Genomic DNA, 126,123 nt, shown 5'->3' on the forward strand with positions numbered 1-126,123 from the left:
CAAGAAACTAACCAGGCCAATTTTTTTAATTTTTTTTTTTAATTCCATGGCATCTGTCTCTGCTATATTTTAATGGCTTTTATCAAGGCAGAAAGCCACAGTAAGGGCCAGACCTCACACCTTTAATTTGCCATAGCGCTCCACTGCACAGTCCATCCTCCCCTAAACCGTGCCTGGCACCATTTTCCTCTGAAACAACTCCTCCTCCCCACAGTAGCTCCGTTCTTACATGTTGGTAGTGAAAATAGCAACATGGCTGTGGCCAGTCTGTGGGTTTCTCTGACAAGGGTATCTTGGAAGTCAATCTCTTTTGTATAAATACAAAAATCTCAGTGCTATTCTCTTTCAGTCATCTTGAAAAAGTAAGCCATTCTGAGAAGGGATTTTGAGTAACCAAATTTATTGATCTCTTTTAATCCAAAATAGCAGGTTTCAGTTGTGCTTCCCAAGGAGTTCTGCGTTCTCCTGGGGCCATCTAGTGTGGATGGGTTTCACTACAGCCTGCACAGGAGCACGCCTGGGAAAAGGGCTGCACCTCACTGCCCGTGTGGGTGATGCTGGGTCACAAAGCAAGATTAGCCTGAACCTGCTTAACCTCTAACCTATGGGACCAGGATAGAAAAGTATTTTAAGTGTGGCAGCTTAGAGCTATATGTGGCTCTCAGGGTTGTGCTGCTTTCAGCCTATGGAAGACACAGGCTTGATTCTGCAGTGTTTAAATCAACAGGAGCTTTTCTTTCATGGCAAATCAGCAAAATGGAATGGTGGAGAAATTTCTGGGGACTGGTAGAGTGCTCTATTTCTTTCCCCCATGTACAGGGAGCAGGCCACAAGGAGTGGGCCTGTGGAGATGCTGTTGCTGGCAGTGCCTCACACCTAGCCACAAGCACATGGGATTTTTATGGATTGGGGTTTTTTTAGCTGAATTATTCCTTGTTTGTCCATGGTGCAGTATTTGATTTTTCAACAACTGCCCTGTAGTCAAACAGGTCAGTGAGCTGGGAGTGAAGGGGGAAGGCTGCTGGTCTGTAGCACAGCAGATACAGCAGCTATAAATCCCCCACTGGGGGGGTGGTGGCTGCTGAGGAGTTTCTCAGTGAAGCTGCTGCTGTTGCAGTGGGGGTGGCACCAGTGCAGCCCCTGTCACCCGAGAGACACACTCCTTGTGCCCCTTGCATGTAACCCAAGCAATAGAGGGAACACCCATCAGCAGGGCTGGCTGGCTAAACTGAGGGTGTTGTAGGAGCAACAGTGGCAGCTGCCATCAGAGGGTGTGTCCTTCCCCAGCATCCATCAGCCGCTGAAGCAGAGCGACTCAGGGACCTCCACTCCCACCCAGCAAATGCCACAGTCACCAATGTCTTTGCTCTCTTTCTGTGGTCTGCCATGAAAATATTCCCTAATAAAACAATTATATTCTTTTTTAGTAATAGTAATTTTCTATTTTTACACTTTACAACAATTAAAATTATAATTTTGCAGTAATAAAATAATGCAAAATATTAAATAATATATAATAAATAAAAAATATAATATTTCCATAGAATAGTATAATATATAATGATACCATGATAATATAATTTTACTATAATAAAGTAATATTATTTTACCCTTTACAACAGGCAATAACAGTAACAAACTATTTGTGGTGCAGTTAGTTAGAAAACCCCTGTGTGTCAGGGGCAGCTCCTGAAGTTTGCCCATGTATGAACTGCAGGGCCTGGGACCAGGAGGCTTTTAACAGAGGCAGAGGAAAATCAATGCCTTGATGTGTTCAGCTCTAGAGAGGATGGGACACGTCCCTGTGATGGGATCCGTGGCCCCAGATCTCTGGCACGTTCAGTCATGCTGGACAGGTGGGAGCCACGAGGGATGGAGACACCCATCAGTGGCTGGGATTCAAGGCAGGTGGGATAGAAAAAAAGTACAACATGGCACCAGGGAGGGTCTGGATTGGGATGCTTTGGCTGTGCCAGTGGTAGCAGGAGGGACAGCCAGAGGGATCCACCGCTTTTAAGGCCCAAAACCTCCTTTGCTTGAAAGGAAGGGCCCTTCTTTGCCACCTTCCTACCCCTCCTGCATGGCCCATGGGGAGGGTCTTAAAGTATGTGGCAGCTAAGTCACATCTTCAAAAAATCTATCATGAAAAGTGAAGTGTTATTTATTTACAGGTTTATAAATTACTGGAGTTTCCCACCATGTACATCTTCAGGCACAGAACAGGTGCACAATGCCCCATGTCCTGGGATGTAGGAAGCAAAATTATATCCAGGGTTCTCTGTTAGAAATACCTTATTTAAAATAAATAATTTGCTTAACAGAAAAAAGCAATAAAAAAAAAAATAGCAGTTCTTTTCCCACATGAGAATTCCTGCTAGTCCCACCTATCTTCTACAGAGCTGACAAATGGCCTTTCAAAGAGTGGTGTTAGTCAGTGCCATGGGCAATGCCCTGGCTCTTTTCAGTCTGATATTTATTTGCTGCTTGAGAGGGTACTTATCTAAATATATCCAAACTCCGAGTGTACTCAGAAGGTTCAGTATTAACCTGAGAGTCCAGTGGTGAATCACTTACCCAAGTCGGATGAATTAGGGTAGAGAAAAGGGGGAGGAGAAAGAGGGGAGGGGGAGGTAAGGGAAATAAATCCCCCAGTGTTAGGCACAGTCATTATGCTTATGTTCCCTGCTTGACTGGGGTTTTGGTGCCTTTTTAGTTCAGCCCAGTTTATGCCTGTTTGTAAATTTAATGGTCACAATTGTGACAGCAGATGTCCACTCAGTTCAGCTGCTCTTTAACATCATGTGGCATCCTGGCTGAAGCCAAAAAGCAGAACAAGCTGTCTAAAACTCAAGCTGTCAAAATAAATCTCCACAGAGACGGTTCCTGCTAGTCTATGGGAAGTGGAGTTTAAGAGATTGTGCTGATTGCCAAAGCAAATGCCAAGAGATCACCCATTGTGTGCTGCCAGCTATGCCCAGGGAGTCAAACTCCATCTTGAAATGACATTTCTTCTTGTAAGAAAGCAAGTCTGGGCTGATGCCTTTCAATTAGTCTCTCTGCCTTGGCCTTCAGTGTTAGAAATCACTGCTGGGCAGGACATAAGCATTGAAGGCTGCAGTTGGGCGTTTCAGACAGTGAAAGTGTTTAAAAAATGAGTTGACGTAATATGGTCTAGTGGGCATGATAATATCCAGTCCAAGCTTGTTAAAAGGGAGTGCAAGAGCAGATGTTTGCTTTGGGTCTTACAGCACATCTTGAGCATTTCAAGAAAGAAATGGTTTGCTCCTTAGTGTGCTGAAACTAGGTGCCTAACAACCCTTCCATGACAACAAAACAGAAAATCCAGAGAGGTGTTTATCTTTCCATGTCTGATAACACTGAAAATCTGACCCAGAGTCTTGAAGTCACATCTGCTTCCTTAATGGTTCGAAATTTCACTCATCATTTGGCAGGTACAGGGTTTCTCCTCTGACCAATGCCAAACAAGACAGAGCTTGTGCAAGTTTGTACCTGTTGCTTATTGTGTGTGAACCACCAGTGCATAGAGAAAGGCTTGTCTTGAACAGCAGCAGCTGAGATGATAAACTGCAGTGCCTCAGCTATGAGACAGTGAGAGTGGGCACAGGAATGAGAAAAGTCATATTTATTCTGTTTGGGATCACTATTTATTCAAAGTACAAAAAATATCCAATAGAATCTGTAAAATTGAACACATCCACAGTGAATGTCCCAGGATGATCCCTGGATGGAGCAGAAGCAAAGAGTGCCAGTGCTGGCCCAGCTGGTGCCTTCTCCTCAGCCAGTTCACAGACTGAGGCTCACAGCAGGTGAGAGCTGCTCCTCACCAGGGCTGGGTGCAGCAAATGGCCCAGCTCACACCTCTGGTTAGCTGAGAAGTGAATACGTCTGCTTCCCTGTCAGCTCCTGCAGACCTGACTTACAGGAAAGTCCTTGGGCAGTAGGTGCACTCTGTTCAGCACAGGAAAACTCTGGGACAGCTTTGGTTCTTCAGGAGCTTACCCATCCAGGGCCATGGTAAGCTGAGTTCTGCACAGCCCAGTGCTCCTGCTGCATATGTGGGCAGGACCTAAGCTTATATACAGCAATCCTTGCAACTCAGCACAAAAACTGCTACTGGAAAGACAGTTTTTTCCTGACTCTTAATAATCAGGCTGAACTTTAATTTAATTAATAATCAAATGAACTTTAAGGATTAGATCTATTACATACCATGTTTTATCAGTTAATTTGTTGCATTAAAATATGTAATTTTACAAAACTTTACTTGTAAACCTAAAAATCTACACAGTCCAGTGACAGCAGTAGCATGAATTATTTTATACAGGGATTGACAAATTCTCCCAATACAAGAGAATTTCCTTGTCATTAATGCAAGGAATACAGGGAGTCCCATCAGAAACTCTTGTGATGTACCCTGTTGCTGGTATTTATGTTGAGATCAAATGACTTGCTTTTTCCATCAGGCCAAGTAATCTGACATAAGTGAAACCCTTCTGTACAAGGGGAACTTGAAAAATCCATACAGTGCTCCATTCCAACCAGTGAATTTTGTTAAGCCACACTGTACATACATGTCCAGAATGTGACTGGAAGTCCTTCCAATAAATTTACAAACACATTTCAGAACATTTCAGCAGGCTTTATCCATTAGCATTTCAACTCGGCTGGATCTTTCCCATTCAACATTTGGCAGAACATATATCATTTTCTTCATGAATAATATTTATTACAAAGAGAAAAATGTTACATACAGTGTTACTGCCTGAGGGACTTGAGTGGAAAATAACACATCTGGGAATTACTTTGTGATCAGCACTCGGATTCAAATTCCAGTGAAGCTGCAGAACTTAAATGACTGATCAGTTCACCCTGACTATGAAAGTACATTTAGATTAATATTAAACAGGTATTTTTCAGGGTCCTTGAATCTGTAAAATGTTTGAAACCCAAAAGACTGCACTGAGCCTCAGCCACCACTGAGACCATAGTCAGGAATGGCTGATGTGTGTGTTGTCAGTGGTCTGACACCACATCACTTTCTCCTGCTCTGCACAGAGCAACCACGACCAAGTCACAAGTGCCTGGCTGATCATGTGGGCCTTCACCATCAGTTTTTCCAGGAGCACAGGCAGCAGTGACAGTGCTGGTTTGAGAGATTTTTGCAAAATTTTCTAATGTAAGTTTTCCAGTATGATTACAAAGCATTACACCACCACACACAATGTGCAAAGTAGCCTATTGTATGATTTTTATCTAGCACAGCTGGTATAAAACATACTCTACTAATTACAATACAGATACAAAATGCCAGCTAGGACTGATACTGAAAGACCTTTGCTGTTGTTCCATATCTTTAGAACAGAGTTTAGGGCCGAAATGCAATCAGCAAATGCTCTCTGTTACGCATTCTTAGGAATGGGTTTTGTCTCTTAATTTCTATCTCCTTTGCACATTTCTCTGAATTCAGAGCATGGAGTTGTGATTATGTTGAACATATTGGAAAGGGTTGCTGTACATCTGTATTGAGTGATCTATTAAGCACCAAGCTGCATGTTTCATGCAAACGTGGGGGATGTCAAAGGTGAGACTCTAAATCTTCACCTTCATAAGTATTTTTATTAAAATTACTAAACACTCCTCTGGCTTATGAACCAAAACAACATTAAAAGAGCTGAGAACAAAATACATAGCATATTGCAGAGCAGGTCCAAAACAACACCAAGCAGAACACACTCAGAAATGTTGCTTAATGTCTTCACACTTAGTGTGCACACTTCATTTGACAGGAGAAAAAAAAAGTGGTCCAGGAGAACGAGGCCATTCTCACAGAAGCTTTTGACTGGGTATAAAGCAGCCAACCCCAAGTGATGTGAGTAACATGTCCTGCAAAGCTTGTGCACAGTCTGCCCTCTTGCATACTCTTCCAGAACATGTGAGAGACAGAAGTGTGGCCAGGCTGGCCTGCAGTGCTGGAGCAGAGTCCCAGATAAAGCCACACGCTTCCCACTGCGCGAGCTGACAGTCAGCCCAGGTGCTGTCAGCAGAAGTACTCGTTAGGCTGTCCCTCTATCTTTGGTATGGCTTCCGAGTCCACGCTGGAGCGGGCAGACAGCAGCCTGTTGGACTCGTCAGGGGTGTGCCTAGTCAGGTATTCTCCTTCCACGCCTTTGGCCTTGGCCCCGGGAGACAGACTTTCGAAGGTGACATACGATTCCTGGACGTCCTTGGGTTTTCGCACAAAGCATTTTTTGCAGCGCCGTTTCAGTGCTCCGCAGCAGACCACCAGCGTCAGAGGAACAGCAATGACACAGGCCACACTGATGACAACCACATTGATGAGCTTCTGCGTCCCTCCTGCGCTGACAACTTCATCTGTGGAAAATATGATGCACTGCTCCTTCCTGGGGATCAGCCCTTTCACACAGACACACACGATGTACTTGGTCTTTGGCAGCAGCCCATAGAGAGTGACCTTGGTCTTCCCTGGCTCCACATTGATCCGCCGCATGTCCCTCTCCCCAAAGACAGCATAAAGGACACTGAACACTGTGGTGTTCTTTGCCATGGGCGCCTTCCAGGCCAGGGTGATGCTCTGGTCTGTGTCCCCTATGACCCTGACAGACCTCACCATCCTCTCTGGCTCCTGCTGGCCCGTGGTGGGGCTCACCAGCAGGTTCTGGGGGTTGCCGTCTTGTGCTGCGTCCGGGAGGAGGAGGCTGTCTCCGGTGCCCGCCCCAGCCCCCAGGGTGGGCACAGTGGAGGTGGTGATAACATACCTTGCCACCAGTTTGTCATTGTAGGCAGCTGCCTCCATCCCGCTCGCCTTCCCATTCCACGTGCCTTTGGCACTAGAGTTTGGGTCGTCCGTGCTTTCGGAGTCCGTGATGATGAGCGAGATGAACGCCTCTGTTGCCCCCAGGAAATTCTTTGCTTTACAGATGTACTCCCCAGAGTCAAGGTAAGAGACTACTGGCAGGCCCAGGATAGACCAGCTCATCCCATCACTGGAAATCTCTTGATGAACTGCAGGGAAGGAAAAATGTTAAATAAACAGGCAGTAATAAATGGAATTAATTCCATGTTTGTAAAATATTAACTCTGTCATCAAATACCTGCTCAGTAAAGTATATGATAAGGAATCATCATTTCTGCTTGCTACCAAGAACATTACAAAATCTCAGTAAATCTAAGAAAAGAGCTGTAATTAGATTGTCAGGATTTAAACTACTTCAAAATGAATATACATGGAAATTTTGATGCTATTTCCTCCAAACTGATGATGTAACAGGAAAGGTTCTTCCATTAAAGATAAAAGCTTGAAAATTCTTATGTAGGTGCAATACTTAAAAGAGTGGAAGGAGCAGACAGCAACGGATCTATTCGGCCATTAGATGCAGACCATGGAGGCAAAGAAAATACAAAGAAAATACAAACAGTGGAGAATTTATTGTAATAAACTCACACTGGCTAGCCTAGAGTGTGTGAAAAATAGTTGAAAGATAATATCCGTTCTAGTGCTTAATTATTGCAGGTGTTTATCCTTACACAGGTGTAATCACCACCAAATTATATGTACATAGATGAGTGTTGATTTGCTCAGATGATTTATTTTCAGGCTAAAACTAGATTTTTTTGCCTTTTTCTCAGTGCAGAAAAAAAAAATAGTTGGAATCTTGTGGAAGGGTAAGGCACCCTCTTGATTATTTAACCAGCCTACTTAGGATGGACATGTGCTGTCTCAGCCCTTTCCTGCTGAAAGGTAAACCAGGGAAGTGTCTGAAAGGCAAAGGTAAGAGGATGCAAACTTCTCCCAAGCCCTCTTGGGGTCAGAATCCAGCCTTGGCAAGCGGGGCCCCTTGCAATGGCAGCAAAATACAAGGTAACAGAAGTTACTTTTTCAGTTTAACTATTTGCTGAATGAGTATATTAAAATACATAAAGCTATGGATCTACCTATGGCAATTTCAATACAGACTGCGGATTGTTTCTCACTCCTTTCTGCTCAGAACACCAGCATTTCAAATAGCCACATTATAGCATTGGCACAGAAGCTGCCATTGCTGAGAAATAACCTATCTTTCCAGACACCTTTTTATTGAAAGGTGCTAGCATCTGATTTAATGGGGCACAAAATACATCATTCTCAGTTGTAGCTCAAAGTAAACTCAACATAGGCTTTCAGGAAATCATCCCGTTTTATTTTTTTGTGGTGGCTCTTTTTCAAGTGTAGGAGGGATGATTGCAGTGTGATGGGTACACATTATCATTATGAGGAGCAGCTCTGCTACATTCTGCACATCCTGCACAACAGAGCAATGACTTGTGCACATCCCAGAAAATGATACTTGCTACAAATGGTTCTACTGCTGTGAAAGAAAATTGCTTTCTTCCCTGTTCTATGCACCAAGGAGCCCTATAACCCTTTGAGGATCAGGCCCAACACTTAGCAATTTATCTGCTGAGTTTAGATCCTCTTTGAAAATCAGGGCAGGACTATACAGGAGTATTCAGGGAAAATTTGAGACAAGAAGGTTCAGGTTCTGACTGAAAACTTATAGGACAAAAAGCTAAAGATAACTGTCTTCAGCAGAGCAAAGGTTTCTTCCCTAAATTCCCCACAAATTAAAGGACCAGTGTTGCAATTACAGCTCCAGACTTTCTTGTGAATGGAAATTAAATCATGATCAGTCACAGAACCAGTGTCTGTCTGAAGGCTTCCCCTAGGAGAGGGGTGAGCACAGAAGAGGTGCTCAGACCAGGTTTCTTCCAGAGGCCTTTTTCTCCAGGAGAGCTTGTCAATCTGTCAGAGGAAATGATTCCTTGGAGACATTCCCACTGAAGTGTTGTATCCTTCAGAGTTAAGTGGCTTTTTTGTCTTTTAATATATCAGTAATGCTATATGTTTGCAACCTTTTCTTTCTTCTACAACTGATCTAAATCCCAGTTGAATTCACATCAGACATCTCTCTGCCAGAGATGTTTGCTAATGGATTAGCAATAGAATAGGTGAATAGAATAATAGAATAATTCAGGGGGAAGCCTTTTCAGTGACTGAATAACTAACTAACTGAAAACAGCTTATTGCTAGTTTCATTTCATTAGCTCTAACAGATTTGCATAAAATCCCTCGACTTGTCTCACCACCACAATTGCTATGAAACAAAGCAAAACCAGCTTCCTACACATAATAACACACATTTATCTGATAATATTTAGATCAAGATGTAAGTAATTTTATAGTCTATAGAAAATCACAGTGCAAGAGTGCACCTGGTACAGGTCTGCCTCACTTATTCCACGTGTGCAGAGAAGTTTAAACCAAACCCACCTGTGCCATTCAGCTGAGCCCCATCAGCTCTCCTCCAGCTGAGCTCGGGGATGGGCACGCCCGTGGTGCCACAGCGCAGCAGCACCGTGCTGCCCAGGATAGTCTTCACCTTGGCTACAGATGTGTGCACCACGGGGCTCTGACACTTCCTCAGCTCCACCTGGCTGAAGAAGACTCCTGCAAGGCTCCGGGGGGTGAAGCATTTCAGCCTGGGCTCAATGAAGGCTATGTTAGGAGACTGGAAATTTAGGAAATGGACCATTTCATACAGACTGCAGTCACACACCCAAGGATTGTCTTGCAAGCCTGTCAAAAAGAAATCACGGCACTAAGTCACTCCAACAGCGCCTTTTGTTTCTATTTTTCAGCAGGAGAAAATATGATAGGCTCCCAATCTGCTCTACAAGAACTGTCTGTGCAGGAGTCTGTGGGGTGGGGGATGTGTCCCCCCCACTGTTGTGTCCCCCCTCAGCTGTTGGCTGAGCCTGATGGATCCCACAGTTGCCAGAATGGAATAAATACGTCTTGCTGAAGTATCTCCACATCTGGATCTGAATTCATATTCTTTAAATTCAAAGCAGGATTATTCATATCATGGAAACATTGTGATTCATGCACATAAAGAAGCAAAACAAGAATTTATTATAACCACATTTCATTCCAGGGTGAAAAAAAACTACTAATGGGAGGAGGACTGCAGATTCTTTTGGCATGAGGAGACTGAGGTCTCAGACATACCAGAAAATTCTTCTCACTGGACATTCTTAAAATATTAGCCAGATTGTCATACCACTTTTCACACCTGCAATAGCTGTAGCTGATCCTACTTGCCTGTCATAGTTCTCTTCCAGCCCTGTTATTCTATGTTACTGTGATTATTTTGGTAATCAGTTGCTTTTCCTGAAATGCTAATTTATACTGAATGAGATGAAAGAACTGTTTTAAGGATTAAATTGAAGGGTATGCCTGTTATGGTATATAAAAAAAACATAGATAGACCATAACTGTATAAAGGCTAAACACACAGAAGGAGATACGTTATAAAACACACTCTTGTTTCAGACTCTTGGAATGTTTCTCTTCTTCTTTATTCTGCTCTCCCAGTTTGCACCTGTTGAATTCCAATGCTGAAAAAATGATACATTATTAAAAATAGACCTGTGAAGATAGTTCTGAAAAAGCAAATTTGGAACTAGAGCAATGCGCATCCATGAAGAGAAGCTACTGTATTCTGATTAAATCTGTGCCATTCTACTTACAAATGTTCACATCCAGCTGTTCTGTGGACAGGTTGTGGTCTCTAATGATTTTAGCTAGCAGAATTGTCACTTGGGATATTAATGCCATCTAACCCCAGGCATGCATTTGAAGCCTAGCCAGGATCATGGCTCCTAGGCCTCCTGCCTGCCACAGGAGTGAGCTCTGCTCCCTCCAAGGGGGCTGTGCCTCCTCTTTTCCATGCCCAGCCCAAGGATATGCCTGGGGGCTGGCACCTGCCTGAAAGGGAAGAGTACTGATATTCCCTCAAACTGTTTTAAAGATGCTGCTGAAAAAATTCTTCTGAGTGCATTCCATATTTTCTTCCCTGGGCTTAGAAGAGGATCTGGAAGTGATGGATTTTGGCAGGAAGTCAATTCTTGTAAATTAATATGTTAAAGGAGACTAAGTAAATAATGAATATTCAGCTTGGCTTTGTTGTTCTAAGGCATTTTTACTAGCAGTTTCTAGTTCATGCACTAGATAACAATTGATCCCAGATTCCCTGGCAGGTGCCCCAGCTGGAGCTGAAGCAGCAGCAATCATGAATCTCAGGGAGGCCTTTGCTGCCCTGCACATCACAGTTCCATGGGCTCACGTGGGCTGTCCTCACAGGGAAAAGTTTGCACCCTTGGAACAGACTATTAGCCAGCAACTTAACAGAGGAGTTACTTCTTCTTGAAGGAGTCTGCAAGCGGTGGCTCTGGAGTCACAGTGATGCACTGTGGGCAAGGACCAGATTGGGCTGACTCTTTTTATTATTCATGATTTTTTTATGCCTCCATGAGAAACAGTCATGAGCAGAGTAAAACAGAAACATGCAGCTGTGTTTTCCCAGCCTGCTCCAGTGAGAGACATGAATTTTATCTACCTGGTTCCTATGGGTGTCCACAGGATAGGACCTAGAAGCTGGAGTGTCTGCCCATTACTGCATTAATTTTAGCATTATACTCATATGGTTACATGAATTTTTTAGGACCCTGGCACAAGCAACCTGTGCACAGCTGGATACTACTCAATTTGGCCACATGCATCAAGGCATGGTCTGTTCTTGATAATACACCCTCCTAATCTATATTGAATGGAATAACATTTTTACATGTTAATTGACTCTAAAAATAAAAAGGGAGAACTACGATCTAGGGAGTCTTGCTAAGAATGAAATGGGCAACCCCAAACTCCAAGTTTTAGCTTAAAGATCTTGTTACTGCATCTGGCAAAACAGGATAATGGAACACCTGCTCCTCTCCTGATGCTAGTGAAACCTTCAGCAACATCTGCTAAGGACACTAAAAGCTTTGTAGGTGTAGGTTGTACTTTTTTAAGTCTTGTATATCTTTTCACTCCAATCCAGTTTTAAAAACCTCACCTTCCTAAGTTTATCAAGGGAACAAAGAGAAGCAGGTACTTGCCAGAGTGAGAGGAAACTTGCAGTGCCTCTGCTGAGATTATCAGCAAGTGCCTGAACTCATACCCCTGCCTGCAGAACCCGTACATGCAGATGCCCCCAGCTCGATGACCAAACACAGTCCGTGGGGCTTGGTGTGCATACAGCAAGTGAAGACAGCAGATGGCAACAGCTCTGAGCCATCATCAGCCTGCTGTGGATTTGAACAGTGAACAATGGCTAAAAGATCATGTAATAATCCCATGAGCTAGGAAATGTGCTCAAAACCTCACCTGAGCACCCTGCAACTGAGAGTCAGCTGTGAGATACCCTGACACAAAAATGGACAATTGCCTCAAAGCCATACCTTTGAGGAGCCTAGAGCTGCCACCAAAGAGGGTATTCTTGGAGCTTCATAGCTGCCCTTCAGGGCAGCACTATCTTGGTGTGTTTGGGTTTAATTCTGTGTGAACAGATAAACAAGGCTCTGGGAAGAGACAAATTGGCAGCTCTGACCCAGATTTTATGCTCAGTCATGGCATTATTCCTCTTTAATTTAGGCATAATAAATTACCCATCCTTTTATTTAGTTCTGCTTAAAATGGGTCAATTCCAAACGCAGTGCTATTAGAAAAGAGCACACAATGACGAAGTACTGTGAACATATTTGTATTTCTATCCATGGCAGTGGCAATAACTAAAAAATCCTTGAGCAAGAGTCACCAATTTTGTGCTACAAAGATCCAAGCAAGTGATCAAATTTATTTTTTGATCTAATCCAAGTAATCATAGACGGGTGTGATGAGCCTGAGGTGAGTTTGTTAATATGCAGATGAGTTTACACACATTATTTGGGGTATTAAATTGTATACATATAGTAGCAGTATACTTGCTATGGTAACCACAGTGGGTGAAAGTGCTGCAAGAAGATGAGGAACTCTTGACATTTTTGCCCCCTGCAAAATGGCAAGCACTTCTCTTACCTAGGATGATCTTGGAGTTATCATTGGGGAAGTAGGGAACAGCCTGGAGGTTGGCCCAGGTGGCAATGAGAGCCTGAGGAAGAGTCATCAGCTTATTGCTAGACAGATCCAGGTATGTGATATTCTTGACATAACGAGCAGCATCTGGAGGGATTGAAGTGAGTTCGTTGTTGTGTAAATCCAGAAGCCTCAGCTGCGGCATGCCAGCCAGGCTTTCCCAGGGGAATGATATTAAGTTGTTTCCATCCAGCCTCAGCTCCTGCAGACGACGAAGACCCTTGAAGGTGATCCCACTGAGGCTGGCCAGGGAGTTGTAGGGCATCCAGAGGTACTCCAGGTTGTGGAGCAGGTGGAAAGCCTCTCCCGGCACCCTGCGGATGGCTGTCTTTTCTATCCGAAGCTTGGTTGTATCGATAGGGATGTTCACAGGAGGGAGAGTCATCTCTGGGTCATTACACAGCACTGTCCTGGTGGGGAAAAACAGGGACAAGAAAAGATGTGACTTTCTTTTATTTTGAAAATATTTGAAACCTTATTTTAATGCAAGATTTTGGTCTGCCTTTCTTTTTTCACAAGAGTTCTTCTTGTCATTTCTTTCTTGCTGCTGATCTCTGCATCATCACCAAAAATACATCAACTTGCAGTAATTCATATGTGCCTTCTGACTGCAGAGACCACAGTGTTTTAATGCAAGATTTTGGTCTGCCTTTCTTTTTTCACAAGAGTTCTTCTTGTCATTTCTTTCTTGCTGTTGATCTCTGCATCATCACCAAAAATACATCAACTTGCAGTAATTCATATGTGCCTTCTGACTGCAGAGACCACAGTGTTGTGCCTCTCCTGGAGTGGTGTGAGTCTCAATCTGGCCCATTTATTGTTCCTGTTGGGTTTTGCTATAATTTTTTTTTTTAGAGTATTTATGATAGACAGCAGTGACAACATTCATGCACAGCAGAAGAGTCTTGTGCAAGCTAAAACAAAAGGATCCATAAATTGAACTATAAAAGCCCTACAAAACGAAGCCTTATTGACATGTGGGAGGGCAAGAAGTTCTATAGATTAAATATGACACAGGAACTCTGGTTTGAGAAATGAGAATGAGAAAGCCATCTAACAGCTCCTTGGAAAAGCTCTGGAGTAAGTTCTGCTTTACTATGGAGGGTGTGTAAAGATGATAGCAGTCACTACACCACAGGTACATATACTCGTGAGAGTGAAAGCACAGAAAATTAACCCTTTGGAAAATGCTATACTGAAAGAAAGGCAGATTTATGTGTTTTAAACATTCCTCCCCCATTTCTAATCTCTAAAGGTGAAAGCATGAAAAGCTTGGGCTGCATTTTTGCAGCCTTCGTACAAAAAATTGTGACTTGGGATTGTAGAGAGCCATGAGAAATGAAAAGAGACAAAACAGGTCTCTCAAACTGAATTTTAATTTGCCTATCAGCAAGTAGGAGAGGGCCAGTTCCTAACAAAATACCAAGCTACCTGCAAAAGGTAGTAGGTCAGATGGGCGTGCTCCATTCCACTTGCCGAAATGAAATGTGATCAGGCAAGTAATGTTCTCCTATCACACTGCCTCTATAAACAGAATATTACAAAGCTGTCAAAACCAGACTGGTTTTGGCTGAAAGCAATTATTTCTCTACTATCAATAAAAAAACATATAACATTTCTGAACCGCTCAGGCAGACCTCACAGATTTAAATGCTGTTTGAGCCTATAGTTAAATTGTTAATTTATAATCAAAACACAGTACATTACTCTCACCCAACACTTTTATTGTGGCATTAAATCCTGCCCACCCCCTACTGAAAGTTGAGATTTTGAGGAAGATAAGAATCTTATCACAAAGGAAAAATCCAGAAACCCACTTACAATAAAACATTTTTCTTTGTGTAGTCATGTCACAAAATGTTTACTCACAAAGACCATGGCAATAAAGCAGAATGGTTCTCACAGTGTCCCTAAATTATGTCATTGAGTACTAAACATCTAATCTATGGGATAATCTCCTTCTATTGGGAAATATGAATCATAATGCAGAAAAAATGTGGCATTATGCTCCTTAAGGGACTAATGGATATTTGCTTTATTATGTGTCTTACTAAAATGCACAACAGCTTTTTCCAGTCACTGAGAGGAAATTCCTCTGGGAACTGTGGCATTTATGGAGCAATAATTGGCTCTCACACTGTTGCACCCCCTTTTAACAATTGCAGGCTACTCGTGTCTCTACCATGCTGCTTCTTACTGGGAAAGTTTCTAGTATTAAATCTATAGTACCATAAAAGAGATAAGAAAGTAGAGCTATTTCATGGGGTTCCAAAATATCTCATTTCAGTAATGAAAAAATATTTCAGTCTAGAAAAAGTTTATTACAAAAGATTTTGCAAATCCTGTATCTGTCACAAAACCTCCTCTGCTGTGAACCACACCTTATGAAAATATGGCCTCTATTTTCTTTAAGTCAGATACTTTGTGCTTACCCTTCAGAAGGACTCTTTTGTAACAGTCCTCCAGAGAAATGTATGTACAATGGCTTTGCATTCAAAGATGGATGTCCTTCTGGTCTTGTCTTCTTTTTTAACAGAAAGTTTCCAGTCTGAGAATGAACTTCTTTTATTTATTTTCTTTTTTTGTTACTATCTGTTTTTTTGGTTCATTCTTGTCCAAAGTCCATTGCTATGCCTAAAATCTCCAGCTGAAGGATTTTTTAAGTAAATTGCTGAGTTTACTACCGCAACATGAATCAAATCTGGTCACAGTTTAGCAACAAACCACCAGAGAAGAATAAAGCCTTTTAGAACCAAAATTTTCAACATAAAGGTAAAAAAAAATAAAATATTGTTTAAGTTTCATTCCCTTTTTGCCATTACACTAGCAATAATTATGTCGCTTCTGTTCTCACAGAGGAGATGCCCAAACGCTTTCTCTGAAATCAGCTTACTGTGTTTTCAGAAGCTAATCCTCCGCAAATATAGCTAGAGCACGGAGCAACTGGAAAAATAATGGCCACAAAGTCCAGACACGATATTTTCTCCCGCGAGCATCCTTCCGGAGGAGCAGGAGCATCCCCCCGGCCCCCCGCGCCTCGCCCCGCGTACCTGGCCTTGGTGCCCTCGCTGAGGCTGTGGAAGGCACAGCTGCACTGCGAGGGGCAGGAGCCGCCTGCCCAGGGCAGCCCCAGCAGCGCCCAGCAGCACAGCACGGTCACCGCCAGCCACATGGCCACCTGGGCATGGAGCACACCTGGCTCTAGGCAGCGTGGAGGGCTTCGCCTATTGTTTTATCCATCGGCCGGTCACATCTTGTTAACTCCCTTTTGTTTTCAGCCGCGCTGTGATCTTCCAGCCCGCGCTGAGTCCATCAGATAAAAAAGGATAGGCAGGGATTAAGGATGGGGACTTGGGTTATTTTCATGAAGGTGCTTATTGCTTCCTGGAACCGTACTAACAGCGTTTCTTCCTTCAGCAGCTCCTTCAAAACACCCTCCTCTGGCAGTCTGGGGCTCTCATGCAAGAAAAAAACAAATATATATTTTTGTGGGACCTACATCACAGGCAAGATAACTGTTATCTGACCTTGAGTTAGCAATAATTTACTTCCTCGCAGAGGTGCTGGGAAGATTTAAAACAGTTGTTTCTGCTAATGAAATGTAAGCTTTCTATCTAAGAACACTAATATATATATATATAGTGATGCTATTAAAAGGCTTTATTTTCTTTCAAAGGCTCCTAGTTTGATAAAGAAATTATTGAACTGTTGGCAACAAGCCTGATACTGATAAACAGTTAATAACCCAGTAAATAGGTACATATTTCAGTTTCTGCCAGAGCTAGCACACACCTGCAGGACTGGCCACTGTGCTCTGACTTGCTGACACAGCTAAGCTCAGGTAAGGGACCTTTCTGGGGAGTGCCACCAGATGCAGGGCTGTGTGGCAGGAATTCAGGAATGCTAAGAAAAGCTCAGTTCTGTCTTAAGTTTGGCCAAAGACTGACTCATCACGCTTTTCCAGCATTCCTCCCTATTGTGGACCTGTTGATACTGCTTTTCCTTTTGAAATACATATTGAGAAGTTACCACTCAGAAGTGCAGCAATAACAAACTACCTGAAGGTTAATGACTATGTTTACATCAATGTTGTTCCTAACAAAGATTGCTCACCAGGATTTCTGGAGTGGAGCTCTTCTCATGCAGAGGTCATCGTGCGTTCTTCACAATGAAATCATGCTGATAATTTTTCAATAATTCTGGGTAATGAACTTTCAAATTTTAAAAGTAATCTAGATGGGGTTTGGGGCTAACTAATAAAGAGATGTTTGATGGTGCCATTGTTTCACATAAGCTTGTTTCATATGAACTTGTTTCACAAGCTACTCCGATAATTAATTAAGGCTCGCAGAAATCATTTATTGAGATGATGGCCCGAAGGATTACTTTTTCCCTTGCCATTTTCACATTCTACATTCACTGTTATTCCAAGTGAAATTCAAGTATCCCATTATTTATTTCTGAAGAGATGAAACATAATTCAGTGCTGCTCACTAACTATCCATAGTTGTTCTCTCATTGACTTCCATTAGGTCCCATTTCTAGATTTAATGATTTCTCAGTTCCCTTAATGATCTCCAAGCTAAGACCAAGCTTATTGGTTTTTTTTTAGTGTACTCATTGCTCAATTTGCCTTGCTGCCCAGACTCTGCTACAGCTCAATATCCACAACACTGACTGAAACATCTGAAGTTAAATTCTACTTGAAAAGGCAATGCAATGTAATTAACCTCTTGCATTTGTTTTTTCTTCAATGCATCTGATAAAGTAGTTGCCCTCCACTGGAGCTCTTGGATAATGAACTTGTAGAACTCTATTGTAAGTTTGCTTTCATGAACCTAAATTTTGCCTCACTAATGAAACATTTCAGTTGCCACTAAATGTCAGGAGCAGTAGAAGTAAACTTAATTTGTAAAAATCAACAGCAATCAATAAAGCATGCCTTAGCAGCAGCTAATGCTCTGCATTTTTTCAAGAAAGCTGCTATTTACTTAACATGACAGAGTCGCTTCTGAACAAGAGAAAGACCTGGAGGTAGGCTGAGAGATTATTAAAACCAGATAAATAAAAAATGCATCATCAACAGGTTTCACATCTTGGAGTGCATTCACAAATGTGTCCCTGGAAAGAGGAAAAGAGAAAGAAAAGGACCAGTCAGCTAATAACCTAGTTATGTTTTATCAGCACTTATTAGTTGGACTTTTCCCTCCCTGTTGATTGTATTATAATCCTTCATCGATACATCACCACCAAATGGTGCAAATGATGGGTTAACCATCAAGAGACAGATACACCCATCTTAGGCATGATTTGAATGGTCAAGAGAGTCTTGCCATCATCCTTGGGTTTGCCCTCAGCTTGCAGAAACTCAACCAGAGGTTCATCAGGAGGTGCAGAAACCAGCTCAGTTAGGCTTTAGACATAAGGGACTGGAGAAGGAGGGTCTTGGTGCACAGGGAGCAGATATATTCCCCTGGTTCACAAGCTTCATAGATCATGGAATCACACAATGGTTTGATTTGGTTTGGGAGGGACCTTAAAGTCACCGAATTCCAAACTTGCTTGGACAACTTCCACTAGAACTGGTTGCTCAAGACCCCATCCAACCTGGCCTTGAACACTTCAGTGATGGGGCATCCACACCTTCTGTGGCCATTCTGTTCCAGTGCTTCACTGCTTAATAAGCAGTAAAGACTTTCTTCCTAGTATATAATCTAAACCTGTCCTCTGCCAATTTGAAGTGGTTCCCTCTTGTCACTGCATGCTCTTGTGCAAAGTCTCTCCAGCTTTCTTCTAGTCTCCCTTTAGGTACTGGAAGGCTGCTCCAAGGCCACCCTAGAACCTTCTGTTCTCCGGGCTGAACAACACCAATTTTGTCTTCATGGGAGAGATGCTCCAGCCTCTGATCATCTTCATGACCCTCCTCTGGATTTGTTCCAGCAGGTCCAGGCCTTTCTTTTGTGGAAGTCCCTGAACTGGATGCACTACTCAAGGTAAAGTCTCAGAATGGAGAAGGCAGAAGAGAACAGAGAGAATCAGTGAAACAAAGACAATGAAATGAGATCCTTAAAACTGTGAGAGTAGATGCCAGTACCTGCACTTCAAGGACTGCATGAGGCAGCACTGATGAGTGGGCTGCAAGAAGATGCTGCTTCTGCTTATATTCAAGCTCCCTCCCTAATTCAGGGAGATGGAAGAAATAAAACTGGAAGCAAAATCTGATTGCTCTGTTCAACAGACTATGAATTCACTTCCACACAAACTTCTGGTTTATCCTGAAGCACTGTTTGCAGTACATCATCTTTCTAGATTTTCACGGTGTTTTTAAGCCTTAAGTGTATTACCTCCTCCCAGCTACTGAACTGTTATTCACTTATTATGCTATCTAATGTAAAATGAACGCTCATTAGATAATTTCCTTGTAAGTGCAGGTGATATTTATTTGAGACTTTGAAATCAATACCACATTTTGCAGTGCAGAGTAAAAACATATTTTTTCATGACATACAATTCCATTCCATAATGAAACTAGTGGGAGTTAGGCTCTTCACTTACAGTTCTACACTCCAAATCATAAAAATTGTGCTCCTTGCTGTTTACTTAGGAAGGGAGGTAAACAGTTTCTTCTCTGCACCAAACTAAAAATATCTGTTGTAGAAAAAAACATACAAAGAAGCAGTCAGAAAGTGTCATTCATTTGAAGTGTAAGAATTTGTTATGCATTCTCTGAGAAGAATAAAATCTCCCATTTATATTTTTGGTGTAAATAAATGCAAAGCAAATGGGGTCAAAGCCTACTGTCAGCAAACTTCAGCACATGGCAGTCTTTCTTATCTTTCTTAGGCAGGGTTATAATTCAGAGAAAAAATTTTGCTTTGTATTTAATAAGATTAAGTTAATTATTTGACATCATAGTTTCCTTTTTTTCCCAAAAAACACAGAAATGTTTTATCAGAAGATTCTCCTCACAAACTCTAAAGCTAAACCTGTGTGACAAACGTAGCATACTCCACTAAGTTGCTCATTTTTACTAAGGCAATTGGACAGAATTTATTTACATTTCTTTTCTCCATATACTAAAAAATAATATGGCATAAAGCAAATCAAACAGCATATATTAGCATAAATGAAAGCCATAAAATACCTTATTATCATGATTTTGTATGAAAGATTTTATTAGCAGGCAACACAGGCCAGACACTAAATCAATTTCATTAGGTAAATGCACCTCCAAGAAGCTTCTGGCAAGGGACTTGTAAAGTGAAAAATCCTTCCCACTGATGCAAGTTGAGAGCACGTTAATGCATTACGTCACTCTAAATTGGATCTTGCACTTAATGCTGGTGAAGGCAGCTCCTCCAGACCTATGGGACCAAAGTCATTAACAGAGCTCTAGACATGCTGAAGAAATAAAACAAACGCACACGGCTTTTGGCATGGCACATTACAAGTCTGTCAGTGGTTATTGTTTTGTGCTTGGTTGTTACAGCCAGTGCAGAAGAGCAGAGGTGAGGGCAGACCTCATGGGGAGGTCGCCTCACAGCTCCCTCACGAGCCATTTCTGTCCGTGCAGCAGGAGCCGCCCCACAAGGCCCCACTGTGGTCAGCAGTGCCCAGCAAGGCAAAGCCTGGCAGAGGATGGAGGTGTAAAGCAACCCAGCCAGTCCCTGTCTGCTCCCTCTGGGCTCAGGCACCCAGAGAGGCCTTGCCCTGACTGAGGCAAATGTGGAGTGCTGGGCGTCCATGACAGAGCCTCCAGGTCCGATGGAGAATGAGCCCCTCAGCAACCAGTAAGGTAAACTTACTTTGGACACAATCTCTTGCCTCACCTCAGGGAGGAGTGGGCCAGCCACCGTGGCCATAGCTCTTCTTTGTAGAATAGTATGTGGCCATACTCTTCTACAAAGGCCCCAGAGCGACAGGCAAACTCTGCCAAGGATTGGACATTCAGGGCCCCAGAGCGAAATTCTCTGGACAAACCCTTTGTGAACTCTACAGAGGGAAAGCGGCAGAGGAACTGATTATCAAGGAGTTACTAAAATATGCACCTAGAACAGCATCAATGTCTGTCCAGCAGCATCATTCTCAATGAAAAAATACTATTCTCTGAAATGCCACATACATGTCCACAATAATCCAATTTAATGACTGGACATACCATGGTCATATTTGATGTATTTTAAATGAGTGAAGCTTTCTTAGGTTTATATTCCTGGCCCCATATCTCTATTGTACCTTTATGGCCTAAAATCCAGTACAATTCCCTCAGTTCAACAAAATCAGTTAACTTTGGGGTTAGCATCCTCAGCTGCATGACAGAGGGGGTCATGCAGTAATATTGCTGACTGCAACCACCTTTTCTGATTTGGACCTTAATAGCATTAGTCTAAGCCCTGCAGAGTCACCTCTGCTTAGGAAACAGTGGCTGTTTTATTTTGCTTCTTCAGGCATGCAAGAAGAATTTCCACCATTGTTCATCTGTCTCCTGAATGCAGATGGAGCACAGTGTTTATAAACAGCAACCCTCTGCCCTCTTGCCTGTCTGACATCACAAGCTTTCCTATTCTGATTTACCTGAATACAGCTCCAAGGTTTTGCAGGCTGAGTACATGCATTCCACATTTGTGGAAGCTCAAGTAAACTTCTTGGAAGCTGCAAGTACTAGAGACCAAGAAAATTTTGGGGAAAACAAAACGGAACAAAACAAAAAAATAAAAAATGTACAAGGAATAATAAAAGGAAACGTTTTACCTTGTGTAGTTTTTATTTTTTAATGTTATTCTTCTCTGCCCATTCCATCCAGTAACAGTAAAAACAAAGCCTAGCTTAGGTAATTAACACCATTGCGTTTTATATGAGAAAAAATTTAGATGTGATTAATCCCTCTAAAAGTAAACACAGGTCTTACATTGAAGTTGAGGAAAGCTATGCAGAATTCAGGCTAAAGTAATGTCTGTGAGGGAAATATCAGCAGGAAGTTTGGGGAATTCCCAGCACACAGACACTGGTAGAAGACTGTTGAGACAAACAAGATATGCAATACTACAGTGATAGGAAAAAACGTGTTTATGTTGTATGTGGTCTAGAAGTTCTTGGTCAGTAGCATAGACTCGTGAGGAATGGTTCAGGGAGGATCATGTCACTTCTTTACAAGAGCAATAATAGGAGAGCTGGTGTGCAAATCCTCTCTTAATACAACTAAAGCCCCTCTTGAAAGCAGAGGGTTTTTTGATAACTGGGTACTGGTCTTTGAACCGTAATCCCTTGAGGAGTTACTCTCCTGCAGTGGGAAGTCTCAGTGCCAAGGGGGAAATGCACTAACAGTGTTAGGTACACTGTGAATTCTGTAGGACTACCTTCTCCTTCAGAGTCCTGAAACATGTCACTCTTCAGCAGAGGGAGACAGCGTATCTCATTATACTGTGAATATGTATATGACTCTAAAATTAATAGTTTAACTGAAAGAAAAACACATTTATAGGTGCTTAAGATGCATTTTGAGAGACAAGTAACAGATCAGGGCAACAATTATACATATTTTATAAAAATCATGATTGGTACCTCCAGCAAAGACTAAGTCTAGGATGCAATAAATGTTCTAGTAACTTTATTAATTTTCTAGCCTAGGTGGATATACATATATTTATGAATTACATATCCAATTTTCAGTGAATTAAGCTACATGCCTCTGGAGAGGTAACTCAAACAGTAGAGGCAATGATTCCCAGCTCTACAGGAAATTCTGACTCTAAAGACTGAGGTGCAGCAGCAGGAGGGGAAGCCAGTCCCAGCTCTGTCTGGTTCCAGGCATTGCACCCTCATGGAGCCAATCACAGGGATAATTTGTGATATTTGGGGAGTGGGTGATTGATCTGTGCGCTTTTTTGGAGAGACTTTCATACAGCACTGCTCTGGCTCTGACTCTGAAATTGCCCCTCCTGGCTTTCTTACTTCCCACCGAGTTTACAGCTCCTTCATTTTTGCTCAGCATCTTTCCCCAGATATTATCCCTGACCTTGATGCTCTCTCTGTAGTTGCAAGTGAACCTTTTATCTACCTTTCTCTGCACACACAGCACCTCCCCTGGCCCCCATCCTGCTCTGGGTCCCTCACACCATCCGCACCACACCTGGGGCTGCCATGCTCGCTCCCCAAAGCACAGCCACTGGCTCCTGCCTGCTCCCAGCTTCCTTGGTTTTCATCACTACATCTTCCTCCAACAGCTCTGAGACAAGTGCAGAGAAAATCAGATTGAGCAGGGTGTTACATTGCCAGACTGCTGAGGACAAGGGTGACTATGTGGCTGCAGGCATTTCCAAAGGGCTGATATCTGTCCACACACTGGTGTGATGATTTTGTCCCTGCATCATCACGCCTATGGCAAACACCAGGTGCCTATTTACAATCTGGGTCATGTTCCCTATCACTTCTACCAAACTGAAACAAATTTACACAACCACAACAAGAAGGTCTCCAGACAATACACTTTCTGTTTCCTTTCCTTGGCAAGAAGCCTTTCCCATGAGGCCCAAGATTACCACTCATTTCAGTGATACCAAACTGCAGTTCTGGGTGACTGCATTCCCATCCTGCTTCTGCTGAAATGCTGCTGTTTTTCATTTAAAGGCATATTTCAACATAAAAAGTCAAATTTGGCTAAGCCTGAATCAGAAGAAAGGATTAGGAAGGCAGAGGAATAATAATAGACCAATTTAGCAAATTTCTTGCTGTGAATATAAAATACTGTGTCAGTAATCTTCATTGATTGCTTGAAGAAAATTCAGAGTGCATGAGCACTCTGTTATCTTTGCACTGCACCTTTTTTGTTGTGCTTGTACCAGTGCATATTTTACAAAGATTAATATGCTCCCACCAAATCTATACAGTTCTATGAAATCCATAGGGACATCTGGCAAGAACCTATCATGTATTTTTTCTGTGTATTCCTTGCAAACAGATTAGTACTCAGTGAAATATTCTTTAGTGAGAGGGTAAAAGGAAATTGATCTGTTATTGATGCAGAAAGGAGATCAGTGGAATTCAAAATATGAAGTTCTAGGATAACATCAGGTTGAACGAAGATTTTTCCCTCTCAATTTGGAAAGAGCAAGTAGCTATTGAAAGAGTGCATAAAATATAAAGGGATACTAAAAACTTCATCACTAAGGAGTTAATGAGTGTCTGGCAAACCTGCTATCATTTGCATGTTTTCCCCCCCAACTTCACGGGAATACACAATGTGAGGTTACATCTTACATTAAAAAGCACAGAAAGGAAATGAATGCTTTTTTACCAACTGGAAAAAAGAACTATCATTAGAAGATTCTATCAATATCTGTTCCTTATTTGCATCTCCTCTTTGCTTGAAGAAAACCATTTACAACCCGAACTTTCAGGTGAAGTTAGCAGACATATTGGACCATATATCATTCCATACTGTACCCTTAGAAAGTCAGCTTAACAGAGCATCAGCAAAGACATTAAGAGACTGATGTGTAAAGTTTCTGTTGACATGAACTTCACTTGAATCAGATGCTGAACTACCACTGGAAAGTTTGCCTATGACTGATGTGTAATTAGACACTGTACTGATAAATTAAATGAGATTTAGACATGGGGATTGTTAAGATACTTAAAGAAAAGCAGTCAACAAGTTAATAATAATCATTCTAATAAAGGTCTGTTAAATCCAGTGGGACTGGGTTAGTAGCCTACTTTAACAGAAGAAATAGTATTGGAATGAGTAATTTTGCCCCGCAGACTTTAATACACTCCACAAAAACTACCAACAGGGTAACACATCTGGGAGATTTGCTTGAGAGCAAAGGCAAAGTACAGTGGCAGGTAACCAAAAGTACCTGGCAGCCCTCAGGAGGGCAGTTCAAATATCTGTGTCCTTTATCCCCAGTCTAGAAGAGCTGTGGAGTTTTATGTTGACAAGCATTACAATGAGCCATCCATTTTCAGAACTATCATGCTAGGAAAATTTACAGCACATTTACAAGATCTAGCGCTAATTTTCTGCAAGAACATACAATGGATCACTATCAAAACACGGGTTTAGATCACTCATTTGCCATGCTAGGAGGCAGGACTGTCACCTTCTTTGTCATCAAGACATGTAGGTGAGTGAAAGGCAAACATAACAATGGATTTATGTGGTGCAATGTAATTTTATTCTGCTGAAACTAAACATCTATATAGCCTAACAAATATCATGCCCTTCTGAATTCTACTTCAAAATCTAAGAGCATATCCATCAAGGCAATTACCTACATCCAAAAGAGCAGTAAACTGAATACCAGAGATAAAAATATGCAGCAAGATGGTTCCACAACAGCCTTGAAGGTCTAGTCAGTTCTCCTGGGCATCACAGCCTTTAAGCACAGATTTCAGGGAAACTGCAAAAAATCCACCACTATCTTCAACCAATACCCCTGACTGTAAATGCACCCCTGAAATGTAAACTTCACCATGTAGTCAGGAGAACTGAACAAGCTCTGGTGGGATCTGGAGTGAATTCACTCTGCCTGACACCTCGATCAGCTGGGAGCCAGGTCAGCACAGTGCGGGGCCTGAGATGGGGGAAGCTCATATCCCCTGTACTCATATCCCTTTTTGCTCCCATTTTGCAGTAGGATTATCAGGATGAAGAAAGTTACATATCAAAGAAGCAACTGTCGTGCTAGTGGCACCTGGTTAAGGCAATGAGCTGGAGGTTGGACCAGCTGCATGCTGCACATACTCCAGAGCCCCTGTACACCCAGACTACAGCCCCCAAACATCTCCAAAAGGATGGTGCAGTGATTCCTGGGAGTGCTCACCACTGAGCAACTCACTCACATCCTTGTATGTTTAGGGCCCCAAATCAGTAAATTGTGTTTGTCTTTAATCAAGCTGTGCCAGTGTGCACATTAATTTAAGCCTCAGTTACAAAGAGGAAATATGTTAATATAGAGAACAGTCATTGCCAGAAAAATACACTGGCCAGTTTCTAAAGAAATGGGTGAGGGGAAGATCTACAAGCTGCAGAAATTATTGGTTCATACTTTTCCTCTAATTATCAACTCAGTGAGTGCCCCTTTGTTTTTCAGGTCACTCCCCAATTACATGTTTTCTTTGTTCCACAACATTTAATTCTTTTCCAGTGTTGCAAAATTAACTGGACAGGTTTCCTAATCTTGTATCTACAAAGAACTTGTTGTAATTACAATGAATGCTTTCATTTTGCTGGTGTCTGAAATACGATTTGCCGGGGAAGGGGGAGTGCGGGTTGATGCTAGTCCCATCATTAATAACATTCCTGCAGGGATTGTAGTGGTGGGAGTAAAAACCCCAAAGCTTTTATATAATAGCAGCATGTGTTTGCACGTGAGCTGCTCCTTTAAGAAGCCTTGGGCTACTGGAAGTAGAGAGATCCAGAGCCCCACAGCTATAACAGAGGGCAGAGGTTAAATCTTTTGGCATATTTACCATAAGGATGGTCACTGCACACCCTCTTCCTGAAGGCTTCACTGAAATAGAAGTGTTTGCCATTGGCACTGCCCTGCTGGTAGAAGGTAAGTTCGGTATGGGACCTCAGCAGCAATAAGATGGTTTTCCTCCTATTATTTCTGGTAAGAGGGGGGAAGGGAAATTGAGGTGAACAGTAGCATTTGTGTTATGCTGACCCTGGTTACTGTGGCTACATCACCAGTACTTCTGGTCAGTAAATCAGGGTGAGCTGCACGCTCTTTGCTGTGAATATCTGTGCACTGTGCACAGCAGTGAAGTACTTGCTACTCAGCTCTCTTCTCAGGAATTTGGGATGTAATATTTTGTTGTTGACTTTTAGGGGCAATTTTATCTTCCTCTGGGGAAAGAAGTTTAAATGAGTGATAATCTCTCAATAAAATTGGACTGCTTGTTTAGTGGGTTGTGATGGCTGTCTTACAATCAAACATGATAGCTCAAAAAAAAACCTGTAAACTGTTACCATACATCCAGACTGCATTGGTAGTGCTGCAATTAATGGCTGCTGGGTAAATGTAACAAACTATATCAGTTTCATTTAGCCAATGTGATATTTTCTTAAGGCATATGCCACTTATTGAGGGACTGTAACAAAACTGTGAATTTGTATCTACCTGGCAGGTAGCAAAGGCTCATAGCTAGGATTATGTTGGTGTCAGTCCCAGGCCTGGGATCCCATTCCTACATAGTGCTGCTCAGAGGGGGATGTGGGAATCATGGGGCCCAAAGGCAGAGGAGGAGAAACTGCAATCACCATCTGAGTGGGATAAATGCTCATTGGCTCACCCCATGAACATGGAGCATGGGTGCTCACCTTCACCTTGCACCCGAGCTCATATCTGGCTGCAAGGAAAGCTGGAAATGTCAGACACTCTTCCTTGGAAGAGAAAGGAAAAAGCTTCTACTTCTTGCCCAGGGGCAGCTTCTGCCTAAACAGAGCCCAGGGCTAAGCCTGGCTGACAGTCCCTGAGCCATGTGCACAGCCTGGCAGGATCTGCTCTCCTGTCCTGCACGGTGGGAAGCAGCAGAAGGACAGGGACAGCACTGGGGACTGGCAGAGCCCAAGAGCTGGGTCCTGCTGGGGCACCACAGCCCTGCCAGCCCTGCCCTGTGCCAGGGGCTGCAGCCTGCTGGGGACCTGCAGCTGTGGAAGTTCCAGCAAAGAATCCCATGGTAACCTTCCATTAAAACTAGGTGTAGCTTAATACATTTATGGTTTACTAAACACAAGTATTTCCCATTGGGTTTTAGGCCAAATGTGCCTAGTAGATTGGCAATAAAACTTTATAATTGTCACTTGGGTTAGGAGACCAAGCTAAATAATCAAGGATTAATTCACTTTCTGAAACACTCTGAGACAAAGGCAATGAAGAACTCTCATTTTTTTATGGCAGCTTCTAAGTGCAGTTTGCAAAAAAATGTTGTGTTAAAGAGTTGCATCACTTTATTAAGTGGACATCTTTGCTGATCTAACAATGAAAATTCAAAGTTTTTTTAAAAAATTTAGTAAGTTCTTTGTTTGTACACTCACGCTGACGTTCTGCAGAACGCAGAATCTGGTAAAGCCTGAGGCTTCCAAAAACAGGCAAAAGATAGAAAAAAATATTATATAGTAATAACTCTTCAACTCTACTCTAAAAATGCTCAGAACACTTCTCTCCTAAAGGCTTCTCTGCATTTGGGAGAGTTGACAGCAGTTTTACCCTGTGGGCGGGAGATAATCTGGCAGGGAGGAAATAAAAACAGCAGATCTCAAATGGCTCCAAATATTTCTCCTGGAAATATTTTGTTATATGTTGTGTAATGATAGACACACATCAGCTGTTACTATGGTTATGCCATCAGCCATTAATGCAATTAAGGTAGAAGCAGGATTTCTGACTAGAAAAAAAAATCATCCATCTTATGTAACCACAGAATTAAGACAATAAGCATAAGTAACTACACTACTTTACAAAATTAGGGGATAAGGATTTTTTCTGTGCTGCATCATTTCTTTTTTCTGAGAAGAACACAAAGACATAGTGCTACTCATCTAACTGAAACTTAGAGACTGGATGTTGAATCAGAGCCTCATAAGAGCTAAAATAATTCAGGTCGCCTTGAAAAGGGCATTAAAGGACAAAGCTTGAGTTTAAACCAGAGAAGGATGGGCATCAGAATGTCACAGCTCTGTGCTGGGTGTATAGCTCAGGTTGCTTGGATCCCTCTCTGAAGACCAACATAAACTTATTTTTTTTAAATCTATCAGTGACTGCTTTTCATAATTAGATTATTCCTTTCCATGTATAGTCTACTGACGAGGGAGAGTAATAAGATTGAGCTGGTGTGATTCAAGCATGGTGTAGGCTACCCTGAGACAGAAGCCCAAAGGCAGGCAGGCTGACTAAAACATGGCTGAGGCATTCCTGTGGTTAAGCAAAAAAGAATGTTAAAATGGATATTAAACAGAAACCATTTCTCTGTTAAGGTCAGGCCTGGACATATGTACACTAACAGCATGTGCTGGCTGTCAGCTCTCCTGAAACTGCCTCCTCTGCATCTCACTTGCTCTGAACCCTGAATCATGAGCCTGTCAATCAGTAATTGATTTTAATATAAGTTTCTCTTATTATCACAAAAGGCAGAATTACAAATAAGATCAAACCGCTTCTGCTCCACATGACTGATGAGATCTGAAGCACTGGCTTGAGCTGTCACCTCTGTTCTGAAAGCCTTTGTAACTTGCGTGCAGACTGACCACTACAGATATATTCCCTGTGCACAAGAAGATTCCACTGTAATTGTTGTTCTCTCATCAAAGAAAACAGCAGTATCATTGTAGATATTTCCCATTTCCAGTCGAATCACACCAAACAATTCTGTCTTTCAGCCCTGCTTGGTTTCTGTCTGAATGGCTTGACAATTATTTCTTTCCGAAAAATCAAAGAGCTCCGAACACCCAGCAATCTGCTGGTTCTCAGCATTGCCCTGGCCGACTGTGGGATCTGCATCAATGCATTCATCGCTGCCTTTTCCAGCTTCCTCAGGTAAGGCAGAAAGGTTTTCCTAAAGCATGCTCAGAAGAGCCACATGAAAATTAACAGCTTAAGTTCTAAGAGGTCTAACTAATTAAATGTCTCTCTTTCTACCATAAGTCATAGCCAACCTTCTCATTCCCTCGATCTGAAACAGCAAAACAAAACCCTGCATGGTTCTACCAGGCAAATAGAAAAGCAGATTTTACTGCATATAATCACTGACAGATTTTAAGACTGACTAGAGAAGACATTTAACCAGACAGCTTTACCAATGGTTATAGAAGCTACTTGAATATCGAAATATCACTTCACTAACCTCTAGATTGACCCCAAATTTGTCTGCAAGTCTTTATCTGTTTGTTGTGTTGCACTGACTTGCACACATTGACAAGCTGGCTCCTCACAAAGGACGCAAATCTTGAAGATCTGGATATTTGGATGAAAAGCAGATTTCAAATTTTAAAAGCCCAACTTTTCAATACACATTTACAGGGTTATATTTTCTGCTCAGTATTAAGAGTACAAATAGGTGTTGTACTGTAAGAGACACCACAGCAAGAAAAATGCTGGCAAATGCCTAAATGCAAGCACAGTCACATCTTTCACAGTGTTTCTCAGACTGATAGGATGAGCACAGGCTATCGTTGTACCCTCTCTGTCCATGCAATTTCCAAAGATGTCTTCACCTTTCTCTATCATTTTCTTAATATATTCCTTGTTTGTTGACAGATACTGGCCCTATGGCTCTGATGGCTGTCAAATCCATGGATTCCATGGCTTCCTGACGGCACTGGCCAGCATTAGCTCCAGTGCTGCTGTCGCCTGGGATCGATACCACCACTACTGTACAAGTAAGAGCTACAATTTACCTCACAGCCCTACCCACATCCTGCAAAAGGCAGCTGGCTTAGGTTTCTGAGAATCAAAGCAGGCACATTCTTATTATTTGTGTAACTTACATATAAGCTTGTTTTTCTTACACCCTAGACAGACCAAATATAAACAGTTTCTCGAAAGGACTTCTTTCCATACAGGAGGAAATTATCAACCACGTTCAGGAGATATTTCCTCATCCACATCACATCCAATTTGTGACCCTCTTGCCATGCTTTCTCTTAATCCATAAGTAGTCTTTAAAACAAAATCCCAAATAAAATCCAATTCCTCATATTGAAGAAAAATCTATTCATCTTGAACTTTCATCCAACACCCTGCTGTGTACCAAACAGATCATGTCCATGCAGATTTTACTAACTATAGATAAATTTGGTGTAAGCAGAGAGCTGCCTCTGCAGAGACAGTGGCTGGAACAGAGCCCATGAAGAGGCATGATTGGGCAGACAGAGCTCAGCAGCCCCTTTGTGCAACACACAGGCATTTTGGGGTGCAAGAGACTTTTTTTTTACCCACAGAGCTTTTTAGGCACAGCCTCCATGTGGTTCCAGCAGCAAATGGCAAAACACACCCAAAGCACACAGGGAATATGGTCAGTCTGATGATCCTGTCGAGGAAAGGTTGTAAACTTCTTTAGTTCTGCAGTTTTTGCAGGAATTGAGCTCAGGCAATGAAATGTATTTTTTCATTTGTCAAGATAAAAGCCCCAAATAATGCAGTCTGTGAGCTAAACCCATATTAACAGCTCTTGGACATTGAAATACATTTGGAGCTGGAAGAGGAGCATCTGTATTTTACAAGAGAGAGCCTGAAAATAAGCATGTCTGGGAAAGACATTTTACCCTCTGCCACATTGGCTTTAATGCTTTTGTGTCATGGATTCCTCCAGTCAAGAACATACACTGCATTAAGAGCAGAGGCAGAAGGACCCTAAGGGCACAAGCTTCTTTACTTTGCTCAAATTGTTACTTACTGATGGCCAAACATGGCTCCTATAGTGAACATTTTGAAAAACAAAATTAAAAACCCAGAAGGTGCTCATGCCCTGTGGTTATTCCAGTTAAACCAGCCCCTTCTAGTTCAATTCTTCACATGCTGATTGCAAGGAAGATTAAGTCATATTTCACAGATGTGCTACACCAAGCCCACAGGCTATTCTGTGTTCTCAATCCATACATTAAACTCCTGTTGACATTGGTTCGAGTTGCATGCCTGCACAGAAGGTACAAAATACCTTTACCTAAAATAAAAGCCTTTTATCTTCATTCCCCAGGATGTGGTACTCCTTCCAGGCTCAATTACATCATCCCCAGGTTTTTTTGTTATGTCCTAATAGTTTCCAAAGAAAACATCTGTTGTGGCATTCCTCAGCTTGGCACTTGATTATTCACTGTCCTTATTTCTGGGAAGAAAGAGCTGATGAGAATGTAAGAGATTGCTATGATGATAGGATAACTTGGGACTTTACAACCGTTCTGGATGCTAATGTCACAAATTTTTTCTGCAACATTCTGAAAACTGACCAGGTTTTTATAGATTTGGAAGTCAGCACAGCCCTAAGTGACAAGGCACTCTCTTTAAAGTGTATTGATGACTAGACAAGTCACTCGCCAGAAATCAGGTTGATATTGCTTGGCATATGGAAGAAAACAGTATTATACTGTTCATGTGGGGCAGAGTGGCAAGAGAAGGTCATTTTACTCTCCCCTCTCTTGTTTCTTTTACTTCCAAGCAACCACAATGGGCAACTCTTTTCATTCCCTAAGTGTGGCTCAGGGGTCTATGAAATGCTACTTTCAGAGCAAAGAGGAGAGAACTAGAGGGATAACCTAAAAGTATGCAGTAAGAGGAGAAATATCAGGGGAATCTGGAGGGTATCAATGTCAATCTCCAGCAAGATGGGAAAAAAAGATTTTAAAATTTGATCATTAGGGGGGAAAGGAGAAAACAGAAGTAGTTATATGTTAGTGCCTGGCAGTGAAGAAGAAAAGCACAGATTCTGAGGAAGCTGTTTCTCAGCAGCAGTATTCAGGCCAGAAGGTGACAGTTTAGATCACAGTTTAGATCAAGGTAGACATTGTCAGTTCCTCTCTGGCCATTCACACTCCATTCACGCTGCCATTAGACGTTTGTGAAGAGGGAAAGTATCCTGGTCAGTTCATAAGCACAGCATAAAGTTACAGATTTAAAAGGAAATTAAAAAAATATATAGATTTTTTACTTGCATTTAAGAATTAGGGGAAAACAGAAAATCTGAAGTGATTTATATCCGTATTTCTCTCAATATTATAAAAGAGAAGACAATCAAAACCAGCAAGGATTTCACAGCAGCATTCAATTTCTAAAAGTAGAATTACAGTGACTTTTATTTAATCCTTAACAACCAATGTAACCTGGGTTTTATATCAGTATTCAAGGATTACCAAACTACCATTTGCTAAAACTGCCACTGTCAGCTCTGTCAAATTAGGAGAAAGTCCTAAACTCCTGTCACACTGACTCATCCACTCTGCCACCTTCCCTTCATCTAATTTTGCACCTGTATCCGTTTTCCCTGACAAAATGTCGATGTTTATATAGATCTTGTGTTTTTCACTGAAGCAGGAGGCAATCACCAAGACAGTCTAAGATCATGGTGAACCATAGCAAAATTTAAAAAAAAAACAATGGAGTAAAAATATCCCTTAGGTTATTTTAAAGAGCTCTTTATAATGATATGCACAAAAGAAGCTATTACACACTACAGCTTTCTTATTCCTACAAAAAATGAATACTTGTCAGCACCAGTGACTGGTGCTTTTGCACTGCAGATGAACTAGGGGCTAGCACCTATTTTATTTATGACTGATAGATATTTTTCCTTATCAGATTTTCAGATATTGCTGTCTTTGACAACCTTAGCTAACTTTAAATGATCCATGCCATTAAGTTTGGTACAAGCCATAAACTGTCCTGGAATATATTATAATTTAATATTATATTAACCATTTGCAAGAATGAGGAAAAGGGACTATTTTCCTCTCCATCATAGAAAATCCTGTTAACCTTTTATTTGAGACACTTCTTTTGAACAGCAGACTGAAATCTAGCTAAAAGGTAGCCATGGTATCAGAGATGTATTTTTTAGTCTGTGAAAATCAGCTAAATGTTTGAATAAATCATAAATCTTAAAAAAAAAATTCATAAATGTTTCTGCAAACTAAACCCTGAGATATAGTTTATGATTATATCACTAAAAACTGCCCTTCATGATCAAAAACATTAAGGTTCCATGCTCTATTTAGCACTTGCTAAAAGTTCATCTTTTGGCATCACAATTTTAGTAATCTTTGATTGATGGGAGAGTAGTCTTTCTGTTCCAAATCAATTAGAGAAATTGTTTAAAATTCCCTATATTAATATTTCACTGTCTGGAAAAGAGAGACTTCCCTTTTACTTTTCAAAGAGAGAAAACCAGAGCACAAGAGTGATTAGACTTAATAGGACCAAACTGCCAGCACAGGGCCACAATTAGGAATGATATCTGTAAGCATATGCTGGACCCCTTGCATATGCATTTAATTGAATTAGGACCTACACAGATATTACATTAAATTTTGTCAGGCCAAGAAAGGGCATTTAAGGTAAAGCAATGGCCTGCTGTGCACAAAAACAGCTAAACTGCTCTCAACTTGTGCTCTTGCTCTCAGCCTTCTCAGGCGAGAACAATTTTGCCACATGAACACAGTACAATTCTTTCACTGTTCTTGTACTGAAAGTGTTTTTTTCTGAATAAAACTAAAATAATCTCAAGCTCTTCTAATTTTACATTCATGTATTTTTAGCTACTTCTGTGTGTAAATATTTTCTGAAGGGTTAGCCAGCAGCTGATTTCACCAGGTCTACTTCACCATTAATCTCATTTCGCAAAAGGTCAAAGCCAAAAGGAAAAGTTTGATTTTATTAGTTCTGATTCTCTCCTCTTCAAGCATCCAAAGAGGGGCCCCTTAAATGTGAGAGAAAAGATGAGCTCAGCCCCAGAAATGGACTTTCCAAAGACAGGCTGTTGTGACAAACCTGGTGCCAGACCATTACTGCATACTCCTTTTATTCTACATCTAATAAGAAAATGGTGGTCCCTAACTCCCACAGAAAAGTAACTAAAATAATTTTTTTCCCTACAGTTTTTCATAGAAAAGGCACAAACACTGAAGTAATTAGATGCTTAGGCTACATTGCTTCTTTCGGCTGGGAGTTTTGGAATTACTAATTACTAAAAACTTTCACTTCTATTTCTAGTCCCCTAAATCAAAAACTATTCTTTTATTTTTCTCTATGTAATTCTAGAGTCATATTATGTGAGTACTACAAAGCAGTGTTTAAGCCTTTGCAGCCAAATTATATCTTCTATGTAGTAATCATATAAAGACAGATATTAGTCATTATTAACAATTCTCCATTAGTCATTATAATAATCATTATAAAATTATGTTTTTAATTATTAAAAAATCAAAATTTTTATTGCAAGTATCAAATAAAAAACCTAGAATATTTCACACAGAGTTTTTTCTTTCATTTTCCTCGTTATATAAATGCATTGTACCACTGTCTTTTCCCATGATGAATTTTTGAACACCTGCACCAAACAAATTTTCCAAGCTGATTTTTAATGCAATTCAAACTTAATTTTTTTTTTACTTTAAGAACCTCTTTAAGATAAGAAAAAGGAGAGGAATGGAACCAGAACTCCTGTAAAAGGGCAGTTTGACTAGCACCCTTTATTTTCCCTTTTTAAAATACACAAGAATAGTAGAACACCAAATAGCTGCTGTAGAGTCTGTGTCTCTTCCTGGAGCTGCTGTCTCATGGGGATCTCCAGCCTCCATGGCCCCAGATGTCCTTCACTCACGAGTCAGCCACGTCCAGCCCCACGGCAGGGACCCATCTCCTGCACCTCATCCCTGGTCCTTCACCTCTCAGGGAAAGATCAGAATTGGCCAGAATCTTCCTGCCTGCTCTCATGATGCTGCTGCCTAAGAGCAGACAAAAAGATTGCTCCCCAGCCTCAGTGAAAATTGCATCATTACTTGTCCCTAATGGGAGATTGGATTAGAAAGGAGTGCTGGGGAAAGTCACTGCACTCCTTGCTGGTGCTGCTCAGCGTGAGCATGACGACAGCCACTGCCCTCAATAACAAAATTATCCAGACCTTTTTACATGCAAGCAGTGGGGCTAGCATAATAGCCTGCAGCAGCAAGGAAGCCTGCCTGTCTTCTCCATGAAGAAATACTTCTGTGTCTTCTCAAGTTTGCAGTCTTTCATTACATTCCTATGGCATTTGATGGAACTGGATGAGATGGGCACAAGGGAATGCTTTATTATAAAATTAGAAAAAAGTTACTAATGCTGAGCTTCACATTTCCTGTTATAGGCTAAGTGATCATCTTAAGGGCAAAATTACTTGTCCACTAGTATTTTTAGAAGAAGCACTGTTCTCAGGTTGTATATATATATTTTCACATATATATTGGTGACCAGTAATTTTAGAACAGGGTGTATCAGATATCCACACATGCAGTGAACTCCTGGCCAGGCAGGAAGGAAGAAGGCAGAGGCTGGGGAGTGTGTGCAGAGTCATTTTTCTGATCTGACCCGCACCCTGCAATGGTGTTTCTTCAAACACTGTTTATTGCCTCACCCTGTTCATTCTGCTCTCTGGCTCATCTGTCTTTAAATACATTCCCAAAACACAAAGCATAATGTTTGTAACAGCAGCTGTATCTCCAGCATGCTACAAAGCTGAGCAGCAATGCAGCATTTGTCTAAGTAAAACACACAAAAGGGAAGTACAGTTTGCTGTTTCCTAAAAGCTTCCTTCATATTTTATGGAAGACTGACTCCTTCAGACTCAGATCAGCTTCAGGGTACAAAACATGAACAACTGCTTGTTTCTGCCTGAGGCCCAAGGGCCTGACATCTGTTTCCAGTGGTTTTGTCCAGGGCATGGAGACCCCCTTTCCTCTTCCCACAGGGAGCAGGCTGCAGTGGAGCACAGCTGCCTCCATGATGCTGTTTGCATGGCTGTTTGCTGCCTTCTGGTCCGTGATGCCCTTGCTGGGGTGGGGAGAATACGACTACGAGCCCCTCCGAACCTGCTGCACCCTGGACTACAGCAAAGGGGACAGGTGAGGGCCAGGGCCAGCTCCCACAGGAGCAGAGTGGAGGCTGCCATCCCTAGGATGGCCTTGGTGGCACAAACCCCCCCCAGCTGTGCCCACCACTGTTCCTGGGGCAGATATCCCTCCCAGCAGCTGGGACAAGGCAGGCATCACCCAAGGCTGCCTGGACTCGCGTGGTGGCACAGGGAACAGCTAAAGTCAGCTTCCTCTGTGGGAGAGGCTGGTGCTCAGCTTTCTGCCACTCCCTCACTCTTCTGTACATTGCATCTTCTCTGGGTTTAGGGCTTGAAACTCTTCCAGAATGTCTGGCTTTATGCAGGCCAACACAGAAGTCTGGGTAGTGATGTTTGGGTTTAGAATACAAACAACTGTTATGATTTTCTACAATACTATCCATCCTACACACAATAGCATGGCACAACTTAATTGGCCTTTAGTGAATGCTGCACCTGAAGCACGTTGACAAAAGTGGTTTTAGCAATTTTCAAATTACAATTTGGTAAATACAGCAAGTTTACAGAGATGCACTGGATTTGAATTAATATTCTCTTTTTTTCTCCCCTCCTCACCTTTTCCAGAAACTATGTCACATTCCTTTTTGCTCTGTCCACTTTCAATTTCATGATCCCAGGCTTCATCATGCTGACAGCCTATCAGTCCATACACCAAAAGTTCAGGAAAACTGGGCACTTTAAGGTAAGAAAGCTCCCTGAACTCCTGCAATCACCTTGACAAAATAGGTCTGCATTCAGTAGAGATGAAGTTCTTGGAAAAAAAAACAATTTCTTTCACAAAGACTTTGACTCAGCTCCTTCTATCCTAACTCCCCAGTGCTACTTGAGTAGTGCAATGATGGAGCCATTCAGAATGTCCATGGACACACCATCCTTGGAAATGTCAACATTTTACCAGACAATCACATTTACCCTAACCTAGTCCTGTAAACAGTTCCCCATCAAAGAGGGAGTTGGACCAGTGATCCTGAAGATTTCCCTTCATTAACATTGGTCCACCTCTCCTCAAAAAATAAACACAGAGCATACAGAATATTTGCCAATAGCATATCAATATTTATCCAGAGAAATTTATCTCAGGAAGGATTGTTATTTCCTGCTTTGCTACAGGCCTTTGGTTTATGGCTGAGGAAGTCAGACAGAACTACAGCTCTGCAAGGGAACACGCAGGCACCCCATGGGGAGAAGGGCTTTCCCAGACACATTGTGCTAACACTTGGCTGAGGAAATTCAGACATATTTATGAGCTGGAAACAAAGGAATTGTTCTGGTGTGGCAGGTTTATGGAAATGTAATGTGGTGATTCTATGAGTTGTTTGTTGTGGTGCAGGCTGTACAGTCTGGGGCACTGTGCATGGCTGGTGGGCACAGCCCAACCCCTGCACTCAGTAAAGACAGTCAGATCTCAAGAGAAACGTTATACTGACAGAGACAGTCAGGTAGACTTTTTTGTAGCTGACTGGAATAAATACATGTGTCCTCTATATATGTCTTGAACAAATCTCAGTGTTCATTATCATGTCTATTACTTTTTTCAAGTGACTTTGTATGCACTAGCATGTGATTTCTTTCCCACGATACTCTGTAGCTGCACAGACAAGTTAGAATGCAGAAAATTTAAGGATGAAATTATCACTTCTTTAGTCATTAATATTTATAAGATACTTGGGAACAGCTGGCCACAAACACCATGGATAGGTCCCTAGCATAAAGGACAGAGAAATCCTCCTACCACAGCAGAGCTACTGCATCCATTTGTTGCACCAGCAGTGGTGCCACATACTTTGTCTATAAGACTATCTAGGAAGTCAGCAAAATATTAATCCTTTTAATCTGCTTTTAAATTTTCACATTGCTGTCTCCCCTCAGCAGCAGTTACTGGCCATGGCTTCTGTATCTAGCACACACTGATTTATCTGATCTACCACAAGGTGTTTTGTCTCCTCTGCCACTCCCCACCCGTGCCCAGGATCAGGGCTTTGGTGCTGATTTGGTGCTTATGTTTCTGTCCCATATCCTGTTGGCTGATCCTCTCCTGCTACTGAACACAAGCCACGGTCCCACAGTGACTGTGAAACACAAGGAAACCTATTGCTCTTGTTTTTCAGTTTAATACTGGTTTACCATTGAAGACGCTGGTCATTTGCTGGGGTCCCTATTGCCTGCTGTGCTCCTACGCAGCAGTGGAAAACGTGATGTTCATTCCACCAAAATACCGCATGGTACGTCAGCACCACCTCAGAACCCAAACACTGAGATTCTCCTCACTCCCCTCTCTCTCTCTCTCTATGGGACAATGACAGTTTACTCACTACTGGGTTTATTTGTAAAAACATGTATAAGAAGTAGTCCTTTTCCTCAAAGCATTCTGTTCATCTGCCATTTTTTAGCGAAAACAGGTAAGCACAGTGATACAACAGGCATTGTATTATTGCTTTGATCAAGCAAAAATTTAGGAAATCAGGGGTATTTTTCCTTAGCAGTTAGTTAGGGGTGTGTAACCTGTCCTGTTCTATGTCATGTAGGAGCTTTTTGTCCTTCCCAGAGTGAGGTACCAGCTTAGAATTTTCAGTTTTAAATTCACTGTTTGTCTCATTCTTATATCTAATACTTACTTGTCCTCAAGGAAGCTGTAATTGACTACTCCTAAGGTTCTGCTGCTTCCTTCTTCCCCTTTCTTCAATGAGTCTTGGCTCCAAAGCCACAGCTGGAATCATCACTGCTGTAATATCACATCAAACATTTCAACTTTCATTCCGTGCCTCCCCCCAAAATCAGCCCAGTTTCAGGTCACCAAATGCATTACTGTATTCAGTATCCCACGTTAAGTGTGCTAGCAACATCAGCCTGCTTATCCATCCAAAGGTGTCCATGGCACACCTTTCACTCATCCTAAGTGCTTGTATTCAATGGCAACTGAATTATCCCTGTTTCAGGCAATGCCAACCTAAATTCTTTCTCCTGTAAACTGTAATTTCCTTAGTAGGACTTCCCACCAGCCAAATTGCTTTTACTTCTTCCCCGTCTGGGAGTAGAAAGCTAATGCCATTGGAGACAGGCTTTTTCTGGTAAGGGGAAACTAAACATAGGCTGAAATCAGCCCGTTGGCTTCTCAGTGTGTTTTCCCAGTAATAAATATTGTGTCTCATGACAGATTCCTGCCCTTATTGCCAAGGCTGTGCCAACGGTGGATGCCTTTGTATATGCCCTGGGAAATGAAAACTACAGAGGAGGAATATGGCAGTTCCTCACAGGACAGAAGATTGAGAAAGCAGAGGTTGATAACAAAACTAAATAACCCATTATGGCATTAAACACAATTACTGTGGGTACATCACTGAAAGCAAAATTCAAGAGAAAACTGAGTGCATTCTCTGATATGTTATGTGCAAAGGTGGTTCCACATTGGAAAGGCTGTGCATTGGCTACAAACAATGAAGTATGGAAAGAAAGCCCTCCAGATAACTGTCCAAACCATCATGAGCTGCTTGTCAAACAAGCTGCTGTGTCGATTGTCATCAGTCTCATTTTGTATGTCACTGCGAATAAACTATGTGCTGGAAAGCATTTTTTTCCTCCTGATAAAAGCTAACATAAACTCTCAGCAAATTAACTGAAGCAGGATATTCATTTATCCAGTGAGGCCTCATCAGATCAATCTGTGCAGGTTGTCCATATGGTAATGTCTGGATTACTAGAAGATTAAACCAGTATCCAGTATTGACCACATGTCTGTGTAAATAGCTTGTTCATCTGAACAACTCATTTTCAGTGCACCCAAAACAGGGCTTTCCAAATTTCCGTCATGAATCTGACATCCTAGTTCCATAAAAACATTTTAGTGAGCATGTTTCCCCAGTAAAGAATATTAGCTTGGCTCCTACTCAAATGAGTTACTGTGTGACATTCAGCTTTGTCACACAATAAACTACATCAGATTTTGCAGCTGGTGCTTAGCAGGACAATCAAAAGCTTATAGTCCATCATAAAAAACATTCATTTTTTTGTTGAACATTGAGCAAAAACTAAAGGGAGGTATGAGTCAGATTCTGTGAAAAAATGTCAGAATAAAAATTAACTTCACCTCTTCCATTAAATTCCCCTATGTTCTACATAAAAAAGCAATCACTGAATCAGTGGTGATTAAAGAGTCTGAGCAATTAAAAGGTCACTTTCATAATTATCAGAAATCATAAGTATTTTAAACTCTCAGAAATGTTCATTTTAAACACTTGTATTTGCTCATGTTGCTCATATTGCCTATGGGATGGAAAACTGTCAGTTGATATTGCCTGTTATTACAAGATGTGTCTCAGAATTGCCCATTTGTAAAAAAATATGTGCACGACACAGATTAGGAGAGATTGTGTGTACAAAAAAGCAAACCTAATTGATACTTACAGGGATCATGTGGTTAATTTCCAAGCACTGACAGTGAAAGGGTCTTTGAAACTGACCAAAGAAAAAGCTGATCCGTCCTTTTGATGCCTTCCAACATATTAACAGGGAAACAGTCGTTTATGAGATAAAAAAGGGTAGATGGTACAATCCTGCAAGCTAAACAATCAGTGGGCAGAAGGAACATTCTTCTCATGTCTAGAGATAGGGAATAAATGTCATTTTGTCAGCAGTTAACCAGCAGGATCCCATTCAGGGATGTGCTTTGGGACTTCATGAGGTTCAATCTGGTCACAAAGTACCTGACAGAACACTGAATAGTGCCATGACAAAATTATGCAGAATAATGACATCTAATGCTGACAGCTAAGTCTTACATCTTAGGTACACACAATATAAAGTGAGCAGATGACAAAATGTTTGCACTGATAAGTGCAAAATAATGTGTTTGGGCACAAAATTACCTTTAAGTATGTATCTACAGTGACAGGCTCTGAATGTGCAATTATCTCTTTCTCAGGAAATAGGCCTGGGTAGGTCTTGCAATCACCAGCTCCATTGTCAGCGGGGTCACAATGACAAATCCCAGCAGAATGCTAAAAAAGAGTAGGTAACAAAATAGGACACATAGCCACACCATTTGAAAACCATTTATTCAGACTTAGTGAACAGGGTGCATAGTTTGGGTCATTCCAACTCAGAGAGGATAAACTAGAAAAGGGCCACAGAGATGATCAAACACAGGGAGAAGCTTGAACACAGTAGGGAGGAAATGAAGGAAAGTGTTGGCTCAGAAGAGGAGCCCAGTGAGGAGAACAGAGACAGCCTTATTGAGCCATGGATAAGGGCATGAGAGATGGAATGATTGCTGTTCCCTGTAGCAGAAGAATGATGGGACGTACAGTAAAATTACTTTGAGATGTGCATTTTCAAAAGTTCATGGTTTGAGGAGTGTTCTTCATGTCTGCCTACTGAAACACATTATGGTTTACATAAAAAGCCTGTAATAATCTAATAAATAACAGCTAAAGATATTTGATTAGGGACTGAGTCCCTTTGGCTTAAAGGAGACATACATCAGGAACTCATCTCAGACTTTGGCTTACTCCATTTGCAGATTGATTTTTAACTTGCTCTTACTACAAACTTTCTAACGTGGGAGTGGAAAGCAGCAGAGCTGTGTCTTCATTCTGTTGGACAGCTACAAATCTAAACGTGCCTCTGCCTAGGTTTGTGCATTCTTTTTCATACAGATTACTGAGAAGTAGTGATGGGTAAAGCTGAATATCATGATTTAGAGAGCATAACGTTGGTAAATGGTATTCAAGCCTTGAGACAAATGGGGTCTCTGTCCTGAGCAGCAACCAAAGCTGTCCTCTAGAGCCCCACTGAAGAAATGCAGGGTGTCAAAATCACTGAAACCTTTCACACCTAGTACAAAACTTACAGATGGACTGTGAAAAACACAGGATGTGTTCATATGGTCCAGCTATAAGGACGGGACTAAGCAGGGGCAGTACAGGGCATTACAGTGAGATAAGAACAGCCTGTCCCACCCAAGGAGGAGAGAGACCTCACTTCAGATGGTTTCCTGTGCACTCTGTCTCTCCCATTGGGTCAGAAATCCCACCTGGTTTCACTCTGCACCTCGAAACCTAAAGATGTACATAAAACTCCTGTCATTTATCTCCCCCCTGAATATCTTCAACAAATGCTTTTCAGCCAGCCAAGCCCACAGCTGTCCCAGCCTGAGGGCTCCTTCAAACAGGTTACAAAAGCTCCTGACTGAGGGAGAAGAGGCAAACAAACCATTTGAACAAACTGTTCAAATTCGAGTTTATAGCCTTGGCTGCTGACTTCCTGCCAAAGAGGGGAAGAATTGAGGTTGCTCATGGCTCACTTATTGGATTATGGATACTTTCTCTCTGCAAAAAAAAAAAACCAAACAACAAACTGAAAGAAAAAAAGACATGGAAATAAGCGTGAGGGTTTCCAGGGACTGTACCAAGAACTAGCAGTATCTGATAATTGGTCACTCTTCTGGCTATGACTAGTTCTCACCACTGATTTTTCCACATTAAGAGGTGGCTGATGACCACTAACAATGGCCTAAATAAGCATCCTGTGCTTCAAGAAAATGTCTGAGAGCGAAGTGCACTGCATCAAGAAGCCAAACACATACTTCCAGTTAAACATACACGGTTTATCCTTAGCACAGTCAGCCTCCACCACAACATGCTGACCCAGTGCCTCATGGCACTGCTGGTTGTCCAGGTCTTGGCAGTGGATATCTGTTACCATCTTGATAACACCTGTCACAATAAGGTGTTATCTTGAGTAGTTTAGGCTGAAGCATACAAAATCTCATCATGTACTCTGGAGAGCCCCAGATGGCTAAAAACAGGATTTACAGTGCCCTAACCAAAGTACAGGCCAGGGGGATATACAGGGGGTGCAAGACACTCCTATACATGGAGTATTCCACCTACTCTCTAAAGCAAACTGCATAAGATCAAAAAATGGAGACTCAGCTTAAGACAGTACAATATGAACATCAGTGATTAATACCTGTCCTGTCACTAAGTGACTGAGTGAGTAAAACAGCTGTGTGCCCACCACTAAAAATAATTAAATGGCACCTCAGGTTATGTCACATTAGCCACTGCAACCCTTTGTTGGGGAGATTTTGAACACAATCAAAATAGAAGTGGAAGGTGGGCCTCCCCTTAGGCTTCAATTACTTGATTCAGTATCCAACTACTCTTAATGTCCAGTGATCTGCAGCATTTTATCCAATATCACTTAAACACCCTACCATCCCCCTTACAGGCAAACTAATTCTGTTCATTTGTGTCAGTGAGCATTTTACACACTGATGAAAAACAGGCTTTCAAAGAAAAAACAGAAGGCAATTTTTCCTCCTTATCTCTGGATACAAAGTGTAATTTCTTCAGGTTTTCTTTCAGCAGACATAAATGCCTCACATCTTAAATAGAATTTCATGCAGTTCTATTTTCAAGGTTATTAAACGCCTACAACTCCAAATGAAGTTACTGTGTCCTCAATAATGCTGCAAATCCAGATCTTGCTGACTCAGCTTTCCCACACTGCCCACACTTGCAAACACTCTACAGTTCAACAAAAGGAAGCCAGGCTTTTCTGCAGTGCACATCCCTCATGTGCCTCACACACATTGTGATGTGTTTTTCCAGCACCCTCAGAACAGCTGATGGGAGCATTACACAATTCAGCAATAGGGTCAGAGGAGGAATCTGCACTGTTCCCTGTCTGTCACCATGCCTCTTTGAACTGCATTAGTGTAAAACAGGGCAGTGAGCTGGCTTTGTCATCACAGAAGAAAAAAGGACTGCCAAAATCTTAAACATGGACCCAAGTGCTAGCAATTGTTTTGATTCAACAAGGTGGGATACAAAGAAAAAAGTGAAATGTAAGATCCTTATAGCATGATGAATGGCAAGTGTTAGTCCCAAATACTCATCCTTCCTGTTGTCTCACTTAAATTTCTGTTCGTGTTTCACCTGCAAGGGTGACAAAGTAGAGGCTCACACCTCAGCCCATGACAATGAGAGCTTGTAAGTTGGAGTTAAACTGCAAAAATATTGTTACCATCTGCCTTTCTAGACATTCACACTTGAGATTCTTCCTCAAGGGATTACAGTCAATGGCCAGGCCAGGTCAGGCCCTGGCCAGGCTAATAAACTAAATGCTCAGAAGACTTTTTGTTGTGAAAACAGGCATTTCACTCTCTGCAGAGAAAAAGGGAGTGTAGGCTTGGTGCCTTAATATTCAGTAAAATAATAATAATTTTCAAATGGTGAACACACATGCCTACATATCTATATTAGGTGTTGTTTGGAAGTTTGCTAATGCAAAATAATCTTTTGTGTATATCATTAAAAGACAAAAGTACCCAATAACTGCACCAGGAAGCACAAAAATGCTTCTTGATGAGATGCTAGTCTGAATGATTATCACTACATTTGAAATTGCTCATGCAAGATTTAAGAATTATATTTTAACCCTTTGAGACCCTTGGATTTCTGCAACGTGTTATTTCTTCCAGGGCTCGCTGTGTATGAATTTTTCCAAAGCAGGTTTTGTTCAGAGCAGAACATCAGATCACAGAACTGTCAGAAGAGGAGAGCTACTGCTGTGTGAAGGAGCTGTGCTGGGCTACAGGTTTTCCTTGTTTCAGAAGAAGCAGGGGACAAGCACAGGGCTCACTGGTTAGGAGCAATAACCCTGAGCAGTGCCAGAGAGGTGAGGCAAAGGGAGCTGCAGAGAGCTGATATGTCCCTTGAGGCTGACCCACAGAAATGGTCAAGACAATTAAGATTTTGCACCTAAATGCCAATTTAATATATTTCAGATGCAAATTCAATTACCTGTTTTAAAGAAATCTAATTTTAATTAACCCCAGTCTCAAATTAATATAAAATAATTAAACAGTGTTTAGAGATATGTTTCAGAAGAAAATACCTAGTTCAGTAGGTCTCTAATGGTAGAAAATGTGTTTTCTTTACCAACACGTTGTTCTTGGGAATTAGAAAAATAATTGTGCAGCTCTAAAGCAAGGTCTAATACTTTTTTACAGTGTTGTCAAAAGTCAGGTTTGAAAAATAATTCTTTCTAATTATTGTAGTACAAGAATATGACTCTAGGAAGACAATCATTCATGTCCTACAAACACATATCTTATTTTTAAACGGTAACAGCAATAGTTCACTTATATACAGGCCAGGTTGGATGGGGTTCTGAAAAACATGGTCTAGTTAAAGGTGTCATTGCTCAAGGCAGAGGGGTTGGAACTAGGTGATTTTTAAGATTCCTTCCAAACCAAATCAAGCCATTCTATGATTCTATGTTAGAAAAAACAGCAAAAAATATTATGTAAGTGGAAGCAGAGAGCGAGTGCTACAGCAAGAGTGCTATATTTTAAATGTACTTTAGATCTTGACAGTGAAAACAAACTGCATTTTGACAGGCAACAGTTGGAGGCTCTAATTTCTGGAGAAACTACTCTTATAATCTTGGTGAACAGTGAGAAAACAGATTTTTTTCATGGTGTTCATTGAGTTATGTCCACTGTGCCAAGATTTCTTCCACTGAACTACACCATGAGGTGCTAAAGCAACATTCTTAATTTCTCTATCAATAAGCTGACCCATTTGCAAGCAGGTTTGCAAGCAAATTATATCACATTGGATGAGAAACCATTGTGCTGATATCATCTGTAGAAGCAGCAGCTTAAGGATGCTATTAACTACAGATGGGGCAGGGAAAATGCCATCAAACAAACAGAAGGAAGGCAAACCCAATGCTTTGGTGGCAATGTTTGTCAGCTCTTTCACTACTGAGCCAGTCAGTTCAAACCCCAAAGATGATCAGCACTCTGCAGTTCTGCCTCTGTCTCAGCAGCTCATTGAGGGCAGCATGTCCTAAATATCACATGGAATGGTGCCTCTGATGCATGGATTAAATGCTGCATTTCCCAGAGAACTCTGAAGCCTTTGCTTTACTAGGAAGGTTTCAACTTTCTTGAAATAGATAAAAAACAAAAATCTTAATGGAGACAAGACAATGGGCTGATTTACTGGTAGCCCTTAATCTATAAAGAATCTACATGTTGAGACACTTGGCATTGGTCCCCAAGCCTGAGTTTGGTACATAAGTTCTACCCAAAACTGTAATTCACACAGAAAGTAAGGAAGAGCACCTTAAACAGACTATAAATCTGAAAAGAAGGGGTATTTTTGTTTCATGTCCTTTGTCAGCACATTGAGCCAATTCACTGCAGCCTGTTTTCAGCAAGGATTCAAAACCTGGGACTAGTCAACTCAGCATCATTGAATTATTTAAGCCAGAAAAGACCTTCCTAGAATCACATTCCTGTACTACCAATTAGGAATAATTATTTTTAATTAATGGTTGGACCTGGTTTTGCCAACTGAATGAGAACAAGTAATTTGGAATTGATTTGACTTGACTAGATGTGAAGAAATTTAGATCATGATATTTTTTTCCAGGACCAAATGCAAAGACTCGTGTTTTAGCCTAGTGAAAACTTGAATTTCTCCAAGATACTTGTAAGGATAAGTAAAATACAGTCAATTACACCTTTTATGGAATTACCATATAACATGTTCTGTGAACTGAATACTAGGCTACTGGCAGCTCTTAAAATACAGTCCATAGGTAGATATCACTGAATGGGGATATTTTAAAACCAGAGACTTTTTCTTGAATGACTCTTTGGTTTTACTTCTCTATGCTATAGTCCCACCTTCAGCTGACATAAAACTGTGTGGAGTAGTAACTAACAGATAGATGGGTAAATGAGCCATCAGGGTAGATAGCTGTAACCTGCAAAAATGTATTTTGGTAAGATCTAGTGTTCGAGATCCAAGAATGGTAATTGCTTATATTTACACGATAGAAGACTCTGCTTTGGAAAACAGAGCTCAGTAAAGGATCTAGGGGTCATTATAGATAATCACCTCAATGTAAGCTGTCTGGGCAATGCTGTTGCAAAAGGACTAATGAGATTCTTGAATATGGGTGGGGGAGAATAATATGAAGCAGAAATAATGAAGGATTTCAGCATCATTTGGCAGCACTGCCAAGACCCTTACTAGGTTACTGAACGCTGTCCTAGTGTCTGCATTTTAAGAGGATTTGAAGACATTGGACAGAGTTCAAGTGAGTGTCACAAATGAATTCTCTGGCTTTAAAAAAAAAGCCCATGCCTTCTGACGTGATGGGTAAGAGGCTCAGCATATTCAGCTCACTGAAGAGAAAGCGTAGACATACCTTCATCACACTGCGTAGGTAATTGCTCTTGGGGAAGACATACGTGAGGAGCTTTCCAATCTGGCTGACAAAGATTCAACAAATAAAAGCTGAAGTCAGAAAAATTCAACCTTGAAATAAGGAGAAATTTCCCAGCAACAAAGTAATGAAAAACAGAAACAGCCTATCAGGGGAACTAGTGAAACCGCCATCATCGCTTGCAACATTTTAGACAAAGATAGCTCTGAAGAGACCCTTTTGGCCTATTTCAGACTAGATGATTATGGCTGTCCTTCCTGGCTCGGTAGGCTGTGACCCCTTAGTTCCCTATGCTTTATTTCCTCAGCCTGTGGTGAAACAGGACTGCCTGTCCTGTAATCAGTGTGCCTGCAATGCTTCCCTGATGGCTCAAATGATGCTACAGGGGCTGTGGGTGGCAAGGGGGGAGGGTTAGTGTGGTGGGATGTCGTGGTTTTAAACCACTAACTAAGAAAATTATTTACTTCTTGCTGTGAGATATGGATTAGAATAAGAGCAAAACAGGCATACAACTTAAAAGGGAAAAAAAAGAAAGTTTATTGACAAACTACAATAATAAGAACACCAGAATAAACTTCCAGAAAAACTTTTCCATCTCCTATCCACCCACTATTTTCTTGTTCACATGACAACAGAGACAAAAACTCTGGAACTCTGATGGTTAAAACAGTCTCAATTCTTGCTAGTATGTTTACCAGTCTTTATAGAGAAACAGAAGTTTCTTCCTGTTAATTTATGGAGTTTCTCACAAGAAAACTATTTTTTGTTATAGTTTTCTATTGCCCTAATGTTAGCTGCTCAGAGCTGCTATTATTAGAGTTCACTCCTCTCATTTTCACATCACTCTGAAGTAAGTATGGGCCATGTGTCTAGAGATAACATTTTTAAGGATAAGTTATTCAAAGGCAAAAAAACAGTCTTCTTCATCTGTTTCTGTGAGCTTCACTAGAAAACAGTTTTCTCATGGCCTCTCAGGGCTTCAAATCTCTCAACAGTTTTCTCATGGCCTCTCAAGGCTTTTAATCTCTTAGTACTTCACTATACTATAATTACTCTTTACTCAAATTTACACTTTGAACACTATTCTTCTCTAGATCTTATATCATGAATTAAAGGAGTTTTTTTCAGGACTTTATTGTCCATCTCTATAGTTTTAACAGGGAGATATTTCAGCTTAATTAAAGCATCTTCTTAATTCTCTACTTTTCCTGAAGCTTCTTTTCTTTCTTGTCACTGGTAGTTTATAAAGTCTCTTTTCATGTTGATCTCTCTCTCTCTCTCTCTCTCTCTGGATAAAAAAATTAATCCACAAGTCTCATCTGAGTAATGAAAGAGTTAAAATCTTGCCCAGGCTTTTGTAGATGGTTTGAGGATCTCTGCCGAACAGGAGCTGGAGCCGTCTGTGATGGAAAGTTCCTCATGGCTGCTCTGGAGCGTGTGGTCTCTGCTCCAACTCGCTGCAAGTCCAGGGCTTCCCTCTTTCTTCACTGGGCAGCTTCTAGTGAATTAGTTACAGCAAAACCTGCAGCCGAGCCAGAGATCGGCTCAGCCCAGGCCTGAGGAAAACCTTCCCCAGGCCCCCCCATCTCCAGGCCGGGAGACGCAGCAGGCCCGGCCCCATCCCCGCCCGGCCGCATGGCCTGGGCAGGGACGGGAGGCCTGGAGCTCAGCCACTCTCCACAGCCAGAAAACAAAAGAGACTCAGAGAGCTCTGCTTTTACATTTTAAGGTAGGGTTCACAAGTTGATCCCACTTTTCAATGGCTTAAACTGCTGTCAATTCCCAGCAATGACCGATAATTGGTCAGGAGAAAAGACTCCAAGCACTTCCCAGCAACTCCAACTCCCTTAAAGGTAAAGTAACTCCATGACATGGGACCACCTTGGCCTCATGGTCAGGGAGAAGAGGTAACCTCATGTCCTCTTCTGACATAGACAGGTAAGGTTTTGATAACAGGTGTTTGAGAGATTATAATCCTAAGGATGCAAACCAAGTGTAAAATCTTCTTGGGTAGCAAAGGAGAGTGATCAGCCCTTGTGAAGCTACAAATGCTTTCCTTTACATTAAGACCAAAACTATTTTGAAATGTTACCCTGCTTTCTCCAAAATCATCCACAGAGCACTTGGAAAGTGGAGCACATCACAGATATGGTCAGATCTGATCCCAGTGTGCTTTCTGGAGGGAGTCACACTAGCCAACTTCACTGGTCTAAAAATTTAGAAGGCACCAGGTGCTTATTCAGAGGCAGGATCTTCCAGGGGAAACTGTACACTGGAGAGCACTGCAGACAGACAGATACACCTGCTGTGGGATAGACAGGTGGGGAGAGCAGAGTATCAGCACCTCTGGCACAATTGCCTGAAGATGGCATTTGAAATCAAATGTATACAGCAGCCATACTTGTAAAAACAACACATGAAGCAGCAATGAGTTTCGACCTGAAGCATCAGTGAAAAAAACATGGATCTTGACTCCAGTGAAACCCCACTCAGCAGCTGAAATTAGAAACATTAATCTCATGGCACTGCCCATAATTAAAGGCTCCATCTACCACCAAACAGCTGTGTAACTACTGCTGGATGAACCTCGGTGCTGTGAAATAGGATTAGCAAGAAATTAAAAGAGAAGCATGCATTGCAAGCAGCAGTAAGACAAGTAATACCTTAGTGTCTTTTATTACATGGACCAAATGATAAAATTGGTGTTCTTTTGCAGTTGCTTTTTCTCAGAATTCATTACCAGCAAAAATTACAAACAAAACTAAGGAGCTCAGGACTAGAAGCATGTCAGAATCCATCACCCAACAGTCTTTGCTTACACTGAGTATTTATTAAATTCTTTTTGCTATAATATTTCAGTGGCCTGAGCTTGCCACTTGTTCTGGTTTTGGCTGGGTTAGAATTAATTTTCTTCATAGCAGCTGGTATACAGCAATGATTTGGATTCAGTGTTTGTAATACAGGGATGTTTCCCTTATGGCTGATCAGCATTCACACAGAGCCAAGGCCTTTTCTGCTCCTCACCCCACCAGTGAGGAGGCTGGGGGTGCACAAGGAGTTGGGAGAGGACACAGCCAGGACAGCTGACCCCAGCTGACCTAAGGGGTATTCCAGACTGTGTTACATCATGCTCAGTATACAAAGCTGGGAGAAGAAGGAAGGGGACATTAAGAGCAATGGCATTTTTCTTCCCAAGTAACTGTTACATGTGAGGAAACTCAGCTTTCTTGTGGATGGCTGAACACCTGCCTGCCCGTGGGATGTGCTGAATTAATTCCTTTATTCTTCAATGGATGAGAAATTCATCCATTGCTTATGGACATGGCTTTTGTTTTACCTACTAAACTGTCTATCTCCACCCACGAGTTTTCTCACTTTTACTCTTCCAATTCCTCCCCATCCCACTGCGGGGGCAGAGAGTGAGTGAGCAGCTGTGTGGGGCTTAGTTGCCATCTGGGGGTTAAACCAGGACACCACTGAAATCTGCTCCATTGATTTACCACCACAAGGGAACTCATTGCCTCAGACAATTTACAAATAATTATCCAAAGGGGTGGTGTTCTCTCCCTGGATGTCTCTAAATGGTGCATGTTGTTTTTCTGGCTGGAAACTATTTGTAGATATGGACAGGATAGCAACAAGAAAGTGTCATCCTGTGAGAAAGGTGCCATATGGAACACAAATCCCATTAAGAGGGTTTAATTGTTACTTAAAAGCCTACAGACAAGCAGGAATAAAAGGGAGCCCAGTTCAGACCTTCTCTGGGTGCTGATTTTCCTTCAGTTTCAGTTGTATACAAGATCCATCCCTCCTCCTGTTGGTAGCCACTAAATACAACTGGGAGAAAGTGGAATAACCCCCAGTAAGCCAGTGCTGTGCATTGCATTTTACCAAGTCACCAGGCTCCTGCAGTGCCTCTGTGCTAGCAGCCAGTCCTTTCTCAGTTGCACTGACAATTTAATTCAGAGAAGCTGATTAATCTATAATGCATAATGGGAATTCCATGGTTTAAAATTTTTTGTGTCTCTTTTCAGAAGTAGCCCACCCTCCTGCCAGAGCCACAAGGCCATGGTTGCAAACAACATTACTTGTCACTAGTCTGTTTCTTCTTTCTTCTTTTTTTTTTTCTCTCCAGTTGATGGAAAATAAATTAACTGGGAAGTCTTTTCAGGCAAGGTGGCTGTACTGTGACCAAGGGGCATTACTGGAGCTGCAGAGCTGCCATCTGCACTGGTTCCTCACATCCCAGGCTGGGCTTTCTTGTCACTGTCATGGAGGAAGGAATACAGATGTGGAGCTGGCTAACTGCTGCCTCCAGCAATCAAAAATTATGGCACAGAGCTGCCTTGCCAAGCTTCAGGCAGTGGAAAAGACTGACCCCTGAAAATGTATCCTGGCTGTTCCATCCCGGGTAAAACTGAAGTGTCTAGTTTGCTTTTATTAAATTGGTGTATGGAAATAGTACATAATTTAGAATCATAGCCTTTGGTTAAGGCTATGATTGCAAGGTTTTAAGCAGATCAGAGGCCCAATTAAAAAAATTAAGTCCACAAAATTTAAGCCCTCTGTACCTTTTTGCTTCAATGTGACTCTTGTTAACTCCCTAAAATTAGATTTTTAATCTCAGATTGGCACCCCATTCTCTGCCACTCAAGTAACACAAGCAGTGAGAAGATTATGGCCACTTATGTAGTATCTATTTTCCTATAATCCTTTTAGCACCATAAATGCTAAATATAGCATCCAGTTTAAATTAGCTTTAACCTCAAGTTGACTCCAGTTAACCATGCAGGAACAGTCAGGAAAAAAAGCAAAAAAAAAAAATCAAAACCAAAACCAAACCACACCCCAAAGAAAGCTAGAAAGAGGTAGAAATATTCCCACAGTCTTTTAAAAAAATGTAGTAAGCTGTTCAGTGCATATTAACAGATGACTGCAATAGAATTGTCAACAGCTTTTTGAAAATTTGGGACTTGTGAGCCCTTAGTCTGTCACACATGAGTAGATTGGTCACAGTACTCACCTGTACAAACAGCCATCCCAAAAAGTACAAGAAACTGGGGCTGCTCCTGCAGCTCCTTATTCCTGGCTGTATTTACAAATCACTAACACATAACATGGAGGCATTTCTGTGAATCAAACTCCCACTAGTTTTTCCAGGACAACCCTTTCTAAGCATCATGAGACCTTCACAAGGAAAACTGATACATCCCCTAATTAGGGGAGGACCACCATCATAAATTGGTAGTGAGAAGAGCTAAAACAGGCCAAAACCTAGAACAGGAATGACTTCAGTAAAACAACTGCAGAGAGCCCTGCCTCTTGCTTGGCAATTGCTTCAGGAAGAAATAAATCCTCAGCACCAAGGCAGGGGTTTCAGGAGGTCTCGATTCTTGGAGAGGGATACCCCTGAGGGGTCCCAGGGAGTGGGTGCCAGCTTTACAGCTGCCAGGGCAGGAGCACTCCGTGCATTTTTCCTTGGACACTGATAGGATACATAGTTACTGTATACTATATATTATATTGTAGTTAGCCTGTATATTCTATTTCTGCCTCTGCAGGAGCGCTTATTCTGACCAGCTCTGTTTTTTCACCAGCCAGTTTGCTTAAGGAGCATAACAGCAAATGACTCCCAACAACCAAATCATCCTGAAATAAACAACCATACACCATTAAAGTTACAGGTTCATCTCAAACTTAATACTAGATTTAATAAGGCTGTAAGGTTCTCCACTTCTTACTTTTGCCCTTTTCAAACACCACATGGAGACAAAGAAAGCCCACCCTCAGCAAGCCTGGCATTTTTTCATACTCCAGGGACAGAATGACTGCCAAACCCTACTCTGGCATGGGAAACGTCATAGAGATGCAAATTAAAATATATCTGATTGCGTCTGCCTGTCCATTTTGCTTCAGCTTGTTAGGAACAATTAAACAGATGCCTAATGCTGAGCAGTAAAATGAGTACCCAGGAACTCTTCCCACAGTTTTCCTCCTTCACTTGGAGGACTGCCACATACACAGATTGTGACATTCTCAAATGTTCATTATTGAGACACACTCATCTGTTAAACACAGATTAGAAGGAAAGGATAGGCAGAGCTGGTCAAAGGAGAAATAACGAATCAGGAAATGTTCGTGTGTACTGTCACAGCCACTACCAAAACATGTGGTGAGTTTCTGTTTAAAAAGCTATGAAATCTGAGCAAAATAAACAAACACATTGATGAAATGGAATTGGGGTTCTATATCAAAAGCAGAATCAAATTGGCTGTAGGCAGGAACTCCAGAGCCCACAGTACCCTCATGCTGCTCCCAGAATATTTTTCCTTAAGTAGCATCAAATATCTTTTATTTTCTGGAAAGGTTGTATAGCAGAAGAATAAACAAAACATTTTCAACTACATCTGGCTACAAAACCAAGGAACAATAAGACAGCAACCAGCATAGGTAATATCCAGAGGAGATATAAACCCCAGGTGTTTATTTTGAGCCTCCTGAGGTTAGACTGAGCACCTGGACCACAGCAGGAGCATCACTGCTGAGGGGCACTCGGTCTCCCTGAGACACGAGGGGAGCAGCAGCACCACAGAGAGCAGGGCAGATACAAAGATGAAACACAAGGACACACTGATAGAATCACATATTTAGAGGAGAAATTCCTTCAGTTTTGCTATCTTGCATTTGCAAACCTATTCAACTCTTGACTTCAGCAATCTCTTTCACTCTGGACCAAACCCCATGCAGTAGGTGATGGAAAAAGATCCCAAGTAGGTTACACAAGAAGTTACCTGACTTCCATAAACTGGGCCCTTTGGAATAAAATCTTTCTGATTACTTTCATTCTGCAGAATTTTCAAAACTTGCTCACTGGTACTTTTAAAGTGATTAGCAAGTTGAGCAATTATCTAAGCTATCATTTCCTCCTGAAATACAGGTTAGTTAAATCTTCTTCGGCTCTGCAATGGTACTGTGGCACACAGTTACAGTATGAAATAAGTCACTCCAGATGAAGGAGGCTGAAAAGGTTTTTGCTCTCCTCTTTATTTTTAAAAACAAATTAAAACCAAGACCTCACCATAACATAAGAAAGCCCAGCCTTAGAAACTGGAAGAAAGAGATTAATATTATTATGCTAGTGGGGCCATGGTCTGTAATAGTGAGGAGTCAGCATCTCTTCATATCTTCCCTTTATTCAGTCCAATGTTACCATCACCAGAGTACACTGAAACGGCAAACTTCCTCCAGAGGGGCAAAATAAGTGGCCCTATGCCAAGTCACCCCATCCTATGCCCACAGCCAGAAAAGATGCACAGCTGGTGCCACCTGAGGTTGCCTAATGACATTTCCCATCACTGCAGCAGCCTCAGTGGGTCCCAAGGAAACCTCAGTCAATCCTTTTTTTCTTTTATTTCTTAATTCTTTTCCTGACAGAAAAAAAAAAAACAAAACAAAACAAACTTCAAAACTGGAAGTGTAATGAGGAGAATATTTCTTTAATACTGCACTAAGATTTTTGGCTTAGCCAATGCCCAGGCAATTCCTAATGTCCCAAGTGCTGCAACTCCCCTGACAAGAGCACTGGGCTTCCAGTCTTTGGGGGGCTTTTTTCTATTTTTTTTACCATGGAATGGATAGGGATGAACCAATTTCACATTCAATTTTTCCTCACCCACCCCTCAAAACAGCATTGAAATCAAACTCATGTCAAATTGATTTTATTTGTAATGAAACAACAGGTCTGTGTGTTGAGGAGCATTGAGTACTCCTCATATATAAATATATACTCACGTACAAATATGTGAGTAACTTGTTTCACTTCTGCAAGAGGCTGCTGGGTTCTGCTGGGGGCTCACAGCCTCCTCAGGCAGGAGATACACAGCAGAGGCAAAAGGATGTGTGGCCATTTGATTTGCTCAGCCAGTAACAATCTCACAGCCAGGAAAACAAAAACCAGTGGGCATCTCTTGGTTCTGCTTTTTGTGAAAAGTCAATATTCCTACCATATTATTTCTGTCTTGTTACAGAAAGAGAAATATAAAGCCCACAGGCTCTGTTCACCCAGCACGTGCACGGAGCACTCCGGGGTACATGCTCTGATGTAACCTGCCAAAGGTGCTAACAAGCCCTGTCCCACGGCCCACCAGGACAGTTTACCACAGCTGGTGACAGCATTTGGGACTAGGGCTCATAAGGCACAGCAGAGGCACGTATCCATCTCAACAACTGCAGGGCATCCGATGCCCACGCTGCTGGTTGAGACCATCATTGTTTCTTTAGTGCAGCTGTCCAAGCAGCACTGCCCAAGAACACCAAGAGAAAAGGCCTTTTCTCCTACCATGGCATGCATGGAAGGGAAAGGCATTGGCAGGTTGTATTGCTGTTAGTCCAGGCTGTCTCTCCTCCAAAAGCACGTGCATGTAGGGATGGGAGCCAAAGGTGGGGAATTGTACCCACTGGGCAGTTCACAGCACAAGAGTACCTCCATTCACTAGCAAGCACTGTGCTCCCAGCCCTGGAGATCAACTAAACCTCTTAGGGACCTCTCTAACAAGGTCTCTGTTAATATAATAACATTTCTCCAATAAGCAGTTTCTAGTAAGAGCAAAGTGTTGGAGAGAGAGAACAGTCCCTGCACCTCTCTCTGAGGGGACCTGGTGTCCTGAGTGCACACCAGTCCATTTAGTGCTGTGACCTGTCTCCATTTACTGAATTGATTTGGCATATGAATGTTTACACTGCTGAGTGTATTTAAACTAATGGCTGCTAAAGCAGCTTATGTGACTTTTTAATCTAGCTTTTCCATAGAGTCATTTGTGGAATGACTGCTTGAAAGGGGAACAGACAAGAAATTGGGGCAAAACCTAACGCTGACAGACACTGAAAATGGGCAGATTTGTGGCTCATTCATTACCATCAGAGTGTTTCCCACAGCTGAGCTTTTCCACAGGCCACCTGACCAGAGGCACAGCCCACTCCCTGTGAGCAGACCTCAGGCAAGCCCAGGACAGCCTGCACTTTACAAAATTAATTTCATTCTCTGAAGCAGAAAATACAAGTTCCTTTTTCTCCCTGAGGAAAAGGGCTGGTGGGGAATGTGACCAGTTAAGAGAGACCCGGCTGGGTGGCTCATTCCCCTGTGCTCTGAAGGGTTTTGACTTAATGATCTCAAAGATCTTTTCCAACCCAGTTGATTTTGTGATTCACACAGTTATTTCAAGGACTCTGTGTGAATTACAGTGAACCTCAAAAGTTGCCACAGGTAATTCCATGTGACAATCATTAAGCACTGATGCAAAAGGACCATTGGTGACTGAAAGATAGTTTCAATGGCCTGCTGCAATGTACAGAGACTGGTTTTGATCACAGATTATCTGATTTATTGAGCAGGTGTAATATTCTGTGTCACTGTATGGTGGAAGTTTCTTTGTGCCATTTACCCTTTGAGAACATAATGTTGATCTCTTATAAAACACTGAGATCTGTTGATCTGTCACCAAAAATATTTGTATCATACTATTTTCCTTTTCAAAGTCTTCCAAACATTTTTACAGTAATTAAGAATGCCACATTAAAAATCAAATTCATCCAAAAGTCATACTGACCCCCCCCCAACATGTCAGACAATTCATGTTGTTTCAGCATATGATGGAAAAAGTGAATCAAGGGACAGAAAACAGTCTTTGCAAGAGTAATAATTAGATTTACTTCTCCTAATTCTTTGCACATGATCTTCTGGTTTGCACTGCAGCCCTGCAGACAGCACAGGACCAAGTCTAGGTATTCTATATAACCCACAACTTCTTCACAGGCCCTCTTGTAGAAATTGCCATTGCTGTTTTAAATATAACCAATAAATTGCCATAATGTTCATTTAAAAAATGAGCATTGTCTAAGCCTGCTATTCTGTCACTCATATATCCTTACCAACATTTGGTACAAACACTGCTTCAAAATTAGAGACAATAAAACCAAAAAACTCCTTCAAGAGGACTGGTGCCTGTCCCATCAAACATCTCCACCTGCAGGTGCCCCCACAGAGCCAGGAGCTGGGGCTGCTCTCACCACCACAGATCTCTGGTGGCTGTCCCACTGCACTCACAGCTCTGCTCAGAGCAGAGCAGAGTGTTGGTGATCCAAGATATATATATATATATATATATATATATATATATATATATATCCTATATATAGGAATATGAGATGGGAAGGGCTACATAACACAATTATGGTTCTCATCTTCAGTTTCCTGAAGGAAACTCTATTCCATCAGCTTGACTCCAAAGGTGAAGAGTCAGTTCCTATCACCTGTCACAGCAAGAAAATAAGAAATCACCTTTGGGTAATCTCATTCTGGGGATAATCATGTTAGCTCAGCCTGACAGCCGCTGCAGATCTGAGAAGCAGGAGGAGCAGACGCAGCATGATGTGCCCAGCCCAGCTCTTTACGAAAGCCACCCTCACTCTTGGGTGGTTGAAGCCATGCTCTGATCACAGCTTTCCACTTTTCTGGGTTTCCCACCTCCCCACAGCAATGGCAGCACCTGACTTTTGGTGCAGCATCCAGAACTTTGGGAGGAAATGGCATGATCTCCTTAAACCGCAAGATCCACCTGGCAGTGGATTTCTGAGTGATTATCACGTACCTCAGTTGTCCCCAGACTTTAATAACCCAAGCAATGTGATAATCCCCAAAAGACATGCCAGAGTGTGTCTTATCAGTGGTGGAAATTACAGTGATGCATAAACAAAGAGTTGTGCTTCCCACATGGGCGTGGGTCTGGCACAAACCCCAGGAACCAACCCATGCCCTCTGCCGGGTCTAGTGCGGAAATCGCCTCTCTCCTTTCCCCCTGCCAGCTCAGGGGCACGCCACACGGTCATCTCCAAACACAGCACATCAAGTATTTGCTGACTGGATACTTGGATTCACAGCTGGGGAATGGAAGGTCATTCAGCGCTGTGCCTCCTCTCAAAAAATAGTATTACTCAGAAAAAAGCTGCTTAATGTAGATTGTCAGTCGCAGACTGACGGTACAAAGTGGCAGAAAGCCAAGCAATGAGAAGGGAAAGCCACGGGACCCAGTCATAATTACATCTTCAGTTTCAGAAATTGCTTTGATGTTCTCTCAACACGGGATAGCTTCCAATTCCTTCAGTCTTTGCTGAAGCCTTAGTAGAAATATGGGCTGTTTCTGTTGGATTTTTAATTAGAAGTGGGCTATACTATTTCCTGCAGAAACCAGGGTGTCCTCCCTCAGCTCCCATTCAGACTGTATGAAAAAGGGGGTTGGATAAGTAAGATCAGAACCAAAAGGGTGCCTGAAAATACAGAAAATATTCCTTGGAAGAAGGTGACAACAGAGAGGTGCATTTGGGCTGTATACAAAATACAACAAATACAAAATAGTAGAAACTTCTAAAAGCCTGGCTGGCTCCTGCATTCAGCACCTTGTCTAAGGAGCCTGGCCACGGCTCAGTTTGTGATTTATTTTAGACTTCCAGGATGGAGCTGACTGTGACAAGTCAGAGGAACATTCATTATCCGGTCTCCTCAGGCCGATGGCAGCACACACCTCCCTGCAGCTTAATCGGCTCTAAGCAGCCCAGACAGCAGCTGCCATTTCCTTTGTGCCCTTGCATAAATGCTGTGGCTTTTACTCTGAAATCTGGATTTGACAAACTGGGAACAAGTAAAGATAGCTGATGGTGATGCCCAGGCATCTGAAAAGACTACCCTTAATGGAAAAGAACTTTTCCAGGAAGAAATTTGTTTCTTGTATTTTTAAGATTTATGTTTTTGTTTGCTGTTCACCAAACAAATCATTTGAACAATACTAATCTCCTAAATTGTAACCCATCTTCACTGACATAACTTTAATGAATTACTGGAGTTACAATAGAAAGAAGTAAGAAAAACCAAAAGACAATGTCACACGTGAACTAATATTTGATCACTGATCATAAACCACAGTGCACACATCCTTGGAGAGAGGAAGCTTTTATCAGGATCCTCATGAAGTGTTTAGAGAGTACAAAACTAAGACTTCTTCCTGCAAAATTGAAAAATTCCTCCTGTTGGTTGAAGCCAACAACTTTAAGGTAGCTCCAAAGTGAGGAAAAAGTTGCTAAAGGTTCTATCAAGCATGAAGGCACCAACATTTGTCAAGGAATGTTTTACTTTTTATGTCAAAAACACTGCCTTGTACTTCTTATTTCTTTTCAAAAGCCACTTTCTTCATTTCCTTCTCAATTCCTACATATATACCATTACCCTATACATAATCTAGCGAAAATATATGGCATTTATTAACAAATTTTCTAAACCTATGAAACTGCCATCAGAGTCTCAGAGATCTGACATCAGACAGCTGATGTTTGTGTGCAGAATTCAGTCTCAGCATACACCAGCCAAGATCAACACTTGCTAAACCAGCAAATCAGGGTTTATAGTGGTATGTAATAGAGAATGAGGTTTATATATCAAACCCTCTAAGAAACAAGAGGAAACATTAAATAAATGCACTCTGTTATCCTGAAGGTGGAATTCATTTTTTGGTATGCCTCAATAACTAAGTTTCTTCTCACTTCAGAAAAATGTGCGTTTTACATGCGAAAGGTGGCATCAGATCTTTGTGAAAGGAATGAAAAGGCACGCCATAGCTCAAACATGAAAATGAAACCTTTTTTCCACAAAAAAATAAAAAAGACTTGCAGAAAGGCTTTGTTGTCAATAACAATAAAAATATTCTCTAGAAAATAGAAGCGAGTTGCAGTAAATAGAGGGAACTCCATCCCCAGCCAGGCTGCATCTGGCATATGTGCAAAGTGAAATTAGAGTCTATCAGATAATGCTTCTCCATCTGCTGACACCCTGCATCTTCTGTGTTCTCGTTCTCCTCTGTAGTTAAGAGCTTCCCTAAAGGCCAGGCTCTAGATAAAGAGATGTGGGGCTAAGCTGAAGAAAAAAAGGGCTTTTTTCCCCCAGCACACGCTACCTTTGCACCCTCTACTGGGGAAACAGCCGCGAGCAAACAGCTGAGCCTCACCACGGAGATCTTCCTCCCAACACCCAAAACACACAGGAGCTCTTTTCATCTTAAACAGGTCATTTCTTCTAACCCAGTCATATCAATGGGATTCTACTCAGAATCTTTACTGACTTTAGTTGAAGCCAGTGAAAATTTTACACACAGGAGCAATGCACAGTAAGAGCTCATGAAAATCCTCTATTTACCACATTCTTGCAAAGTAACTCAGTTTTGTTTGCTTCTTTGTTTGTTTGTTTGGGGATTTTTTTGGCTTGTGGGGTTTTTTGGTGTTTGTTTGGGTTTCGGGGTTTTTTTGTTTGCATGTTTGTTTGGGTTTGTTTTTGTTTGGGTTTTTTTGTAAAGAAGGAGTCCCCTTGTGCTGAGTAGAAAGGCAATTTAAATACAAAAAAAGCTCTAGTAGCAATGTATCATTAAATAACATGTCCAGAGTACAAACAGTTGCTAGGTACTGAAAATCAGACCTTTGCTATTGACAAACAGAAATGGCTGTGGCAGATTTTGTGTTGTGAGGCTGGCAAGCCCTTTTCCAGAACCTTTAATCTCTAAGGTAAGCAGCAAATCACAATATAATATTTCTGTTCTTATTTTTATTATAATTTTACTAATATAAACAGTAATACAAGAGAAAATTTTCATATTACTCGGTAGAAAAATGTGTTAAAATAAAATTATCCAAGAAGGCCACCAAAGAAGTTAGGTATTTGTTATTCCAGTTTATCAAAGACTGCAATAAACCCTTTAAGAGCAGCCCTGCTGTTACACTGAAAACCAGAAGGTGGCATTGAATGGCCACAAATCTGCCCCCAGCACCCTGAACTGCCTGCCAGAGCCGAGCAGGGAAAGGTCCCGGGCACTTCACATAGCATAAATCTTAAATTTAGGCTACCACTCCCGTAAACTCTCTGGAATTAGAACGACGTAGTCAATAACTAATTTATGTCACTATAGCAAGAAAAACACTTTATTTCTTCTCTCCTGTCTCTTCCCCTTGTGCAACCAGCCCATGGCATATCTGCTCTGGCTTTTCTGAAGTCCACTGAAACCCTGGAGGGACTCAGAAGAGCCCCACACCCATTAGTGTGCACAGTACGTGCAAAACTCTCATGTGGAGCAGAGCAGCGGAATCTCAAAAGCTGGGGAGAATTTCAGAGGAATGGGCTCCTGTCACTGTCGGACACAAAGTGATTCACAGGGACTCAGCTCGAAGTGTGGTGAAGGAAGAAGTGAAGTTTATTTTTCAGTATTTATAGATTTTTGACAACGAGCAGGGGTTGGATAGCCAGCTCACCACCTTCCCAACCACACTGGCCATGAGAGACTTCCATCAAAAGGCATATCTTTAATGGAATGTATAAACACCTATGTTTATAGTTACTTTCCTGGGAAAGCGGCTAGAAATTATGAAAACAATATCGAAAGGCCTGATTCTCAGGGCGACGTGTTCCCATGATCCTTACCACTCATTCACATCATCTCCAGCGACAAAGCTCACACTAGAGAAACCGGGGCTGTGCCTGAATCCTCTCTTGGTTTCCAGCAATTCTGAAAGCCACACTGCCTCTCCTACAGTGTTTCTGTATAACTTCAGCGATGCGCTTGTACCGGCGGCCCAGGCAGCAGCTTGCCACCTTTTCCTGTGGACAGATCCTCTCGGGAGCGGCCGTGAGGCAGGAGCGCTGCCCGAGCGGCCCGGAGCGCACACCAAAGCATCTCTCACACGGCTGGAGTCTCGGGAAAAGATCCCCACGCACACCCGCGCACTGCCACCGAAGAGAGCCTCAGAGCCCCGGCTTGTCTCCACGTGGCTGAGCGGAGCAGGAGCTCCATCCCCTCCCTCCCTGCTCTCCGTGTGCGGCGCTCCCCTCGCTCCTGCTCGGGCTGCCCCCGCCTGTCCGCCCGTCACGGCCGCACAGCAGCTCCCGAGGCATGAGAGCAGCCGGGAAATGTGCAGTTCCAGGGCAGCCCCCAGCCCGGCCCCGCACGCAGAGGGAGCAGCAGTGGGGACACGCACGGCCCGGCTCCCAGCTGCCCCTCGGCACAGCGGCAGGGTCGCCAAAGGGACCGCGGCGAACAGCGGAGCAGCGACACGAGAGCCAGGACACCGCTCCCCGGGCCCTGCCACGGCCCCCCATCAAGCTGCAGCCCTGCCATCTCCTGGAAGGAAAGGGCTTGGCTGGCACAGGGCCAGCTCTCCGTCGATCATACTAACACCACGCAGGCTCTGCTGTACTGACAAAAGAACTCAGAAACAAATAAAAATTGACCTTTTTTTTGTTTGGTTGTTTTTTACTAAGACAGCTCAACATGGCTGTTTCATTTACTCTTTTTAATGAGTTGATTATTACTCCTTTTCAGTGAAGCCTTGTCTTATTTATTCTAGTGTCATCCCTAGCCCATCAAAAAGAACACATTTGAGAGAAGCAAATCCCATTTACTAAAACAGTACAACGACAAAAAAAAACAAAAAACAAAAAACAAAAAAAAAAACAGGCATCCAAAATTGCAAAATGGAAGGATCAACTATTCAGGATATTTCAGCTGTAACGCTGAAATATCCTGAATAGTTGATCCTTCCATTTTGATATTTCAGCTGTAACGCTGAAATATAGGATAAGGTGACGAGGTGAATACTGGGATTTCCTCCTTTCTGTGATCATTTACATGCAAATGTAAAAGGAGACTCTTGCAAGGAACAATCCAGTTGTTGGAATCATTCTGTATCTACACAGAATAAGTAGCAATTATCTCATGAGCTTTGACCTTATCTCAAACTTTATGTGTAGCTTTGCTTAGAAAAGAAATAAAGATAAAAATGATATATTTTTTATTCCTGTATTTCAGATAAATAATTCAGAGGTTTCTGAGTGTTTGGGAGTTTCTTTGTTTTGAAGATAAGGGGCTCTGATGATGGACATTTAAAGAAGAGATCAACTTTGTCAACCCTCATGGCAGCCCAGACAAAATGAATATATGCATGCAGAGGGAAAGCAGAGAAATAAAATTCAGGGTTGGAAGAAACCTTGGCATTTGGGCTGCCAATCATCTGGATCAGCAGAGCCTCCTGACAGTTTACAAATCTGCATTTCCTTTTCCTGGGACTTGGTAGTTGAAGGACAGAGAGGACAGGCTGAGACCATCTCCCAGCATGACATGAGCTAGATGTGCTCCCCAGTCACACCTGGACATACAATATAAAGGTGATGTGTGTTCTGGGGGGTGCTTAGGTGTGAGCCCTGTTACTGCTTCTCAGAAAACGTAAGGCAGGGACAGGTTTGGAGTGAACAGGCAGGGGCAGGTCGATCCAATCAAAAGCACAGCGACGCTCAGTTCGTAGCACAGGAAACTGCTGAAAGATTGAGTGCTGAGAGAGACTGAGGGAAATGCAAACAGAGCCCCCGGAGGGGAACCATTTTTCAGCAGGTCATGAGCAAGCCAATAATGATTTCCACTTCATTTGTATGTGTGCTAAACATACTTGGCATTACTTCAGAGACTGGGGTCAAAAGTTCAATGATTGCTAAAGGCATTGTGCTAGAAGATGCAGCTAGATAGCTGCTAGGGGAGGCTAAAAGCCAGGTTTGCACTAACCCTTACCTCTGCCCTGTCCTGGTGAGGTTTCCCAACTGAGATCCATTATATATGCAACTGGCACACTGAAAAACGGCCACAAAGTTTATCTTGCATGGTACCTCACTGCCAGGATGCTTCAAAACAGGGAGCAGAAGGCAGAGCAACTAGGGCCAGCATTACTTTTGCATCTCTCAGTAGCCTTTCCATGCTGCAGGTCTCCTGGGTCAGCAAAAGCCTTTCTTTGCTGCTGACCCTCTTCAGCATGTCCACCAAAAACATATCTAAGCACAACACACACAAAACTCGAGTCATGCACACATGAGCTGGGGGAGCAGCTCCCTCAAACACCCATTGCCACGGGCCCCTGGCAGTGGAGGACACTGCACCATTAGCTGCTCACTGCTGCTTTGCTGTAATGCAGCAGCAGCAGTGCCAGTCCCAGCACCCCCTGACATGCCTTGAGCCAAGAGACACACTTAGCAAGCAGAGGGTTGGACAGCCAATAACTTCATTTCTTGGAGACACCATCAGCATTTTAGCCCCACTCTTCAGGCTTTGGTGGACTCACAGTGTCAACACCACATGCTCTGAGATACATGGTGGAGCTTCCCCACACCTCCAAAGAACTCCTTGAACTCCATGACCTCCTTATGCTGCCCCTTATGGTCCCGGTAACATTTCACTGTTCTGCCTGGGGATAAGTGGAAAAGAAAATGATTTGCAAGCACAGGTTTCTCTGCCTGAAGATGATAACAAAGCCACAGGAAAAAAAAATAATAAAAAGAGGGTCAAGTACACAAACACTGCAGTGATGTAGTATGAATGCTGTGAGTGCCCCTTTCCACCTCTCAATTTCTTCTTGGGTCTCTTGCCTTTTGTTTGCCTTGCATTTTTGTTTTGCCTTTCTTGTTTTCCAGGCACAAGTAGCCCATGGAAAAGAAATCTTCCAGGGAAACAACAAGCAGACTCAAGGGAAAATGGAGGAGCAGAGGCTTCCATTAACTCACACAGGGCGTGGCTGAGCTGGATTCAGGCTCTAAATACTGGCTGGGGAAGACAGAGTCTCATTTTTCAAAGACTCCTGTGCAACTGTCATGAACTTGAATAGGAGCTTGCAATGTGTGCTCCAAGACTGTAAGCCTGATAGAAAAGTCAATTTGACTTTTCACAAGGTGGGGAGGAGGAAAGCAAACAAACCTGTATCTTTTTTTAGCAACTTTCCCCTGCCTTTTTCGTAATTAAATTCACCATAATGACCACTGCACAAAATCTAATAAGAAGTCTGAGTTTCTGGTTTCCATTGGCAGCCATTTGCACTGCTCAATTCAGGCAACTCACTAAAGCATAAGAACAGGATTGCAAGGCAACCTTCTTGAGTCAGTAAGTAAGAAGAAAAGCTTACCTAGACAGTATTAAATCACTAGAATTGATTGCACCCTATTGCTTATGCTCTGATTCCACTGTCAGGAAGGCTCTGAGCTGGCTTATTTACACACACACTAGTGAACTCATTCACACACAGCTGCTTTCCACCTTAGAGCAATAAAAATTAATAATAAAAATAATTAAACCTCATCAGCCTTCAAGCATCTGGAAACCCCAGAGCCCCATTGCCAGATCCTCTGAAAATGCATCAGCCTTCCCATGAGAGAGACTGGGTTCAATTCCTGCAGGGACTGCCTGCCAGAGCTACCATGGTGCCTGGTCGTCACGCTCCAGCAACAGATTATTCCGTGCTATCAACCCCCCTGCTCTGGGTTAATTCTTTTAATTGTCTCACCACATCTTTTCCCATTAGGCTGATGTAACTTGTTTAAGCATACACAGATTGATTTATGACAGCACTAGGGATGTTAATCTGATGCCTGCTCTCCAGTTAATGCACGCTCGGTGAGAGATGCAGGACAGCAGTCTCCCATTTGGGAGCTCCAGCCTTTTGCCTTGAAATCAAAGGCAGCCTCCCAGCGAGAGCAGAATTACAGTGCTCCAAGAATAGTGGCTTCCACTGGCATTACGGGTCAGGCAGGATCACTGCGTCCTGCTCTCAATTCTCAAGTGCCATCTTCTTTAAATATAGCAGCAATCAAGGAAATGGAAAATCTCTTTAAAAGTTCAGTTAGGAAATTACTGGAGCCCACTGAATTCCTAAAATCTTGTCAGGAGGTAAAGAGTTCCCTTCAAATGCAAGCTCATTTGTCTCAATTAGAAACAGTTTCCTCCACAGTGTATGTTCAACATCCTTCAGCTCATTCCTGCATGTTCCCTGCATTTCCCTTTTACTCTGTGCACTTAGGACAGAAACCTGCACAGAGCAGCCTTCTGTTCCATACATACAGTTTAGGCCATGAAATGCACAGAATACATAATGCTTATATGAGTTAGAAAATAGAGTTCTTAACAGTACCAAAAAAAATTTGCAAAGCTTTGGGAAAAAAAATAGGATACCCCATAGAATCAAATTACTTTTCCATTCTGTTGCTATGTTCACAATTAAAACAACTTGGAACATTAAAAAATATTTAAGCTCATCTGCAGGTGCCCCCCATCTAACTGAAAGTCAAAGAAAACTTGCCCCATAATTTTGTGTTTCTGGGACAAAAAAAACCAAACAAAGAAACAAATAACTGAAAAGAAAAAAAAACTCCCACACATCCACTGCGCCAAACTTCTTAAGAAAACTGAAATTCTGCTTCTGAATCTAACCTACATAACCAAGCATTCTTTGGGATTACAACTGGGACACCACCAGTCCCATCACATTTTGACAGCAAATCCCATGCATTTTCCCACTAGCAAGAGGGCTCAGAGCAGAAGCTCTCTCAGCTGTTTCTCCCAGGTATTCCTCCTGTTACCCAGTTGGTTCTGCCTTGGTTAGTAGCGAATGGACTTCATCTCCTTGGATTTTCAAATCCTCCAGAGAGCTTTCAGTACAATTTCTAAGCACAAACTTACTAGATGTGCTGTCAAATCTCACCACTTCTTATGAAGTTTATTCCACTTATGATCTACTCTTCTCAGTTTGGGGGGGGCATAGACATACTCTATAGGTTAGGCTGAGATACTAACACTAATTCCATGTGCTTCCAGCCCAAGCAGGGAAGCAACAGGAGGTGCTCCACCCCGGAGAACCAGTCAGTGCAGTCCAGATTTCTAATGTCAGGCACCTCATTCTTGCAGCAACTTCTCTGAGAACAACCTTCATGCTAAGAGCAACTTACAATACTTTCAAACAAAACAAGAGACAATTGTACAAGTACCTTCAGATGGTTCATGAACAAAAAGTAACAAAAAAAAAAATCAGTCTAATGTATTATTAAGTACAGATTATTATTCAACTTTATTCAAAAATACCAGAGGCTGCTTTGATAGATCTAAAAGCACCAGCAGGAGTCACTGCCCTTTGTACCTGGCAAAGAAGAGCCCCCAGCTGACAGCGGCCACATATGGACCCTATACTGCTCTGAAACTGCAGTGGCAACAGAGGCTTCAGCAGATATTCCCAGTGACAAAAAGCACCACAAAGTCACTAATTTCATTCTTCTGTCTCTACTGACAACCAGCTCCAAGCCTTCACTCCTGTAGCAGCTCCACAGTGACACCAGCTCATGCCATCCCAAGACCAGCCTCAGGCTAGCAGGCTAAGAATCAGTCTGGTAACTTCCTGAGGTAGGAAGAACGATGCACCCCTGATTTCCCTCCCTAAACTTGTGTGAATACTAATCCCACACACCTGTAAGGACCTACAAGATGGCTTCAGTCTCCACTGGCTTTATCTATGATGCAGAAAGGAACATTTTCTCCACTTCTTTACAAGCAGTTTTCAATGTTTTGAAATGCCACAGCTATTCATACTGTTAAGGCAGAGGATGAAAGCTACAGAAACCTAACTTCTTATGAACTAAACAGTGCACTGGGAGGAGATGGGCAAGTCTGGTGGCAAACACTGCCACAGACAAACCTAATACATGCACATGAGTAAATACCTAATGGTTAGATATTTAGGTGCATTAGATGTACATGAGTAATTATCTAGGTTTACCTTTTCCTGATTTCCTTAGGTCACATGGAAAAGTAGAATCCACTACAACTTTATGTTGTTTGTCTCCAGACACCAATGGTTAGTTCATACTTAGAATTTTCTCTTTGGCAATAATTTTGTAGAAAGGCATTACAAAATTGCCAGATGCTTGAGCTTTTCCTGACAGTGAAATTTTACTTAAATAGTTAGAAAATACAAGCTGACTTGTATCCTGTCACTGGGATATGTCACTTATAATATATCTCGCAAATATATATTTAATTATTTGCCAAGGTATTTGCCTCTCCATTTAAGTAAACCATTCACATTCAATTCATTCTGCTTTGGACAAATGAATGTCTTTGCAGATTACCAATCCAAATTATCTGACAGGTTTTTTGATATATCTTTCTTCTGTAGTCAGCATTAGGAGAATGTCCAGCATGATGGAAATGCACATTTGAACAGTCAGCAAACCAAATTGCCAATATGACACCACTTTTAAATCCCCAGAAATTATCTGTGGGCATGTGGAAAATGTGTTTTCTGCTATCACAGTTCTGAAAGGCTGTTAAGCAGTGACAAATTTGATTTGGACTGCACCAAAGCCCCAAAAGGTGAGCAGAGATGAGTAGCTAGTATCAGGAATCAGGAGCATCCAAACATTCTTTCAGCTCCTGTTCCCTGCAAAATTGGATCAGAAATGAACTCAAGGAGTCTTGGAGCAAGGATAGATTCTGTATTTTTACAACTGAAAAGATCAAAACCAGGATAACTTTGGGGAAAAAATATACTTTTGTGGTTGGTTGGAGAACAGTTTGACAGGGTTTCACAAAAGAGCAGAGAAAGACATGACAGGACAGAAATGGTGTTCAAGGACTAGGAAGAGAAGCAGTCATTGGGAGGAACAGCGTCTTCCCAGATTTTATAACTGCTTCCTGCATCTCAAAGACGGACACCACTTGTCATCCTTGTGTAGTCTGGGACTAACACAGCAAATGTCTGAAGGATATAAAGAAGAGAAAAAGGTGGTTTGAGGTGATACACATGGTAGACATAGGCTTAGCAGAAACACAGCAGGAAAAGAAATTTCAGACTGAACATCAGGAGACTACTCAAACCCTGAATTTTATTGGACATAACATCCATAGATAAGTGTTCTCCAAGAGGGAAAGGGGAAATTCCATTCACTGAGCTATTTACATGTTCAGAAATGACTTTGTCATAGAGAATACCCTGTACTTTTGGAGTTGGAAGACACACCATCATTTACTAGCTTTCTTTTAACCCTAACTGAGGAACTGTCTATTACAACTATCAAGAACTGACATAAGCTTAGACACATATCCTTGAATTGCTTTTTCTCTTATTTTTCCTATATTAACCTATTTTTTCCATTCTCTCTAAGCATTATTTCCAAAGACTGAAGCAGCATGAAGTGTGGGTGTAACATTAATTAAAAAAAACCCACCCTGATCATTTTACCATTTCTCAAAGTATGACAACCATTAATAAAAAGTAGTTTTGCTTTTTATTAAGAACAAAGCTTTTACAGAAGTGGAAGGGCATGCTTTCATGTACAGTCCCCATCCCACATTACACCTGTATCATAGAGGTCTTGACAGAGTTACAAGACACACAGTCTCCCCAGAATGCTGTGCCTGGTGGCTAATCCTGCTAATCCCAAAAGTACCAAAACTGGAGAGGCTAAGGCTTGTCCAACCAGAGCTGCCAACCAGCTCAGCTGGAACCCAAAGCAGGACCTGGGTCACCAAGCCCTGCCTGGCATGTCCCTGCCCAGTGCCACCTCATGGCACCACCAGCCCCTGGCAGGACTCCCTCTTTCTTCTGCTCTCCAAAGCTCCTCTATGTGCTTCATGTGCTTCTGTCTGCACTGTGTGTACATCTGCCTTGGCAACAAAGGTTTTAGAGCCCAACAGGAAGAGCAGGAACCTCAGCTACTACTGACAAACAGGAGTGTATTAATGGATAATGCAAAATACCTGTTGTTTTCTCAATAATTACATTCACAGCAATAATTAATTGGCTGTCATTTGATAGCCTGGCCATTTTCTGCACTAAAATGCATTTGAAATTAAGTTGTTGAAAACAGACCTTACCTTCTATCTCTTCCCTTATCTTCTATCACACTTCTGAAGATTGTAACATACTTGTCAAACTAAGTGTGTCTCTCTTATTTGGCAGAATCAGAGTAGCAGGTCTTTTAATCAAAAAAGAAGCACATAATTAGTTGAGTCCTAAGTGCTAAAAAGTATTGCCATATCCTGAAGAGGGCAAGCTCCCCACTGCAGACATTAAGTACTCAGGCTATTAAGAGTATTAATATTTTGCAGACCTGTAGGACTCTTAACTCCCTGACTCATTGTGTTTGGACACCTCATAGCAAAAACTTTTTCCCTTGTGAAAGAAAGGCTCCTAAGGATGCACTATTAACTCAGTTCCATTCCTGACAGCAGAGTGCATCACAGCAGTTCTTGCTTCTCTCCCTCTCTCTCCCTCTGTAAAATCATCCTGCAACAGCATCAAAAACAATTGTCATTTCAAAGCACAAGGACTATCAGTAGGTAGCAGGACAAGCAAGAGCAGGCTGTACACAAGTAATTTTATCTGTTTAACTACTTATATACTTATTTTGATGTTTGGAGAGAAACCTCTCTCATTTTTCCAAAATTCCTGATGTTGGTAGGTCTTCCTTTTTAAACTGTTAGAAATGTGATCATACTGAACCCTACTTTACCCTTATATTCAACTTAAACTGGTATCATCATCAGATATGAAGGTTTGGATGCTCATATATGTTACATATTTTCTAGGATTTTTTCTGAAATCTTGAGGATCCTTAGTAGAATTTGTCTTCCTGGGCCATGGACTTTTTTGAATTCAATAATAAATTCCCTTTTATTGCCAAACAGTCATCCTGAGCTACTTTTCCTTGATCTACAGCCTCTAGAACAAAGAAAGTGGTGAAAGTCCTGGTGCAGTCATCTCTGTTCTTTACACAGACTCAAAATCTTTTCTATTTCCTTGACATTAACAGTAGTTTTCCAAATCTGCATGTTCTGCACTGGAGGACAAATGAAGTACATCACCTCCTCCGCATTCCTCCTCTCAAACTAAATAATTGTCACATCTCTGGGCTTTGGGATAAAAGCACAAAATTTTAAAAGTCATGTCATTTCACCTTAAAGTCCCTTCCCAAATACAATTATAAATTTCTAAGCCAAACACCAGGGAGACTTTTTTTAAACTTTAATTTACTGTGGGTCCATCAACTTTGACCACACTTGAAGGTACATTTTCTCCCCATTAGTTCTGTCTAGTCAAAGAAGCTCACGTAGCGATGACGCATCTCCTGCAGATAAGGGTATCCACTGATTTGATTTACTAAGGAAGCTAAATTTATTATGCAACATTTTACAAGTATAATTCTGCTTTCTCTTGATGGTAATAAATTCGATATCAACTCCCATGAGACAAGAGAACCAGTCCTTTTATTATCCAGACATGACCCCCAGAGCCAGATTCCATTTTAGAGACGGGAAATGACCATATCTCTGATTAAAAGGGAAACTTTAATCAAATAAAGTGCCTCATCAAGCGCGAGCCAAGATTCCAATACTCCTGACTGCAGCACAGCAATGATCCAAAGTCACATCTGCCCCCAACCCATTACTGCCTACTGCAAACGTGATATCCATCCCAAACAGGAGGTGCATCCTTCAGCCAATTCTTCATCATCTGGGTAGCTGCTCCTCCCATGTCCTGTGCACAGACATGTTCTCAAAAAGCTACCCCAGGGTCTCTTTGAAGAATCAGAGGAGGATGGACTTTGTAGTGTTTGATTTTTTCCCAACTAAACCAGGCTCACAGGTGACAAGTATCTTGACACTGTACAGCCAAGTGCAAGGCTTTTAGCTCAATACCCTTCCAGTTTGACTCTTCTATTCCTTCAGACACTTTCCTTCTACACCCTGAAATTAGGTTTTGAAGCCTGTAGGATAATAGCTTATTTAGAGTCCCAGGTCAAGAGCTTTATCGCGATTGTCAGTGGTGCATTTCTGCACTTTTACAACACACGTAGTAAATGAATAACAAGGGTAACAATGACAATATGGATGTCTAAGGGTATTGTTATTTCAAATATGCTCTAAGGTTCCACTTCTGTGTAAGCACAATTTGATCTGTATACTACTCCACGCAGGGATCCATCTTGTAGACTTTCTGGCCAGCTAGAATGTTTTTTTCTCAACAGAGCAAGATACATCAGCTGACAGATAAATCATCTATCTCCCTTTCAGCTGCGGAAGCCCAGCTACGCAAGCAAATGAAGTTGCCCCAACTCCACATCCACTCAGGAACCGCTCGGCTGAGAGATGGGATTATTTCATACAGCCTTCTGCAGAGATCCTCCTCGGATCAGCCCACATGTCATTTCTGCTACGGGAGTGATGATATGCTGCTTTGTGCAAGGGAGTGCTCAATAGCAAAGGCTCTGCGCTTTGCTCCGCAGCTGTTCCCGCTGCCGCACGGGCCCGGCGAAAGGCGGGCAGTGTGCAACACCGCCGCACTCCAGGCTTATTGCCCCGCTGCTTCTCCGGGTGCTGGAAACGCGCTCACACGCACTCACTGCGCTGCTCTCTGATTTCCAGCGAAGCTTCCGTGGTCTCGGGCCCCGCCTGAGGTGGGGCAGGGCTCAGCCCAGCCCTGCCAGCCCCGTTCCCCATTAGCCCGAGCTCCCCCCCCGCCCCGAGCGTCCCGCCCCCCTGCCCCGGCCGGACCCTCGCCGTGTGTTTGCGACAGCCCCGAGCAGCTCTGGCCTTAGACGGCGGCAGCAGAGCGGCGGAGCCCGTGATCGCCGCCCTCCGCAGGCGAGCCGGCTCCGCTGAGGCAGCGGGACGCAGGGCCGAGAGGACGCGGGACCGCTGCGAGCAGCACGGGCGGGCGGGTATCGCCCCGGCCCGGGGGGAAGCGAAGGGGAGCTCGGGGAGGCTGCCGGGGAGCCGGGCTCGCTCCCAGCGCCGCTCGGGCGTCCGCGGCCGGCCGTGCCGTCGGGCCGGCCAGAGTTGCCGTGGGGCCCCCGCCCCGGGGGCGGTGCCGCGTCCCCACCGCCCCCCCAGGCACACCCCCGGGGCGGGGTGTCCCGGCGGCACCCCCGCCCCGCAGCCCCCTCACCGCGGCGGGCAGGGCTGCCGTCCCCGGCGCGGAGCAGCGGGGCGGGGCGGGGCGCGGAGGGCGGGCGGGCGAGCGGCGGGGCCGGCGCGGTGGCGGGGGCGGGTGGGGTTTCCGTGCGCGGCGCTTATTAGTGTGGTGATGGAGGAGCGGCCCCTCGGAGCCGCCTCGCAGCGGCGGCGCGGGCTGACGGCAGCCGCCCGGAGGTGAGCGGCGGCGGCTCGGGCGGCCGAGGCGGCGGGGCCGCCCCCGCCGTGCCCCATGCGGGCGGCGGGGCGGCGGCGGCGGCGCTGAGGGCGATGTCTGAGGCGGGGGGCGCGGGCCGGGCGCGGGCCGCCGTGGAGCGGCTCTCGGAGGCGGTGGGCGAGCGGCGGCGGCAGCTGGGCACCGCCATGGGGGAGGCACGGCGGCAGCGGCGGCTGCTGCTGATGGTGGTGTGCGTGGCGCTGCTGCTGGACAACATGCTCTACATGGTCATCGTGCCCATCATCCCCGACTACATCGCGGCCATGCGTGGCGGCGGGGGCGCCGCGGGCCCGTCCGCGCCCGCGGGGGGCAACGGGAGCGGCGGCGGCAACCGGAGCCTTCTGCCCGCGCGGTACCCGCCGGCCTCGGGGGACAACGAGGACGTGCAGATCGGGATACTGTTCGCTTCCAAAGCCATGCTCCAGCTGCTGGTGAACCCCCTCAGCGGCACCCTCATCGACCGCGTGGGCTACGAGTTGCCGCTGCTGGCCGGGCTGGCCGTCTTGTTCCTCTCCACCGCCACCTTCGCCTTCGCCGAGAACTACGCGACGCTGTTCGCGGCGCGCAGCCTGCAGGGGCTGGGCTCTGCCTTTGCCGACACGGCCGGCATCGCCCTCATCGCCGACCGCTACGCCGAGGAGCCGGCGCGGAGCCGCGCCCTGGGCACGGCGCTGGCCTGCATCTCCTTCGGCAGCCTGGCCGCACCCCCCTTCGGCGGCGTCCTCTACGAGTTCGCGGGCAAGCGGGTGCCCTTCCTGGTGCTGGCCTGCGTCTGCCTCCTCGACGGGCTGCTGCTGCTGGTCCTGGCGCCGCCCGGCGGCACCGGGGCGCGGGCCAACATGCCCGTCGGCACCCCCATACACCGCCTTATGATCGACCCCTACATCGCCGTGGTGGCAGGGGCCCTGGCCACCTGCAACATCCCCCTGGCCTTCCTGGAGCCCACCATCGCCAACTGGATGAAGGATTCCATGGGGGCCAGCGAGTGGGAGGTGGGCCTCACCTGGCTGCCCGCCTTCTTCCCCCACGTGCTGGGCGTCTACGTCACCGTCCGGCTGGCTGCTGCCTACCCGCACCTGCAGTGGTTTTACGGGGCCCTCGGCATGGCCATCATCGGCGCCAGCTCCTGCCTGGTGCCAGCCTGCAGGAATTTCGGCCAGGTCATCGTTCCCCTTTGTGGCATCTGCTTTGGCATCGCCCTGGTGGACACAGCCCTGCTGCCCACCCTGGCTTTCCTGGTGGACGTGCGTCACGTCTCTGTCTATGGCAGCGTCTACGCCATTGCAGACATCTCCTACTGCGTGGCGTATGCGCTGGGGCCCATCGTGGCCGGCCAGATCGTGCACACCATGGGCTTCGCGCAGCTCAACCTGGGCATGGGGCTTGCCAACGTGCTTTATGCCCCTGTCCTGCTCTTTCTCAAAAATGTCTGCCAAATGAAACCCTCTCACTCGGAGAGGAACATCCTCCTTGAAGAAGGACCTAAGGGACTCTACGACACCATCAAAATGGAGGAGCGCAAAGGCAAAAGCCTCCAGCCAGCAGGCGAGGTGGATGAGAACAGCGTGGGCTCTTACCACAGAGACCTGAAAGGGGTGTCTGAGGAGGACTCATCAGACTATGAGTACAGTTAGGTTCCCCCATGTGGCCCAGACCCAGGAGCAAGGAGAGATGTGGGAGAGAGGCAAAGCGGGGAACGAAAAATGTTACTGCATTATGTTTCTGTACTGACGTGCAATATCCACAGTTTAACCTTTGTCATGATGTAATGGCTTTCTTCTAGACTTACTTTTCATCGGTATTTCCCTCAGCATTCTGGCAAGGTGGAAGGGGTGGGATAATGGGAGACAATACTGAAAAAAATTATTGGAGTGATCAGCAGAAATCTGAGGGGATCTTTCAAAAAATAAAACACCAAAAAGAAAACAAAAAACCCAACAGCTTTGTAGCTGGGGTATAATTGTGCAGAGTGTTCTCAAACTGAAACTGTGTGTGACATACTGTATATCTCTGTAAAAATTACAAGAAAAGCAAAAAAGTATGTGTAAAATTTCAAATGGTGTATTCAGGGACTTAGTAAATCTTGTGTACATATACGCAGACTTTCAGTTGGTTTCATATATTTAAGAGCAACAACCATCTCATTTTATTCTTCCTTGGGAATAAACTGAAGTATTGTACCTTTTTTCTCTCTTGTGCTGCTCTCCGGTAAGTGCAATATGCTGTATTATGTTGAAGTCCAAGTTACAAGAACAATACGGTCTGAATAAAGAGAATTGAAGGGGATCGATTGTCTTTTGTTTTGTTTTTGAGGGCTGCTTGGGGGAGGGAGCTGGTTGTGCTCAGTGTAACCCCTGAAGTAACAATTCCCCGGAGCACAATTCTCACTAGCTACCAAAATGGCACAGGAGAAAACCCCAGTACAAAATGTTCTTCACAACACAACGGGTCTGAGCAAATAACATCACGCTGCAACCGTGCTACTGCTTGCTTAAAAACAGCTCTTTGACTTCTCATGCAAATTCAATTTTAATTCCCCAAAATAATGATTTTCAGTTTTCTAATATTTCAAAAATTACATTACCAGCAGTTAGAGGTACAATACTGGAAGGTGCTTCCAGTATTACTCACTGCTAAATGCCCAATTAGAAGGCACCCACCTCAGTGACTCGACAGGAATTAAACAAAAACAAAAGATGGGTGAAACGCTTCATTCAAACATTTGCAAACAGTGGGAACCTTCGATCCGCTCACAAGGGAACCAGACTGCATAACTTGTCCTGTAAATTTCTCTTAATATAAAATAAAATCGTTTGTTTTAATTATGAACCCATTAGGAAACAAAATTAATTATTTGTAATCGCAAGAGGGGGAAAAAGACATTTACGAGCGGCCACAGGGCCGGTTAAAGGGCTGCCAGCCGTCCCCGGGGATGTGGGCGGCCGGTGCGCTCCGCTGAGCTGCTCGGGACGCGCCGCTCCGCAGCCCCGCGGCCGAGCCGCTGCCCAGGCGCCGCAAGACTCAGGAAGACAGCGGGATGGCGCTTCGGCACGGGGGTTCGGCGAAGGAGCCACCGCCGTGCGAGGTGCGAGACCCGCTTCCCTAAACCGCAGCCGCCTCTTTGCGGTAAGCGGCAAAAGCGGAGCCTCCTCCAGGCCGCCGCCCGCGCTGCCGCCCCGGGCCGCCGCTGCCCCACGGCAGCTCCTGCAGAGCCCTGCTCCCTCCCGGGACCGGGGAGCGCCTTCCACCCCTCCCGGCAGCGGTGCCGGCAGCCACCGCCAGCGCCGCCCGCCCGTTCGGCTGCCGAGCTTTCAGGAGCCGCAGAAGCCCCGCGGCGACACTTCTCGACACTGGCGACAACCCCCGTGGCAACGCGGCTCTGCGAGCGCAATAGCCCCTGGGGGGCAAGCCGCCCTTGCCGCTGCCGGGGCTGACCCCGACGGCCGTAAGAGCGCCGAGGAGCGCGGCCGTGGCCGGCTGTCGCCGCCCGGCCTCACGGGGCACGGCCGGCACGGGGCGAGCCGCCGGCGGGCGCAGCGGGCGCTCGGGCACGGCGGACGGGCGCAGCAACGCCTGTTGCGCGCTGCGGGAGGGGCGGCGGGGCAGGGCCGGGCCGGGCCGGGCCGGGCCGGGCGGTGCTGGGCGGGGAGGAGCCAGCGGCGGCCGAGTTGAGCCGCCCTCCACACGCCCCCACCCAGAGGGGACCTGGCCGCGGAGGAGGCGGCGGTACCTTGGACAGCCGCCGCGACTCGCAGAGACATCCCGGCAGCCGCACCGGAGCTCCCCGACGAGCAGGTACGGGCGGGCTGTGCTTGCTGCCCCGACGGCGCGGCCGCGGGAGAGCCCGGGCCCGGGGACAGCGGCAGCGGGGCCGGCGGGTCCCGCCGAGCGGAGCCGAGCGAGCTCCCTTGGCCAAATTCGGAGGGTTAGGCGGCACCCCGGGGCCGCCCTGGTCTGGCAGCCGCCCGAGTGTCCCGCCGTGGCGGGCGGGTCGGGAGGGAAAGGGCTCCTTCGGGGCTGAGGCTCGGGCAGGTCTCGGGAGCGTGAGCGCTCCCCGACGGGGCCCGCAGGGAGCTCACGGCCGGCGGCAGAGGGCGGCTCCTGGCTCCGCTCGCAGTGTCCACGGCCGCGGCAGTGTATTCCTCACGTTCCTCTTAACTTCAAGCATAGATTCCTGAGAACTTTAAGGTTATTCTCCTGATAACACTGCGAGTAAGAATGAATGGATGAGGAGTGAGTGTATTGCCCCAACAGCATCATGTACTGCGAGCTGCCTCCCGAGTCCACCATGTCAGGAGAACTCAAGTATAAGCACATGGGCTTATTCTAGTCCTTCCCTGCTGTCTGCTAACGGGGAGATCAGTGCCTTTTGTTGTGGATTCGAGTTGCTGCTTTGAGCTTGGGGAAGGCCACCCCAGCCTGCTGTGACTCGCAGTCACCGTGCTAAGCTGCTCACCCTGGCCCTCCAGCTAAGCCAGCTGTAAATAAAAACAGCTAGGATTATTTTTTTTCTTTTCTTTGCCTAATAACTTTGACAATGTACCTCACAGCTTTCTAGTGAGCAGCTTTGAAGTCATCTTGAATTTCTGCAGGATTTTCTCCTGTGTCAGTTTTCTTGTCCTTTATTAAGCAAATACAGGATTGGGTGTGATGCTAAGCTGTCAGCACTTGAACCAGAGACAAAGCCTCCGTTCATCCTCACAAGAGAGAAAAGCACAGTTCAGGCTGCTGCCTCCGAACTCTTTATCACACTGTTTTTACAGATATGCAGGGCTGTTAGTAGTAGCACTTCCCAGAAACACCGAGCCAATACAGACTTCTAGTCAGCTTTGCACCATACTGCAGTTTGACAGAAAAACATAAGGAAAGAAAGAATAAAAGTCCCAGCAAAAAGAATACCAGCAGGATTTTGCCTTCAAGGGAGTACAATTTGAGGGGCTCTAAAGACAAAATGTCTGCTCTGTATTTGAATGCGGGAGAGGGGCTGAGGCCAGCCCATAAACAACTGGGCAAGCCACAGTCTTCCAAGAGCTACAGGACGTGCATTATTTGAGGTGCTTTGAACCTGTGTTTTAGGAATAGAGTGCATGGCTAAGTGATGAGCCCTGTGCAGCACACAAGAGCGAGCAGAGAAGTGCAGTGGTCTAATGTGGCCTTTCCATGAGGGAAATCATCTCTCACCTGGGCTGAAATTGTGAGCAGATGACAGATCAACACGAGTTTGCTCTGTGGCCCCAGGGATGCCTCTCAACCTTATACAACCTATTTCACAGCACATGGCCCCACTGACAGCCAGTGCAGGACAGGGAGAGCATGGGGTCAACACAAGGTGTCAGTGACCACATACGCGTTGGCAGAGCCACGCTGAAGCTGCAAGGCTGGAATAACCAAGCTAATTCCTCAGGAGAGGAATAATCCACAGCCATCTCTGCCTATTGCTAAACAAAACTCTTCAACAACACTTCACTCTTTCATACACAGTAGATTTTAAACCAAATTGTTCTTAAAAGCTGTTGTAGAAATAATTCCAGGGCCCTAAATGTAATAATTCTAAAGATTACAGGAAAAAAAAATATTTTCTACATAGTTAACACATGTTGTCTTTTATATTTTGCATACACACAGTGCAAAGCAATTATAAGAAAACAAAAAAATCTCTAATCTGTCAAGACCTGACTGAAAACAAAAAAATCCCTCTGCTTTAGCTGTACTTATGTAGTGTCATAACTGAAGGACAATCTCTTGGTGTGGTCACTAGTACATGAGAAGAAACGTGTGTCAGATAGCTTATTCCTGCACAGAAAAGGAGTTAAGAGGCATCTTTAGAAGTGAAAACCGGGATAAGCACACCAGAAAGACATGAATGGAAGTTTCTGCTCTTGTCACAGATTACTTTTGTGACTTTGGGCAGGTTAAGCTGTCTCCCTGGATAAGTGCATGCTGTTTGGAAAGACTATGAAGCGCACTATGAAGCGACTCAAACCCAGGGTACAGCAGCCATGCCAGCCTTCCCACAACCTTTACAGGCAGGCTCACAGGGCCCCCCAGGCCAGGCACTGCTACCCTGTGAGAGTCTAGGCTGCAGAGGGCAGAGACACATCTCCATCAAGCTCCTTTTTACATCTTCTAGCACGGCACCTCACTGTACACCCATGGAGCAGTGCCATGAAAAATACATTTAAAGGCTGCGGTGCTCTCCTATAGAGTGGTATGGGGAGGAAATGTAAGATCCTCATACAGAAAACTGCAACATTACTATTACCTGTGTCAGCATAAGTACATTCAAAGAAAAGTCCCCTCTTTCCTCCAGCTAGCATATAACAGTAATACAAAGCACACAGATTATGCCACAATAAATTGCAAAGTAAATTACAGTGACACAATAAACCATGCTGAGAAGGGACCTTTTATGAGAATCAGATAGTTCTGAATAAATAAATTTATAGCAAAATGAGCCAAATAGAATGTCAGAGCAATCTCCACAGGGCTCAGTTCAGCTGCTTTGAATGTTATACTTCTATTTCTCTTCAGGTTTGCATTCTGAAGCTTCTGTGTGTGTTTGCACAGGGAATACTCCCCTCGTACATTTTGGTTATAAATAATGGGTACTGACAGGACTTTAAATCTTTTCTATTTCCAGAACTGAGGCATCAGGCTCCATAAGTGCCCCCAAGTGACTTCAATTTCTCTTCTCAACGAAAGATACCAAAAGAAATGCAGGACTGCCTGACCTAGGGAAAAAAATGCAGAAGAACGAGAAAGATACATGCAGTAAAGATGAAAGAGTAAGTAACTCTTTCTGGGAAAACAAAAAGGAAAAAAAAGAAGATGACTTAACTACTTTTAAATCTCTAAATTAGTATCATAATTGTAACTCAATCTCTGTTCTAGAGACAATTTCTTCATTTCAGGGAACACCAGTTATTCTGCAACAGTTTATAGCCAGAAGCCTTGGTCTAACATTAGTGCTTCTCATATCCAAATAAACTCTTTCTTCCAACATCCTCTGAAGAACTAGAGTAAATTAAATATTATTATACAACAAATATTTTTATACTACAAAGTCAGAGATGGCATGAAATTATTCATGGTAGTACAGCACTATCAAACTATCACATATGATTAATTTTCAAGCTGGTTTAGAAGGTGCTGGGTATGTATGCCTGTTAATAGCATCCAGGGTTTTTTCCTAAGCAGAGTTATGAGCTGCAGAGGAACCTTAGATAGGCCAAAGCCAGGTATCAAAAAGAAATACCAGTTAGCACATTTGTTTCCTGAGGAATCAATGACAGAAGAAATATATCTTGACTAAGCATAGCTTGTAACTGTAGAATTGCCATTCTTTTATTTCTGGGTGTATTACAGGCTAAATTTGATTTGCATTTCCATTAACAAACAGTAATCCTACAACACTTTTCATGAATATCTAAAATCTTTGGTCATTGATAGGGAACATAATGCAGCACTGACTTTTCTGTGGATGTCAAAAGGCAGAGCTGGTACTTGAGCTCAGAGGACACCCACTGCCTACTGTTCATAGCACTTCTTCCACGCCCTCCCTCCCTGCATGTACTTAACTAACTCTGAGCAGCAAGGTGGGACAGATAATCCTTTCTGCTAATCCTTTCTTCCACCTAAAAATCATACTATGGCCTGCAATCATACTAAAATGAACGTCCATTACAGCAAAAGCCAGCAAAAAAAAAAAAAAAAATAAAAAAAAAAAAAAATCTGAACTTTGCCTACTTTATGACATGGCAAAAATCAAATTAGAAAAATAAAGGCTCCAAAAGTTTACGGCCTACACTAATCACTAATGGACAAGCATAGCTGCATTAGATGACCATTTCTCAAGTAGGAGACACAGCTCCCTCCCTGAGGAACCACGCTTAGAGCATCACAGCCTCTTGCAATTTCCCAGTCTTTCATGAATTACATCCATACTTGATTTTCCCACTGCCTCCATAATTGCTCTGGCTTTTAAACGACTAATTATACTTCACCTGGTTAATTCTACATTAAAAAACAAAGGAAACTTAATTGCATGGACAGCAAGGAACTCTCTTCTTCCTAGATACTATTGCTCCAAACAGGATAAGGATAAAGGAAATAGAAATGCTTTCTCAAGCCTTTGGGGGGATGTTCCAGACTGACTGACAGCAGAGGTTTGGCAGGGTAAAGCACAAGCTTACTGAGCACTGTGTGTGGTCAGTACTAACAAACAGACCTGCATGTTTTCTACTTCTATCCTTTTATAACCATTTGTATTACCAGTCAGACAAGTATTAACCCCTGGATTTACTAATCACAAGCTAAATGCACATCTTTACTAATGAAATACCTTAAGATATTATTTTATTATTTTGTAAGGTATTTGCAGATTTCCAAGAGTTTAGCTCAGGGTTATTTGCTTGCATCATGCCTCTTTGTCCTAGGATTTCTAGAAGTTTTACCAAGGAATAGTATCCTCGATAATTTTCCACTAGTCCCCTGCTGTATCCATTTGAAAGCCTACAAACAGTACATTTGTAGTAATCAGGCCTCTCAACTGCTAAAACAGAATAAATTAATTTTTAAAGGGATGTAACATATTAATCAGCAACAAAAAAAAAAAATTAAAAAAAAAAAAAGAAGCAAAAGAGGACAGATGGGAAACGAATAGAATTACTCACTAATATGTATTTCTTTCTCATGACTAGGAAGTGCCAAAACTTCCAGTTCCACCACTGCAGCAGACCTTACGCATGTACCTACAATGCATGGAACACTTGGTGCCAGAGGAGCAATTTAAAAAGACCAAGGCCATTGTGGAGAAATTTGGAATTGCAGGAGGCCTGGGGGAATCCTTGCAGAAAATGCTTGAGGAAAGAAGTGAAAAGACAGTAAACTGGGTAAGAAAATGCGGTGGCAAAAATAATTGCTCTGTTGGATACTTATTTACAAGTTCTTTCTGATATCCTCTATGCAGTCACTGTTTTCTTTCAGCAGGTCAATGCAAATAGGGGTCATTCTGACAAAGTAACATTTCAGATGTAATAGGCTAGTTTTTTAAAATTATGGCAAAATACATGTCATTATTATGCTTTCAGATCAACAGTTTGTTGACATCGATGAGGACATTCATTCAACTCAGGTGTATGCACAGAAGTGTCACAACACCTGTAGAAAATACATATTTTGGATGTAATTTCTTCCTTTGCCTTAAATAACAGGATTTAGAATTTTTATTAGAATGAAAAATACTTTCTGATAGGGCTTTAAAAGTGCCTTGCACAGCCATCTACCCAAAGTTCTGATCCACTCCAATTATTCTGAAATGGAATATTCATTATAGGAATTAGTCTTTTAATATTGAACTATTATTTGCCATTCACTGTCATGCTATACCAATACAGTTACCCTGAAGTAGTTACTTTGCCATATATGCACATACATGTATATACATCTACAGCTATCACACAGACCATGCTGAGACCTCTGCCTTTATAAAAGTTCAGCTTCCTGCTTCCCAAGGCAGGCAAATTAGGTAAGCCACAGCTAAAGTAGACTTTACCATTCCACAAAGTCACAGTTCGTCCTGCCCTCATTAACCATGTTAGAATATGGCAGCTGAAAATTAGAGTTTTATTGAAGTCCTTCCATCCCCACGAGGAAAATGATTTTATGGATTCCCTGAAATCCTTCAGGCTTGTTACTGATGTCAGTGAATTGTGGTTCTCCCTTTTGCGTGACACACAAAAAAACTCCAGCGAATTGCTGCTATGGTTGGGGGAAAAGCTACAATGTTGTCAGTGCTTTCATTTTAAAAGCAGTGCTTAATTTCTGAACAAAATACTGCCCAATCTTGTTTTCATATTGTGATCATAGAACTTCATGGTGGCTAAACTAACCAGCATTTAAATAGTTTTCCTGATAGGAAAAAATATTCCAGAAGACAGCTGCTCATTGGAACACTTACAGCATGAAAATTAGAGAGAAAGGATGCATAAGCATTTTCTGAAATTGTGACATTTTTAAATACTGATTATTAAAATAAATACCTGATTACTAAGGTGAGTTAGAAATGGTTTTATTTGGAATTTAGCTTGCCAGGAGTATACCTCTAGCATGTTCCCCAGAAGACTCCAGAGACTGTGGGGGAAGCATCTGTTCTAACAGCAATGAAATATCTCGGAGGAAAACTTTTTCAACTGATGCATGCATTTGTAATTATTTTTGCATAATTTTGTTGTTGTTTATAGTTACCATATGCAAAGCCTGCCCTCTCAGAAAGACCATTTGATCTTTTTATGAAAGCTTCCATTTTCCAAATAATGATTCTTCAATCTCTGCTCAGACATAACGGAATGCAGTTACTGTTAATCTGTGTTTTCAATAAAAATGGTTAGAAATTTAATGTGTGTCTGTCTGGGTCAAGAATCAGCAATCTGCATTTGTGTCAGTGGACACAAAGGGAATTCTCCAGGGGTCCTACCCACATGCCACTCTGCAGGACTGGACCATTAGGCTTTGGAAATTCTTTTCCCGTTCTGTCTTGCTACAGGACAGTGTCTGATGGCTAGCAGTGGAGCATCTTGGCACCATTGACAAATATTTTAAGTCCCCTGAGAAAAGGTATCGCTAGTAAAACCGTGGCCCTCACTTAAACATATTCTAATTGCTATGCAAGAGTTAATGTTGTATTCAAACATTTTCTGGTTGTAGGGAGAAGCAAACAACAAAATACCCAAAGCACCACAATTTGGAGTTTGTTTAGTTTTTAATGGAACACACTGTAAATTGCCATTGATTGAGAAATGGGATTATGGAATTGTGGCTGACTTCTGCTGAGCTGAGGTCACAGAGCCCAAGCTGAAAATGCTCAGCAGCTCCATTAATCAGAGCCATGGCTGACACCAGGAGCACCAGGCACTGTCCCCTCATCCCCAGACTGCTTTTCTGTGTGCTGTTGGCAGCTTTAAGATGTGGTGTCCCCTTCCCTCAGGTGTTTAACTATTGGCTCGATGACATGTACCTCAACAACCGCCTGGCTCTTCCAGTCAATTCCAGCCCCGCAATTATCTTTGCTCGCCAGTATTTCAAGGACGTAGATGACCAGCTGAGGTAATGTATTACAACTTTGCAGCTTTTGCTAAATGAAAGGATATTTTAAATGTACTGCTTTTACAAAAAGACAATCAACTTTCATTAAAAAATAAGGGCTGTAGCCATTAAAATGATTTCCTATGAGGCCTGCTGGCTGAGGGCAGTGTTTCTGGGGTAACTCATACTGATATTCAGAAAGATGTCATTACTATTACACTTATTGCATGAAAGATATGCCATGGGATTTATATTTTTAAGGAATATTTACAAAGTATGTGTTTCAAGTAAACCACTTTGTGATGAAAAAACAAAATAATACTAATTTCTGACACACAGTTTTAAGGAAAATAATCTTTAACATGGCTTCACTATGACTCGTAGCCACCCTGCAAACCCTGAAAAGGCCATGCTGGCATTAAATTGTCCCTCTCACATGCACAAAAGGGCACCAGAAACACAGGGGATCTAAGAATAAGAATTCAGAAATCATTCTTCCCTAAGAACACCACTTCCTTCAGGTCCATCAGTCCCAGCCCTGAACTGATCTTTCTGCTTTGAGCTGTTGTGGGCAATTACTATCATTTAAAAAGTGAGAAGGTAAGCATGTAGCCAAGCACAGAATATACCTCTCCAGACACCCTTAAAACAGGATTCCATTCTTCAGCCTTTGCCAAAACATTCTTCCTTTTAAAACTACCTTCATAGAGTGCAATTTTCCTCTTTGCTTTTAGTACTCTCTAGCTGCTCATTACTGAAATAATTAACTGCATGAGAATTTATGCTTTTATAAAACAGCCAGAACCTTGAAACCAATATGCATTATTTTAACATTTTGCAGAGACAGCTAATGCATCTTTTTACTTTACTTTAAACATAACTATAAATGCTTCCATTCATTACTGACTAAATTTACTGTGCACACAGCTTTCCAAAAAAAACCTCCACTTTGCATTTTCTAATGCACGTGCTTTAACAAGGAAATATTTTTCTCAGAGCCTCCCATTCTGACACAATGCAAACAGACAGTGTTAGGAAGTAATGCACCTGTCCACAGCTCTGCAAAATGAGTATCTGCTTAGGACAGGAAGTACTCCAACACTGGACAGGTTATGAGTATTGATATGGAAACCCATGTGAGGATTCTATTAAATATTCAGTCTCTGCTCCCATTCTGTAAATAAGCACTTTCAGACCTCCTCCTGTGGTAGTCTGTTTAACTATTTGAAGGAATTGTCACTAGGATTTCATATTTCTCTTGACATGAATTAATTTAGGTTTTGGGTGGGGGCAGGGAGAGCTTCTTGCCAAGCCAGAAGACTTTCTCTCCTTATGCTGTGCCATCAATCATTCAGGCTTCCCTCTGTCTCCCAGAAACAGCCCAGTGTTGCCAAATGACAAAAGACTGAAGTCACTTCTCTATGCTACTTGCAGGTTTGCTGCCAATCTCATTTCAGGAGTGCAAGACTACAAAGCTTTACTGGACACGTAAGTAGCTTGGAAGGAGAGCTTGAATATTCACAGGGCTTCTAATTCAAGGCTGCTCTCAGTAGAAAGCTGGGCTGTATTGCACCTTTCCACCACGGGGAAGGGCTGGGGCTCCAGCATGCTTCATGGCGAGTGCTTCAGCAAATTTTTTTGCCCTTTCTGCCGTGTTCCTGCAGTGTAACAGATTGAAGAAGGATCCTTTCTGATGGTGGGCAGTCATCACTCTGGCAGGCATGGCGCAGCCCAAGAGGACACACGCAATTTGCCTGACTGAGTTACTCAGAGTTACTGAGAACACAAGAGGAAGCTTGTGCTCCCCACACCCAAAGGGCAGCAGCACTGTGGTTACACAGCCTGCACACCTTTCCTGGCACTCCCCACCTAAAACAACACTGTCCCACCTCCCTCCTGCAGAGAAGTAACACACCCCTGCAGGGGAGGGAAGTCTTACCAAAGGCTGGTCCAGCAGCTAGCAAATATAAGCTCTTGTTACTTATGCTCTTGTTACTTTCTGAATAAAAACACAAGGGAAATACACGATTCTTCAAGTCATATATGTCTTATTCACCTGTGTAAGGAAATAAGTGTTACACAGAATTTGAGAGTTGGGAACTAAAGTGAATATCCCTGGTTTAGAACTGCAACTGTTTTGAAGACATGGTTAACCAAGATAAACTAGCATAAGACATTACCCTCATAAGCTGTATGGGAATAAACCTTCTTGCCTCCTTCTTCACCTTTGCCCCTGTCTGACAAGTTGGAAGCTTAGATCTCTTTTGCAGAAGGAAAATCTCTGCACTGTAATCTTCTTCCTCCTGTGGTCTCTGCTGCCTCTCTTGACCAGCAGCACCATTATTTCCTGCTGCAATCCAACATTGTCAATTAATCACATTTTTTTTCCTGGCCACTAAAGAAGCCTTTTAAGAGATGCTGGTTTCACCTACCTTCCAATCAGAGAAAGAATAGATTTTCAGCATGTATTACTCCATAGGTTTAAGTAAAAATTAGCACAAAAGCAAGGTCCCGTGGAAAACAGAAATTCCCACTGTATTGCCCAAGTAATTCCCATTTTTTAGGAAAGGCCCTCTCACACCTCTCTAACCAGTCAGCACAATACAGGGCTGCTGTGATTTGCAGGGAATTTCATCAGCACCTTTCTTCTAGGTGCTGGTGTTTCCCAGCTGTTCTTCTGACTTCCGTCCTGCCAAGCTTCCGGGGTCCCATCTAGGCAGGCTTCCTACATTGCACATTGCAAAGCTGCTTGTGACCTGCTATTTCCATTTCCACTAGATGATAATGCATTGCTTAATGAATATGCATGAAGCTGCCAGGAATGATGTATTTAACTTTGGTATGGGAATTCATCTATTTCCCTTATACTGTAATCTCATTTTATTATTCAATTTGTGTTATACCTGATCTAATTGTAACAGAACAAAGGACAGATTAGATTTCTTTTCCTTTCTCTCTCCCCTCTTTTCCTCTGGCTTTGTTTTTCTCCTTCTCTGCAGCCATGCTTTACCTGCTGATTTTTCTCGTGGACAGCTGTCTGGCCATCCTCTCTGTATGAAGCAATACTATGGACTCTTTTCTTCCTATCGTCTTCCAGGACATACCAAAGATACCCTCGTGGCCCAGAAAAGCAATGTAATGCCAGAACCAGAGCACATCATTGTTGCTTGTAACAATCAGGTAAATTAATTTTCTTTTTTCATACCTTTCTATATTTCTTAATTTGCTTAAATTCACTCCAGAAGAGCCTAATCTAATCTCTGTTCAGAAATGCAATTAGCGTGCTGCGTATGAGCCCACTTCTTACCGATCGTTTGCGGTTGATATTTCCAAAAGATGCTTCTGCAGCATTTTTGTCCTTGGCCCACATTATGTTCCAAGTACAGTGATGCAGAAAGGAGGAATGTGGCAGAATTCATTTGCTTTCTCTTTAGAGCAAAAATGTTTAATAAACAGAGATAAAACCACAGAGAAAAAGGAATCCTATTAGAGCGCATTTGCTGGAAATGCTCTTCTCTTGATGGTCACGTATTGGCACACAATTCATGGCAGCTGTATCACCATCACACCTATGCGTGGCATAGACACCATGCAGGGTTCCTAAGCTATGCCTGAAGAAGTTAGCACAGGTGCAGGCAGAAATACTGGAGTGTTAGAGTGAATCTGCCCCAACCAGTCATTACCAGGGAGCAGCAGAGCCTGTTTCCTGGACATAGCACCTTAGAGCCCAGCTATTTGCCATACCAGAGCCATACCGCCTTGGAATGAGGAGGTACGTTCCAGTGAAGTGCTTTCTGCTTTCCCAGGAAGTGCAGGGAATTTTATAGATTCTCTAGGTTATGTTTAAACAAATAATACCATGAAAATTACGTACTGCCTGATTTTATCTCTCCAAGTTTTTTTAAGCTTATTCAAATAGCGTATATTTTATTTGAGTCAAATACATAATATAAGTCCCCTATGGCAACTGGCAATACATTGGTGTTAAAACACAGGAGGGGTGAGCCCTGGGCCATTCCCCAGTAGTTTTGTATTCCTTTGCATGCAGGCCTGGCTCTCCTGCCTGGAGAAGGACTTCAGCATCTCAACACCTATCCAGGTGACAGCAAAATGTTGGGCCACAAAGGGTTCAACCCACCTCTGACTAATCTTCTGACTTCTGTCATTTTTTTGCAGTTTTTTGTTTTGGATGTTGTCATTAATTTCCGTCGTCTCAGTGAGGGAGACCTTTTCACTCAGTTACAAAAGATAGCAAAAATGGCAGAGAATGAAGAGGAAATGCTGCCTCCAATTGGCCTGCTGACAACAGACGGAAGAACAGAGTGGGCAGAGGCCAGGATGATCCTTATGAAAGGTTAGCAGCAGCAACCCCAGCTTTCTCTTCATCATCTTCCTCCTCACCATCACTGCCTTTCTTTGCTGAGAGCAAACAATGCAGCAAACACAGGACTGAATGTGTAACCCCACTGCTGAATTTTGCCAGCTGTAGGAATCTCAGTACGTGTAAGATGTGTCTTGCCAGGGGAGCAGCAGAAATGGCCTGACCCTTTGGCTGTGTACATTTGTGTTATGCCATGTAATAACTCTCACCCATTCTTTGTTTTTCATCACATAAATTACGTTACATCAGATTTTGTGATTTGTCTCTTTCTTCATATCCATTTTGTACCAATAGGAATGATGTATCCTCTTAGCTTTTGGCACCTATTTGACATTGCTGATCTTATCCAACAAAAGCATCTGCAAGTTAAACACCTGTTGAATCTAGTTGTGTACTGTCTCTAGTACACAACTTCTTCAATGAAGAAGGTTCCAGGGCTGATTCAACCAATTCTTAAGTAGAAATCTAGGGAAGATGGCACCAGTTATTATCAGGGACTGCTCTCTTTCTTTTCCGACGGGCAGCATTTAGCTGTCTCAGATTCTGGACTCGAATGTCAAACTTGGAAACAGATGAAAATAAAGGGTGGGGTTAGTGACATCTATCACATCACATCATATCACATCACACCTTATGTATTTTTAGCCTGAGTCTAAGTGATATAAATGCACTCTTTTTGCCATTTTACATGTCTTAAGTATTTACTTCTTCATCCTGAAGAAAACATTAACTCATCTCTTTATCTCCAGCTCAGCAATGCCACAGAAAACATTGCTGTTTTACTAATACCCTGGAATATACAAGAGTTGCCAATAGTTTCAAAGTAAGTTTATCATCCTAAGGAAGATCTCCTTTTCTTATTCAAGTTTATCTGTGCTTTTAAAAACTTAGTACAGATACACATACACACACAGAGTCATTATTATTATTCAGCAATATTACATAGCATTAATATCATCTTTTAGCTTTCCCCTCTTTCCATCATTTCTTTTTAAAGAAGGAGACAAAAAAATAACTTATTTTAATGAAAATTGAGGTGAACATCTAATAATTTATTTTCATGTCATACTAAGTAAATCAGTCAATGCCTTGAAACTTACAGAAAAATTGTCTTACTTACAGAAAAATCCAAAAGAAAAACAAAAAGAAAAATCAACAAAAACTGGCAAATCCCTCTCCGTAGGGTTTTTAGATTGCCTGACATTTACTAAAATATTCATTTTAATCAGAAGGCAAACCAACTCAGTTATGCATCTGGAAAAAACAGATTCTGCACTAATAAACCTCATAATACCATGATGTGAGCCTTCTCTAATCTAAGCAGGAATCCCATCCCAGACCATTCATGTTAACACAGCTCTTCTATATAGGTAAATGCATGGCTGTTACACATGGATATATGATCATTAACAGCCCTTTTTCTTTCTTATCTGTGATGGTGAAATGTTCCTGCAACAACTAGAGGAAGAGAGAACCTGGAAAGCAGTGTGGGTGAAATGGTCACTCCACATCTGTTCCATGCTGGGCAGGGCCAGAGAGATTGCTCCAGGACAGGAAACCTGTAGAGTGCTTTGCAGAAGCCATGAAGGAGTTACATCCTCCTTATGCACAGACCTGCAGGTAGAGCATAGCTCTTCTAGGTGAGAAAATGTCCAAGCTATTGTAATAAACCCAGCTGTGACTGATTTATAAACACACTCAGCATTGAAACTGCCTTCAGGCTGCAGAACTAGCTCGTTCTTCCTAAATACAGGAAGTGAATTCTGTGTGAAGTGACTGGCTACAGTCCCATGCACACTATGTCTAAATTTGATTCAAAACTCTCTTCTCATATTTTCCTTTCTAAAACTAAATTTAAAAAACCCCAACTAACCAACAGTTGTCTGACCAATGCAACCATGCATTAGAAAGGAAGAAATGTCTTGCAGGGCTTTAGGCTTTGTCTTACTCTCCTCTGTTTTAGCTCCTCCTGCAGATATTTTCAATCCCAAGTCCTGGTTCAAGAGTTCTTGTGCAATTTATTGCCTGCTTCACATGATAATTTTTCAGTGTTTGATCAGCCCTCTGGATAAGTCTATTTCCTTCTGTAAAGGCATCTTTCCCCTACTTCTCTGTCTCTGGAACAGCTTAATTTTATTCACTCTAATACCTAGACTCCAGATACCCTGCAGCCATATGTCAGACTAAGGGCTTCGTATCTGTCAAAGATGTGTGGGTAGCAGCCACAATGAAATATATATAAAGCTATCAAACAGCGTAAAGCAGAATGCTGAGCAAGCTGTGAGCAGTTTGTAAATCACTATCCAAGCTGTTTTTCCTCAAAGATGCCTGTCTGCTAACACCAGAAGCTGATGTATACAGGGCAAGTTCCATTCACAAGGATCTTTTCAGCCTTTGCAGTGATGCACCCAGACCGTCAGTGAAAAAACATACCACAGTTATGTTCAGCCCTGCAAGGGTGAGATACTTAGAAAAGCTTTACAGCCAAGTGGACAGGGATGTGTCTTCTCTCTTATAACGCTTCTGAATGTTTTTGAAGACACTCTGAAGGGACGCTGGTGTTCACATTTTGCAGGGCAGCAACCTCTCTGCGCGCCCCATCAAACACAATCTCTAGGCTCAAGCCTTTGTAGGAGCTGGCAGGTGCTCCAGCTGCTTTCCTTAGGACTCTTCTGTTGGCAAGGAGACACAACACACTCTGCATTCCACCAGGTCCCCAGAGAGCCTGCAAGAAGTCAGGCTGACCATCTCTGTCCCTTGGGTCCCTGGCTGCTAATGCTGCCTTGCAGGGGCCATCAAACAGCAATACAGATTACCTTACCATAACCTGCACAAAGCCACAGCTGCCCCACTTCCTTCTCAGCCACTGCTATCACTTGTCTCTCCTTCTCTTGACACATTTTTAATTTCTTGCAGATTTGGTCTCTTTTTCACTACATAGCATTTGGAGAATGAACCTAGATGGTAACAAGTGTCTGGGTTTTTTCCAGCACCTGACTAACCTATGTTACTCCTTCTGGAAAGGTGCATTATATCTTACTATGAAAAATGCAGTTCTTTCAGACAATCAAGTTACTTTACATACTTGCAAACCTTGAAAACATGGCCCCATATTTCAAATGTATATCAGAATTGTTTAATTTTAAATATTTTTCCATTCTTTCAGCTAAAATAATTTTCTGAATTGAGGACATATTTGTTGAACTTAGCCTAGACTTGCAAGAAATTTTGATCAATCTGAATTCATATCTTTTGGTGAGAACATTCAGAAACATATTTATATTTACACCAAAATCTAGCAAAACCAGCAGGTTAAAGCTGATCTGCTAAGAACAAGAGGAATTTTATACTGATGCTTGGTGCTGATCTGTTAAGAACAAGAGGAATTTTATGTTGATGCTTGAAAGCCCTTTCTCCTTTGATCTTGGTAACAACCACGTAACAGCAATTAATAATGTTATGTTATTAAACTAAACAAGTTCTCCTTATAGGTTGTGCACTTCTAACTTTTCAATGAGGAAAAGTGCTCACAATTAAATATTTCCTGTGCTTCAAACTGGTTCTTGGATACAAACAAACCCTTAAGCTTTGTAGTATTTCTGAATTAGACAAAGAAACTGAGGAACTCATAAATACACCATAAATAAGGAGGAAAGCAATGAGGACAAGGTAAAAATGCCACCAGTAGTCCAACCATATAAAAAGAGTGTCAGGATAGGGAAAAGATGCAGAAAAGCCCATTCCATTCAGCAGTACAGTGGTGACAGGAGAGCAGCATAATGTGGCAACCCATGTTTTTGGCAAAGCCATGTTCAAAAACTAAGCCTCAAAACCTCATCCACAGATATTTCCTCATGTGATGTAGGCAGTATAACCTAATGATCAGGGACAGGAAAGACAAGAGGATTTTGATAAAGTAAAACAAAACTAATGTAGACCCTGTTGTTCCTTGTTCTGAAAAGGGTTTTCATGGTAGAACAACACAAAACACTCTAAGATCTGCTGTTCCAGAGCAGAATATTGCAGCAATAGCATGAGCTCTGAAATTTCCTATTTTCCACCTGTCCTCTGTAACAGTTATATATAAAATAAGTAAGCAACAGTGCCGTTAAGAGTAAAATAGATCTATTTAGTCATAGAATTACTTCAAGGAAATGAAAGGCAGAAAAAGAAAGTGATTATTATCGAATCATGTGAGAGATACACAGAGTTACAAAAGTTAACACAGGAATTATGCCTTGGTGTGTTGTTCCCTTGTGCTGAGATGATCAGCTGCTGAGAGAAGCTCTGCAGACAGCAGCTCATTGCAGAGTCAGGGTCAGATGTTGGGTGCTCTCCAAGGCAGAGGGTTCCCCAGCCAGTGCTGTACTTAGAGGTAAGAGGATGTGAGCATCTCACTCTTTCATCCCCAGACTCCACCAACCGCGACTCCCTAGACATGATTGAACGGTGCATTTGCCTGGTGTGCCTGGACAGCCCCAGCGGGGTGGAGCTCAACGACACAAACATGGCATTTCAGATGCTGCATGGAGGAGGCTACCATAAAAACGGGGCCAATCGCTGGTATGACAAACCCATGCAGGTAAAAACCTCACAGCACTGGGGCATCACTTGCACACTGCCTTGTGGTGGGGAACACTTAGAGTCAGCTGGGAAAAAGGGGAAGGTGGTGTCAGCATCTGCTTGGGCAGCTTTGCTGTGAGCAAGGCCGTCCCTTGCAAGGCAGGGGAAGCACAGACATTTCCAGCTTTTCCAAAGCTGCCCTTTGCTCCTGAGATAACACAAATGTGCAGATGTATGGGTAGGTAGACACTGGATATAAAAAAAAATACATTTTTCTACACTGAGTCAAATGGAATGGAAATGGGTCTAGTATCCCAGAATGAAAAAAAGGCCACAATTTTTTTTTATTTCCTCTTCTTACACATTTTCCTGATGTCCTAGAAATGCTACTGCTTATAATTTGGCATGTGTTTAAGTCCTCAGTTAACAGACTGTTTACTCATTTAATGACATCCTTGTTGAGACTTTCCTTAAATATTGACTTCTCCAGCCTTTTTCCCTATCAGATTTTGATTGTCATATTTTAAAACATCGCACTGTTATTTCCACACTTTGCAATAGACCCAGAGTGAAGTGATGTATTAATCTCCAACTGTCAACAATGTTGACACCTTGTGAGAAATTGAAAAAACCCTGACTGATACATTGCTTGCATAATGCTTGTTGCTCTTGCCATATCCAAGAACAGCAACATGAGAAGAGAAACCCCTAAAATAATTTCACTTGCACCAACTTACCCAAGAACAAACACATTTCAGTAATCAATCCTGATTAATGCCACTGCAAATGGCATTATTAGCAGACTCTTTTGAAAAAAAAAACATTTGTCTTTAGAACAGTTATAACTCTGTTATTTGTAGGGTCAAGCATTGAGATATTTCAAGCATGTGAGAACAAGCAATATTTTATTTTTGTCTACTATCATAAGGCAGCAGAAAGCAAATAAAATTGCATAGTGTAAGAGAGCTTAATCTGTCCAGATGTATCCAGACCTAAGTAGTTCAAAGATGAAGAGAAATTCTTAGGGAAATAAGATCCAATTTCCTTTTATGCAAACACAGAATATGTAGGAAGTCATCTCACAGTAGAATTTGTTCTTTCTCTCCATATTCTTCCTCACCTTTGCAATAAGGCTTTTTGCATCATGCGTGCTCTGTGCTCATGGAAAGCAGGGAGGCAGGGTGTGTGTGATACAAGCATGCAAGAGAGACCTAAGTGGGTGAAGTCCAGCCAAATGCACTTCAAAATAAGTGTAGGGAAAAGCCCAGAAAAAGTATTTGCATTATTATGCAGTATTGGCCTAGACATCTGTTTTTGAATGAGATGCAGAAGTTACAAATTGCATGAGTGTATCATAGAACTGGAGTGCAGCAGGTTGTCACCAGCAGTGTGATGTGTACACAATGAAATTAAGAATGAAGACAAATAAGAGGGAAATTAAATGAAGAAAGTATCTAAAAGATTCAAAGTAAGCTATGAGAAAGCTATAAAATAAGGATGTGCTTTGTAATAAAATGGGATCCTAAGGATTTCCCAGACACAGATGTTTTATTGTCCTCAAAAGCAGGAGAACCCTGGCCTGTCTGTCTGAATGGGTTTTCTGTACCATAAAGCAGATGCTGAACAAATTTTCAGATTCCACTGGAAATTGCTAAAATTCACATTCTCACAGGATTCAGTCTCAAATAGCATCATGAAAGGGATTCAGTGCAACACCTTTCACAGGACAAGCAAGTCTCCTGCAGTAAATCTAAGTTGCTCACTGATCCGTAGGGCAGGGAAGTTCCTGATATGAGCAATAAGAAAACCACAGGGGAACCATAACACCTTTGTCAGGTTTCCACAATGGGTAACTTACTCAGAACACAATTTATTCCCTGTTTATGTTGTACCTATTCTTCTCCTTGTTTAGTTTGTGGTAGGAAGAGACGGACTCTGCGGGGCCGTGTGCGAGCACTCCCCTTTCGATGGCATCGTGATGGTGCAGTGCACTGAATACCTGCTCAGGCACACGTGAGTTCCCTTTCTGCACATTTCATACCCATCCCAGCCCCTGGGAAGCCTCTGCCAGGGGAAAACTTCCCCTGATGCACAGGGGCTCTAAGACACATAAAACTGTTGAAAAGCAATAATTCAACTGCTAAAAGTTTTAAAAAATGGATTATTCCTGTGACCTTAATGACTTCTGTCTCACATGCCAACAGGAAAGAAAGTTCCAAGAAATTAGTCCGAGCTGATTCAGTGAGTGAGCTTCCTGCTCCACGGAGACTAAGATGGAAGTGCTCCCCTAATATTCAGACATATTTGTCATCAGCAGAAGAAAAACTCCAAAGGTAGAACAGATGCCTCATTTTTCTCAGCCGTGACTGCAAGCTGGGAACTACCCAGCACATTGCATGGGCTCCCTCCTGGGGAGCCTCCTGTCTTCCTGCTCCTCCTCTTCTTCCCAAGCTGCACATACCTAGCATCTCTCTGCAGAACAGTACCCTTGTGGGCTGGAGCTACTTGTCTGTATTTGTTGTCCTTTCTTGTAAATATCAGGAACTCTAAAAACCACTGGAAAAACAGCTTTACCCATATTTGCACAGGATGCAAACAATGCAGGTCCTCTGTTTTTGTGGATGTCTTTTATGGGTTTGAGCTGGTTCAATCTGAAACCAGGGCAAGAGGGGTACATACAGAGAACAGTAGAACACAACTGGTTTGAAAAACTATTTGAATTTAGGAATGTAATTTGTTTACATTCATATTGCTGCTACAAAGTCTAGTTTTTCTGACTCTGTTTCCAGGCTGTCAGAGATCTGTATGATCTTTGAGGGTGAGGGCAGCAATAAGAAATTTTCCCAACATTCAGGCCTATGACCTCTTTGTAGAGAATTAACACATTGTCTACATGATCAGCTGTAAGCATTTCCAGTGTGGTTGCATTAGATAAGACTTCAAAGTGGCTTGAAAGATACATAAGAGTGAGAACATTCAAGATGCAGAATAATTCCTTTGTGTTTTTAAATAAAGGTAGTAGTTCTCTAAATTGAATCTTGCAAGGAGTTTAAGTCCTTCATCATTGGGTACTAAATGCACTCAATTCTCTCACCAGTAAATCTCTCAGAAATTTGTCAAGAGAAAAAGAGACCCTTGCTTAGGCTTCAGGAGTGGAAACACTAAGGCTGGGGGAAGGTTGTTGGAATTTTGGGGTTTTTTGTTTTTTTTTAAAAAGAGGTGTCTTAAACAAACAGACTTGAGTGGCACAGTTAAGGGTGCAAATAACTGGCCTGGTGTAGAATCTGTATGAATAAAAGCTACTGACTAGGAATAAGTTACCAAAGGCCAGGGCTGTTTGCAGAGCAGGAGAGCAGGAGGTCACTTACCTCTAAGAGGGAGATGGAAAAAAAAGACCTCTGGCCTTATTTGCAAACATAAATGAGACAGAATATGGTTTAGTGGTGAACAAGGTAGGGTAGGTTAATGGTTGGACTTGATGATCTAAGAGTTATTTCCCAACTAAAAATTCTGTGAGATTCTTACAACTACTCCTGCAGTAACCTCCTTCTGCTTGTTTTCCAGGGCAGTGGAAAATCTGGATTTTATTGCCTTCAGGTTTGAGCACTATGGAAAGGAATTTATTAAGAAGCAAAAGATTAGCCCAGATGCCTACATTCAAGTAGCACTTCAGCTGGCATTCTACAGGTAAAGTTAGTTCAATTCATGGGAACAAGGTACACAAAGTAGTGGGGTTTTATACAGAGGGTCCATTTTTAACTCAACTTTCAAACAAATGCCTCCTGCATGGAAATGAGTGATCTTGCCTAATGACTGTAGAGCAGACAAGATAGAAACTCATACCTGGTTCTGGGAGAGAATACTCCTTTTCTTCTCTCCCTTTTCCCTCTATTTGCTCTGCCTTCCCATCCCTGTGTCCCACACATGCCGTTCCCAGCCAGTACCCTCCCGACAGCTGTCCCTGTGCTTGGCATAGAGGAGGTGAGGGAATATGGCAGGGATGTCTGCAGCAGCAGCAGCTGGGGAGCCCAGGTCCCTGGAGCAGGAACACCCCTGCCTTGCCTCATGGGTAGTTTGGGAGGAGGCACGGCAGTAACCACACACACATCTCCGGCACCACAGGCTGAAAAGCATCCACCACAGCACATCAGACTAGAGCTCCTACACAGAACAGTAACCACTGCTGTTCCCTTCTTCACATGCATCCCAAGATTTTATAAGATTGCCTAATTTCCATGGTCTTATCAAAGTTAAAATCTCCTTTCTACATTGCCAGAACTCCAGGGTAGAGAAGGTTGCATGGTTTCCTGCAGAACAGCCTATTACACAAATACTTCTTTATCACATCAAATCCCAGAGTGATCTTTACCTGGTCAAGACCAGAGATGCTTAACACATTTCACTTAACATCTGTTGAACATCCATTTTGCATATTCCATTAATAAAAGTTCAACAATGACCTAGCTGAAGATTTTCATCTGGATCCCAGCCATGATATAAATTCTTTGTTTGCAATAAAAACCTTAGGGAACAGTTGTGTTCTGAGATGACCTGCTTCAACTGAAACACACAGTCTGTCTCCTGAAGCAAGGAGTAGTATCTGTATACCTGGACCCAAATTAAACAACAGTCTTCATAATCTGTTCTAATTTCTATGAGGGTTTTCATCCCAGCTCACAAATAACACCCTACTCCCCTTTTAGTTTTCTTCTTTTCATTCATGCACCCAGTGCACTTTCTCTTGCTTTATATAAAACATATTTCAAGCTCATAAGTAAATGATTTATTACACAATTATTTTATGATGCAGTACAAATAAAACATTCCTTGAGACCTTTCAGTAAATTTTTGTTTTACTAGCTTTGTTTTTACACAACAAGTCATTTTTTACTGGCAGTGCATAACTAAAACATATACAGCTGTATGCAGCTCTTCATATTAGAAAGGAATGAGCATCCATCTTTTTTAAGTTTCTTACAGAATTCTATCAACACTAAGATGAATACGGTGCAAGAAATAAAAGTGTGGCTGTAACAGTAAAATGTACCAAGCCTATATTTCTCTTTGTCTTTATGACTCTTTGAAAATAACCATTCCTTGTTTTTCTTCCTTCACTCTCTCAGGTGTCACGGGAAGCTTGTCCCAACCTATGAAAGTGCTTCCCTGCGCCGATTTGATGAGGGCCGGGTTGAGAACATTAGGTCTGCTACCTCTGAAGCATTAGCTTTTGTCAAAGCAATGGCAGGTGACAAGACAGCTGTGTCGGTATGTTGGGCTGGCTCCCTCTGTCTTCTTTGCCTAAACACTAAGAAAATAATGCATTCATGGTCCCAAGTCCTTCACTTTTTAACTCTTAACTGAGAACATAAAAGCATAGGGCAGGGCAGCAAGCATTACAGGATTTTGCTTTTTGTACAGACCAATCATTAAGCTAAATATAAATATTCCCTTATTTTTATTTAAGCATCCAAAAGATTCAGAGGTGCCTAAATGTACCATTATAAGAAACAGAATATCTAATTTTAGATTTAGTACTGTCTTACGAATGTTCTATCATCAGGTCCAAATTCATCTCCCTGGAGAGACCGAGGCTGAACATGCAAAGTTCAGGATCATTAAACTGCCACACCAGGGGAATTGCCTGGCAGGTCTCCTGCAGTGGTTAGTTCTGCTGCAGCCTGCAATATGTGATGTAATTCACATGCTTTCATTTCTGGATATGTGGATATGTTCTGGCTGATCTTTTTTGTTTTAAAGAGGCGTTTCTACCAAATAGACTAAGTCTTATAGGATTCTCAGGGAGCTGATCCTTAAAGATGAAAAGCTTCATCAAGCTAATCAAGCGACTCTCCAAACTGTTCTGATACCATACTGCTAAAAGAGAAATTAAAATTGCCTTTCTCTGAGACACCACCATCTGTTTTCCAGAAGCACGAGCACTGTACAGAGTAGATGGGGATGCAGAGAGGTAGAGCTGAGAGCAGAGCTGCACAAACAGCCCCATGGACTGTCCTGCCCACCATCCCTGGAGAGCCTCCCTCAATGTCTCTGCGCCACTTCCACCCACTGCACTGCACTGCTGTACAGGGAATTTCCAGGTGGCTGTTTAGATGCAAAATGCTGCCACAATACAGTTTATTTTTCACAGTAAGCCCATTCCAGTGGCAACAGCCCACATGGCTGTTCTTTAGAATTTAGCATAACATTGCTAGAAGCATTGCTGGGCTGTAGATTAGGTGTAAATTAATGAAATATTAGAAACCAAGATCTAACATCCCAGAGGATTATGAAAATTTACCCAAATAAGTCCTCTCTTCATCCATTGCTTCTTCAATCTCCCTAAGGTTATTATGGCCAGAATTTAGCTCCTAATGAAAAAAGCTCAAAATTACTCAAAAAACCCGAAGTAACTCCCTCTGCTGGGTGGGTAATTCACGGCAGACAATGACCATACTACTGCACATAACAGTGACCACCACACAGTCGGCAAGAAGAGGCTGTTTTTATTTGCTCTCAGTCTCCTGTCTGACAAGATGGCTCTCAATCACATTTCATTAGAAGTTCCTGTTTTCTGTGCACTTTCCTCTGCACACCTGGGCACTCAGCCCAGTCCCAGCCCATGCTGTGGCACGCTGACTGTGCTCCTGGCAGCGTGCTCCTACCATGTTGTTTCAATAGATCTTTCTAACTCACTCCCTCCCTCCCTCCCTCCCTTCCGCCACTTCCTTCCACCACTTCCTTCCGCCACTTCCTTCCGCCACTTCCGCCACTTCCTTCCGCCACTTCCTTCCTTCCGCCACTTCCTTCCTTCCGCCACTTCCCTCTTCTCCTCCCTCCCTCCAACACTTGCTGACTTCTGTAGCTCACCCAGAGCATTTCTCAGCCTTTTCCCACCCAAACCTGAGATTGTGCTCCCCTTTCACAGCACACTAAGCTCTCCTGTTTCGCACAAGCAAGCTGAAGAAAGCTATGTGTGTCTAGATGGAGCTCAGTCTCAGTCCCGTTTCTTTCTACTCCATCCCTTGGCCATACAGACTAGGGGGGATAATGGTTTCATTTCCCCTGGAAAACCTGTAATCATAATGCAAACCAATCCACTGATGGTTTTCCTGGCCTCTTCTCTACCAAGAGATACAGTCTGTGATTGTTCTCTCCAACAGACATTAGTAAGTCTTTGTTTTGATGTGAACATCTTCATCATTCCATGCAAAACTACATATATATATTAGTATCACAGAAACATTAAAAAATTCATTTAATACAACCCTGTTCCAAGGTAATTTCTTTAGACCTACACACTGCTCTGAATGTGAAAGGGATAATTCTTTTTTCTGGGCAAAGAGATGCACCACTTGGTGTAAGTAGCCTTGAACTCCCCAAAATATTGTTTGTTAATAGCCATTAATTCAAATCCAATTAAAAAATGTTTTTCTTCTGATACAAATATAAATTATCCTCAAACGATAGCTTGAACAGTCACCAAAGATTGATTGAGTCAGATTGATTCTTCAGCAGGAGAAATATCTCATGCATTTGACACTTGCTATAAAAGCAGCAGCTACTGACACTAGAGATTGCTTGAACAGCTGTAAATTAATCAGATTTAAAGACTGCATTTGGTAATTTAATCTGTACAAGGGAACTAAGGCCTAGCTCTAGCCTTGTGAAAAAATATCAGACTTTGTATTTTGAAGGTCCCTGATGGTGACCTTGACTTGTTTCTAAAATTAATTCCTTGTTCAAAAGATCATTCATTGTCCATAGGAGCTGAAGGTCCTGTTTATCTGCAGACCCAGTGATTTCTGGCTGTTTCAGGGTCTCCCAATGTTGCAGTGTTGGACTTGATGTACAGCAAGGCAGGACTTCTTAAGATCATTCCCTTAATATAAAAGGCTGCCATTTGGTAGGAGTTAAAATTTACTAGCTTGTTATATGAAATGTGAGGCATCTGTGGAAGGTAGAGCCAGCTCAGAAAATTCTAGATGCCCTTTCACACACGGGAGTACTTTTTGACTGGCTAGTAAAATATCAGTAATGATTTTCATTAATATCACTGTCACTGTCTAGATAAACCATTCTGGAGAAGGTACATCGCCTGTCTGTTTTGAAAATACTGAATTACACTAGGCCATTATTTTCTCTACTTCAAGCCTAGTGATTCTATTGGTAATAATCTACACCCCTAAAATCCATGGAAGGAATTCACAAAATGAACTGCAAGCCTTTTTTTTTACTTCAAACAAACCACCACCAAGAAACCTGTTGCACCCCTTGCACAACCAGGTGCTGGTGCTGATCAGGACATTGATCCCTGTGGCTTCTCATTTATCAGAGTACTTGCACCTGAGCCAAGAGCAAAGGACATTTGAGGTGCTTGCTGTTTGGCTCTTGGTTAGTTGATGGAGGATGCTATTTCTTTGAGAGTTGATTCAATAATAAATATATTCTGATTACCCCAACAGGACTCTGAGAAGATACAGAAATTTAAGGATGCAATTGCAGCTCAGACTAATTACTGTGTTCTGGTGAGTAAAACACTGCCTGTCTGAATAAGAACTGGTCAGCTTTTTCAAGAAAAGTATGAAGACACAGTCATTAGCTATTTAAACACTAGAAAAATGCAGGCATCTCCAAACAGGAAAGTATCTGCTCTGTCACACTGAGGAACATTTTTAGTGGCCCAAATAGTCATATTCAACTAACCTCAGCTTAAAAAATACTAAGCCTAAAACTAACCATCTATGTATTTTCTTATATTTCTCTTCACTAGATGATAGAGGTCCCTATCTGGAACCTGATCCTCAAATGGACTGGTATTCTAGAACATGTATTCTGGTATTCCAAATTGCCATTTGTAATAAAGGTCATTAACAATGAGGGAGTGATTATAGTAAGTTTTCTTTTAAAGACCTGAATGCAGTGTCTAACAAAAGGGAGAGATCCCCTCTAGTGAAGAAATCAGTTTAATATCAAATACAACTCATTTTCTGTTGATTAAAAATGAGACAATTCAGTCTGGCTAATGCTTTATGTCCCACTGTGCCAAGACAAATCACAGACTTGTTCTATAAACAACTTAGTCATGCCACTCATGAAATTAATAAATATTAATAACCAGCTATGATAAGTGAATTTGCTACCCATGGTTTTGCCTCAGACCATGGCCTATAAACATATACTGTTGATTACTCTTTGAATAATCATAATATTTAAGAAATCATTCACCTTCAGAGGTGAATATTCTTTTAAGGTATGTTCTGAGCACTGAAGAGGTAAAATGTTGCTTTCAGGCAGGACTGTGAAAAGAAAGAAGCAGGGAAGGAAAACAATTCTGTGTTTCAAGCCTTGTGCTGAGAACACACATCAGAAGCTGAGACTTCATGTGTTCTGCAAAGCAAAGCCAGGTCTTCAAGGCAACCTGAATCATCTCAGGGTAACCTCACAATAAACACAACACACTGTAGCTCTGCTGGGTCACAACCAATGGAATTTCTGTACAACAGCTCTCAAAAAAAAAAAATAGAGAGAAAAAATAAAAACACTCATTAATTCTCCCCTCCATGTTATTTCACATCCAGAAACTGTTACAAAATTCAACCTCCAGTGTAGCTTATGGGAAAATATTAAAACTACCATTGGAAAAATAATTTATCTTTAAATTTAAAAACTCTCCAGGTATTTCTACTTACCAAGCTCCCCCTCCTTTCTCGGAATAGTAGAATGTAATTGTTGGGGCTTTAAACTCTGGGTAAGACTTAGATGGTCTGACTAAATTGTGCATAACAGGCTGAAATGTAATAGCTTCTAAGGAAAACAAAAATCTACTTCATAAAACAAAAAGCAATTTAAGGATTTTATTTCCCCTTGTTAAGGCTTACTAGTAGCATTGCTATCTTAAAAGTGGAGCTCTAAAATTCAATTTAGCCCAGTTTTTTCCTATGCGTTGACTCACAGTTTATTTCGTTAGCCTGTCTCGGCCTCTCTTCAGACATGACATTGATCTATGTTGCAAAAATGTCATTGCTAACAGCCTTATAAATCTTGTGGGATAGCAAAATATTTCCTTTGATTATCAAGTCAGTTTCCCTGTATGGGAAAAAGAACATAGACACAGTGCTGATGTATGCTACCTTTTTGCAAGCATCCTTCCTCTGTCTGGGCTGATGAACAAATAGCTCCTTTACCAATGGGTGCCTAGTTATTAAAAAGCCAAACCAGGCTATACACTCCCAGCCCCCTGCTTCAGGCACTTATCCATGGTAAAAATTACCTCCTCATAAGAGAAGAAATAAACTTGTGCTTTTCTTTTATTTATTTATTTTTTTGAATCCTTAAGAGGAAAACCAAGCTCATGCTCCTTTTTAAATCCTGCATTCTCTCAGGCTGTTTGTTCCCCTTGTACAATGGTCCTGTGCCATGGGGATGTCAGCTCTGCTCTCAGGGCAGTACACTGTCCCTAATTCAGCATTCCCTTCCTTCCTGACTTCAGCCTGGGCCACAGAAGAGCTACAGCTCAGTCCACAAAATCAGTGCTTTCACCATCGAGAACAAACCTGGACTGAAGGATCTTGAACACACTTTATATATCACACAATTCCTGCATGGTTGGACCAAATTTTGGTTTGGTTTCCTAAAGAAAAAAAACTCTGTAACTATCCTGTCTGCCAAGCCCCCAGTGCTGACTTTTGATCCCATTAGCCAACTTCAATCACATTTACTAGCGGGGTAAATCTCTTAAAGCTAATACATGCCTTAAGTCTAGAGCATTGGAGAGCTGGACAGAGCAGAGACCTGAGCATAGGCAGCTGATGGCAGGGACTTGCTGCAGGCTCAGCAGCAGCTCCTGTCAGCTGCCACTGCTGCTTCTGTATCCCTAAGCCCAGTTTCTCAAGCTTACAGATCTGTGACAGACCACTGGCAAATATGTGTTATTCTGTTCAGCCTGTTGCAGACACCTACCAGATCCTTGGATCTAAGTTCTGTGGAAGGACATACGCTTTAACTGCCAGAGGGAGATGCAGGCAGCAAGGCAATGGAAGACTTGTTCCAATCTGGGGGTGCTTTGGAGCCCTTCACCTTGAAACATAACCCAAATGATGCACAGAAAATTCCAAAACATGCTTAGAAATTTCTGCTGTCCCATATGCTCCCCTCAGCATCTTTAGAAGCCCTGCCCATGATATTCAGCTCTAAAAGACAATGAACACACAAGTAACATCAGCACATAATGCACCTCAAGATTGTCTCATTCCTAATTTGTAAATCTTCAGACCACCATATGAATTTATAGTTATTTCTGATCTTCAGCAAAGTACAGAGTCAGAGTAATATCTGAACATTACAGGCTTTATATCACTCAAACCAAATTCACCAGCTCTGACCAGAGCACTTGGCAGCAATAGTCAAAATGCCTCCAAACTCAGTAAAATGCTTTTGTTATCACATCTTATCACAGGCTGTTACTGGAATGGCAATAGACAATCACCTGCTAGGGCTCAGAGAGGTGGCACGGGAACACTTAAAGGAGCTGCCAGAGATATTTACGGATGATACTTATCTGACAAGCAATCGATTCATCCTCTCAACCAGCCAGGTGAGTTTCTCCTGTTCACTGGTCTTGCCAAACGGAGGATAATTATTTGTGTTCTGCCAGACCTTGTAGCTCATAGTGGGAACAATGTAAAAAAAAAGTATCATCAAGAAGCCTGCAAATTGCTGCACATTTTCAATCCTGTTTTCTTTCATCAGTAAATACTGACTGCAGTTACCACTTCATAGGAACATTTCAAAGTCCTTCACAGAAATTCTGTAAATGCACACAAACAAACTCAGTAAAATTCACATGAGGGCTGTTTCCTCAGTTTCCAAACTACATAATATTCCTATTCCCCTTCTTTTCCTCGTTTCCCTAAGATGACAGCTCTAGTGAGCAGTCTTTACTCCAGTGACAGTATAGCCACCAGCCAGAAAGGCTGCCACTCTAAGAAGAAAAAAGCCAAGAGCCACAAGGAAATTTAAAATTGCTACATTTAACATCTTTGAGAGCCTTCTGTTATTTGCTGTAAGACAGCAACACATGCAGACATGCACCTCAGACTTACAGACATTTTAGACAGGTACAGACATTTACAGTTATTTGCACACACCAAGGTCTAAGAGTCAATACTTCCCACATTTAATGTTATAATAAGAAAGCATCTTTATGGCATAAGGCCTAAAAATTAAATGTTTTGTTGCATGTAGTAGCAGTCCTAATGAAAAAAGAAATCTATGTAGGAATTCATTAACTGAAACACTAACCCAGCTGCAACAGATTGGGACTATTCAACAAAAGAGACTTACAATATCATGGTACAGCATAAAACCTTAATAAGTAATTTGATTTTGTCATAATGTTTGTAGGCTTTCAGACATGAGTGAAAGTAACCAACATGCTGCTACATAAATTCTCCAAGAAACTATCCATGAGCAAAGCAGTGCTTCTGAATAGCTTTATGGCCTTCGGCTGTTGCACAGCAAATTCATCTGACAATTCTACGGCTCTATTAGCAGGACTAATGGCCTGTTCTACACCATTAAAAAGGAAAATGTTGTTAGAGAAGGCCCATGTACACAAAGTCTGAGACATACAGATTTCTAACACCTTTTATTTTCTGCAGAAGAAAGTGTTTCACTGCCATATTATGCCATGATTAAACTGGGGTGTAATAGAATGCCTAGTTGCATTAAAGTATTTTTATATGGCATCACAGTTATAAACTATTATTAGAAATGGACAGTGCTAATTTCTCTAATTTAATGCAGTCTTCACATTACAAATTTAACATAGCCTTAAGAAATTGCATATCCATTTTTTGTACAAGAATTACATAAAATTCCTATCTATCAATAACAAATCTTACAGCTTTCAAATACCAATATAAATTGAGCAAAGAGATGCATTATAGCCACCTCAAATTATACCAGTTTTTAAACCACAGTGAACAAACAGAGCAGTCAAATTCTATACTGAGATCAGCATTTGCCTTCCAAGGTAAATCATCTCCAGGTCTGGATTTCTGAAGACAGCAATACTCCACAAGACTGGACTCACCAAATTACCAATATTTGTAGCATTTTATTCTCTTTTTCCTAATTCCTAAGCAGCTGGTTTTAGGTGCCCTGATTAATCAGAGATCACTCCTTTCCTTCTCCCTGCAACCAGGTTCCTACTACTATGGAAATGTTCTGTTGCTATGGGCCTGTGGTGCCCAATGGATATGGGGCATGTTACAACCCTCAGCCAGAGCATATATTATTCTGCATCTCAAGCTTTAAAGAATGTAATGAAACCTCCTCAGACAGGTTTGCAAAAGCTGTGGAAGAAAGTCTCCTAGCAATGAGAGATCTGTGCAAGAAATGCAGTCCCACTACAGCAAAGCCACCTGCTAAACAAGATGCAGCCACACAGCCACAGAGTGACCGCCAGCGCTAAGAGGCTGTGGCAATTACTCTCCCAAATCCACCTTATGAAGAAACGTGACATAGCTGTTCAAAGGCAAGATAATACTAGTAATATAATAGCGTAGAACCAAAGTGTCATTTGTTTCTCATTGTTGCCAACATTTACAACTATGTACACTAAATCTACCATTTCTTGCTTACGAGTCAGCAAAAAAAAATTGGTCTCACTGGCTGAAACGAAGGAGGAAGTCATAAAAGTATGTGTTGTACCACCATTTCTAACCATAATTAACTTGTGCCATTTTACTATCTAAAAAACTGACTAAGTTTGTATATGACATAAATTAGATACTAAGGCACACCAAATAATTAATATGCCCCGCAAGTAGTTCTAAAATATTCACATCTATTACTACGAGATTTGCATGTAAAGAAAAATAAGAAATTTCCAATATTGGGAATTTCAAGAGTAACAGTGTAAATAATAGGCTGATGCCATTATATCTTGAACTTTTGCATGATGAGTATTTAATACCACCAGTCTATTTACCATATAAGAAAAACTGATTATTTTTAAAGGAATGGCCCCTGTGCATTTCCACAGAGTTTAAGAACATACCACGAGTGTTTGCATGTTTCCCCAATTCAAAAATGCTGCAGAAATAATTTAGCTTTTATTCTGGTCTGCTCTGGTCACAAGCACAGTCCTGTTCTGAAAGCAGCATATTGGAGACATGATCCATCACAGAGAACTGGCAGAATTTTGTCCCTAATGAATTGACTTAATTATTTCTTTCTATCAGTGAGTAAAATCCAGCCTGACAGAGAGGCAAAGCACAAAACAGAAGTACTATTCAATCCTACTTAAGACCTTTTCTGTTTGCATTGGAATTAATTTAGTCACTGTGACTGGCAGGAGAGTGAATGCAACCATACAAAATCAAAGAGCAATAACTAGAATGAAGAGGTAAATTTGCAATATAACTAAGTCTTCAAACTAGAGTTATACATACCAGTACTGGTACTCATATCAGCTTTGCAACATCCCGCTTGGAGGGACTTATATTTTTTATTTTTTAATAGCAGAAGTAAGGTATCATATTCTGCAATATACAGTAAATTCAAACAGGAAAGTGGTAATATATAGTGTCTGGTAATTCCCATTTTATGTGAGTGTTATCCTGAGGTTTCTCTCATTATCTCTTTCATTCTCTATGAATCCTTCCAGGGAATGTTATTTTCAGTTACTTTCTCGTCAGGTGAAATATGCTGCTTTACAGTTCAGTACTGTTGTTAGAACACAACTTACTGACTGAAGACACTTAATTCCAAACTCCAGTGCAGATCCTGTGCTGCACAAGCTGGAGCACACTCTGGGGCCTGGCCAGGGATTGCTTCCTTGCCTATGGAGTGGTGGAGATGTCCTCTCTTCCTTTGTAGACCGAACAATCATATGTTTCAGCACTCTGAAACATAAAAGCAGAATAGATTTATTGCAATAACCTAGAGATGCAGATATGTTTCTGTCTAAGAACTCTAGATACAAATTCAGGAGATTCTATATGTCCATGGTTATTTTCCTGCCTCTTTGGAGTTGCAATTAAGCAGTCTGCTGGATAAAGGATATCCACAACCCCATATATGAAAGCACAGCAGGCCCGATAATCAATTAGAGCAAGTAGCTATGTTGAAGCAAATCAACTATGATGATTTGCAGACATTAAGAGCTGGGCTCATTTTTTTTTAAAGTTATTATATTTCACTGAACAATATGTATGTTTTATTATTCCATGAGCTGTGGTTCAAATAAAAGATTAAATATGTTTTTAGATTACATAAATAATATTATAGCATAAAAGCTGCCCCAAAATTATCATTGAATGGTTTAGGTTGGAAGGGATCTTAAAGATCATCTTGTTCCCACTCCCCTGCCATGGGCAGGGACACCTTCCACTAGACCAGGTTGTTCCAGGCCCCATCCAACCTGGCCTTGAAAACTTCCAGGGATGGGGCATCCACAACTTCTCTGGGAAACCTGTTCCAGTGCCTCACTGCTCTGACAGTAAAGAACTTCTTCCTAACATCTAATCTAATTTAAAAGTTAAGATGTAAAAATACATAAGCAAAACCCAAGAAAACTTAGCCAGCACAAAAGTTTTCTTAAAGAATACACAGTTCAAAATAAAACTTTAAATTGTTCCTATACTATAATTATAAAAGATTGATTTGAAACATTCCCAGTAATTTTACTTTGTCTCATTTCACTACAAAAGCATTCTGCATTTCTAACATAAATGTAGCATACATATTTTTGTAGAATTATATGTTTAAAATTATAGTAATATTTTAAGTGTATAAAAATACTGTGAATAGTTATTTGATTATTTATTAATTTTCTTCTAATTAAATATATACTTCTATTTTGCAATCCTAGCCATATAAGTACCAATAGTTATTTGCAAATATTACCTGTTTCTCATTTTACTTTTTTGTCTGGAATCTTAAAAGTAGCTCACTGTGCTCAACACAGTCACTGAGAACCCAGGATGCATCTACACCCACACCTAATATCTTATACCAGTTTGTCATTAAGAGTCCCTTAGTTGTCTACAGCTACTGTAATGGGTGTTCTGCATTCTCCAGCTCTGGAAACTACTGGTGGTGGAAAATACTGATTATTAGTTGAGGACCAGTGACCACCCATACTTCCTATTTATTTAACTAACCATTCTGTACTTGTATCTTACTGATCTGGTTTTAGCGTTCAGCCTGAATACCTGAAAGGAGCAGCCTTGATGAGCTGAGTCCCTGCAGGGGAAGTCTTTTGTGTACATGGTTTACCTTTGCCACTACCTGTGCTAAAAGCACTATCTGCAAGGTACCTGACTTTGTGCAGGAAGCTTCAAGCTCCGTTCAGGTCTGTTTAAATTGGAGGGTTCTGGTTAAATTACAGATGGATAAAATTTACAGGCATTACAAACTTCTCTGACAGCAGGAGCTTCACAAGGGACTGTACTGCTTCTCAGTTAACACAATTCCCTACATGTATGTGCTGTGATCCCATGCTGTATCTGTGAAAGATTTCAAGAAATAGGTTTTCTTAAGTTCTTATTTAAAATTATTTGTGTTATACAGATCAAGTTCCTTTATGAAGTTTAAAAATACACACTTTTATGCACTTACGGAAACCAAACATGAAGCTTTTAAAATGTTTCTAACCAGAATACTATGGAAGAGATTGTTCAATATAAAAAGAGAGAAAATGTTGATTGACAAGCTAAGTGTAATTACAATAATGTAACAAGTGGCTATGATTTAATGAGCCCTCTTGGTGGGACCCGGGGCACACAACCTCCTGCAAGAGAACTTCCAGAAGGTAATTGTTTCGCTCTCCCCGTGGGTGTACATCAACGCACACGCAGTGCTGGGGTGTAGAAATGAAAAAGCAAATTTTTAAATGAAATTCCGTGGTGACAACGATCAAAAGTAAAAGACGTTCGACTTCAAAACAGGGGTGTTTCAAGGGTGTGCGAGCCCGGCCCCGCTCCTTTGACAGGAGTTCTGCCAGAGCCCCTGTGCCACGGGTAATTTGGCAGGACACGGCTGTGTCAACACAGCGTGAGTTGCAGAAGACAGAGAAATATTTTAGTGATACTTTTATTTTTATAAGAAAGTATATATTTATGACAAATGTAAATGTGTATTTATAGCACTTGTTCCTGTTACGCTTTGTCTCTATTGAAATATATTTATCTGTCTACATCGATATATCCGCCCTGAAATGTACGCTGGTAACGCGCATCCAGCTCGGTCACGGACGGAGCTCGCACGGCAAATAAAAGCCCCCAGAGGAAAGACCTTGTCGCCTTTTTGTGCCTGGCAGCCCCGGCCCGCCGAGCCCATCTGGCCCCGCCGCTCGGAGCCTCGGGGCGTCTCAGCGTGCGAGCCCCGCGGGGAGGGAGCCGGAGCCGGGCCTGCAGCTGCCGGGGCCCTGTCCGGGCTCCCCCCCGGTGCCCGGCCCGACCCGACGCTGCCCCGGCCCGGCCCGGCCGGCGGTGTGAGGCCCGGCCCTGCTCCGGCCCGGCCCGGCCGGCGGTGTGAGGCCCGGCCCTGCTCCGGCCCGGCCCGGCCGGCGGTGTGAGGCCCGGCCCGACGCTGCCCCGGCCCGGCCCGGCCGGCGGTGTGAGGCCCGGCCCTGCTCCGGCCCGGCCCTGCTCCGGCCCGACGCTGCCCCGGCCCGTCCCGCCGGGCGGTGTGAGGCCGGACCCTGCCCCGGCCCGTCCCGCCGGGCGGTGTGAGGCCGGACCCTGCCCCGGCCCCCCCTGCCCGCGGCAGGAGGCTCGGCCGGAGCAGGGGGGACTCTGCCCGCCGCGCTCCCGCCGTAGGATCGTGCGATATCGCGGGTCGGAAGGGAGGCACAAGGATCACCGACTCCTGGCCCTGCTCAGGACCGCCCCAACCATCCCAGCAGGTGCCTGAGAGCGCTGTCCACACGCTTCTTCAGCTCTGTCAGGCCGGTGCTCTGACCACTGCTTTGGGGAGACTGTCCCCGTGCCCAGGCACCCTCTGGGTGAAGAGCCTTTTCCCGGTACCCAGGTCTAAATCACCGCCGAGGCAGCTTGAGGCCTCTGGTCCGTGCTCAGGTTCCCTGTGGCCGCGCCGTTCCGTGGCTCTCTCTCGGTGTTGCAAGGCGGGCAGGCTGCGGAGGGGCTGCAGCAGCTGCCACGGGTGAGACAGGGCAAAGGGCCGCTCCTCAAACGCGCCTCAGAAAGCACAAACACCTCCAGCTGTTCTGTTTGCTAAAATAAGCTTTCCAGTGTCTGTACATTTTCCATTTACACAAACCTCATTAAAAACACAGACTGAAATAAACACATAAACCGACGATGAAAACATTTAAACCCAAATGTAACCGTAAAGAGAGGTATTTGGGAGCAGAGTTACATCTGCCGCTCACAGCTCAGCTATTATTTCCAGCAGCCAGCACAGAGCAGGCAGCAGGTACCCCCAGGGTCGGGGCAGCTGTGCCACGTTTTGGAGCAGAGCTGCTCCGACCTCCCTCAGCCGCAGGTGAGGGACCGAGGCAGCTGTGCGGCTCCGGGCGCTGCTGCAGGGTTTGAAATGGCTCCACGGCAGCTCTGACAGAAGAGCAGTGCCTCGGGGCTTTACAGAGTTTGCAGGAGCTGCAGAACTTCACTATTCATAGCTAAAGTTGCGGTGGTGTATTACCCACAGAGAAGGGTTGTAGCTATTTTTTTCTCATTCATCTCATTAAGGACTGGTGTAGTCTATTTCCTGTTTATGAGGGAACAAGCGACACTTTTCCTCTGCTCCGATGCTCTCCAGCTGTAATAACTTTTCTGCCTAGCAAAACTAATCTAAGGTTACAAGACAAATCAAATTGCATGCATGTGAACACAAGTATTCAAATAAGTACAAAATTTTGTGAATTCAAAGGCTTTAGATAACATAGAAGCACCCCCACACACACACAAAAATAAACTTGGTATCAGAAAAATCCCTATTTGCATGACACTGAAAATTTACAAAGAACATGAGTCAATGCAATAAGTGGGCTACTTGCAACTCATTCCAATTTTTTTCCCTGGGGTTGGTAGATGATTGCAATGTACCTGTCATGGCCCTAACCTTGGGAAACTAATCAGGTGGGCTTTTTAATTTAGAGGCCACAGTATAGAGATGCCATCTCTCTCACCTATTTTATAAGTGCGAATTAATTGTCTGAGATTACCATCAAAGCTTCCTAGAAAGCAGCAAGAGCTGTCTGATGAGAATGGCAAAACAGCAGCAGAAGCTGAAAGCATGGTGCTTCATGAAACAGACTCTGTCCTCAGCCACTTCTCCTACTTTTTCAATAAGTTGAATTAAAATACTGCAAACAGCTCTCACAGGTGGACACCATTAGGTTAAATTTTTGAGAGATGCTGACCCTTGCAAGTCGTACAGCTGCAGTGGAACCAGGACAGATGAAATACCTCCACCTGCCAGAATAACTGAGGTGTCAGCACAGCCTTAACACAGCTGATAGAAACCTGGAAAGGTGAGACACTGAATGTTTGACTATACAGGAATCTGCTTCTGCCTTGTAAAACAACTCAATAGAAAGTGATTAATAAAAACAAATTTAAATCTGGGGAGTGCCCAGGCAAGTACTTAGCACTTCTGTGTTCCTGGAACTGCATTATTAGTCAGTTTTCTTATTTCCCCAGTTCTGATTAATATAATATTATACAATGCTCCATAATAAACCTGAAAAGCACCTAATTCATCTAAAAAATTATGTGGATCAAGAGATTATTTTGTCCATTCTGATTTGACTCTCAGCTTCACAAAAATCTCAAATCTTGAATGTCCTGAGAAATTACTCTTTCAGTAGAAGATGAATTATGCATCAATGAACAATTGGGTTATCAAGGTTGTTCACTTAATGTTCCAGCTGTTCTATAACACCATCTTAATGCTTATTGGAGAATTCTTTTGAATTTAGTCTTATTCTGTGGTACTTACAAATAAATGCATTGTGTTCCTTACAGCTGCTCTGACAGTTAATAGCAAATACAAGTACAAAATTAATTTCTTGCCTTTTATCCTTAGACCTAGAAATGACAGAGGGTGGAGGCTTCATTCAAAGGAGATCCATTAATGTAATAATAGTGAAGACAGAGATTAAAGCTCATAGGCTTTTGTAATGGTTTTAAACCAGTAACTAACAAAAAAAAAATTACTTATTTCTTGCTGTGAGATATGGATTAGAACAAGAGCAAAACAGGCATAAAACTTAAAAGGAATAAAGAAAGTTTATTGACAAAATACAATAATAAGAACGCCAGAATAAACTTCCAGAAAAACCTTTTCATCCCCTATCTACCCACTATTCCCTTGTTCACATGACAACAGAGACAAAAACTTTGGAACTTTGGTGGTTAAAACAGTCCCAATTCCTGCTACAGTCTTTTCACCAGTCTTTGTAGAGAAACAGAAGTTTCTTCCTGTTAATTTATGGAGTTTCTCACAAGAAAACTATTTTTGTTATAGTTTTCCATTGCTCTGATGTTAGTTTCTCAGAACTGCTGTTATCAGAGCTCACTCCTCCCATTTCATATCACTCTGAGGTGTGTATGGGCCATGAGTCTAGGGATGTCATTTTAAGGATGAATTATTCAAAGGCAAAAAAGTCTTCTTCATCTGTTTCTGTGAGCTTCACCAGAAAACAGTTTTTCTCATTGCCCCCAAAGACTTCAAAATCTTCTAGCACTTCATTGTATCACAATTACTCTACTTTTTACTCAAAATTTACACTTTGAACACTTCATTCCTCCCTATATACTGTACCATGAATTAAAGGAGTTCTTTTCAGGACTTCATTGTCCACCTCCATAGTTTTAACAGAAAGATATTTCAGCTTAATTAAAGCATCTTCTTAATTCTCTACCTTTCCTGAAGCTTCTTTTCTTTCCTGTCACTGGTAGTTTATAAAGTCTCTTTTCATGTTGCTCACTCTCTTGTTCTCTCTCTGGATAAAAAGATTAATCTGCAAGTCTCATCTGGGTAATGAAAGAGTTAAAATCTTGCCCAGGCTTTTGTAGATGGTTCGGGGATCTCTGCCGAACAGGAGCTGGAGCTGTCTGCGATGGAAAGTTCTTCATAGCTGCTCTGGAGAGTGTGGCTGTCTCTGCTTGCTGCAAGTCCAGAGCCTCTCTCCTTCTTCACTGGGCAGTTTCTAGTGAATGTAGTTACAGCAAAACCTGCAGCCGAGCCAGAGATCGGCTCGGCCCGGCCCGGGCCCGAGGGAAAACCTTCCCCAGGCCCCCCCATCTCCCGGCCGGGAGACGCGGCAGGCCCGGCCCCGTCCGGGAGGCCTGGAGCTCCGCCACCCTTCACAGCCAGGAAACAAAGAGAACTCAAGTACCCTGACTTTACATCTTAAGGTAGGGTTCACAAGTTGATCTCCCTTTTCAATGGTTAAAATTGCTGTCAATCCCCAGTAATGACCAATAATTGGTCAGGAGAAGAGACTCCTTTCAGTCCCCAGCAACTTTAACTTCCTTAGCTCTCACAACTACCTTAAAGGTAAAGTAATGACAGCTTTGTGGGGAGTTTTGTACAGCACTTAACTACATTAACACTGGGGTTTTCTCCTCTTCATAGGGGCTAAAACTTAGATATACTCCAAATTCACTGTGAACCAAGCAAATACAGTACTGGCCACTGCTGCTTTGCCCTTTTCCAGCTGGTCTGAAGACAGATGGACATCAACTTATTCTGGGAGTGGTGACAGAGGTCCTGGACCTGGAGGTCGACAGGGAGATTGTATTTCATTGCAACATCTATGACCTGGATTTTGGTAACTCCTGAATTTTATTATTTGCAGCTTTAAAAGCCCATGCATTTTGAAATGAGCACTTCCTAAGGCATAAACAGTCCAGGTTCTATCAACATTTACACTCTTAAGCTCTATACTGCATTATATTCAATGTGGTTTGAAAGGCACAGTCAGGAACAGAGTATGGCTTGGGAGTTAAGGCCACGCTTGGGGAGCACTGTCTGGGGCCATCCCACATGCACCAGCACACAAACACAGGAAAGCCTGCTAGGTTTCACAGAGGTATTAGGGCTTCCCTCTGCTCTCAAAATAGCAATTTTTATTTTTTGCTTGAGCTGAATCCATCTCAGGTTACAAAATTAACCACAGCAGAGCCAAACTGGGTCCAAATACTGTGAGGGAGAGCACAAAAGGACAATAGGTGTTGGGGTAAGAAGTAGAAATGCAAAAGGTAAATATATTTCTTGCATTTATTTTCTAAGTTGTAGTTTTCTCCTTTAGAGGGTGATGGCAAGCTGGATCCACTTTGCGAAGAAGCCAGAAAAGCAGTGTTAAATGCTTAACTATTTACAGGGGCACTTTCCCTTTAATCTTGGGTTTCTGTAAGGCACATTACTTGCATCACAAAGATACTACCAATTGGTTCTTTTCACTTCTAGGTCTCTTAATGAAGAGGATAATCTGGTTACACTCCCATGTCAACCAAATAAGAATAGAACACCTTTTCCAGAACCAGCTGTATGTTAGTACCCTAATTATTGCAAATTTGGGTACATAGAACTGACATGTATGGCATTTTTATAATTTGAATTAAATTTTAAAAAGACTGAAATTCTGGGTATCTTATTCTTTCAACTCTAAAGTTTCTTATGTCAAAGATAGTTTCAAAGTCATTCATATCTGATAATACTTATTTTTATTTTATACCAGTTTACAGTTCCGCTCTTCTCTTGGCCACAAGTATCTCAGAGAACATTTGTGCATCACTAGGGAGCTCAAAAGAAGAGAGAAAGAAGTTGGCATAGCCATAAGGACAGGATTAAAACTGACTGGGTGTTATCACAGCTGATATTCCATGTACCATAAAAGTAACTAGAGTACAAAGCTTCTTTTTTGCTCTTATTTGTCAATATACATTCAACTTCAATTCTATTTTAAAAACAATTTACACTTTGGTAAAACCAGCTGTTGGAGAATAATCATATGGCAGAATGCTGGTACCCTGAGCAATACTCAATTTGGCCCATAATTAGTTATGAAAGAAGGGAGTGGTTAATCTTTGCATACTAGCAGAGCCAAGGAACACAAGGATTTGCTGAGGCCCAGGAACAGCAGGCAGCAAAGCTGCAGCTCCCAGCAGGGCTGCAGGAGAGCAGGCTGCCCAGCACTAAACTAAAACCCAAAGAAAACCCATCACTCAGTATCTCCCACCAGCTGAAATCTGCAAACCACAGATAGCAAACCACATTTACAGTAACACTGACCCAACACAAAGGCGTGTCAAATTAACACTATCACTATGTTCAGATTCAGTCCCCTTCCCTAGAGGTGACAGAGACATTAAACCAATATTCCTTAGTAAGAAAAACAATACTCAAAGCTGAGCAAAGCAAGACTTGTATTTTCCCTTTAATCCACTGAAAGTTTTCCTTTCTACCACTCTGATACAACAAGATCAGAAAAGTGAGGACATTCAAACTAGGCTGGATTGAGAAGATCAATACAGTTAAGTTTGGCACAGCTGGCCAGGGGCACTTTTTGCAGGAAGCATTCACACAGACAGCAAACTGGGTTTTCAGCACTTGCCCTGGACAGAGGGAGTTTGTTCCCACCTTGCTGTCACCCTGACCCTCCCTGCCACTACTGAGCAGATTGTCCTGCCCATAAACCAGCTCCAGTGCAGCTCTCAGCAGAGGCAGGGCTTTCTCAAACACACCTACTGCATTCATCACTGGGACACCAACAAATGGCTTTCTGCTCTGGCACTAAATTGCTTATTGGCTTCTTAGGTAAATGCAATTTAATTAGACTAAATTATTTTAAATAATTCTAGTTCTGGGCAGGCTTTACTCCCTAAAATAGCAGAATAAACCCCCCAGATCTCTTGAGCATGGAAAGCTGTGTACATCACTGGAAACAATGCAAGCAGATGAGCTCACTAGTGTGACTAGACTTGGGATAGATTAGTTTGTTTGTTATTTTGTTTGTTGGGTGGGTTAATTTTTCTGTATTTGGTGCCCTCTCTAACTTCACTCTGAGGACATATCTGACATACCTCCAAGTCAGAATAACAGCAGTTATTTAGGGAGATATTAGGCCTTAATAAATCAACAGGTTTAGCTGGAGTAAATACAAATTTTGAGGAACACAAAACAGCAGGTTTGAAAAAGCAAGCTTTCAAGACAAGCATGAGTTGAAGACAACTGCTCTGACTTTGCTTTAGAGTAGTATTATGACTAAATTGTGAGTGAGACAAAATAATCAGCTGTACCTAAAAGAGATCTCATAGCTCCACATGGAGAACTCAGGCCCTGTTACTGTGTTTTTGTTACAGAAGGACGAAATAAACACAAATTTGCAGTTGCCCTTTGGTATCTACCCCCAAACCAAACCCTACCTGCAGTTAGTTGCCACAGCACTAGCAGGCAGCTGGATATTGAAAGGCACTACAGTAGCCATGTGGACAACAACATGTAATTTTTTTATAATGAAATATCCACTTTTTCCCCTCATTTTTAAGGGGATTATCTGTCCTGTGGATAATCATGGCTGTTCAAAACTGAATTTAGCCTCCAAGTCTTCTCTACAGCAACTTTCAGCCAGACTATTGTGATAAAGTCAAATCGGGAAAAAGAAAGCAGCCGCAGCAAATTATTCCAGTAGTAACACCAACTAAATTGCTGTGCAGCTTTTATGGTTTGACTAATTGTCTCATTAAGGCACATTTCTGATCACTGAAATGGATCTCAAGTATTATTAATCACTGAAAAAACAGTACCACTAAGAGCCTCTCTGCCTCCTATCCTTGGCACTCTTTGCAATGGAAAAAGCTCAGGGACTCCTGTTGATTGGAGCCCCACTGCTGCACAGTTGGCAGCCAAACGCTACTAATGGCACAATAACCCAATATAACTAAAATAGTTATGCCTTTCACAGTAACAATCTCTTATAACATGATTAAGCTCCATCATGTGCCTTTCCTTGTGTTTTGCAAATGGCTCAAAAAAATCTGACAATTTTTCCAGTAATTTCTTCAAAAGAGAGAGGGAAAATATATATAAAATTCATTAGCTATCAAGAAACAAATTAAAAATGTTTGATAATTTTTTTTTTAAAAAAAGAAAACTGCAGCAAGCACAGGCTGCACAGCAGCATGGTTGTGTGGCACCCAGGGCACTCCCCCTTGCAGAACACACCTCCAAAGAATGGCTTTGGCTCAGTTATTTGCAGGCACTTCAATGAACCTGTGATTAGGAGCTGGTTTGCCCTGGGCTACCTCTGTACCTGATGGAGAGAGACACCTCCACAAAGCAGTTCAGATCTCTATGAAGTACAGACTGCAGCATCTCTGGGCTCCTAATCCATGTACTTCATTGGTGTTTGTTTTGAAACAACTTTAGGAAAGATGAAGTTTCTTCCTCATATAAGGAGCACATTTAAAAAGGAGCAAACAGGCATTATCCAAGACACCACTGATCTCTTCATTCTCAGCAAACAGGAGGACTTTGCTCTTGGCCAGCACTTCCAGTGGCTGCACAAGCCATACACTGCAACAGGACAGTTCCCCTTACCAGAGAGGCCTGTAGGTGTTTATCCCATGCATTGTCATATTAAAGACAGTGGGCATTTGAGTTCCAAGCAGCTAATTTTCAGAAGCCTAATGAAAAAGCAGCACAGTTATTGCTGCAAGACATATGGACTTTCATGGTTACCAGTTCGATCAAGCAGAAAAATAGACCTGCAAAGGTCTGGGAGCTCTTCTGTGGAGATGGAAGTGGTGCATGGGAAGGAAATTACAATGGTAATCCTCAGTATAGGCTCCTTCAAGTGAGAGACAAGATACATCACTAATTTTAAATTAATTTATGATTGATTTGAAATGCAGTCATTGTTTGCTGCAGCTTACAGTTTTGATCAGTTTTGCAGGCAGTTTTAAGAAAAGACAGGGTTGTTCTGCACCAACACACAAGCACTTTTCAGGCACATAAACATTTGCTCACATATAGGTATATATGCAAATGTGTCCAGGAATGACCCACTGAGGTCCTATGAAGTATAGCCAGAAACATTGCAAACAAGTGGTCTTTGTTGTAGGCTTTGGAATTATTCTGGACAACAGAATGTGGCTACAGAGATCTCCTTCCCTTTGGGCTTTGTTACAGAGACAGGTGCCACAAAGCTGAAATCTGCATAAATCTATTGAGCTCCTGAGCTGTGCAATATTATGCTCACCATGACAAATATTATTTTACTGATGAGTCTAATGAGGGACTTCAGGGTTGTGATAAAGGCCTAATGAAATAAAAATGGAAGTAAAAAAAAAATAATCACACTTCACATAGCATGTCCCTCATTTTTTAATGTACATAAATATCAGAACAGTAATGCTGAAAAGAAGGAAGAACACTAGGGTTTTCTTTCCTGGCAGTCCCTTCAGAAGCTATTTATGAGCAGTCATAAAATAACATGCACCCTCAGATATATTTTCCTGAAGTAGAGTTTTGTCTAAGCAAAAGCTTCAGAATATGTGTGTGTAAATAAATTAAAGACTGTCTGGTTTATAATGAGAAGGGTGTATTGTGGTATAAATATTGCAGAGCACATTAAATAAACATGGTCACATATGACCAGGTATCTATTAAATGAGCACATCACAGGAGAAGTTAATTATCTAAGAGTGTAACTAGGAACCGTTTAGAATCACTGGAGATTAAGTTGCTTTATTTGTGTTTATCTTTCCTTCTGAATAGGCAGTAGGTTGTTGCAGTGAAGAGTCCCTAAGCAACACAGAGCTTCAGCTCTTCATCAACTCAAAGATGACAGTTTTGTCAACACCAGTTTGAAGTCAGGATAAGCCCAAAATTTTAAGCAATGCAATTTGTGCAAAATGGGTTTGCACTGAACAATATTTTAAGATGTAAAAGTGCAAAATATTTACAGATACCTTATGCTGTTCAAGGGAAAAGAAAACTTTAATGCTAAGTATGTATTTGCCTCACATATTGCAGCTTTAAAAAGTATGTAAGGACTTCTTAAAAACTGATCTGTAGTGTCAGAGACTTGTATCCTGAGAGTAACATACAACTGTACCATAGTAATAAGATTTTTCTAGACTTAACAAGCTATTGTGTTTCAGTCCACATGCAAAAACATCAGTGTTGATAGAATTTGGTTTTTCTTGGGTCATGAAACTCACAAAGAAAACTGTCCACTGTTCCTCCTATACAAAATAGCCAACATTGCAAACACAGACTAATTAAGGATATGTTTGGGCAAACTGCTGTAGCACAAAGAAAGACTGATGAAGAAGGATTTAATCACATAAAATTATTGAAAGCTAGATAAAGCCAATCCCCTTAAGTTACTTAAGTACTGCTTAAACCCTGTAATTAACATATAGTAATAAATATTTCATCTTTAACAAGCCTACTGGGAGCAGTTTGTTAAACATTTATTGCTAGTCATGGGAAATTATATACAGTCATTTTGTCATGTTCTATATTAGACATTTTTATTTTATCCTCTTTATTTTACCCCCAGCAGTGGGCACACTAATTTGGGGAAATATAATCATTCTTCTAATGTGTATGAAATATACTCTTCCTTCATATGTCTTTTGGCTTTTACTAATTAAGTTTACCCTTGCAAAGTCTTGGCCAGCACACAGTGGCTGCTCACATTTCCTCCCCAGCCTCTCCTGGGGGAACTGACTCACTCCAGATAGGGGAGCTTTAGTGGGAACCCCAGCAAAAGGACCCAGGATGGACATCACTGCAGAACTGACCTCACAGCCTGGGCAAGGTCACTGGGGCAGCAGAAAGAGCCAGGTCTCCTCTGTGGCACAGACAACAGGGTGCCAGGGGTGTGTTTTCAGGCAGCTTCGAGCACTGACCTGCACTTTTTCCTTCAGCCTAGGCAGCATCACAGGTGCATGGGGAGTTCTGTGAGAGCACTAAACATCACTGCCCTTCAACCAAGTCTATGTGCAGACATACTGCAGGTGGAATTCCAAGTGAAATGCAGTCACTTAAACCAGTACTAGAACAAATCCATTATAGGGATAATCTTAAACCTCCCAAGGAAAATAATCAAGAGCCAAGCTGAGCTCTCACACAAACCCCCTCCTCCTGTGGCAGGCTGAATGCATCCCCTCCTGAAGCAGAGGAGAATTTCACATTGTCTGTGTATGACATGGGCAGAAAGTGTCTGTGTGCTTTTTTCATAAGAGTATCAGTATCAGAATTTATGGGCTACTGAACAGGAAGTAAAGATTTCTGAAATTATAATTCAGGGTTTCACACAGTATCTTTAATGATGACTACAACTGTTTTCCCCTCTAAACAAATTAGGTTTCCATTTGCCATTAATGACTGAATCACTTAAGTAACACAAAGGAACTGCCTGGTGCACTTATTAATAATTGAAAACTTTGAGGAAATCCGTGAAACATTTTCAATCAAAGCTAATAATTCTCTAAAATATTATTTTTCCTGAATAATTACTCCTTTTGTTCTTTTATTCCTTTTGGATAATAGCTTATATTTTAAATAACGGCATTTAAAAAACCTGAAGTAACTCTTAAGAGGTATCTAAAATCAGAAGCGGTTTCAATGTTAAAAAGCATTAATTAGAAAAAGAAAAAATATTCATCTGTTTCCTTCCAGCAAGTATGTTGAATTTCTATTTTAGACTGCATGCTGTTCCCTGATATCTTACACCAATGATTAAGAAAATGTACTCATTCAATCTCTTCCCTCTTTCTGTATAAATATGAAGAAAAACTTTCAATTATCTTTTTAATCAGTAGAGTCCATGAAATCAAGACTCCTATTGCTACACAATTGGACTTTGCAGAACTACTCAACAGCCAACAGGAACAAAGAAATAAAAAACTCACAAAACTTTTTAATCAGACCTAATAGTAATCTTTAACACCATATTGTATTTATTCTACTCAGTAACTTTTACTACTCGAGAATAAGGGCAGAAAGATATATGCAAAATTACCCACATCTGCAAGGAGTTTTTTTGGTGCCTAAAATGATGTTTTTTCATCAGCACAGAAAGGTTGTATGACAGGTACTGAAAAAATCTCCAAGACCTGCAATTTTGTCCACAGGACATGGAAGGAGGGAGAAGTAGAGGTTCAGTGTCTGTCCATCCCAGCAGGTCTCACCTGAGGATGATGACTGCAGCCTGGAAAAATTCAGATTATTCTATTCCTCTCCCTCGGAAAGGAGATTTAATTTTTTTAAGTGTTTACTTTGTTGGGTTGTTTTGGGGTTTTTTTGCAAAAAGAATAGAATGCATTTCTTTACCACTAACAGGTCCCCTGAAGTTTCCCAAAGTAGCCCCACTGCACTCACACTGCAATATTTTACACTGCAAGTATTTTACAGCCTGAGCAGCTTTTGCCACTGGCTCACCTCAGAAATCCGCAGTCACAATCCAAAGGTGTGTGTGCTTTACTCCAGGCCTGACAGACCTCAGCAGCTCTGGCAATAATTCGAAGAACAGTGTTCTCTTCACCCCAGGGACAAGGTTTCCCCACCCAGTTCCCATCTCTTACCTGCCCATACTCAGCCCAAGTATATGGGAGCCTTAGCCCTCTTTTCCCTCCTGAGCCTTTCCCAGCAGCCATCCTCAACCTTGCTCCCTGCACCTTAACTCCATAAAACAAGGTGAAATACTTGAGGTATTTAGGGGAGGACAGCAAATTAGAGAGATGGGCCAGCTGCCAGCACAGGTTGGGCTTTAACCCCCACAGCACGCAGACCAGTGCCATCAGCAGTAATTAATTATCCCCACAGCACTGGGCTGCTCCTTAGCCTGGCAGGCTTAGCCTGATGCCCCTCATCGCATCCCAGAGCCCAGCACCGAGGGAGCTGCCTGGAAAATCAAAACATTCTGAACTCACTGCACCAATATAAAAGACAACAGTGACTCTTTTCTTCCATCTTTGACCAGGCTTGTTAACTTTACAAATCTATTCTATCTGCTTTTAGGGCTATTACGGCTTTATGTGAGTATTGAGTGTGCCTCTATTTCATGTTTTAAACAATGGTTGGTTGGTTGTCATCTATGCCAGCAGCAATTAAAAGATAAAGATATAGATATATTTATACACACACCCATATACATATACATATATATACACACATACACATATATATATACACATACATATATATATATCTGTGAAATAATAGAGGTTCCCGAGCTTTCATCTTGTTGTTATCCTTAGCAGCAGTGGGAATTCCCAGCTCTGTATCCCAGGCAGCACATCTGCTGGTTGTGCACCCAGGTAAGAGCTACCCAGAGCTCTTGGAAAGGCAGCCAGGGAGTCTAGCAAGGGATACTTAAAACAAAACAAAGAAACAGACAACAGCCCCCAAGGCACACATTTTCATCTATTCAGTTCAAACAATGCACACACATTCCTGTTTTTTTGTCTAGTCTCATACATTAACTTTTACCTCCTGGAACAAACAGAATGGTTTCTTTACTGGAGAGCAGGTTACTCCTCTGCTCTGTCACAGACTGACTGTACCATGGGCAGGGCAAGGGTTTCCATCAAGCACACTCCTGCTGGAATGAACAACAGTGGCAGAAGCTGATTGTCTTAGCAAGTCTTGCTGCTGGGGGCATGCACAGCATGGTGTGTCCCCAAGTAGATGAAGTGAACTCACTCTCACATTTGCTGTTTCTTCCAAATCACAAAGCTGTCATTTGAATTTCAGTGCCAACTTTTTTCACAAGAGGTCTATATAATCCTTCAGTCCTTGTCAAACATTATACAAAGATGAATCTTTTAATCATTTATCATGTCAAAGCTGAAGACACAAACTGTTTAGAGAAATTATTTCCAATGCTTAAAAATTAGAGAGGTTAATTCCAGTTTAGCTCCAGTATTTTTATTAAAAACTCTCCTTGAAATAAAAATGCATTAATGTGTTATTTCAAAAATTTAGCAAATAATAAAACAAAATGTTCTAATATAACCTCAATGTTATTGTCAATTTTGACCCAATGATTTTGAATAATTGTCTCTTGCTAGTCCTAATGCTGTCTACGTCACTGCTTCTACATTTAAATAAGCCACCATTGAGGAAACAAACAGAAAACAGAAAAATGAGCTGTCCTAGCACTCTTACAAATGGAATGTTAATATCCCCACTCAAAGGAGAAATTGTCAAAAAGAACAGCCATAACAAAGAATTTTCTTCTTATGTACTTTTATTTTATTGCATTTTTTTACATCTTTGATGGAATTTTTATGCAACTATTATGCCACAATCTATGATACACAATGAGAATGAAAATCTGTCAGTTACCATTTATATTCCTATGTTAATTTTGTTTTCTACCTCTGCATATACTGTGGCAAAAGTGCATTTATCATATTTCATGCAGCACTGACTGCCTTATGCAAACTGAGAATACAGCAATATTTAGCTGCACTCAAGTCTTGCTAAAGAAACAAGCATTTATAGAAGCATTAAAATACTTTGGGTGATGGTTACTGTCTATCAGCTTAATGTTTTGAGCTATAGAAATGGACAGGAGATGTTATTCGTGGCTGTCAACTGCAGTACTTTCCAAGTTCATTAGGTTTTCAAAGACTGAATTAGCTTAAATGTTTCAGTGAGAGAAACACTGAGTTAGAGAAACAAGCCCAGGGCAAGCAGCCTGATTTAAAAGGATGCTACAGAGTTTCAAAAACATTAGACTAAGTTCAGTTCTGGATGCCATGGTAAGTACCTTACCACATCAATTCTATGCTCTGACAGGATTATTTCTTCACCACCATGGCCTATCCAAGCAAAATAAAAGGACAATACAAGGCACACAGGCCTATTTGGAAACCTGCCTGGGAATGTAGTACCTGATCATAGCTAAAGTTTTTAATTGCAGCTTTTTATTTTGATGAGACAAGAAGCTTTTCAGCATCACCCAACTCTCTGAATCAGACATAAACTACCATGCTTCCTCAAGTAACAGTCCATACAGCAGCAGCAGGGCAAAACAGACTCCCAGAGCAAAAGCAGGTCCAAGGAGCATGCTCAGGACAGAGAAGTGGAGATGAGGTGAAGCCTCATCTCTGTGTTTTCCAGTCACTTGTTATGCTGTCTCCAG

The 126,123-nt window shown here is 42.4% G+C and overlaps 5 protein-coding genes and 1 long non-coding RNA gene across 14 annotated transcripts; 5 read left to right on the plus strand and 1 right to left on the minus strand.

Annotated features, from left to right (window-relative positions):
• Positions 1–3,642: 3,642 nt before the first annotated feature.
• On the minus strand, positions 3,643–112,184 carry LRIT1 (leucine rich repeat, Ig-like and transmembrane domains 1). Of its 8 annotated transcripts, none has more exons than XM_086899869.1 (8): positions 111,282–111,444; positions 108,733–108,889; positions 19,589–19,681; positions 16,084–16,489; positions 14,465–14,557; positions 12,977–13,443; positions 9,350–9,655; positions 3,643–7,044 (listed from the first exon to the last, which is right to left on the minus strand). In XM_086899869.1, the coding sequence occupies exons 6-8, from the start codon at positions 13,416–13,418 to the stop codon at positions 6,059–6,061; spliced, it is 1,734 nt and encodes a 577-aa protein (XP_086755995.1). In that variant the 5' UTR covers positions 13,419–13,443; positions 14,465–14,557; positions 16,084–16,489; positions 19,589–19,681; positions 108,733–108,889; positions 111,282–111,444; the 3' UTR covers positions 3,643–6,058. The 8 variants fall into 8 exon arrangements, 7 of the variants coding, with proteins under 7 accessions (XP_086755995.1, XP_086755993.1, XP_086755996.1 ...); XM_086899867.1 differs by lacking the exon at positions 14,465–14,557 and adding an exon at positions 110,306–110,494 and having other exon boundaries at positions 111,282–111,439; XM_086899870.1 differs by lacking the exons at positions 108,733–108,889; positions 111,282–111,444 and adding an exon at positions 47,861–47,924.
• On the plus strand, positions 3,717–10,399 carry LOC147651942 (uncharacterized). The gene is made up of 2 exons (XR_015289842.1): positions 3,717–6,979; positions 7,669–10,399. It is a non-coding gene; the product is annotated as an uncharacterized LOC147651942 (long non-coding RNA).
• On the plus strand, positions 26,274–42,061 carry RGR (retinal G protein coupled receptor). Its single transcript, XM_023930304.2, has 7 exons — positions 26,274–26,592; positions 29,418–29,574; positions 30,295–30,416; positions 36,470–36,623; positions 37,196–37,313; positions 38,740–38,853; positions 39,786–42,061. Exons 1-7 carry the CDS (start codon positions 26,514–26,516, stop codon positions 39,927–39,929), a joined length of 888 nt encoding a protein of 295 aa, XP_023786072.1. The 5' UTR covers positions 26,274–26,513; the 3' UTR covers positions 39,930–42,061.
• Positions 73,993–76,240, plus strand: SLC18A3 (solute carrier family 18 member A3). Its single transcript, XM_023945322.2, has one exon. The coding sequence runs from the start codon at positions 74,008–74,010 to the stop codon at positions 75,586–75,588; it is 1,581 nt and encodes a 526-aa protein (XP_023801090.2). The 5' UTR covers positions 73,993–74,007; the 3' UTR covers positions 75,589–76,240.
• CHAT (choline O-acetyltransferase) lies at positions 76,865–107,555 on the plus strand. 2 transcript variants are annotated; one of them, XM_086899866.1, is made up of 15 exons: positions 76,865–77,039; positions 80,595–80,739; positions 82,654–82,845; positions 84,939–85,057; positions 86,471–86,524; positions 88,036–88,216; positions 89,213–89,390; positions 93,830–93,999; positions 95,893–95,993; positions 96,185–96,313; positions 97,545–97,667; positions 99,104–99,245; positions 102,443–102,505; positions 105,436–105,573; positions 107,185–107,555. In XM_086899866.1, the coding sequence occupies exons 2-15, from the start codon at positions 80,698–80,700 to the stop codon at positions 107,452–107,454; spliced, it is 1,902 nt and encodes a 633-aa protein (XP_086755992.1). In that variant the 5' UTR covers positions 76,865–77,039; positions 80,595–80,697; the 3' UTR covers positions 107,455–107,555. The 2 variants fall into 2 exon arrangements, with proteins under 2 accessions (XP_086755992.1, XP_086755991.1); XM_086899865.1 differs by lacking the exon at positions 76,865–77,039 and adding an exon at positions 77,490–77,749.
• Positions 112,185–112,309: 125 nt separating the features above from the next.
• C8H10orf53 (chromosome 8 C10orf53 homolog) lies at positions 112,310–116,390 on the plus strand. The gene is made up of 4 exons (XM_086900582.1): positions 112,310–112,493; positions 115,440–115,514; positions 115,675–115,788; positions 116,269–116,390. The coding sequence occupies exons 1-4, from the start codon at positions 112,310–112,312 to the stop codon at positions 116,328–116,330; spliced, it is 435 nt and encodes a 144-aa protein (XP_086756708.1). The 3' UTR covers positions 116,331–116,390.
• Positions 116,391–126,123: the final 9,733 nt, after the last annotated feature.

This window comes from Cyanistes caeruleus, chromosome 8 (genome assembly GCF_971803275.1).
Source record: "Cyanistes caeruleus chromosome 8, bCyaCae1.hap1.1, whole genome shotgun sequence".
Classification (NCBI taxonomy): Eukaryota; Metazoa; Chordata; class Aves; order Passeriformes; family Paridae; genus Cyanistes; species Cyanistes caeruleus.

What these genes read in the sequence shown, in the direction of transcription:
- LRIT1 (XM_086899867.1), bottom strand. Translation starts at nt 16,205, where the DNA reads ATGTGGCTGGCGGTGACCGTGCTGTGCTGCTGGGCGCTGCTGGGGCTG. An exon ending in AGCGAGGGCACCAAGGCCAG is followed by an intron (nt 13,444 to 16,083) that starts GTACGCGGGGCG and finishes TTTCCCCACCAG; the next exon opens with GACAGTGCTGTGTAATGACC. An exon ending in TAACTCCAAGATCATCCTAG is followed by an intron (nt 9,656 to 12,976) that starts GTAAGAGAAGTG and finishes TCTTTTTGACAG; the next exon opens with GCTTGCAAGACAATCCTTGG.
- RGR (XM_023930304.2), top strand. Translation starts at nt 26,514, where the DNA reads ATGGTCACTGCACACCCTCTTCCTGAAGGCTTCACTGAAATAGAAGTG. An exon ending in GCCTTTTCCAGCTTCCTCAG is followed by an intron (nt 29,575 to 30,294) that starts GTAAGGCAGAAA and finishes GTTTGTTGACAG; the next exon opens with ATACTGGCCCTATGGCTCTG. An exon ending in GGAAAACTGGGCACTTTAAG is followed by an intron (nt 37,314 to 38,739) that starts GTAAGAAAGCTC and finishes CTTGTTTTTCAG; the next exon opens with TTTAATACTGGTTTACCATT.
- SLC18A3 (XM_023945322.2), top strand. Translation starts at nt 74,008, where the DNA reads ATGTCTGAGGCGGGGGGCGCGGGCCGGGCGCGGGCCGCCGTGGAGCGG.
- CHAT (XM_086899866.1), top strand. Translation starts at nt 80,698, where the DNA reads ATGCAGAAGAACGAGAAAGATACATGCAGTAAAGATGAAAGA. An exon ending in GGTATGACAAACCCATGCAG is followed by an intron (nt 94,000 to 95,892) that starts GTAAAAACCTCA and finishes CTCCTTGTTTAG; the next exon opens with TTTGTGGTAGGAAGAGACGG. An exon ending in AGACTAATTACTGTGTTCTG is followed by an intron (nt 102,506 to 105,435) that starts GTGAGTAAAACA and finishes ATCTTATCACAG; the next exon opens with GCTGTTACTGGAATGGCAAT.
- C8H10orf53 (XM_086900582.1), top strand. Translation starts at nt 112,310, where the DNA reads ATGAAAACATTTAAACCCAAATGTAACCGTAAAGAGAGGTATTTGGGA. An exon ending in CCGACCTCCCTCAGCCGCAG is followed by an intron (nt 112,494 to 115,439) that starts GTGAGGGACCGA and finishes AGTAATGACCAA; the next exon opens with TAATTGGTCAGGAGAAGAGA. An exon ending in CTCTCACAACTACCTTAAAG is followed by an intron (nt 115,515 to 115,674) that starts GTAAAGTAATGA and finishes GCCCTTTTCCAG; the next exon opens with CTGGTCTGAAGACAGATGGA.